Below are 143479 nucleotides of genomic sequence, written 5' to 3'. Positions count from 1 at the left end.
ATTTTTCCTCTTGCCAACCTCCCTTCCTCCATTCCCCATGTCACTGTTGATAACTCTCACACTTTGGTCTCCTCTCTTTCTCCAGTTACTCATGTTCCTGTACACTTACCCACCAGGCCTGTTGAGTCGGTTGTTTCTTCTTCGCTGCCACCACATGTCACATCATCATCATCAGAATCTGCCCCTGTCTCAGAACCGTCACCATCCGTTGCCCCGGCCCCTATTGCTGCTGCTACCACTCCTCTCTTACCGTCACCCAACCACCATGCATTGGCCCCAACCTCTACCGCACCTCTTTTCACCCCACCACATTCTCCAGCCCAAACTGATCACATCTAGCCACCTCCTCCCCTCAACCCCGTTCATACATACACTAGAAACCCTCATAGGACTGTTGTCACCTTTCCACCCTCTGACCCACACCCCCCCAACCCCCCCGTACCTCTTGTGCTCCCTGATCATTCCATGATCACCCGTGCCAAAGCAGGTATCCACAAACCCAATCCTCGGTATGCTATGACTGCTACTAAAAATCTCATTCTCTCCTCAGTTGAACCGACATGTGTTTCCCAGGCCGTCAATGATCCCCTTTGGCGGCAAGCAATGTCCAATGAGTTCAATGCGTTAATTCGCAATGGTACATGGGAGCTCGTTCCTTCCCTCCCCTCTCAAAATCTTATTGGTTGTAAGTGGGTGTTTCGTATCAAACGGCATCCTGATAGCACTATTGACAGGTACAAGGCACGCTTAGTTGCCAAGGGTTTTCACCAACGCCCTGGTGTTGATTTTTCAGATACTTTCAGTCCGGTGGTCAAACCTACTACCATACGCATTGTTTTGCATCTTGTCGTGACTCATGGGTGGCCAATTCGTCAGTTGGACGTTAACAATGCTTTCCTTCATGGCACAATCCGTGAAAATGTCTATATGGTCCAACCGCCTGGTTTTGTTGACTCTAATCATCCATCTCATATGTGTAAATTGAGGAAAGCCCTATATGGCCTCAAACAGGCTCCCCGGGCATGGTACAAGGAATTACACTCATTTCTGCTCTCCCATGGCTTTGTCAATGCCATCTCTGATGCCTCACTCTTTCTCTTGAAAAATGGGATTGCTGTAATTTATTTTTTGGTTTAAGTTGATGATCTTCTTATTACAGGCAACGATTCCTCACTTGTAGCGAAGTTCATCCAACTATTGGCAACTCGGTTCTCCATCAAGGACCTGGGCTCATTACATTACTTTCTTGGTGTTAAGGTCCTTCCCACAGCCACTGGCCTATTCCTCTCTCAGCACAAGTACATTCATGATCTTCTCGTCAATGCCAAGATGGATGGTGCAAAGGCTGTCAGTACGCCTCTCTCCACCACTCACTCACTCATGCTCCATGATGGCTCCTCCCTAACGGATGCCACTCCCTACCGTTGTCTTATTGGTGGTCTTCAATACCTAAGCCTTACACGCCCTGACATCTCCTTCGCAGTCAATAAGCTCTCTCAATTCATGCATTCTCCTTCCGAGACTCACTGGCAGGCACTCAAGCGTCTTCTTCGCTACTTGAAGGGTACCATTTCCTTTGGCCTTCATCTTTGTCGTCGCCCCTCTCATCGTCTCTATGCCTTTTCCGATGATGACTGGGCTAGTGATCGTGATGATCGCAAGTCTACGACTAGCTATGTTGTCTATCTCGGTGGAAATCTCATCTCTTGGAGCTCCCGTAAGCAGCGGTCTGTCTCTCGCTCCTCCACCGAAACCGAATATCGGGCCATTGCTGCCACCACTGCTGAACTCACATGGATTCAGTCCTTACTGCGTGAACTTGGCATTCCTCTCCCCACAACACCCGTTGTTTCTTGTGATAACATTGGAGCCATGTTCTATTGTGCTAATCCTGTCCTACATTCCCGTATGAAACATATCGATATTGATTTTCAGTTTGTACGGGATCGTGTCACTCGTGGTCTTCTTCAAGTGTCTCATGTCTCCATTACTGATCAGCTTGCTGACGCTCTCACCAAATCCTTGCCACGTCCTCGTTTCCATCTCCTTCGTTCCAAGATCGGTGTCTCCGATGGTGCCACCGTCTTGAGGGGCGTGTTAAGGAATCTCCTACATCAAAGGAGATCAGTTCGTCAACAACACAATCTGCTCCATCAACCGCACAATCGGCTCCTCCGTATGAAAGTCAACTATGATATATGCTATGCTGTCTTTCCTATTCTATTTTATTAGGATTGATTCAGTCATTCAAGTATGATTGTATTTACCATATTAGGATTGTATTCAAAGTGTATATAATCACAGACCTGTACCTATAAACAAATCAATGAAATATACCAATTCTATATTAACATCCAGAAATACGATGGCAGTGTCATTTCCAAGAAACCTGGAAAATTTTGGTGTATAGTTACTCAATTTTTTATTTATATGCACTGCCGATGGTTCTGTCATAATCTCGGATTATCATATCACATCTCCCACTCCGTATATAGTATGGACTGTCATTACATACTTGGCATTGTTCTTGTTTGGATATCAGGGAGCCGGGAAGGCCGAGTAAAACGAAGACCTGCTTGGCTGCTTCACAATGTGATGTAAATAACTAAGGAATTAAAGTTAATGAAGCCAAGTAGAAAATTTAATCACATTTTCCTCATTTAGAACTTTGTATCAGATGTCACTAAAAACAAGTTTTTCTTGTTCTTGTTTCCTTCTCTTTCCCTTGCTTCCTATTGGTCCCTCGATGATTTTCGCTCCTCATCATGTTGCTCCCTATAAAACTATATTGTTAACAACGATTAATTTGTAATCTCAAACCAACTATCTGAGCTCCCATAACTCCAATAGGGTATCCACTCCCTCCCCCTCGAACCCCAAACATAAAAAAAAAGGTACTACTATTGTGAAACCATGGAAACCTTGGGTGATTCCATCGTTGAAGTTAGTAGGTGTGTAGGCAACTCCGTGTTGTCACTGTTTTCCACCCTGAAAATTTTCCAGAAAAACATCCAAACTTTGAAGGAGGAGCTGCAGAAGCTCTCTCGCAGAAAGTATGATATAACAGAAGAGATCGATGTATCAAGATTAGAAGGGAAACACCTCCCTTGCCAAGTTATAGAGTGGCTTGAAAGGGTTGAGAAGATTGAACATGAGGTGGAGGGGATTGAACATGAAGCCCGGCTACTTTTGGAGGCAGCTCCCATTGATTCTCCCTTTGGCCCGGGTTGTATGCTTGACTCTAATATGCGGCGCAAGTACCAACTTAGCAAAACTGCAGCAAAGAAGCGTCATGAGGTGAAAAAAGTCACCGAGGAGTTATGCAGTCTTCCAATATCTGCGGAATATAGGAAGCCAACTGATATAGTGGTTGAGCATATCCCGGCGCCTTCTCTTATTGGTCCAAGCAGCTGCTATTCAGTCTGTCTACCGACTCAGCATGATGAGAAAAGAATCATCCTTCGAGGGGTTGACCTCTTGCATCGAGACCTCGAGGGGCTATTGAGCACAGCAAGTGCCCTGGGCCTGTTCACATGCGGAGGTATAAGTAGTTTATCTGATATAATTACTAACAAGAGTTTGTGTGGCCTGCCAAACTTGAAGTCGCTCACCATATCAAATTGCGACTGCATAACTACATTGTTAGTCAGCGAAACAACTCTTCGGAGCACATTGCCAAATTTGGAGCACTTAACTCTGAGTCACCTGGATAACTTAGCAACCTTGTTGGACACGATAGTCCCCAGAGGATGCCTAAAAAATTTAAAGACCATCCAGGTGGTGGGATGTCGACTTCTCAAGTACCTCTTATCTTTTGCTATACTTCGACTGGTTCCAAACCTCGAAGAAATCAAGGTGAGTGACTGCAGAACGATGAAGCAGGTTATCACGAAAACTTTCCCTGAAATGCTTCCAAAGTTGAAAACCATAGAAGTCAGGAATATGGAAAACTTAAGGACTATCTGTTCAAGGGAAGCAGAACTGTCAGCTCTAGAGAGGATAGTGGTGAGCAACTGCCCCAGGGTGGTGAAGCTTCCCTTCGCAGCCCGTGATGCAGTGACTATTAAAGAGATTACAGGAGATTTAAACGGTTGGAGAACTCTTAAATGGAAAGATCGTGCAGACAAAATCAGTCTTCAGCAACGATTCCAAGCGTGCGCAGACACCGGGGTGCAGCCGCTGGAGGATTAAATAGGTAGAGATAATTATCTCATAGCATCATCATCTCTTGTAGTTTTTTTCATTTTCGAGTTTACGTAGTTTTCATCTACGAATCCAACAATCCATGCCATTTTTTTAATAGCAATGATATTCGCGTGCACAAATTGCTATGTATAGTAAATGTATTTTCTGTCGGATTCTTAGCTTCATTGGAAATTTATTGCTTGTTTGTAGGCATGAAGATGTGAGGATACATACAAAGGTGGTAAGCAAGTCCAAGAATAAGTTCCAGAAACACTTCATGGGTTTCATCTCTTTGTTTTTAGCAGTTGTCTGTTAGCTGCTTGTAATGTAATGCATAGATAATAAATAAAGTGTGCGTGTGCTTCTTTCAGAGGATAAATTATGTTACGTTTTTGTTTTGTTGACAAGATAATATTTTTAATTAATTACTCTAGTACATGAGAATCGAGAATTTGAATTTGGCTGCAAGAAAGGGACAGACTCATTATTCTACCAACTGGCATAATTCAAGTATTCTATCAAATAATTCTTTTGATTGTACTACAGCTTTAACAATTCAAAATTTGTAGCCTTGTTCTTATCTCAAGCAGATAAATTAAGTAATTTTAGGTAGTGTTTGATTGACAGGACTAGAATGAACATAAAGTTAATTAAGAACTAGATAAATTAGCATAACACCTTCACTAGTAGGATTTAAAGCGTGATCCTTAAATAAGGGAAAGGCAAGCCTATTCAAACCAATCTCCAGAATTATTCCAAGTTAAGCATATTCCGTAAACAAACAACCCCTTAAGGACTTTGAAGGTTATATTGGTTTAGCTAATTACATGGAATTTGCTTGCCCTACAAGTAATACAAGTCATAAAGGGATTTGATACCCAAATATTATTAGAATTCTACTTCTAGATTTACGCAACCATTCCTAATAATATTAGCTACAACATTTTTTGGTTTTTAGTTTTCTTTTGGTATCTCTTTTCTTATACATATTTTCTACATATATCTTGGACCATGCTTCCTCTACTTTTAATACCACTCATATCTCTTATCTATTTTCCTTTTATCTTAAACACAAAAAATAAAAGAAAAATTAGTATCCGGTCCTTAGTTACTAATGTTCTTTAATTGAAACCTTATTAGTTTTCAGATTTTAATCAAGGTTCTTAGTATTAATACAATAATGAATTTACATGTCAGTTACATAATTTTTAAAATAAAAAATTAATAATTGATTTAGGATTTTAATACTCACACCTTTATTAAACTCCTAAATAATTTTCAATTCAAAACATTTCCAAAAAAAAAATTAGAATAAGTTTGTACCCCTTAATTTTTTTATAAAAAGGTTTCCAATTTTTTAATCTTATATGTACCCATTCATGTAATTTTTAAATTTTTAATCTTAAAATATACCCATTCTTAAATATATCAATTTGTTGTAGTAAAATGTACCCTTTTTTTATATAAAATCTATTCAATTTTTTTCTAATTCATTTTTAAATTATATGGGTACATTCTTTTTCTTGATTTGAGAATGTATCCATGTCAAATTTAATCAAAGAAATTTACTAATATTATTAAGCCTAATATCTATTATTTTTTGTGTGGTTTTGAAGAATGTACCCATATTTTGGTACAATAATTTTTTTGTTAATTTTAATGAATGTACCCATGTTTATATACATACATACATTTATATATACACACACACTCAATATATTGGAGAGTATAATTTATATTTTAATAATTTTAATCCACAAATTATGGGTTTTTTATTTAAAATCTCATTAATACAAACAACTATAAATTTCAATTTTTAATTTAAAAAATATAGTAACCTACATAGAAATACATTATCACATTAATTTCAGGGACTTCGATCAAAAATTGAAAACAACAAGATTTCAGTCAAAGAATATTGATAGTTAGAGACTGTATCCAAAGTGTCCCAAAAATAAAATAAAAACTAAAACCAGGTTGCCTAATAAAGAAAATTAAATCTTGAAAGTGAATATAACTTATTATTATATTAAATTTTTGAGTGTCATATCAATACATTGAACTCATACTAATATAGTAGTATTGTTTTAGGTATTAAACTCAAGTTGCTTGATTTCTATATATAGCTATCATATTCACTCATTGTTGAAAGCTTTAGTATCTTTCTTATTACATAACAGTTACATAACGAGAGAATGTTTTGGTTATGCGACAGCAGCATCATGAACTTCTTTTAGATTTTTCTTTGCTGGGATGCCAAAAATAAGAAACTTCAACTTCAAGGTCCATTTTTTGTCAAAATCAGCAAAGAAAGGTCCATGATGACTCGTATACTTATATAGGTCAAAGTTCCTTATTGAAGGTCACCGAAGTTTTTAGTGATAAAATTCAACACCTAATAAGTAATAGTTAAATTAGTATAATATTGATGATGCTAACACTCGACTATAATGAGCCTTGTTGATGCACAAAATCAACAAGGCTTTGGAACAATATAAACTGTCAAGTTTTGTGACCTTCGGTTACTTTGGTCACCTGGTGAGAATAATATGTAAAGAGATAGAGATAGGAAGCAAACACAAGATATACGTGGTTCATCCTAAGTTTGGCTACGTCCACTAGATAGAAGAGTTCTCATTAATAGTGAAGAGTTTACACAATACATAAGTTCAAGAATAATCATCATTAGTGGGTTCTAATGATGAATTTAAGTACAATAATGACATTAGGGATTAATTGTAAGAGAATAGTCTTCTTTTATAGTTGAGGAGAGTCTCTGACTTTCGCCCGTGATTGATGTGGGACTTTAGGAGTTTTATTCTAACGTTGACAGGTGTCGTGCTGTGATTGGCCTCTTGGTTGGAGAGAAACTCTTTTGCTTCGGCAGGGGTGCCTCAGCATGAACTTTTCAGTGGATCTTTGAAGGTATAAAGTTGACTGATGCTTAATAATTTTGGGATTAGTCAAGTATAGTACAAAGAAGCCTAAGGCCTAGTTTGGCAGTTCGGACTGTACTGACTATTTCAGTCGGATAAGATAAACAGTCACTAGATAATACTGACTAAATTATTCAGATGTTTAGTACAAATCAGACTAATAATCGTATTATTTATACTACCACTGTACAGAATAGGAACACTTCAAACTATTATTATTTTCTTCAAACTATTATTATTTTTGAAACTTTGATGATCAATGAAAAAGAAAAGAGAAAAATTGCTTCAAACCAAAATAATTTTAGTAACTTTTCACATAACAACCTATGTTAAATGGAAAGAAGGAAAAACTAAAGAAAAACTGAAGGAAAAAAAAACGAAGTAATCATACACCGACCAAATTTTGGGATAGGCATATCAGATAAGCATCTTTGATCCGGCATGATGAACCTTTCAATCCAACAAAACTCCACCTCTCAAATTCTCATAATTATTAAGCCATATCAAATGGCAAAACCAGATTAAAAGCTCCAAAAATGGCAAAACCAAAGAAAAGCCATATCAAATTAGATGAAGATTCACTTTAATTAGAACCCATAAAGGCAGAAAGCTCAAATACCATGAAGAAGCAGTGTTTTAAAAAACGGCCTAGGCGGCCGCCTAGGCGCTAGGCGCCTAGCAACCGAGGCGTTTTTTGGCAAATTGGGAGGAAAAATCGGGTTGGGCCTAGGCGGCGCCTAGGCGGTCTAGGCGGGCTGGGCGGCTAGATGGGTTAGGCGGGCTAGGCGGTCCTAGGCGGCCCTAGGAGGTTTTTTTTTATTATTTTTTATTAATTGCGTGCTTTTTTCTTTTTTGGTTTCATGGTGGTATACTTATGGAAATGGTGTATCTAATTTGCAAATGATGGATTTATTACAAGTTCATCCAATACTTATGGAAATAGTGTACCTAATTTGCATTTTATCATTATTTTATTATCCATACAAGTATAGTTTTTTTTTAGGTGTCAATATGCACTTATTTACAAGATATACAAGAAATTTACCTAAATCCGCCTAGGCCGCCTAGGCGCCGCCTAGCCGCCTAGGCGCTAGGCGCCGCCTAGCCGCCTAGGCGCTAGGCGCTAGCCCACCGCCCAACTAGCGCCTAGCGTTTTTTAGAACCTTGTGAAGAAGCAAGCTTTTTATCCAAAAATCAAAGCTTTGAAGGAGTCTGCAATTAAAAAGACTAAGGTCTTGGTGATGACGATGAAGAAAACCCAAAAGGCAGTGATAAGAATTTGTGAAATCAATCGACAAAGAGAGAATTTGAAGAAGGAATACTTTCAGTTGGAGAAAAAGATGGCCGCACAAGCAGATAGTGAGAGAAAGGGAAAGAACAATGAAATTTTGTTTTAGCGTTTTTTAGAACCCGACTAAATAATACAGAGGTTTTTGAGCGACGTATAAAATAGGGAGTGCATTTTTGCCCACCACCATAACCATTGAGTATGGTGTATATTCACCATCCTATTTATCATTGTTAGATAAATTTGAATTTTGAGACTTAGGGGGTGTATTCAATTAGGATCTTTAGAGAGTTTCAGGGAATTTAAATCTATAGAATTTGAGAGAGTTTGAGAGAAAAAAAAAATGAATTCCCAGAGATTTTGAGTGAATTAATTATAACTTTCAGAGAATTCACATGAATTGTGAGAGAATTCTTTACATGGGGTTAGAGAATTGCAGAGAATTTGATCAACAACTTCCTTCTCTTTACGAGCTAAAATTTTCATCCTACTAATACCAAATCGCAATACCAAGTTCACATGCAATGTTTTCAACTAGCTATCAAAGTGAAAGAGGAACCCGATCGATTAATGTCAAAATAAATTAACTATCAAAGTTTTTGAAAAAAGCCCAACAATTTTATATAAACATAACCACTCAAAGCAAAAAGATTTATCCAGCGTTCAACCATGTTGATATCCAAATGCAACAAGTCTATATAGACATACAACCTTGACCCAATTTGGCCCTACTCCACATTAACCGTCACCATGCCATGTAATTTCATACACACATTAAGCAACTCACGTCATGCGAAGTCCGAGGTTATATTGCTACTCTCCGGGTATTTGCATACTCCACTCCGTAAAAACAATTAATTCTCTATTTCTCATCTTTGAATGTTATCACTCATAGTATATGTCCACATATTTGTAGCTATGCCAGCTCTCCATGCATTAGCAATCTGTCGATGTTGCTCTTAAGTTTGATTACCTAGTTCATCATCATTTTCTTCATCTTCAGATTCATCATCTTCTTGTTCGATTGGAAATTCATCAGAACGACACTCCTTGCGAAGAAAGTTGTGCAACCCTGCACAAGCTAACACTAACTCTGCTTGTGTTTTAATTGGAAATGGAGGTGCAGACTTAAAAATTGTGAATCGAGATTTAAATACACCAAATATCCTCTCCACTATGTTTCTTAAGGAAGCATGTCGAAGATTGAACAACTCATTCGCATTTATGGGGTCACGATCGTTACCAGCAAAATCTTGGAAATGATATTGAACACCTCGAAACGAAGCTAAAAATTGACGACGATTTGCAAATCCACAATCCACTAGAAAAAATTTACCTAAAATTAAAACACAGAGTTATTATTTATGGTACATCCTAGTGTAAATAAATGAATGAATACAAACCTTCTGGCACTTTAAGTCTGTTCCTCCTTGATACAGCATCATGTAATAGTTTGGAGTCATGAGCTGAACCCTCCCATCCGCTAAGAATATATATAAATTCCAAATTAAAGTTACAAGCAACTAATACATTTTGTGATATTTTACCATGACGATCATGATAGCTAGCTACTTCGGGTCCCAATACCATTGCTGGTATATGTGTTCCATCAATAGCTCCAACACAATCCTAAAATAATTATAAGAGTTAATACATAGCTAAAAATATGTTTATGAAACCAGTTTAATCAGGACATGGTTAAGATAAGTACTAATTACTAACCTTAAAATAAGGGTAAAATCTTATACTTTCTCTTATTTTAGTTGGCACCGTGGATCCAGGTTGGACCATCAAAGGTGCAATTATGTTCAAGGCCTTCAAAACGTTGTTGAAATTTTTGCTTGTTGTAAAATGTGACTGCCGAAATGTGTCCCGAGTTTGGCAATATCGAGAATTTTGACCAATAGTGAGTAGAAATGTAGCAACCATTTCTTCAATACAAATAAATCTTGTACCATTCAAATGCGTATTTTCCGTAAGGACATCACATAGCTTTAAGAAAACATCCGGATACATCCTATATAGCACTTGAAATTCTTGAGGATCCTCATTCAATACCTTGTTAATATAATCGTATCCAGTTCTACTAATAGGTCGTCGAGCCAATGGACATTCAATATGATCATCATGTATAATAACCATTAACGCATTTAGCACTTGAACTATAGCTTGTACTGCCATCAATAGTAACTTAATGGCTTCATGATATTCTTCATCTTCTCTTTCCATTTCCTCTTCAGACATGTTTTCAAACATTATATAAAGAATCACCTAAAAAAGCAAAACTATATCCATTAGAACATAATAGAGAGAAAGGTAAAGAAACAAACTCCTTCTCATGCAAATAACTCATTCCTCTGCAAGATATCAAAAGATAATTAGTGGGGAAATATCGAAGTACAATGCATGATTTTGCTTTCACAACACGAATTAAGCAACCAACTGTTCAACATTGTAGCTTTTAATGGTCGAGCATTCATTTAGTATATAGTCTCTCTTCATTTGTTAGCTAAGGAAATACAGAACTAGATAATCAAAGCCAATTCAAACTAGTACCACACCTTGCAATATCAAGTGCAAGTTTTACAGCTATGAAATATACTCTTCGTACTATTTCGAAATACAGAAAAATAAGAACTCAGGAAAGAACCGAAACTTATACAAACCATGGCATTAATATTCCATGTTAAGAAGACCAATGGAATGGGAAAATACCTTAGGCAAATAAACAAACTACTTCTTCTATCATTTAAACTAAAGTCAACGTATTATCAAACCAATTACATACTCCAAGATCAAATTTGAAATAACCAAACCAAAGTCAACATGTTATCAAACAAAAGTAAATAGTCCAAGATGTAAACAAATCTAAAATAACCGCATTCACTCCATATTGTATTTTATCCATTATGAACGTTCTTCTGGTGTCATTTTCAAGAACTCTTTTTTCATTCCCAATTTTTGAACCAACGCAACTACTTTGTAACGACTAGGAGCATCCAAGTTTGGAGTCTCTTTGATAGCATCCCACACATTGTTGATTTTCTCCTCTTCTTTTTTCTCCATTTCTTTTTTTTTTTCTCTATCTTTTTCTCTTTTCTCCATTATGCTATGAATTCCTTGAATTTCAGTGGCAATTGCAACAATCGAATCCATTCCAACAAAAACTTTTTCCATAAGAAAGATATGAGAGGTAGTCCCGTTTAATTTTGGTTCGGACTCAGGTCGAGATCTTTTCCTTGGAAGTAGCTTTTGTACGGGTGTAGCAGCGGGAGCCTCAAAATTTGCATCTAGGAAAGATGATGCATAGGATGGCGTTTGGAATAATGGATCAAGTTGCTCGACGTTCTCATCAAAGGGAGGAAATTTGTCTACTATGACTAGCCTACTTTCTTCAACTCTATATGTTGTGGCATCAGTATTATCACCCAATCCAATCGAGTTATTTCCTTTAGCTGTTCCATCACCAAAAACAATCATCAAATCTTCATAGTTTGCAAATGTCTCTTTGCGAATATCTTGACTCTTTGGGTGAGACTGGCAAAAATAACAACATAATAAAATTGTTAAATACAAAATGTATAAACATGAAAGATCATCATGTGTAAATAATATATTCTCTAAAAAAAAAAAAAAAACTCACCCTAAGGAAACCTTCTCATACTTCATCACTAGCTGTGAACTTCTTTGTGACAGGGTCCCAACCAAATCCAGAACTGTGTCTAAAAAGCTGGCAAATTGATTGAAATCGACCCTTCAATGTTTTCATACGGTTCTTAACATGATCTTCAGTTTTTTTACACCCAAGTTTTTCATTGAGCACGGGAACAATTTTGGCTTCTATGGTCTGCTTACTTATTATGCCATTAGCATCACGCCATCCATTGTTTACAGCCTCAACAAGTAGTTGTAACATGTTGTTCTCTTGCATGGACCGCTGATTATAGTTTCCTTTTGTCTTTTCTTGTTGTGAATCTCCCATTTATAATCTTACTAGATGATGCATTATAATAAAACAATGAGATATGACAATAAAAGCATAACATGATAATAGGGATTACAAGTATAAATGGCTATAAAAAGGATTGGGACAACATATTGACATATTATTAACGCAACAAATATAATGACTATAAAAAGGCATAACATGACAATAATAGAATTAATAGGGATTACAAGCATAGTATAACAACAGATTGATAAACAAATCGCTGATTAAAAAAAAAACCCACAGAACAGATAACAATGCCAACCAATTGGAAACAACATGAGGCTTCGAAACAACCAGAGGCTTACAATATTCGAAACAATGGGAAGAAGTTGCAGAGGAAAAACGATTGTACCTTTGCAAAGAATTCAAAACGACGAGATGGAAACCGGAGAAGATGTTCTCTGGAGGAGAGCAGCACGCTCAAAATCTCTCAAAGTTTCTAGGGTTGAGGTGAGATTTGCCAAGCTCTTTGGTATTTATACATATCACCTTGAAATCCTCCAAAATCCACCAAATCACAAATCCGCTCAAATCCAATTGCTTTTTCAATACACCTAAACTTTTGGAGACTTTCAAAAAGTTATAATTGAATACACCTAAATTTATAGGGAATTGTAATAAGTCTTTAAGAATCTCAATTGAATACACCAAGATTTTTATAAAATCTTTTAAATTCCTAATTGAATACCCCTGGAATTATTAATTCCCTGAAACTCTTTCAGAATCCTAATTGAGTACACCCCCCCCCCTTATACTTATTCACTACATGAATCTCGAAATTCAAACTCATGTAACGGTAATTAATAGGGTGGTGAGCATACACCACATTCAATGGTGGTGAGCAAAAATACTTTCTAAAATGGGCAGCCCTGATAAATTAAGCGGTGGCTATTTAATATGTAGTAGCACTAAACACTTGATTCGTATTAAATAGTCATATCTGATGTTTAATACAGCATGCCAAGCGAGGTCCAAAAGTTTATCACATACTACAGAAAGGTAAAAAATTTGGCCTAATCGGATAAACAGTCCCTGTGGTGATAAGGTAATCGGAAAGTAGCCCCCGTGGTAAAAAAATTATGATTAAAACCCTCATGGTGTAGTCCGTTAGCAAATTTACTCCAAAAATGATTTTTCGTTAAATATTCGTTACATACAAGGGTAAAAACGTATTTTGTTGTGTGCACCTTCTTCTTCAATGTTCAATGTATGCTCTCTCTAATAGTGTGAAAATTTGGGGAATTTGAGTCACTGAGAAGGTGGCTAAGATGAATTTGAGCCCCGCCCACCCAATTGTTGTTCAAGACTGGAGGTTGCCCACCTTTGGTATATATTTATGTATCCAAGTGGGAACATAGCTCACTGAGACAGTCATCACTCGGACTAGGAGAGGAGCTGGGTAAATACCAAAAGTCCCTTTGGAGTTCTCTTTAAACCACTTCCGCCTTCCCCCAAAACTCCCCATTTTCCACCCACCACATCTCTCTCTCTCTCTCTCTCTCTCTCTCTCTCTCTCTCTCTCTCTCTCTCTCTCTCTCTATATATATGTATATAATCCCAATTGTTGTTGTAAAAGATTAATGTGAGGTTTAGTTTAGTTTAATTTTTTTAGCATTATCAAATGAATTATTAGTGTTTCGAGATTGCATTGCGGTTTAATCCATGAATTTTTGGAATTTTGGGGTTGATTTGTTAGTCCCATTCATCTGTTATGTGCATTGGTTGTACTTGTTTTACAGAGAGAGAGTAGAGAGACGAGGAAGGAGACAAGGAAGAAGAAGGCACACGTCAATGTACATTTTTACCCTTGCATATAACAGACATTTAATAGAAAAATCATTTTTGGACTAAATTTGCTAACAGACTACACCACAAGGGTTTAAATCCTAATTTTTTTACCACGGAAGCTACTTTCCGATTACCTTATCACCACGGGACCGTTTATCCGATTAGGCCAAAAAATTTCATCATCAAGTACATTTCTTGTCAAATCGAAAATAGAGCGTTCCACGATGACTCATACTCCATAGAGATTCGAGTTCATATGTGAATCCTTAGCCAATAATCGAACTTGAGCGCATCCAAAACCATAAAAAATCTCATGCATGCATGAACAGTCAAACTTCAAATGGAACCTTTGTCCAAAAACAGAATGCTTGAATAGGCTAACTTCAAAATAGACAACCGCAAGTCAAATTGAATACTGCGGTATGTTTCTTTCTTCATTCTAGTAAGTTTAGATGAAGATGGCGACTTTGGATACGTTTTTGTACGTATATAAATTTGGCTGAGATTTCTTGAATCCAAAGCATCAGTTTTCTCATGTGTTTGCCTACTGAACCTTATTAAGCTTCTGCCATGGAAATTGTGGTTGAAATTTTGGGTAGTTCAGTGGGAGAAACCGTCCCGCATTTATGCTGCTGTCTATGTTATGCCGCCAAAGACTCTGCAAAATTCTGAAACAACCTCGACGAGTTAGACTAGGAGATGAAACATCTTGTGGATCTTCGGAATGATTTCCGGCAGCGGTTGGTCGTATCAGCAGCTGAGAAAGATGGAAAAGCACCAGTAAAAGTAGAAGAAGAGTGGCTTAGAGAAGTGGAAGAGCTTGAGCGCAAAGTGAGTTTGTTGCAAACAGCAGGAGTGATTGTGATGAACAAGAAGAAGAAGAAGTTCTCAGGGAGATCGAAATCCTGCAGATTAAAGCTACGAGTTTCCCAGACGCTAAAGATGGACAGAAAAAGTGAAGAATGTGTCAGAAAATATTAGTATTTTATCGTTATTTGATTGTTTGGGTATGCTTATTAGTTTAGAATATGAGCCTAACTCATCTAAATTAGGATTTCTAAGTTTTGTTCTCTCTAAATATAGTTCACAGATTAGCATGAATAACAAGTTAGTCACAATGTAACATCTTGAGATTTTTTTAACCGTTTCGGCTTCTTGTTTGTTTAATAATATTCTTATTATTTTGTAGTTTTGTTCGTTGGCACCTCTTAAGAGTTTTAGGTTGTATCGTGTGAAACAAAATTTCTTGCTTAATTAAGAAGCATCAACTTTCTAAATTCGCAGCTAAGCAGATTTACACAAACATGTTACTTTGTACTAATCCGATACGTAAACACGTAGGAAGTATTTCGTGGATTCTTTCCATCGCCGGAAAACAAAACAAACTGAGCGGCAAGCATCGAGGTAAAGGAAGGAGTCAAGGACCGAGATTATATACCGTATTACGGTTGCAGAAGAGGACTCGAGAGCGCTTGTTTCGTTGAAAGGTAAGGATACCGTGATTGACCAATTGGTTACAAGGATAGTATGATTGACTGAATTCTTGTTGCTTGGTTGAGGCTAGCAGGGAAGAGGGTTGTTTTGCTTGCGAGTCAAGAGAGGCATGACACAAAGCCTCCAGACGCACCGATGACTGACCTAGGGAGGCAACCTTTGCAGTGCAGTCCGTTGCTTGCCCGTAGCACTCGAAAATAATACTGCCTCGGTCACAAGTTCATATCAACACAAGTTGGTTTTATTTCGTTTTCTAAAACACAGTTCCTAATCCTAAATGCCAACAGCAACACAACAACCGCAACCTAACAACCAAGAGTACGGCAGAATAACGCGTTGTCACAATTTCTCTTGTTAGGGCGCTGCGTCGGGCACTCGACGCCACAACGATTTTCTAAAAGAAATCTTGGAAGCTAACAAAGGTTGTTCACTTCCTAAGCCTACTTCAAAGCTTTTATTTTTAAGTTACTGGCCTCCTATCAAGGACTCAGACAACTTTGCAAAACCCTAAAGGATTCGGAGTTGGTCCTGGTCTCTTTGACAACCTAACAAGCCCTAGCTGGCTAGACCGATGCGTCCGCGTCAAAGGAGTACCTAAATTAACAAGTTGGACCCTGCAAACCACAAGTAAAACATGCAAGAATAATAGCAGTAGGAATGTGTAAAATCTAGCAGAAACCAAAAAAAAAGGAGATTGAAATGAACGTAGCAACATAATGCTGTTATTTACATATTATGACGGATTATTGGAAATATATATATACGGTCACTTATTTACAACGTCAATATAAGATGAAACCCAACATAGTATCCACAATTCCGCATCGGTAAAAAGCCCCTATTGCTCATGCTTCTCTACAGGCCACCCCCCTTGTATAAACAGTGTTAATCTCCCAGTAGAAGTAAAGAATATCTGCACAACTAAACACAAAAACGAAAACAAAGAGGGAATTAGAAAACCGCACAGAGAAAGCGTACTGATGGAATAACATGCTCCAAATTTTGACAACACTAGAAAGAGCAAGGGAAAGATTTGGAAATCATTATTTGGGCAGATGCATTACTGGAAGGCACCACCCTAGAATTAAGAAAACTACTCTGCATATAATCTGCTCGTCTCAAACAATTAATTTTAGAAAGTAGGCAAGTGAACTGCTCGCTTTAAGTACCAAGTTGGTACCAAGAGTTCATGGATATGACATATAATGATGGATAACTTTAAGAAAAGACATGGAGTACTTAGAGCTAACAGAAGGCTTGGCGCAAAACCAAGCGCATTGGCATTCTAGGATTCATACAGCCAGCCCCACTTAGTGGGATAATGCTTTGTTGTTGTTGTTGTTGTTGGTAGGAGAATTTGTAACAGGCATTGAGAATATATATGTAAAGCATTTTTTAAGGAGATTTAAAATTTAAGAAAAAAAAAAACAAACTGAATACCAAGTGGGAGAGGATGAATGTCATGCCTAGAGCATCATGCTTGTACCAGGTCGTTAACCTCAAACTACAATGTTTCATTTTGAACTATATAATCATTCTCACTTCATTCCAATTAAGACAATCCAGAAGATATAAATCATAATCCTGAACTTCAATAAACTTACTAATAATATTTAACAGAGAAATCTACAACAGGAAGACGAACATACCTCTAATCAAACTCATCGCCTTCGATTCCAAACAGATTCCCCACTCCCAGGCCGTCTATGTCATTATTTACAGATTTAAGTTGGGCCTCCAATTTTAAGCTGCTCTCTCTATTATTTACAGTCTCAAGCTGAGTCTCTGTCTTTGGGCTGTCATTGTTATTTACAAAGCCCATGCTTTCGGTGGGCATCTGAGAACCACCCCGTCCAGTTACTCCAATCCCATTAGTAAGTTCTGCCACTCCAGCACCACTTTCAGTCATGGTGTCAAGAGAGCTTGAACTGTTTCTGCATGAACGCCCACCATTTTCAGATATACCAAACCTCTGACGCGAAAGTTGCCGGCTAAAATTGCTATCTACAGAAGCAACCCTGCATAAGAGAAGATGGTAATTGATATACAAGAACACAAGCACTCCATGCTGTCATGGGTAAACATACATAAAGATATGCAGAGAGCATGTGAATATAAGCAACAGTTACATGACCAGGAACTGGTAAATAAGTGGGTGCATACAAGGCTTACAAGCTCAGCTCACCTTGTTTGTTGAAATATGGGAGTTTGAAGATATTCAAAAACTGGTACCAAGTCCTTTGATCTTGCTTCAATCATGCGAGTAGGAATCCTCTCGATCTCAATTTCCCCTCCTGAAGTGGTTTCATCATCCATTTTGACACCTTCCATGATCATTGACTGAAAGTATAGCTGGCAAATCATTTTACAAAAGCAAAGAGCATGTTAAACATCACAAACACATAATTTGTGTGAAAAACATGCATAACTGCAGTTTTGGATTTCTCCAATACTCAAAAGAAATACCTCAGGTTTTGCCCACACTGGACTCCGTGCGTCATGCATCTGCAGTTCGGCTTCTGAAATATACAACTGATGTTCTTCCTCAGAACTGATCTTTGCTTTTGGGAGAGTAATGCAAGCTTCAGGGTAAATGGTGTTTCCCTTCTTCTTCCCTTCGGGATATATCTTATTGTTGTCGAAATTTACATTCTCACCATATATGTCAGAAGTATCATCACGTTCCCTTCGGTTTTGCTTTTGACATACATTCCACTTCCGGATAGCTTCAACTACTAATCTTGTATCACCCTCCAGGCCTGACTCATAAGCACTGTTCAATCCAGCCACAGCTGTCAAATCTAGACCATTTGATATTCGCAATGCATATTGTATCATGGAACCAGAAGGGGAAAAAACCAAGAGGTGGTACTTAGCCTTCGAAGAGTTGCGATCCACATAATAAGCTTTGCCTTTGCAATTGTGGAATGAAGAAGCAACTGCCCCAGAAAGGGAACTCATCTTGCCTGTTGCAGCGGCTGCAGCACCAGTTACAGTGCCTCTCCAACTATTATTTCCATTTCTTATTCTACCAACAACAGAGAGGGTAACCGGGGGACCAGCTGAGCAAAGGCTTTGCTGATTAGGCGTTTGCAAACCTAGCCAACGAACTGACGATCTAGTTGTAACCCCCAATCCTGTACTTTTGGTAGTAAAACCAGCATCGGCAGTTGGGAGATTTACTGATCCTCCCCAAGGATTTATTGCAAACAGATGGCTTGTCCCCCTAGAGGAACTAACCATGATCCAGTTGCTGTCATCACTAAAACTGATGTCCTGTATGATCTGGAAAACAGAAAAACGAAAAAGGAGGAAATTAAAATAAAACATGTGATTGTTGCAACAAATGGTGTACCCAACAAGGAATCCCAAACCAAGAGAATAGCTTTTACTGCATTTGTTAATCCACGTTGCAGCCTGTAAAGATGTACATATGATGCACCACCATCAGTTGAAGGAGAGCTCCCAGGGATTATCTTAAAAACATTGATGTTATGCCCCTGAGTTGATGCAGTCACTAAAAGGGTGCCACTAGGATCAAAGCGTATCGCAGAAATAGGACTCGTGTGCGCCCTGAACTGCGCAATAACAGCCTTACTGACAATATCTCTGACAATGACCTGACAAACCAAAGAACATGATAAGCACAGGTGACCCAAATAACGCATGAAACAATCAGAACAGTATCACTTACCCTTATAACAAACTTATTTGGTACAAAACACAATAAATAAAGCATGTACATGCATTTACTCATGCAAAGCTAGAAAGGTAATTCACTCATTATATGATATTCTAAAAGAGAAAGTGAAAACTACAACTACAGGTGAAAGCAGAATTGAGGTCAACAATATGTACCATACCATTCCAACATTATCAGTGTCTGTGGACTGGCCATTGACAGTACCGTTGACTTTCCACACAGGATTGGGTGATTGAAGAGAAGTATTACTATCAGGTATAAGCTCAGAGCAGTACCGGGACAGCTTCTTATAACCCATGTCTCCCAGGGTTACAATCCCAGCAGCTAGTTGCTTGCTTGACTCTTTTGCATAGTGAGCAACCAGGCTTCCATTTGAAGGAAAACCAGAAATACTTGCAGAAGGTTCCAGATGCTGTGGACTGACACGCCCAGAATTAGATACAGCAACAGGACTTCCACTATAAGCCAGCCATCTATTGCCTAATGCAAGAGGTCCACAACCAATACCTCCAGAACCAGGAAATCCCATAACTATCGGGTTGGTAAGAATGGTATATTCTCTCTCAAATGTCATGGCATCAAAACAGTGTATCTGCAATACGCAAGACTAGATACTCAAACACTGGTTAAGCAGAAGATAAGAAATAATGGAGAAACTTTACATAAACAGGTATATACCTGAGCTGCTAGAGAAATAGCAACAACTCGAGAACTGCATTTTAAAGAATAAACAACTGATCTGAACTTTAGAACATGAACATAAGATTGAGATTTCAGAGAATAAAACCGAACGACAGTAGGCACAAAACTGCTGTTCATTGTGTCATGGCTGTTTGCAGTAATACCATTGCGAGGAGTGGCAGTACCATCCTGTATGGTATTACCAACAGAAATGGACCCGTCAGCACAAACTACCAGCAATGGACGGCTTTCTTCAAAATTGTCTTCTGATCTCTTTGAAGCTATGGGTTTAGGTAGCATTTGCATGAATGAGACAGGACCATCATATCTGGAAACCAGGTCGCGGACATTATCTGCTTCTTCAACATCCCAAACCTGAAATCCAGAACGGTAACCCAGAAGGAGAACTTGACGAGTGAGATTCCCCTCACCTTCTAAATTGTCAAAGCCAGCCCAGTTTACCTTTATTTATTCCAAAGAAAAATGAAAAGTCAAATCCAAGTCTACTACTTTTAAAAATCCAGAAGCAAAGAGAAAAACTTAAATCATTTGTACATCAACATTAGAAGTAAGTAATAGCATAATGTTCAATGAAACAAGCAGCTACAGGAAGAAGGTAAGAAAACCAAGTTTAGTTTAAAACAAAAGGAGGAAATTTACAGAAAACAACGAGATAAAGAGTCATCAACCTGAATGTTGATAATTAACACCCACTCTTAGGCTTTACATAATTTTCTTTAAAATAACCTTTGGCGGAAAAAAGGTTGGGAGAGAGAGAGACCTTGATGGACTAACATCAAATTCAAGAATGAAAAATATGTATCAGAATATCCCTGCTGAATGGTAAGAATTCTCAACAAATACCATTTTACCACTTCTAACATCTAAACAAAAAGCTAAAATTTCCAATCAATTACAGACCCCCATTTAGGTACTCATGTATTGTTCGTATATTTAAATTAAACTTTCTAACTTGTTATATATATATATATATATATATATATATATATATTATAGAATCACGAAACTTCTTAACAATTGCAGCTCAATTGCTCCTTCAAAGTTCTAGTGCAAGGGCATGTTTGAAGTGAAATAAGTAATTATTTGGGTGTTGAACCTGCAAAAAGGCACTGCAATTTGCATCAAATATTTTCATTATGCCACTGCTTTCTTGTTCCCAAAGTAGCATTGCACAAAAATAATGAGTAAAATCCTGTTAGTATTATGTTTTCTAGACTCGATTCAGTATAAGTATAACGCCCAAAACCTCTTCCATCAGTGAATCATTATTTCACCTTGTAAGAAATATGTATGCCATCTTCATCATAATGTTTCCAAAAAGAAAATCATAAAATGTGTCCTCATCAGAAAGGCTTGATTTTTGTAAAACAAATCGTTTACTTGAACAAAATAAATAGAGGCTCTGTTTGGCTGCAATTATCGCCGTCTTAAAATGAAATTTTCCAATCAATGTTACTGTTAAAGGAATGATCAGTTCGGGATGAATTCCATTTCTACTGAAATAATTAGTCACTACATGAATTAAATTATGAAATCTAGTTTACAATAAAATTAAATTATCTATATACTTGTCACAAGTTCAACTACACCAATCACTAAACGTCAGTGCTAGTTGCACAATAAAAAGGTCGTACCCAGTGCACAAGGCTCCCGCTTTACGCAGGGTCTGGGAGAGGTGAATGTCGGCTAGCCTTACCCCCATTTATGGAGAGGCTGCTCCCAAGTCTCGAACCCGAGACCTACCGCTCATGGGCGAAGGCACTTGCCATCGCACCAAGTGCGACCTCTTGCTAGTTGCACAATATCTTTTAAAAATGACATGACAATTATAATGTCACACCATTTAAGTCGCAAAAACCCACAGTCCAATTCAACAGATTAGTTATGACTGTATTCTGTAAATGCCAACAGAAAACATGTCATCAAAGCCAGCTTCTTACCATGCCTGAAATACTTTCTAGCACTTTCTAGCAACTCCTTTATATAGTAATATTAAGGTCGAGCTAAAGTTGTTAACCGGAATGTATAGTTCCTGTAGCATCAAGGCATGCATGATACGGAAACGTCCCAATGCTACCAATCTAACAATAAATAAACAAATAAGCGCTTAACCAAATGTTTTCAATTGAATCTGGAAATCAGGGCGTGCACTTGTAACAGACATACTCAAAAAAGTTTCCTTTATATCAATGAATAAACAAATAAGCGCTTAACCAAATGTTTTCAATTGAATCTGGAAATCAGGGCATGCACTTGTAACAGACATACTCAAAAAAGTTTCCTTTATATCTGACATGATTTACACACATTTGTCACAACCAAGATGGAAAACATGATTTAATAGAAGTCACACAATCAAAGCTAAATAGAACACCAAATATTTCCAAATTAAAATTTTTAATTGCAATGAAAAAAGCTTAAAAAATAGAAAACTAATATCATTTAAAATCAAACACGTGGAATATATAGCACAAATCCGACAAAAGGTACGCTACGCACCACACCGGCCATGAGGCTTATGTATATCAAAATATTGATTCGAAAGATAACACATGTAGAGCCTCAATTACGCAACTGACCGATCAAAACAACTATGCTATCCGACATTAAATAAGCGAAAAGTCACATTAGCCTGTTGCGAACACCCCATCTGAAGTTCTGAACTACCTATGACCCCAAACTGCCAGTATCCCGACACCAAAACAACAAAATTCTATTAAAAAAACTGCGTCAACAAGAATCAAATCTTGCAATAAATATACAAAATAATCCACTAGATTATCTAGTATCCCAACATGAAACCGACAAAATCCTTCAAAAAATATTGCATCAACAAGAATCAAATCTTACGATGCATGCATAATAACCTCGACCACTACAATCACTCTTCCAACTAATCGCAACTTCTCCTTTCCACAACTAGTATAAACACTAATACCATCCTAATTCAATCAGCTTCCACATCAAGCTTTCTTAAACAATTTTCATCAACTTCGATTAGTTAGGTAAATAACCACCACTTCCCTAAACAATTTTCATCATCTACAGACAGCTTTTGCATTCTCTTTCAGGTTCAAAGTTTCAGATGCAACATATTCAAATTATGTATTCACAGCAAACAATTTTGGAAACTTAAATACTGCACATATTAGTCTACATTCAATCTGCATTTCAAAGCTTGTATTCATAAAAGTAAACGATTTACACTGAATCCAGAATCCATACTTTATTCCAAAATTTTCATAACAGTAAATTTAATCAATCTATTCACTAAAGGTAGCAACATCTACACAACAGATAGTTGTACATATACACAACAAATGAACTGAATTCTACACTTCAAAACTAATTTTCCAACAAAGTGCTAAAATTTCAAATAAAGAAACCAAGATTCTGCAACTCATACCTGATCATGGTTGGTATCATCATCCCTATCCACAATCGAGGAAGCCACCGAAGCCGCGGACCTCGCAACAGTTGAAGCACCGGACGAAACGATCCTCAAGTAGCTCGAAATGGCCCGAAAAGAGTTAGGAATGAAGCTGTTGGACCGAGCTGGGCGAGGCACACCACCCTGCTGCTGCTTCTGACCGCCATCATTCCTCATCCCCAGAACCAGAGAGATCAAACTAGTCAATACCCAAATCACGAAAACCGATGATTCTTCGAAAACTGCCTTAATCATAACCCCAGAGCTGTTTCCCTTTGATTATAAGGCAAGACCCAAATAAGAAACAGCCCCAAATTCACAAGCTTTAGGTCCCAAGTGTCTCCATCTCCTTCTTACACCAAAAAGCATCCGAATTTTCACAAAAACCCAAAATTTAAAACCCCCAAATCGAAATAAATAGGGAACACAGGGCCTTCGCCTCTGATTCCACGTCTTCTACTCAATAAAAAACAAAGAAACTCGTAACTGCTTCCAAATACAAAGAAAGAACACCAAAGGGACTTTATCTTTAATGCCCAGAAGCTGAAATTCGAAAAAACACCGTGAACAAATGTACAATTTTGCTGAAGAATGAGGGGTTCTTTATACTCCTACAACGGAAAAAATAAAAAAATTTAGAGATTAAAAAATAATGGGATTTTCTTGAATTTTGAAAAAAAAAAAGAATGGGTAGGAATTGAATGGAAATAATTTGTACAGAGGATTAAAGGAGGGATTTTTAGGGTTTTTGAAGGGGAAAACCACCGAGAAATCGACAGAAAACCGGGGGAGATATGAGGAGAGAGAAAGAGATCGGATAATGGCAATGTTTTTTTTTTTATTTTGTTTTTTTTTTTGTTCTGTTTTACATTTTTTGGAATAAACTTAAAAATAAAAAAATAAAAGACTATTTGTTTACGACTCTATGCTATGAGCCATCTTTAAGGCAAAATAAAGGGTAAAGTGAATAGTACCAGGATTGACTTTTTAGTGTAAAAATATGGTTTTTCGTTAAAGTGAACAGTACCGGGTGCTTTTCGTTAAAGTTCCCTTATCAAAAAGGAAAACTAATGAAAAGGTCTTGAAAACTTTGAGTTTTAATGATAAGGACAAAATAAAGGGTAAAGTGAATAGTACCAGGATTGACTTTTTAGTGTAAAAATATGGTTTTTCGTTAAAGTGAACAGTACCGGGTGCTTTTCGTTAAAGTTCCCTTATCAAAATTGGGTTTTTGCTTCGGCTTTGGGTATTTATTGGGTGAGAGTCTCACGTAGTTGAACCAAAAACAACTTTTAAACTGAATAGCTCAAGCATTTTGTATTAAAATATTAATAAAAATATTTTATTTTTAATTTTAGATGATAATAAAAAATTAGTTGAAAGTATTTGAAAATACTAAAATGTGGTATAAGGTGGAATAATGTGTTTATAGATTTTTTTTTTTTTTTGTATTGTATTTTTAATTCAATTTTATGATTTTTTATAATTTTTTGTATTTTTCATTACGTTTTTAATTGTAGCACGCCACCTTGCATCACATGGCCTAGCGTTAGGCTAGTCGATTTTAGCCTAGGTGAGTGATGTCACATCCCGACCCGAACCCGCACCACATACCCGGTTCGACTCACCGTAGCACGATATTGTCCGTTTTGGGACTTGATCACTCCCACACTGTTTTGTTTCTGGGAACTCACACAAGAACTTCTCAGTGGGTCAACCATAATGGGAATGCTATCGCCCGAACTCGCTTAACTTCGGAGTTCCGATGGAACCCGAAGCCAGTGAGTTCCCAAAAGGCCTTGTGCTAGGTAGAGATGAAAATATACATATAAGGCTTACAAAATCAATTTCCCTTTGCAATGTGGAATGTTACAATTGAAATGGGTTGGAAGAGTTTTAGTGGGTCAAACAATTTTCACCCTTCTCCCGACCTCGACATTAATTCAACAATGAAGACAAAGGTAACAATTACCAAAGTTAAATGATCACCTACTGTTGAATTAAGATCGAATGATGGATAGCCACAATTTTCTTGAATCATAAGATCTAATAGAATGATAAGTTTAACAAACAGAGAAAATTCAAAATCTCACGAATAATATTTTGTAATGCTTACTTATTATAAATAAAAAGAATTTAAAATTTGAGAACGAAAAAAAGGAATAAGTATGCGAACAACGAGCCTTCTAATCGGTTAAATCCTTAAGCTTTAGGCATAGCATTACACATTTAAATATCAAACTAGAATTTTTTTTTTTTAATTCGATGTGATGGTAAATATTGTGATTGTGTCTTCCACATAAAGTAAGTTGTGGTGGTATTTTACTTTCATTATAAGCAAATCATTAAATTAATTTTGTAAACATATATAAAAAGACATACCAATTATTCCAGATATAAAAATACATTCTGGTTCCTTATTTATGTAAATAATATTATTTGTTCAGAAAATATATATACATAATATTTTATAAAAAATAAATAGAAAACCCTCCTAGAAAAAATAGGTACAAGTTGTTGACGTGATCCGACTGAGGAGACATTGATAAGTGGAGTAGTAAAGTGGGTTAAGCAAGACATTTAGGAGGGGAATCCGATGTTGTCTTCCTGCAGCTTGGTTTCCAAGTTTCCTTTTCTTGGACCTCCAGCATAAAATACCCCTTCAAATGCTCCCTACATAATATATATATATACACACACACACATATGGGACCGATATGTGGTACTACTTTTTTACACAAATTTTTACACACATTTTTGTAAAGATCGTTTGGTTTTGTATTTCAATGATCCGAACTATCTATCTTTTATGTTTTTCCTTAAAGATCGTGTCTATAAAAAATCACTCAAATCTGAAATCATATCTAAGAGTTTAGGGTTTACTGGTAGAACCATATTCGTCCATTTTCTTCACTATAAATTAATGTCTTAATGATTTTCGATTTGTCTAATTTTTTTTGTAAGGATGGTCTATGAATAATGCTCTAAAAGATAGACGGTTAGATTTCTTTTTTTAATACATTGATATTTTTACATTAGGAGGATGGGAGTTCGGCTAAGCCACACAATTGGCAACCTAATTTGGTATCGAATTCGCCATCCACGAGATTCGAACCTAAGACCTCTCACTTCTAAGCGAAGAGGAATACCACCAGACCGTAATACTGAGTAGCGATAGTTCAAATTCTTAAATACATTACAAAAACGTGTGTAAAAAATTATGCAAACAAGTGGTATCACAGATCCGCCCTTGTACTTATAGGGTGGTGCAATATACACACTCATTCTTGTTATATAACACTTTGCATGAAGTTCATGTGACATATACCCAATTAGGGTGATTTGTCGTAGACAATCCTCGCTGTAAGTTATTTTCTTCTTTTTTATAGAAAATACTAAAGCAAAGCAAATTTAAAAAACAAAAACGAATAAAAGTGTGTGAAAATCATTTCCACCACCAACCGTTTGGTTAGATAAATTTTTATCTTTGGCTAACGTGCTTGCACAAGTTACACATTCAACGAACTTTTGCCTGCCAATCAAACTCTGCAAGTTGCAAAAAGCCAACAAGCCGTAAGTATTTGACTGCATTTTTCTAACTTGCAAGTTGCAATATCAAGAGAAGCTTAACTTGGTTTTCCACCCAAGCCATCATATTAATCATGACCATATAGAGGAATGTTAAGAAGATTTTTTTATTAATTCTTGTAATAATATTATAAAAGATAAATTTTAAGGAGACTTTTAAAATGAGACTTTTTATGGATTTTTTGTTATCTCATATGTTAATGTTAATTTCCGTGTCAATATTATAAAATATTGTGTCAAAAACATGATATGTCAGAAAGTTCATGAAAAATCTCACTTTTAAGTGAATTTGCTTAATATTTCTCTAAAACATTGTACCAAAAAATGAGGTGGCACTGAGTCCCACTTTTAAGAACCATTTAAACATTTCTCTATATTTTCAAGACATACAAAGGATACCCTCTTAAAAGTACTCTCGATATACTTTCTGTCACCTCAAATTTTTAGCATAATATTTTATAATATTGACACAAAAACTAACGTTAAACTGTAAAATGACAGATAATAAATTATAAAAAAATCTTCTTAACATTTGTCATAGGTATTACCGTATATCCATATATCCATGTGCATGATCCTCACGTCTGGAAAAGGCCATCGTGCCCTAATAAAACCTGCATGTGGTTGTGGAGGAGACTTAGGGATGGCAATTTTAACCGTGAAACCCGATACCCGTGGATAACCGCCCAAATGGATTAGGTTTGGATATGAAAATTCGGGTATGGTTTGGATATGGGGAAAAACCGTGAACTTTATTTGGTTATGGGTTTGGATATGGTTATAGGGGTATCCAATCCATATCCGTACCCGAATCCGAACCGAATATTTTATATATATATATATATTTGATATATATTATATTTTATTCAATTAATTCTTAAAAATTCAATTTTGCAACCGGGTCCAGGATTCACTGATTTAGCAGTTGTGTAAAATGACATGATTGTCCATCTCATCTTCAGATCCTACGGTGAGGATGATGAGTTAGAGGGGTAGAACTAGAATCATCTTTTTATCATAGGGTTTCAGTCTTTCAGATTAGGACTTGAATTGAATCTTCTTTCTTGGGCGCAGCTGCGCAGGTAAGGCCATGCATGCCGCCGATCCTGGCACGGGTGAGAGAAAAAGAGAGTGACAGTGAGAGAAAGAGAAGAGAGAGTGGTAGTCCGGATAATAGGGAGAGAAACAGAGAGGGAGGGGTTGGGATGGTGAACAGAGACGAGTAAGGTCCCTCGTCGACTCCGGGACTCCCTCAGTGTCAGTCCATGAATCACTCTGGATCGTCCGTTCCCTTTTGCGTGTCGGATGTGGCTGGATTTCGAAAGCTAAGTTCTTTTTTTTATTGGATTCTTTACTGTTAGCATATATTTTCATCATTTCAGCCTTTTTGCTGTGAATTATATCCGGATTTTGTTGCACTGTTTGGTCAGGTTTTGGGGGTTCCTTTATTTGTTTCATTCTCTGTCATTTTCTTTCATTTTGTTGATGCAGCATCTCTCTGTTCTGTGTATTGTTCTTTGTTTTAAGGTCAGTTTTTTTTTTTTTTGGTTGGTTTTCAGTTCGTTGATCTATGACTCTGTGTTTAGATTTTCGTTCGTGTATGATTAAATGGGTATTGGGTTTTGGTGGTTGAAAATATGTTTTTTTCTTGCTTATGCTTCTTGCTCATTTTCATGGGATTTTTTGTTTTGAGTTGCAAGGGTAAAGAAAACACTGAAATCTCAGGTTAAATGGGTATTGGGTTTTGGTGGTTGAAAATATGATTTTTTCTGCTTTAGCTTCTTGCTCATTTTTCTGCAATTTTTGTTTTTTGGTTGCAAGGGTAAAGAGAATACTAAATCTTAGAAATCGGTTTTGGCATTTGTGTTAATGCATTTCCATTTTTGGTTTGCAGGATAGGTGGATGCATTTAGACCTAAAAATATTTGCGTGAACATCATAAAGTTTTCTAAGGCTCCAAACGTTGAAGGGTAAGTGTTTTTGAGCTATGTTCAATTTTTAATTCGATTCTCTACTGTTGGGGATGCATCTCTGATCTCTCCGTTCTGTGTATTGTTCTTTGTTTTAAGGTCAGTTTCTTCTTCTTTTTTTTTGGTTCTTTTTGTGGGTTTTTAGTTCGTTAATTTGTGACTCTTGTGTTTAGATTTTTCGTTGGTGTATGATTAAATGGGTATTGGTTTTGCTTGTTAAATCAATAATTGTCTTCTTGTTTATTGTTATATATTTAGTTTACATGTTAATTGACTCAATTTCAGTATTATACCATATCTTTGTTTACATATTAATGGATTTGGTTGTGTTTGCAGCAATCAAAATGTCTAAAAGAAAATTTAAGTCTCAAGAAGAAACAATATGTACCCCAACTAATTGTAATCTAGCACCTACATTGCATCCAAGTGTTGTGCAACAAGAAATACCAAGTCAAATTGCTCAGCCCCAAGATATACCAACTCCAAATGAGGTCGCTGGTGAGATTGAGGAACCTGGGGGTGATGATGGTGAAGGTAATAATTCGAGACTTCGCAGTTTGGTGTGGCAACATTACACAAGAACACTAGTTGATGGGGTGATGAAAGCAATATGTAATTATTGTAGCAAGAAGCTTGGTGGGAACACTGGAAATGGAACCAGCCATTTGAGGCATCATGTGAAGATATGTCCACGTCGGAGACAAAAAAAATTGAAGCAAACACTAACCCAAAAAGTAGGAGATGGGAAAGTAAGAGTTGTATACATTTGACCAAGAAAGTGCAAGGAGAGCTCTCGCCCAAATGATAATATTGCATGAGTATCCTCTTTCCATGGTTGAGCATGTTGGATTTAGAAACTTCATGAGTCTTGTCCAACCGTTGTTTAAGTTTGTTTCAAGAAACACAATCAAGAGTGATATCCTCAAAATATATGATTATGAGCGTTTGAAAACAATGCAATTGTTGGATGAAAATAAGAGTAGAATTGCCATAACTACTGATATGTGGACTACAAGTAATCAGAACAGAGGATTTATGGTAATAACATCTCATTTTATTGATGACTCTTGGACGTTGCAGAGCCGAATAATAAGGTGATATTTTTAATACTTTAACTTCTATTTAATTGTTGTCTAGCTTTAGATTTATATTTCAGATTGTTTATTGTAACCATCTTTATTGTAATTTTTTCAGATTTATTTATGTGCCTTGTCCGCATACCGCCGAGACACTTTCAGATGTTTTGATGGAGTGCTTGCTAGATTGGAACCTCGATCGTAAGCTTTCTACCTTAACAGTAGATAATTGCACTACAAATGATAAAATGATTGATCTTATTCTTGAAAAACTTTCTGGTAGTTCACTTTTGTTGGGTGGAGGGTTCTTTCACATGCGTTGTTGTGCACATATATTAAACTTAATTGTGAAGGATGGTCTCGAAGTGATTGGTGGTGGTATTGAGAAAATTCGTGAGAGTGTTGTTTATTGGACAGCAACACAAAAAAGAGAGGAAAATTTTGAGGAAGCAGCACGTCAGTTGAAGCTTCCAGGCACTAAGAAAATGGTGCTTGATTGTAAAACTCGGTGGAATTCCACCTTTTTAATGATTCAATCTGCTTTGATTTACAAGGATGTTTTCCCTCGTTTGAAACAACAAGAGTCACAATATAAGTGTTTGCCTGATGATAGAGATTGGGAGATGGCAAGAGAGATTTGTGAGAAGTTAAAGTTGTTTTATAATGTCTCCGAGTTGTTTTCTGGAACTAAGTACCCTACAGCCAATCTTTATTTTCCAAAGATTTGTGAGATCAGGTTGTCGCTAACTCGGTGGCTTACCTCTAGACGCGATGAAATAAAAAATATGGCAAGAAGTATGATTGAGAAATTTGATAAATATTGGAGTGTGATTCATGGAATAATGGTTGTAGCTACTGTATTGGATCCAAGATTCAAGATGAGGCTAATTGAGTATTTCTTTCCGCTTATGTATGGGCAATATGCTTCGAATGAAATTGATAAGATTCGCAAATATTGTTATGATTTGATAAAAGAGTGTGGATCTAATCATAGTTCTAACATGGGTCATCAGCCATCATTCACTTCATCTCATTTGAATCAATCTGACTTTGAAGAGATGAATCCTTTAATGGATAACTTTGACTTGTTTGTTTCTAGTACTGTAAGTACTGATAATGAAAAGTCAGAATTAGATCACTATTTGGATGAGGCTGTTTTGCCTAGAACATCTGATTTTGATATTTTGGGCTGGTGGAAATCAAATGGGACTAAATATCCTATCTTAAGTGCTTTGGCAAGAGATATATTAGCTATTCCTATATCTACAGTTGCTTCCGAATCAGCTTTCAGTACTAGTGGGAGATTTGTAAGTCCACACCGTAGTAGACTTCATCCAAAGACATTGGAAGCCTTAATGTGCGCCCAAAATTGGTTGTGGAAAGAAATTCAAGGTACTCCAAAGTATTAATTTATTTTCATCTTATATTTGTGATGCTGTGCATGTTCTTTAATCTTAATTTCGAACTTATTTTTCAAACTTAATTAATTAGTATGCATTCAGTTTTTAGAACTAATTTAAGTCTTCAATTTCATGTTTCACAACTAGCTTCTTGTTCTAATGCACACGTTGGTTGCTGCACTTATTTTGAAGAAATGGATATGGATGAGGTAAGTATTGGCAATTATATTATATGTATATAAATATCTTCTTTGTAGATTATATATGTACAACGATTCATATTAACTATTTCGTCATTTTCTTAATAATGTAGGATTCATGCTCCATTGATGGGTGTGAAGGAGGAGCTGCAGGAGCATCATGAAATAATGATGATGGCAGCCTTGGCGGAACTAGAAGCAAATTGCATATATCTCGTTCTTTTGTCGTCAATATATTGTTATGTTTGTTGTAATTGGATGTCGGATGAGTGGCTGGATTCTTTACTGTTAGCATATATTTTCATCATTTCAGCCTTTTTGCTGTGAATTATATCTGGATTTTGTTGCACTGTTTGGTCAGGTTTTGGGGGTTCCTTTATTTGTTTCATTCTCTGTCATTTTCTTTCATTTTGTTGATGCAGCATCTCTCTGTTCTGTGTATTGTTCTTTGTTTTAAGGTCAGTTTTTTTTTTTTTGGTTGGTTTTCAGTTCGTTGATCTATGACTCTGTGTTTAGATTTTCGTTCGTGTATGATTAAATGGATATAACCGATAACCGATTGAAAATCTGTTACCCGATGGATATGGTTATGGATAATCCCCGATTGGTTATTTTACGGTTATGGGTATGGCTAATTTTTGTGGTTATGGGGATGGATATTGCTTTTCCGTCCCCAACCCGAACCGTTGCCATCCCTAGAGACTAGTGACTCAAAGACAAGATGATGACGTCATCTGCAATAAATAACGGAGCGGAGTAAACTAAATTTAGCATATCAATACACACAGCAAGGCAGTTTTGCTGATGCTGTATTCATTTCGGTTAACTTCCAGATAAGGATTTTGTCAGAGAGTGCAAAATTTATAAAACATGGTAACGGTGACGTTTGATTGGCATCAAAATTAATTATTAACGAGTACCTGAGTTATTTATTTTTATACACGACATATTTAATATATTTAGGATTGTAAAATTTATATATCTCATTTTACTTTTTACATATTTTTTTAATTTTCGATCGTCGGATCAGATGAATTGAAGAAGATCAACAGACATAAATTATCAAGGTTGTGTGAGAAGTAAAATAAAATGTGTGGATAGCATATTCCTATATTTAATATGAAAAGTGTGATTTTCGTTAAGTTACGCACTGGTCAATGATTGTACATGAGTATTAGGTTTGTCATTCAAAACATGGCGTCAAGGATTCAGCTCTGATAAACCTCGGACCCCAAGGCCGCGGAGATGGTCAGAATTCAATCCGAGAACACTTGGTTTTTTTTTTTTTTTTTTTTAAAGGGACATAACTAGTAGCAAATTACAGTAATCTATCACTTTCGAGTTCAAAGAGGTTATGAAAAATTTCATCATGTCTGTGACCATAATCAAGTAGAACTTGCTTTAAGTTTCTGATCTCTCGAACGTGAAGGCTGAATTCTCCAAGCTCGGGATTTAACCTGAAAACTCTGATGAATAGGACCGTCTCGGTCACTTCACGACCAAACTGAGGGAGCCCGACCCATCTATATCAAAAGGTAATAATCATGGTCATTTAGTTGGACGTCATTAGGGGAGAATAGAAGAACAAAGCCGAAAGCATAATTAGAAAAAGGTTCATGAGATTATGGACAGCTTGTTGAGTGGCAAGTGGGACACAGGAAAGAGATTAATTGGCAACATATACTCACACATGTAAGATATAAATGTTGAGTAAGCATTGGTTTACAGATTTGGGAATCTTTACCAAGCACTTGTCTATCTCAAATGCTAACCTAAATAAAATTGTCGGGTCCTCATCAAGAGAGCAACTGATATAGAATGAGTTCACCGTCACATAACATCTTGATTCAATAATATATTCATGTGAAAGAAACGTACACATGACAATGAATTATTGGACAAAAGATGAAATGTAACGGTGAACTCGTTTTATATAAGTTCTTTTCTCCCGTCAAAAATAGGAATGATAAGATGATTACTAATGAAATTGTTCTAACTGTTTTACCTTGGAAAATTAACATGTATATGTACATAGAGAGTTATATACAATTTGCTTTAAAAATTGGCCTTGTCCCTTATTTATTTTGTATACAATGATATTTTACATCTAACGGGAGGGACTGGCAACTAGATTAGAGCGTACAATGTCAATAAATCAGTTACTGACTAGGTATCGAACTAAACACAAATATAATACGTGTGACCGAAAGAATATGGGGCAAATTAGTAATTAGCCCAGCAAATACCAGTTCACTTGGCATTGTTGTCAAGCAAAATTGCGGAGATTATCCATCATCGAGTTACGTAAAGTAGCTTGCGAAGCAACGTAGTAAGCAAAGAACCAACTCATTCTTGGCAACCGAGAGAATTTGGGCTCTCTTCCTCTCCATCTGCTGCGCAAACAAGGCATATATTCAATTTCACATATTGTGATGGGTTCAATAAAAATAGTGCCTGGTTTAGAATTCTAATTTTTGGGATTCTATCGTAAAATTAAATATTTGTTTTTATACAAAAATAGTGCATTATTTTTTTATAAAGATTTTAGTTGGGTATTTCGTCAAGCATTTAGTGTGCATGTCATCCTACCAAGTGCTATCGAGATATGTTGAATAACTTTTTCATAGAACACTTAGTGGACACAAAAAGGTTCCATATGGACCGTACGAGACATTTGAAGAGTCCCTAGAGATGCAGGACATTTACAAGCTTTTGTTCTCAACCTCTAAAGTATCCCGTACCAACTGCTCTCCCTAAGTAGATTTGTCGCTAAATATATACAAAATCTAAATTCTAGCTATATTTATTTCTACATTTAATATAGAAGCATTCCCTTCATACTTCTTCTTTAACACGTCTAAAACTCTTAAATCATAATGTATGCTACAACTGTATACGAAAACTCACATTTTCATTATGATGGGTAATACTAAAGATACTAAATCGTTATAGGTATCACCTCTATATTAAATGAAATTGACATTGCTTCAATACGTAAAGTGAATGTCTCAATCTAATAGATAGTGTTCGTGGTCAAGAACTATTTTATCCAGTCAATACAAGTCCTTTACGAACTTTCATATAAATATTTGTATCTAGGTCCTCATATAGATAAGTTTTGACCATGTCCATGAGCTACTATTCAGTCTTTTGAAAACTATCAGATCGACAAGGTAGCAGAATTGTGACGTCCATTTTGGGGGAATAAGTCTCCTCATAGTCAATTTCAGGGCGTTGAGAGAAACCTTATGCTACAAGGCGTGCTTTGTAACGCACTATTTCATTATTCTCATTACGCTTTCTTACGAACACCCACTTGTAGCCAACAAGCTTCACACTAGATAGAGTTGGAACTACAAGTCAAAACACTTAACCCTTTGCTAAGGAATCAAATTCAACTTGAATTTCTTCCTTCCATTTTGGCTAATCAGTTCTACATGACATTCGTCAACGGAATGAATTTGACTTCATCGCTAATCAAAATTTTAATATCTACTGCAATGTGCAAATGCAAATGCATCATCGATGATAACCTCATTCTAGTTCCAAACCACATCCAAGCTAGTATAGTGGATGAAATCTCTCAATTCTCGGAATAAGATTGTTTCTCTTCCAATACTCTACCATAATTTAGAAGAATTTCATGCGATGGATCAAATAAGACATTGATAGGATCCAAACTAGTTTGACTAGTATGTGTTGTTTGCTTCCTCTTCTGGGGATACAATCCTTCGAACTAACGGGTCTCCCACGCTTCAAGGTGGGGCATGTGAGTGGCTAACCGCCAATGTACCTACTGCCCAACATGACCATGTGATTGGCTAACTGCCCGTGTGGTATCAAGAGATAGTTTAACTTGTGGTATCAAGAGAGATGTGTTGTCATTGTTCTAAAGATGTAGATGCCTCCCTACGTGTAGATTATAATGGCTATATACAACTTCACGATACAACCTTTGAATCTCATAGAGTGTCTGATCCATACGCACGATTACATTAAACGAGGTGCCAATTAGTGATGAATTGCTTATTAATGATAAAGATGAGTAGGAAAATAATAAGGAATATAGATGAGTACTATAGTAGGGAGAGAAAGAAAATAATTGAACATCTATTTTATGTTTGAGGAGTTTCCTATTTATAAAACTCTCTACACCCTTTTGTAAATGGTGATTCTAGCCTTTTAGGTAGACCAAAATTTTAAACCAAATTTGCAAACTAAATCACGTTTTACTAATAAGAAATAAACACGTTAATCAACACTTAAATAATAATCCGACCATCAACAATCACATCATTTGGTTCACAAAATTTAGTTTAAAAATTTAGCTTCTATAGCATTACCCTTTTGTAAAAGACATGATTATCTCCATTAGACATGACTCTTTATATTTATTATTTTAAATGATAATAAATATAGTTTTGAATCTTTGATAAAATAAACTAAATGAGAAGAGATCATCTCCTGATCTCTTCCACCAAGGCCACCGGATCAAGTGATTCAAGCTTTTCAATTTTCATCCAACGACCAAAAATTATTATAGTTTTTAAGGGGTCAAAATAGGTGGACCGTTGAATAAAATTTGAAAGGCTCAAATCACTTGATCCAGTGGCTTTGGTGGAAGAGATTCAGAGAGTATCTCTTCTCAAACTAAATAACCAACATACACATCCTTGCTCCACGTTAACTTGACCTCTGTTAGGCACGTCTATCCTTGCATACACGTTTGCAGCTGATATATGTGATCGAGATCAATGAAAGCCTCTGGCATGCTTTAGACAACACTGTGAAAATCTAGAATCCTCTGCACTTCAATTTCATACTGGGTGGTTTAGTTTCCTTTGGGATCCTATCTTTCTCGCAGAGACATTTTGTGTTGATAACGTGTTGTGAAACTAATTTTAAAAGTGTGAGAGAGGGGACGATAAAAATAGAAAATTGCTCATGTGTATGAGAATGTCTTTATCCCTAATCTTGTATCTTTATTTATATTAATCGTGATGAGCTTTTCTTGCCATAGAAATAAGAATTTGATCTCTTTGGTCAACTCTCTTAATGGGTGGATAACTAGATTATGACTGCATCAACAATTAAAAAGAAATCCTATCAAACTACAATTCATTTTGGTTAACTATCTTTAGCATAAACAATCCAATACATCTAATAAACCCACCAAACATCGTACGAGTCATTAGCAACAATTCTAGATCATTCTTCAGGATCGGATCTACCAAAACTGTTTTAAAAAATTATAAGTTGTTGAATTGTTTGATTATTAATGTCAACATTTTGGCTTTTAAGTGATAGATATAGTTTATTTACTTATACCAAAATTTCTACTCTACAACATATTTGTACACTTTTTAATAGAGATAGAATCCATATGTGTTACTGGATCTTACTTTTATTAGAGAGATGATATAAATGATGTACAAATATGTAGTAAGCGTAAATCTTCAATGTTATTTGACGTTTTCATACGATACCTGTGTTTCCCTTCTACTCGTAATTCCATAAACAAATTAATTAGGTCTGTTAGATTAATTATATATATATATGTTTTTATTTTTTATACAACAATATTTTTACGAATGAAGAGTTTAGCTAAGTCATAGTAATAATGTAGCCTAATTTAGAATTAAATTTGGCACATTCGAACTTAACATTTCATTTCTCATTTTCTCATTAGTGAAGAAGAATACAATCGCCAAATGCATGCTCCACCCGCCAGCCAGAACCCCCGATCCAAACCCGATTACGGTTTTCCACATTTCGCATCGGCGCAGATCCGCGGAGTTGCGGCGGAAAGCTTCCATTGACGATTTGTTTGAATTCTCGAGGGCGTTGTAGAAGTTCTGCAAGTTTGCTTCAGGTATGGAGTCGATATTGGCTCGGGCGCTGGAGTACACTCTCAAATATTGGTTGAAATCTTTCTCCAGAGACCAGTTCAAGTTGCAGGGACGGACGGTCCAGCTTTCTAATTTAGGTAAATTTCAGGGATTTGTTTGCTCAATTCGTTGTAGTAGGGTTTCATTGATTTGTTTTTGAATTTGACAGATATCAATGGCGATGCTTTGCATTCGAGCATGGGATTGCCGCCGGCACTGAACGTAGCCACGGCCAAAGTTGGAAAGTTGGAGATAGTGGTTGGTGACTGTTAATTCTGATTGTTGTGTATTCGGTATAATTCAATTGGTTTCAATTGATATAGTGTCTGGCTGAGAATTGGAAATCGGAAGTTAATGGATTGGAAAAGGAAATGAGAAGTTAAAATGTGTTGGCTTTTTGTGTATACTCTCTTAATTGTTACAAAACTCTCGAATTTAGTTGAGTATATCGTTGTACAAGATGTGATGCTCTGGTGAGAGCTTAGGGTAGATGTATATTCCAGATGGTTTCCTTTATATGCATTATTTCTCAATTCATTTTCGGATATGAGTTAAGTAAATGACTCTTCTTTGTGTGGGTTGATAGCTCCCATCTGTCAGTAATGTGCAAATAGAGCCGATTGTCGTGCAAATTGATAGGCTTGATTTGGTTCTGGAGGAGAAGTCAGATTTGGATGAGAGGAGTCCAAGGAGGTGCTTGATTATACATTTCAAGATTGAAACAAGTTTTATAGTGCAGTCATGGTTTTACTGAGCAAATAAATTCTTGTGTGCAGTTCCCCATCATCCTCTAGCTCAGCAATGGGCAGCGGTTATGGATTTGCTGATAAGGTGAGGTTCAGTCAGTGCAGTTATGTGTTCTCTATACAGAATGTAAATAATCTTGTCATTCTTTAAGACTGATGAAACTTCAAAACTCAGGAAGAATAAAAATAATTAGCCATCACTTGTAAAAGGAGAGATTGTTGCCAAATGGCATTGAATTCTTGACACATTTCATGTTTGTTGCTGAATGGCGATTATAGCTTGTTAACAAGATGAAATTTGTCAAATAAAGCTCCAGTCTTTTTTGGTGTATCTGGCTAATTATCACCGAAGTATGGCAACTGAGATTATATGTGTTTTGTTAGGTTCCGACCTTTCATTCATTCAATTCCTCCCTTGCTCTCATGCTTTTTGTAATTCACTTTTCATTCCAACATTTCGTCTATTTTCTATTCTTGTTTTGTTCTGTGAAGTGGAATTTCTGGTCCTCTGCTGTTGTATTGTTGCACAATTTTAATTGTTCAATAAATTTTGTTTCTTCTAAAAAAAAGGTCAACTCATACTGACTTTTTCAATGGTATCATTAGTAGCTCAAATCAGTTGAAAATCCAGGCCTGTAAAGTTTTCTTGCAAGCTTCCTTACTGATGAGTGTCTTCTTTGGGTTTTTTGAGCATGCATAGAGATTTGAACATTTATTCTGGAAGTTACGTTATCGATCTTTTTTAAAATGATCAGATTGCAGATGGAATGACTTTGGAGATTCTCACAGTTAATCTTCTACTTGAGACTCGTGGGGGTGGTCGAAGCCATGAAGGCGCTAGTTGGTATTTTAACATCACCTGTAGGTGAGGCTTCAATAAAAAACAGTAAAATTTGGACCTATGAAATTACATTATTGCCCATCATTTTTTTTGTGTGATAGAAGACTAATTTGTCTGTTCACCCTCTTTTGGTTGACAAAGAGGGTTTTATTAATTAGTAGAGATGTTGCAAGAGATTTGGTGGTAGTATGTTTTCCCATCATTTTCCTGGAGCTTAGTTGGGCTTTGACTAGGTTCTACTAACTACTAAGTATAGCTTTTGGGTGTTGTTTCTGCTTTGTGCATTTCTTTTCCTGATCTTTTAGGTAGGAGTTCACATATCTCTTAACAATTAACAAGGATTATATGTTAACTGTAGGAATTGTTTGTTCATACCTGCATTGTATCTGAAGTGATTTTGTGACTAGTCCTGTTGCATTTCTACTTTTGTTGAAGCCACAATGAATTATGGATGTAGTTTAACAGAAAAGTATGATTTTGTACATTAGCTCTATGTGGGAAATGTTTAAATTTGAGAAATGGCTTCCCCTTTCAATTTGATATATGTTCAGTCCTATGGCTAAGCTATAATTTATGTCGGTGGCTGGAATGGAGGAATGCCTTTTCACGACCTCCCTGCACTCTGGTTGTACATTAGCTCTATGTGGGAAACGTTTAAATTTGAGAAATGGCTTCCCCTTTCAATTTGATATATGTTCAGTCCTATGGCTAAGTTATAATTTATGTCGGTGGCTGGAATGTAGGGATACCTTTTCACGACCTCCCTGCACTTTGGTTCAACCATCAATGCATGCAGTTTCTGAAAAACCTCTCCATGTTCCTGACTTTGGTATTAAATTTATTTATGTCCACTAGAATTTAAACCAGTGGCCGTGTGCTGGGTGTTGGGTATCTGTAGTTTGAAATTATTCTCTTATCAGTTTTGTATTATTGTTTGGACAGGTAAGAACTTTTGCCCTCCCATATATCCTTTGGGAGATCAGGAGTGGCAGCTAATTAAAGGTGTCCCTTTTTTGTGCCTTCACTCTCTTCAGATCAAGCCATCCCCAATCCCTCCATCTTTTGCTTCACAAACAGTAATTAATTGTCAACCCCTAATGGTATGTGTTGACATCTTTTATTTGTTCCATCTTTTATATGTTTTTCTTAGTGAATCTTCAAGTATCATTTCTCAATTTTTTTTTTCCCGTTTGTTTTTTGGTTTAAATTCTAGATTGATCTCCAAGAAGGATCCTGTTTGAGGATCGCTTCCTTCCTGGCTGATGGAATTGTAGTCAATCCTGGTGCTGTTTTACCAGATTTCTCAGTCAATTCGTTGACTTTCACCCTGAAGGAATTAGATGTGACTGTTCCTTTGGACAGAGATAAATTGTGTGACCGTGCTAACAACAAGGACAGTATCTACCAGAGTACCTTTTCTGGAGCAAGGCTTCATATCGAGAACTTGTTATTTTCGGAGTCACCATCACTAAAACTAAGGTTACTGAATCTGGAGAAGGATCCTGCTTGTTTTTGTCTTTGGGAAGATCAACCAATTGATGCCAGCCAGAAGAAATGGAGTGCTAGAGCATCGCACATCAGTTTGTCACTAGAAAAATGCACCAAGTCTGCTGGCCTTCAGAGTTCTCTTGATGGGAATTCAGGCATGTGGAGATGTGTTGAGCTGAAAGATGCTTGTGTTGAAGTAGCTATGGTAACTGCTGATGGGAGCCCATTAACAAATGTTCCACCCCCCGGTGGTATTGTCAGGGTGGGGGTAGCTTGTCAAAACTATCTCTCCAACACTTCTGTTGAACAGTTATTTTTTGTTTTGGATCTTTATTCGTACTTTGGCAGAGTTAGTGAAAAGATTGTTCTCGTTGGAAAAAATACTGGAAAAAGAAATAAGGATCATTCTATTGACTTAAAGCTGATTGACAAGGTTCCCAATGATACAGCGGTAAGCTTGGCAGTAAAAAATCTTCAGATTAAATTTCTGGAATCATCTTCCGTGAATATTGAAGGAATGCCTCTGGTTCAGTTTATTGGGGATGATCTCTTTATAAAAGTTACTCACAGAACTCTCGGTGGTGCAGTTGCTGTTTCATCCACTATACATTGGGATAGTGTTGAGGTGGACTGTGTAGACACTGAGGGAAACTTGGCACATGAGAATGGCTCAGTTTTAACTTCTGTTGAAAATGGTCTTTCAACTAGTGGAAATGGGTACCCTCAGCTAAGACCTGTATTTTGGATACATAACCAAATAAAACATCAATCAAATGGAAAAGCTTTTGTAAATCCATTTCTGGACGTAAGCATGGTACACGTAATTCCTTTAAATGAACGAGATGCAGAGTGTCATAGTCTGAATGTGTCGGCGTGTATCTCTGGCATACGCCTAGGTGGGGGAATGAACTATGCTGAATCCCTGCTGCATCGCTTTGGAATACTTGGCCCTGATGGTGGTCCAGGAAAGGGGCTCTCTAAGGAGTTAGAAAAATTACAAGCTGGACCACTGTCAAAACTTTTCAAACCGTTGCATCTCATTGTTGATGTGAAAGAGGGTACGTGAACATGATTTTGGTAATTTTGTCTGTTTAGGTACACACACAAAGTCGTTTTATCCTCTTCTTTTTTCCCTTGTCAATTTATTATCAGTGCTGAGTTTATTCATTGTTACACAAATGGATGTATATATTCCATTTTCTTCCAGATGGAAGTCCAGGAGATGGGAGAGAAAGTGGGGTCTTGCACTTGGGAAAGCCAGATGATGTAGACGTGTCCGTAGAGTTCAAAAATTGGTTATTTGCTCTTGAAGGTGAACGGGAGATTGCAGAAAGATGGTGGTTTGACAATCATGAGGATGTGCAAAGAGAAGAGAGGTGTTGGCACACAACGTTCCATAATCTGCATGTAAAAGCGAAAAGTGGTCCAAAGCATATGCTGAATGGTAATGGAAAGTCATACAGGACCCAAAAATATCCTGTGGAATTGGTTACAGTAAGGATTTCTCACTCTTTCCATTGTGGCTTTTTCTCTTTTTAAGGTTGCCTGCTAAAGGCATCTTGGATGAATTATACATGCATATTGATTATTAAGGGTGACTTTTTTCCGAAAGGGTCAGCTTACATGAATAAGCCAGCATCATTGAAGCGTTTTATCATTTTATTTTTGGGTCTTTTCTTGGGGAAAAAAAAAAGTAAATTATGGTCTTCCTGGGCGATATCTTAGGTATTTTAATTTTTTTTTTAACTTGCATGCATTGCTGAGATTATGTCCCTGTTATGGTGTTGGTTCACTATGTTAAGTGCATCTGCGGTCATAACAGTAACACTCATGAAAGTAAATGAGCATATGGTTTGCTACCACTTACCTTGGATCATGGAATGATACAGCTGCTGAAAATTGCTTCACTAGGAAGAGAGAGTGATGAGGCAGGGTTGTTAGATTAGAATGTTTGCCCTTCTTTTTGTTATTGTAAATTCGTAATTTGGTGGTGGTCCTACAAGATTTCTCACCCGCACTTTGTACTTGATTTTTGAACTAATCAATTTCTGTTTCATTTCAGAAAAATATATGTACCATTTTCTTAACTGGTTTGTCAAGCTTTCTGTTTGGTTAAGTAGTAGTGAAGTATGATAATTCTGGGCTTTACCTTAAGTGGGTCATTATAGTAGGGTGAGAAGTTGTCTTGCTCATGCGCTCAGAACTATCTCACGGTTGGGTGCAATTTGGAGATATGTAATTCTAAGCAACCTAACAGTTGGTAGTGCTTTATGTTAGAGTAGAACTGAGTCAATGTCATGCAGTTTGAGATTTAGGCAAAATGAGCAAAAGAACATTCATGCTAAGGTTTTGCTCTTTTTTTATTTTATTTTATTTTTTTTAGTTCTAATGAGCTGACAATTCTCTCTATATTCTTTGGTGGAACTTGGTTCGTTGCGCCTGTGCTGCGTTCAAGATCAATATTTTGACACTCTAGATATAGCTTGCTTTCATTAGAATATTATCGAATGCAAATATGTGCAACTGTTTGTGATTGATTTCAATTTCATCATTTATGCACCTGCATTTTAATCAAACAGATATCGAAATATTATCTCATGCATTTTAATATGGTTCCAGGTTGGTGTGGAAGGCTTGCAGATACTAAAGCCACATTCTCAGAAGTCTAACAATGTTGCTGTCTTACCTGCGAATGGGATCAAGGAAACTGCTGAGACATCTGCAGGTATAGATCTTGAATTTCGCATGGTGATACCAGAGGACCCGGTCGATCACAAAATGGTGGAATGGGCTGTGGAAAATGTGAAATTCTCTGTTAAGCAACCGGTAATGCATTTTTTCAAGTTAACAACTGTATTTTATCTTCCAAAAAGTATTCTGCATTATGAACTTTTTTGTCTCCATAGATTGAGGCGGTTGTAACGAAGGATGAGTTGCAACATCTTACTTTTCTGTGCAAGTCGGAAGTTGAATCAATGGGTCGAATGACGGCTGGAATTCTGCGGTTACTCAAGCTGGAGGAGTCCATTGGTGAGGCTGCAATGGAACAACTAAGCAACCTTGGTACGCTACTAAACTGATTGTCATCCAACATATACATCTCCGTTAATTCTAATCAGGGTTGAGTTGTTCTTCCCTTCCAAGTCCTGAGATTGCTACGCTAAAAAAATGCAATCAGTTGACATCTCTTGCCATGAGTTACTCGATTCATTTGTGGAATTAGTTACCTTTTTAAAAAAAAAAAAAAAAAAAAAATTTAGCCAACAAGTTTAATCTGGTGTATGTGATTATAGCCAATAAGTTTTAAAATATATTATTTCGGGCCATGTGTGAGTTTGGATATGAAAATGACTTGCAGGAACTGAGGGCATCGACAAGTTACTCTCACCAGCAAAGCTCAGCAGGGGCGGCAGCTTTTCCAGCACGGGGCTCTCTCAGTCAAATTTGATTATTGAAACCCCGAGTACAACTGCGACCTTGGAATCGACAGTGGCTTCACTTGAGGAGGCATTTACAGATTCACAGTCCAAGTGCACTGCTCTTATTGCCGACCTAGGTAGTTCAGAACCGTCTGCACAGCATCTTGTGACTGTAAAAGAACTCAATCAGAAACTTCAGAGTATGCAGAGTTTATTGACGCAGTTACGGTCTCACATATAATTGTCATTGTGTGCTATTCTTTTGTCCCCTCCCCTGTAATACCTTGGGACGAAAATGATCCCAATCATATAGCCTACCCATTCTTTATCTGTATATAAGGGGGCAAAAAGTTGCCTCAGAGATCAGAGATCAGAGATTATGCAGTACCGCGTTGCATCGCTTGTAGCAATGGCAATGGTCGATTGGCGAAACAATGATATTTCTACTCGGTTCATGTTTCACAAGCGTATATCAGATTCCATAAGCCTAAGTGGGGGTGAAAATTTTGAACACGACTCAAATCCAGCATGAAATTGTGGTGGATTTGATTTGAAGTTGTTCCGGTGTATGTCTCTGTTGATAAAAGCGATACTGTTTTGCCACATTACGAGCACCTTGTAGACGTTTGGTTTGACATTTGGTACCTGTTGTTGGCCGAGGGCCTGAAGTTCTCGAAAAGGGGAGAATAGCAATATCATGTTACCTTTTCCTTCCCATAGCGCTTGCAGAATCGCTTAAATCAACCGAGGCGTCACTTCTTCCTCAAGAGCACGAACCACGGGAGCCCCTAATGAGCACTGAGAGTGATGCACAACTGGTCTTATGATATAACATACATGATAACATAATTCTTCTGCAAATTTTGAAATAGATTTGTTATCAACCTGCCTGAGTTACATAACAACTACGCTAGAGCAAAGGTTCGCCAAAGTACGATTTTCTGTACTCCAAATTTCGATCACATATTACAAATCACTTGTGTTTCTCTATCAGGAAGGCCGCCAAATACATTACCGCAATCAACCAAAGCTTTAAGAACTCTCCATAGCATCCCAACGCCAAATAGTTCCGTCCTCACAGCAGCTTAGAATGATGCTGCAATATAGAATGAGGCAAAGCGGGTACACTTCATCATTATCGAGGGGTATGGAAATTACAAGGTCATATAAAGAACAATGTCAAATAAAAGATAATATGTAATAAAAGCAATGAGAGATAAACTGTGCATGGATCACCTTCCATCAAAAGACGTAGCAGTTTGCCTAATCGGGGATTTTGATTGAGGATGTAACAACCTGAGAAACGGCGCAAGATTATCATTAGTGGTTTGCATTTCAAAGTTACAACTTTCTTCAGCATGTAGTTTTGGTAAAGAACAGAAAACCAAACGAACTTTGCAATAAGAACCGGAGGGCTGGACTGTAGTTCCCAAACAAAAATCTTTCCTTCTCTATTCCCTGCTAGACAGAAAACAATAGAGGCGGAAGAAGTCAACATATAGTTCTGCAACTCAGAACATCAAAGTTTACATGGGATGGTCCCTTCATTTTTGAAAGAATGAAGAACTATATCAACTGTTGTAACTACAACTGGTCGTACCCAGTGCACAAGGCTCCCGCTTTACGCAGGGTCTGGGAGAGGTAAATGTCGGCTAGCCTTACCCCCATTTATGGAGAGGCTGCTCCCAAGTCTCGAACCCGAGACCTACCGCTCATGGGCGAAGGCACTTGCCATCACACCAAGTGCGACCTCTAACTGTTGTAACTACAACTGTTTAAGAAAATTCCTCATGCAGTTTGCGTTACCTATAGCGGCTGCATTGTAGTGGAAATCACAGGAAAACTTGATGAACCAAATATCACACTCCGGAACTGGGTATTTTTGAAGGATGTCAACGGTACCCTAACCAGAAAGCATCCAAATAACAATTTAGGCCACCAGAAAGTATAATTACGGGAATTCTACACAATCAACCAAACTCAGCAAAGATTTGTGGAATAGGTAGTAAAGAAGAAGAAATAGGGTTTGCTTGATAACTGTTTTGTTTTTAATTAGAAAAATAAAGGGGAAAAGGAAGAGATGAAGGAAACTGAGTAGCCAGATGATAGTGGTGAAAGAAGCAGAGAAGATAATTAGAATGCTTTATAGCATAAAACTAAAAGAAAAACTATTTCGAATTGTATTTAGCTTTTAGTATTAGTTTTATATATTCCACTCATTTCTCCTCACCTCCTCTCCATCTCTTTAATTAAAAGAAAAAAAAACAGAAAATAAAAATGTTGCCAATTGACCAGGTTTCTAACCTCCCCAGGAGACTGTTCCTTCATTTTCGGTTCCCACAGCACAATTTCATTGTCAACACTCTGGAAATTCACAGAATAATCTATTAATGCAATCATTAATAGAGAATATATGGAATTAAGCTACCACAGGCATCTAAAAGCAATTCAAGCTACCCATATTTGAAATCTATTTGTTATATCTGGATAAAGTTTATCACACCATGCAAGTTATTCTAAATTGTTATTAAACTTCATCTTGCTTTCAGGCGATCAAACAAGCTATCAATAAGTTGATGCCAAACAAATAGAAATCAACTTTGCAGGAACTGATATGTCTTCCCCGTTAACTCATTTGAACCAGCTGATTGTGCTGATTAAAGTTTTGCCAGTTAGTAAAGGAAACATACGATTCACATATTAAGATTTTACATCCTACAAATATTTTCCGTCCCCAAATAACCATCAGATTTATACTGAAAAAAATGAAAATAGTGGATGAAATTGTGATTCACCTTTGAGAGGAGAAAATCACCAAGCCACCTATTACAGTCAACATAGTTTGTATGAATGGAGGCTATGAATACCTGAAAGGTTCAAGTTAACCTCAGATAAAAGGATAATGAAAACTCTATTATTATTTTTTTTGAGAAGAAACTATAACATTTTAATAAAATAGAATAGTGGAATTACACAGAAGTGGATAAGAAATCCACCAAGAACAAAACAAGAAAATCTCTCAAGAGGATCTGTTTACAAGTAGCAAAACCTCAACCAAAATCACTTTACGGCTGCTAACATATCCCACAGTATGTGAGAAAGAGAGTAATTCTTAAAATCATTTGATACTAAAGCCCAGAGGGCTGCCCAATATCTTACTCTTCCCCTTAGATCTGCTAAAAAAAAAGAGGTACTCACTGGAAATTGCACATATTTTGTTGGAAATTTTGACGGAAGATCTGTCCATGTGAAAGATTTCTCCACATATGTCCAGAACTCTACAACAAAGCAATGTATAAGAAAACAGATTAGAAATAATATTGATTTACCCAGTTGACGCCTGTCCAAACATTAAATCAAGCACTCTGACCCTCAGAAGTGGAATTACTTTAACATCCCACTGTTGCATAATCATGCATAAACATAGCTAATTTGCAATAAAAAAGAATTTTAAAATAACCCATTACTTTCTTCAATACTAGTAAAACATAGAAGGCTGCTTCTATTTTCTATGATAATATATATTTTGCCTTTTTTAGAAACATAAGTATTACGTACTCACACTATACTGTGAATGGGTAAATTTGTGACCATTGTGATCCATCATCCATGCCATATGGTTACACAACAATGGTTACCATATCAAATTGTGTAAATTCTCATATGAAGCAAAAGCCGTTCAGTCCTACCTTTCATTGACCAAATCTTAACGGTGTTGTCCATGCCACAACTCGCAATGCGATATATGTCAGAAGGATGAAAGTCCTATAATAATAAGAACAAGGTGATAGAATTAGTCCCTCGAGTCATTTTCTTTGATCAAAATCTTAACAACAAGAAAAAAATACGAAACAAAAGATTTATGATTAAAAGATCCCATGGAAAGGTGGCAGGATATAACTCCTCGTCAGATATGTTTACCACACTCAGGACTTCATTGCGGTGACCCCCTGCTCCTGCGAATATCAAAATACATATTCCAGTCTGAACATTCCATAGCCGAACTGACTCATCCTGGAAAGTTCTAAGATTAATAATAAAGTAAACAACAAAAATATCTTAAAAAGAAAAAAGGAGCAGGTTACTGTGTTCACTTTGCTTGCTGACACCACAAGTGATGACTTCAATGGCTGAGTCCTGATTTCATTTATTGAGTCCCCATGGCCAACAAAACTCTGCACATAGATGAGTATGTTAGGGGCAAAAAGAATTTAAAGCAAGAAAATCCTGTATTTTCATTGCCACTCAAAGCACTTTTGAAATATTTCAAATATTTCAGCGGAAATAGATGTATGATTGCATGCTATAGCATAGTAAAGAGCACCCAGGCTATTACTACTGCACCACTATAAAGTACAGGATCTTACAACCAGTACTAAATTTAGTACCTTGTCTATCTTCTCGCTGCCACAATCAATGATGCGCATTATACCATTAATTCCTCCAGCCACAAGCAACGGGGATCCATCAATATTGCATGCCCAGCTCACAGTGTAAAAAGACTCATCCTTCTGATCTATACAAAGCACATGACAATCACATATCCGCAAAAAAGTTCTAAACAATAGCAAATGAATGCTAAACCGTTTGATAAAATGACTGAGAAAAGAACACTAATCTTGATCAATGACGGAATGATGGCTGTCTTTACTTACATCTTCATCAATGTAAGACTGCAACACAGCAATCACACCCCCTTCTAGGCATTGGAATACAGTCACCTGAAAAAGAAGAAAACAACACTTACAACAAATACAACAAATAGCAGAAAGAGAACCTTGCATTGTTTCTCAGATAAATATTTTACGCAAATGAACACGGGGAACAAATTCACGTTGTTTATTTGAAAACGAAGGAACTATACACTACCAGGTCAGAGCAGCCATAATTCACCACTAAAGCTGCATTGTAATCCAATGTTGTAAATGTTAAAGGTGATGCTTTTTTTTTTGTTTTCACTCGGATTCTCGGAACACTAACCTTAAAGATCATTTCATTCTATTCCAATGTATATCTTTATTCCATGAGAAAATCATGTATCAAAAAATTGATAGGCAAAGCCGATATCGAAAACTTCGATAAACCCTAAATCTCTAGCAATCCACTCAATGTAACAAAACCCAGTAAACTAAATCATAAGAAACCCCAAAAATTTACTAAATTTTCAGCCAAAACAGTATAGAACCCATGTTTGGTTCGCGAGAAAACGCACGAAAATCCAACTAGCAGTCCCGGAATTACAAAGGAAGAGAAACGAACCCGATTGCCGCTGACTGTGGCGAAGACGTTGAAGTAGCGAGAGTCAATGAAGTTGAAAACGATGGCGTATAGGGGGCGCTTGCCCTCTTGGAGCCTGTTGGTGACTCTGTACTCTTTCTTCTTCGAGGGTGCGAGGGAACCCACCACCGGTTCCGACCCTAAAGCGAACTTCGCCGCCATGCCTGCGGCGCAGTATACCAACAGACCTACCTCTTGCCAAACAACGGAAATTTCTGTTTAAACAAGACAGAGGGCTGGTTTAATATTGCTGTGATTAAAAAAAAGCTCACGTGAGATTAAGCGTGAGAATAAACAGTTGTGTTGTGAGAATACGTTTATGAAATAAATCAGTAGAGTGTTTGGTAAACTTTTTTTGTTAAAGTGCTTTTGGAAAAAAAAGCAATCTGATAGTGGGTCTTTTCATGAAAGTAGCACTGTAGCTCTGTGTGCTTTGAAAAAAAGCCCGTTTTCCAAAGCTGCAAATAGCAGATTCAGCTTTTTCCTTTGATTTCAGCTTATTCTTACAATAACTTTCAAAATAAACCATTTTTTTTTCAGTTTATCAAACACTTAAAACCCTCGTAACTTTTTTCATGAGTACTTTTTTTTATGCGCCTAACTCCCAAACCACCCAGAAACTACTTGGTGCAATAATTTTAGCTTAATTATTCACCAAAAAAGTTAATAGACAAATCTAATTTTTATTATATTAATATATAAATTGTTGAGTTTTCACATATAGTTCTAAGTTTGAAATTCTTGTGTTCCTTAAATTATTTAAATAGTTTCGAATCTGTGTAATCTAAAATTCCATTGAATAAGATGTTGATCCCACTAAACGTCCCAAAATCAAAATTCTCCCTACTACCTTAATAGTAATAAAATTAGAAACAAACAATAAATTGCTGTTTAGTATTATAATATAGTTATACTTCTCATCATTTGTGGATGAGATTGTCTTAAATTCGATACTAACCAAATACAAATTTAAATCATATTAAAAATAAATCATTGTAAAACTAAGGGGTGTATTCAATTGGGATTTTAAAGGATTTTAATTCTTTTAATGAATCTAGGGGTATTCAATTGAGATTTTAAATGATTCTCTGAAATTCTAGGTGTATTCAATTAGAATTTTAAGATAGTTTATTAAAATCCTTAGAAATCAAGGTGTATTCAATTAAGATTTTAAAGAAGTTTATAACATTCCAGGTGTATTCAATTAGAAATTGATTTTAAAGAATTTGAGAAAGTTGAGGAATTAGAGGGAATTTGAGAGATTTCGTAGTGTATTTTAAGCATCCACAAATCTCACCTCTTCCCATGAGATTTTGAGGGAATTGAATCAAAATTTTATATAGAATCTCTACAAATCAATTAAATTCCATAAAAATCCATGAATTTATAAATCCATTAAAATCTCTCACATTCTCAATTGAATACACCCCCTAAATCCACACTGTCAGCTTCACATAGACAATAATAATGAATAAATTTTTTTTACAAAATTTAATTAAAATTTTAAGAAAACAAAGGGGGACCTATGTAATTAAAAACCCAGTATGCAGCGAGGGAGTGAGAGAGAGAGAGAGAGAGAGGGAAATTAATCAGAAGTCAGATGCCAGCCTCCTCTAACGCCAAGAGCCTAAGCTCTATTTTCCGCGGCGCCATCAAATCCAAACCCCCCGCCATACCTCTACCCTCCCCCGCCGAGGACGCCACCCTCAAGCACTTCGTCTCCACCCTCGACCCCTCCCCTCCCTCCAACCCCATTTCTCAGCGCTTCACCGCCTCCAAAAAGCCACCCTCCGACCTCAACGCTCCTTCTGCGCTCGCCGCCTTGAATTTGGACTCGCCCTCCGCTCCCGGTACGGCATTACCTCTTTGTTTGGTTGGTTAGAAAGTGTGGGAAAAAAGTGATGTAATGGGAAATGGAATTCTGGGTTTTTTGTGTTGTTTTGGTTTATGGGTAGTGAAGAGCTCGCCAAAAAGAAAGATAAATGATTTTGTTCATTTGGTTGAGATGGATAAAGGGCTTTCCTTTCTTTGTCTAATTGTTTTTTTCAAAGAATAAATTAGGTTACTTTTCCTTTGTTTTCTTACTATTCAATTAGAGTGGATGTAGTATAATTTAAGAAATGTAGTATTGGTTGATGTTTTGTTTTGAGCTTTTGTGTTTGACTGCAGAAGATTCGCCGAAAGAACTGCCTCGGGATATCTTTTCGATATTAGACGGTATGTGCTTGTTAATTTTGTTGTGAAAATCCTAATACATTTATACACTAGGTTGGTGAGTTTATTGTTTTGCAGTATAGTTCTTTTTTTTCTCTTCAGTGAGAAACCGTCATAAGTCAGCACTTTAATTCACGTATAGATACAATACTTTATTGCATTTAAGTAATGAGTCAGAGGGAAATTTTCTGCTGAGTGAAATTTCAGAAGAATTTCGTGGTGAACTTACAACTTTGATGGTAAGAGGGAAATTCAAATTTGTCAGATTCATTCTTTTGATTGGTTAGCATTTAATGATTCCCTTTAGGCTCTGTTACCTTCATGTAATAACTAATCTCTATTCTGCAATAGCATGACTGTTTTTAGCCATATACTGTGTCATTGTTATTTTATTTTTTCCCTAAGGTTTTCTTGTTGACGGATTGTTATAGCCGTGTGATCTGTTCCTTTTTCAGGCGGTACTTCTGCAAATTCTCTTGATATCCAGGGAACAGAAGGTGAGAAATTTAAGGAAGATACATTGCTCTTACCATTTTATCCTGAGGTATCTCATGGTGCAATATCATTACGTCGCAAAGAAGTCACTCGTGAAAGGAAGCAAAAGTGGACTTTCGGTAGCGGTCAGGTTAATCGTTTTGGTCGGTTAGTTGACATGTGTGCCAACAAGCTAGGGACACACACCACTCTTCAGGTTTTTGGTAAATTGGGAAGAGAAACTGGTGTGAAAGAATATAATTCATTGATTAAAATTTGCATAGAGAGGGCTAGGAGTAGTACGGATGAAGATGTTGGAGTAGAACAGTTTCACATGGCTTATCGAATTTTTAAAGCAATGAAGGAACAGGGTTTTCCGCTGGAGGAAGAAACGTATGGCCAATTACTTGCATATCTAACTGACATGGGTATGATAAAGGAATTTCAATATTTCTGTGGAGTTATCAAAGCTGGAAACCCTAGTTCAGTTGGCAGATTAGGATACTATGAGATGCTGTTATGGATCAGTGTCGATGATGAGGAAAAAATTAAAGAGCTCTCTAATTACATTGTAAGTGATGATGCAGGAAAGGAGTCCAATTTACAAGGTAATCGTTACATTGGTAGGGATGATTAGTTATTCTAATTGTCTGGACATCTTAAGTTTTTCTGAAACAATATATATATTGCTGGGTTATGTTTTGTTACAATTCTCTTTGACATCACTTGCAAGCTAGGATGATTTATTGTTAATCAATATGCATAATTGTACCAAAAAAAAATTGTGGAATGGAGATCTCACCTTGTCACTCCTTTTTTTGTAACATATTGGGCAAAATACCTTGTTGAAACTGTATAGATGTTTATGTGTTTGAGAACTAATGGTGCTTGGGCACTTGGAAATATATCTCTTTTGTAAATTTTGGTCTACTGACTCTTTGACAGGTTTTTGAATAATGGGTGTTTTACTGACTAAAGAGAACGGAAAATGAAAATAAAATACAAAAGAATGTCTTAAAAACCTTTAATTGATGTGAATGACACTATCAGTTTGGACTTAGACACCAACTGATTGTAAAAATTCTATATGCCACTGACAGTTTCAAATTCAGTGTGGATTAAATAAAAGTCTATGGAGAAATTTAACTTATGGAATATGTCCAGCATGGATATGCATATCCCAATGACGATATTATGAAATCAGATGCCGGTATTTTCGGCGCATCATGGCTTTTTTGCGACCATGAAACTGCTCTTGAGATTTGCATCAATGAAAGTCTTACTGTTTTAACTCATGTTGCAGAGAATTATCTTTTGGCACTTTGTGAAAGGGACCGGACAACGGAGATTTTGCAGCTGTTGGAAAGGATGGACATAACCAAAATCTCATCTCTGCCTTTTGTGGATAGTATCTTTAGATGTTTAGGAAGGCAACTACTGGATTCCTTTGCGGAGAAGTTTCTTCTGGAATTTAAAGCCTGTGGTATGTTCATGATATTTTAAAGCCTCTGGTATTTGCATTCCTATTTAAAATCTCTTGTGCTGGAAAAACAGTTGGCAACTTATTATAATTTGGAGAATAAATATTAGAGTGAGTGTTCCATTGGTTCCACAGTATCTATGCAATGAAATCCTTATATACACGTGATTTCTTTTTGCTAAAATTGCAGACTCTGCTGCAGAGAAGATTACAAGCTTCATCTACAGTTATGTTGTTGGCATTCCAAATTTAGCGGTGAGGAACTTCTCATGAATGCTACTGGTAATTTCTCAAGTCAACAATTATAAGAGGCAATTCTGCTTCTCACGCAGTTTGCTTCTATGTAAAAGCTGTTCACATGTTTTTAATAAAAAAATACATAAATATTTTGTTATTTGCATTAGTTTTTGGGTTGTAGTGTAGCAATACTTCCAAAGTTAAAGGATGTCACTAGAAGTTTTATTACTTGAAGTTTGTTGGGGTGTAAGCCTTTTGGGATTCAAATTATTATGAGAATTCCAATTGTAACTTAAAACACATAATATTAAATCTCGGGTACAACCAATCCCACAAGAGAATGATCTAGCGGTGATACTTGAGCAAACTGAGGGGATGGAGGTTTAGATCTACTGCTGATGGACATGATATGAGTGGTGTTATGGGTTTGGCGTTTGCTTAAGAGGGGGACTCAAATTGGGTTTCGGTTTGTGAATTTTCTTTGTATCGGGCAGGGAATCAGATTTCATTTTTTATTACTTGAAGTTTCCATGATCCATTAATTACAGAAAAACTTTATTTTTTTACTCAATATTTCTTTTGAGAGTGTTGTGTTTACACTAATTATCAATTGTTGAAGGTTGAGGATGTCATTTCAGAATTCAATAAATGGCACAAGAAATTGGAGGTGACACCTTCCTCTGCATCATATGAGAAGCTTATCATGTACTGTTGTGATTCACTTAAGGTATGTCTGATCTGCTGGCTTAAGAGATGTAGCAATTGAGTTTCATTATTGATCCTTCCATATATTCTTATATGTTGGAAAATGAATATCTTGCTTTCTACTTTACACCATAAAGCTATCTTTTCTATTTCTTTTGCCGGCTTAGAGATTGCTTTAACATTGATTATTTGTCCCTTTATATTTATATAGGTGCATGTTGCTCTTGAACTGGTTAATGAGATGTGTGAACTGGGGTTGACCTTTTCGATTGAGGCAGTACACCCCATTTTACGTGCTAGTGACGAGAGCTGTGATTTTAATCTGGTATGATGCACCATGCTGTACATATTTTTCAACCCTTGAATTGTATGACTTTTGTTATTTTTCTTACCTTTCAATGTGAAGAGACTTGCTATAAATCGCAGATGGGTGCTGTCTATATTATGGCGTGCCCAAATGCTAGAAATTTTAATGGTTAGAAGAACCTTAGTGAAAAGCAGAAGAATATATAGGATTGATGTAGTTGCAGAAAATGTGGGTAAGAAATACAGGTCTCACTGCGTCATTGGGGTGGGGTACATGGTCAGAAAATTTACCAATCGAAATGGCTGGAAAGGACCATTGATCTCTGCATGCAATGTGCATACGGGTCAAATTACACAGAAATTAGACGGAAGTCTCAATTTGAACCTAGATTGGTATGATTTAAAAAGAGTTGGAACCACAATAGTTACATTGAAATATGATCCATGATAATGACTCTGTAAAGTTGACCAATTAATAATGACCTAAGTGTTGACTCTTTTGATACCATGAATAATTTGGTGGTTTGTGATGTTTTCTTGTATTTCCAGGTTGAATAATCTCTTTTTCATTTTTGCGCATGCTACTGAGTTTCACATTCAGTTATTTTCAAGGGGTAACTTGTATGATTTTCTGATATTTGTCTGCTTGCCACATGTCCAGGTACGCAAAATCTATTCATTGATTTGCCAGTACAAATTAGAGCCAAACTGTGAAACTTTCAGGTGTATGATAAGTTTGTGCGTGAAAATGAAGGATGTAAGTTTTATACGGTTTCCCTTTGTGTTACTGTGCACACTTGCATGTCTAAGTTTTCATTTACTGTTGCTTTTTGCCTAATATTTATATTTTTACATTCCAATAACATGGAAGTTGAACCACTATTATCAATGATACCCCAATTTCAGTTATTGTATATCTTTACCTTTGCAGTATGAAGGTGCTTATAGCATGCTGAGAGACGTGGAGGAAATGAATTTGGCACCCACTACTAGCATGTACAATGCTATAATGGGCGGATTTTTCCGAGAGGTAACGTTCTTTTTCATGTGCTTTTCTTTCTTTCTTCCAGCTGTATAAAACTAAGCCCGCTTTTTCAAACAATTACTATGCTATTCAACATGAATTAATTTTTTTTAAGCTTCAGTAACAATTTGTTCTATTTTTAGTTTTCAATGAATTTGTGGCTGAAAGTTGAAACTTTGTTTCCCTGAATACCTTGCAGAAGAACATTTATGGTGGGTTGAGGGTTCTCCAACAAATGAAAGCAGCGAATGTCAAACCAGATTCCCAGACATTCAGCTATCTAATTACCAACTGTAACTCTGAGAAGGATATTAACAAGGTAACCTGGAGTGATAACTCATTCATTTCACCGGAAAGCTTGTACAGGAATAGGAATTGCTCTCGTTCTCCTGATTGTCCCAGAATGGAGTTTATACTAATCTTTTTGGTTGTCTATCATTCATCCCTTAACTGCACTCTACAAAAAAAAAAAAAAAAAAAAAAAATTGTCATCTGAACATGAACCATATAGCCATAGATTTCAAACTTGTTTTCCATCATATCCTTTTTATGTTTTGTTAGTTCAGCACTGCAATATGGTTTGAGGAACCCCATAGTAGTGGTATGATGCTCCAGTGCAGGTTTAATGTCAGTCTGTACCTGTAAATGTGTAGCAAAGAACAAGGTAGTGCCCATTGGCCATATCCACAACAAGGGCTGAGCAAATTTTAAGAAACTGAAAATGGGGGGACGTTGTCGAGGTGGTGTTGGATCCTTTGGATCTCGTGTGGGTGTATCTAATTGGGGCTGGGCATTTAGGTTTCTGAGAACAAAAAAGCTGGCCCAACTTGAGAGTGACCGACAGGAATATCAAAATTATTCTTGGACACATTTCTCTTCTGAATCTCAGACAAACAGGGGGAAAAGTGTTGAATTGTTTTTCTTTTTCAATTGACACTCCTAGATTGATAAAATGTTATCTGCTCAAAATTACATTCCAAGGAATTAAAACACCATCCTACCCGTTGTTCTATTCTACCTCTTTAAGGGAATTGGTTCCAGTCAACTAAGGTTATTTCTTTCTAGTTTTATTTCTTTTACTACCGAGCCAAACATCACATCTTGATGGAATGGCATTCCCCATTCCTGATTTGAGTGCCAGCCAAACAACCGACGCCTGATTCAATTTGCTTATAATTTATGAGTGAGTTTAAAGGTTGCTGATCTGAATATCTACTTGTAGTATTATGAAGAAATGAAGCAGTCTGGAATTCAATTTACCAAGCAAATTTTCATGGCACTAATACATGCATACGCAGCTTGTGGGCAGTTTGAAAACGCCAAACAGGTACATATTCATTTCGCAATTTCTTACCTTATGAACCAAGAATAGAGAAGACTATACAATCTGTGATTATCTGTGTATGTTGGGGCAATAGGTGCATATCACTGAAGAACTTATGTTACAGTTTATTATTGAATGTGACTTCGTTACATCAGTTTTCTTTTATTTGTCTGCTTGTCTTCTACCATCAATTGTCTATCATATCGACACAATGCTTATTTAGTGATGCAATTACTATTTAAAGCAGCGACCAAGTCCATTTTTTATTCCTTGGGAAAATATAAATAACCATAAACATTTGGAGTCTGCAGCCAGTCCTAAACGTTTTGAATTTTTTTTTTTAGGCATTATTTGTTATTGCCTGATTAAAACAAACAGAATGGCCTGCCTCCTGGACTTTAATTATTTTCAGCAACACTAAAAAATGGAAATTCTTTTAAAGAGTGGGGGAAACTGAAGGGTGTTTTTATTGATTTATTTTATATTTAAATTTTAATCAATGTTCTAAAATCGTAGTTTTGATACTCGCCATGGCTTTTTTTTTGGGCGGGGTTATAGAAAAAGACGTCTGCCCAGCCAGACTAGGCGGCATAAGGTTGGTGCAAGGTTTTAAAACCTTCTTGGCCACTTAGACTCATCAGATTTTCTTTGTCCTTTTGTTTTCTTATATTTTTAAATGTTAAAATAATTTTGAATTTTTTTTTCAAAACATTACAAGGCCCAATGGATAAAAAGGTTCATGAAGAATGACAATGGATATTTGTTTTACAAAGTATTATATTGTGTGTGTGTGTGTGTGTGTGTGTGTAAGGTTATAATAATTTTAAGTACTGTGAGGCTATCGATTAGGCTAGGCAATTTATGCAACGACTTGTCTTTGCCTTTACCTTTTAGAACATTGATTAACCATATAGTTCCTATTAATACTGTAAATCTCATTTATATTTGCTTCCTATTAGTGCCTCATTTATTTCCCTGCCATATTGTATTGCAATCATGCACGATATTTGCCAGGTATTCTAGCTTTTAGCATTCTCCTGCCCATGAACTGTTTATATGTTCCATTATACCAGAGTAGAATCTACAAGTCTATACCAGAAGTTCTAGGTTTCTTTGTCGTAATAATTTTTTAACACATTACAGCTTTTCAAGGTATTTGCTTGGCTGAGATATGAATGGTTTCTGGTGATCTCATTGATACTCGTTCCATGGTAGGTACTCTTGGATAATGGGATTCCAGTAAAGAACTTGAATGAAATTAAAAGCGTGCTTATCCACACCCTCGCATCACGTGGGCAATTGTGTGATGCATTTAATATATATGAAGAGATGAAGCAAGCTGGATGCAGTGTAGAGCCGAAAGCTGTTATAAGTCTTATTGTGAGTTCCTAAATTAGTGCTTGAGTTCTTTGTCTTGTCAAAACATCTAACATTTTCTTGTTTATCTTTTAGGAGCACTCTCAATCTGATGAAGAATTCAGCAAATTATTCTCTCTACTTGATGAATTAGATGATCCAGACCACTGGCTTGAGGGTTGCATGAGAACTATCTTACATTGTGTTCGGAACAAGCATTTAAGGTCTGTTCATACTTAATATCACAGCTATGTTGAGAATATAAAACCCCACGTTAGTTATTCTAGCCTCGCATTCAATTTTGTTTGTTGGATGCTCCAACTGTAATAGTTTTCGTTCATTTGATTTGTTGACAACTCCTAGCTGCTTATTTCCATCTCTTTTATTTAGATCTGCCGTCAATTTGATCAAGCAGTTCAGGGATAAAATCTGTACTGACGAATTGGCTCTAGACGTAATTTTTGATCAGGTTTGTTCTCATTCTCATATCTTATGTGTGAATCTAATTTTGGTAGCAGCAATTCATTGTAATTATGTTAATTTATCTCTTCCTCTAGGGCAGTCAAACTTTTACAGATCGTTCGGTGTAACACTTTAAGAATCTATTTCCTTTCTGAACTTATAATATATTTCCTTCCTTTCTTTTATCTAGGTTCCTTTATGTTTTCTAGGTAACTTTGCTGACGGTTTTGGCATTTTCTTTTTGTTTACAGAATGTAATATATCTATTCAAATGTCTGTTCTCTGATAGTCTTGGACATGATAACCTTGCAGTGTGTTGTTTAAACTGACGATACCTGCTTCGTGTGTTTCTGTCCCAAATTTGTAGGTATTTTCCTTAATTTCAGAATTAGAACCTACATATTTGCAGTTGGGATTGGACTTGCTTCATGCTATGAAGAATGAGCTTGGCATCACACCTTCACGAAAATGTCTTGATTTTCTTCTCCACGCTTGTGGTAATGCCAAAGATCTGAAAAATGCCCGACGAATTTGGAAAGAATACGAAGCTACTGGCCTGCCTTACAACGCTTTAAGTTTTTTAAGGTGAATAATCCTGCTGCTTGGGAATTTTCATTTTTTGTTTTTGTTTTGTCTCTTGCTCAAACACCTTGCTTCCTTGTATTGGAAATGATTTTGTAACAACTGGGTTTCAATCTCGGAATGCTTGCAGGATGTATCAAGCCCTTTTGGCTGGAGGGGACCGCAAGGCTGCGAGAAATTTACATGGTAAAATGCCTAAAGATGATCCCCATGTTCGCTATATCATCCAAGCATGTAAAACCGCATACCCAAAACCGAAGAGTGGGAAGAAAAAGAAGAAATAAGATGAATGCATCCTTGACAAATGTAACCACTTTTGCCTCTGGTCGAAGGGCCCAAGGTGAGATAAAAAGTTCCACTAGGGACGCTACCAGCGGGGAGTAAACACATTGAGCCGTGTACTGGAATAATTTTCACGCGTGTAACTAGTATATATTCACTCAATGTTATTCAATTTACATTGGTTCCTCAAGACTTCTGGCTTTACGCGGTTCATTCTGGCTTTACGCTGTTCTTGCATTTTCTTTGTTTGATTTGCTGCACAGATCTTAAGTGACACCACCGGGGTTCAAATCCCGGCTGAATCGTGGAACTGAAGAGTGGCTAAAGGGTGTTTCAACGCCATTTTCAGACCTCCTGTTTTACAATCCTTACGATCTTATCTGTCATAATGTATGTGTTTCTACATCATTAGCGACACTTACGGACGGCAAAAGCTTGGTTGCAACCGGGTGTATCATCTTCTTTCTCTATCTCTCCTCATGTGTCACACAAAAGAGACCTAAGGAGATGTACCCCCGGTTGCAATAGGTTTGTTCTACCACGTTACATGAACATTCCCTTACAAGTTTTTCTCCATTCTTCGCGATATATCGAGTTACGGATCTCTAATTCGGGCAAAAAAATTTCATTTGCTCAATTTCTACCAAATGTACAATCCAGAAAAAAAAAAAAAAAAAAAATTTCAGAACGACAAAGCAACAAGTATAGCTTGCCTGCACCTTGCCTTAGCCTGCTCAAGCCTCTCATTCAAAGTCTCTTCCTTGACAGCAGCTTTTACCATAACCATGTCCATCTCTATCAACCTCAAAACCCTAAACAGCTCGGTCACCATTCTGTCCTCCACTTTGCCTTCGTCTCTCAACACTTGCGCTTCCTCTCTCGCTCTCTCAGCCACGATCTCCGCCACTTTTAGCAACAGTTCAGTGGAGCCAAATTCTTTTCCCATCAGGTCCTCTAACTTCTCCAAGAAGTCAGCTATTACGTACCCTATCGGCTTCTCTAGCTTTATCTCTTTGGTTCTCTTCCAACCAATCTCAAAGTTGGGGGGTTCCGGCTTTGCGAGGCCGGTTTCTGACCTGCTCCTGTCTCGGGTGATGTCGGATTTTCTTCGCTTTTCGATGGGGAATGTCTCGGCGCTGGTGGTGGTTTCGGAGTCTGGACTTGGGAAGTCAGGTTGAGTAGGGTTTGGAGTGGCGCATGTGGTGGTGGACAAGTGTCTCCTGGGTGGTCTATGGATGGAAAGGTGGGAGGGAGCTGCGGTGGTTTGGGTTGGGAGGTGGTTTGGTGGTGGGTGAGGAGGATTATGAGTTGAGAGGAATTGTGGGAAGATGGAAGCCATGCCTAATGCTTATGCTTTCAGTTGGCAAGTGGAAGGAAACCAAACTAAGAGCTTGGAAGGGGATAAGGCCGTTTGTCACTTGTAAGGCAATCAATCACGTGCCACTTCATCATATATTGGCATCCAAAAAATTTGCACTTCAAACTTTCTATAACTAAAAAGAAAAATACATTGGCGAATAGTGTAGAATAAGATTTTTGAAGTGCTAATAACAGTTTTATATATATATTATTATTTTTTTGTTTAATTTCTCTCGTAATTTTTGAAAATGAAATATGAGATCTTCACATCTTTCTCCTTTTGTACATCTCTCGTTCTTTCTTTGTATCATTTCAATTCAAAGATAAGAAGCACATATGAGGTTAGCCAACTTGGTTAAAGCGATGTGTTTTGGTACCTAAGTTTGAATTTTTCATTTTTTTTTTGAACAAACGATATTATTTACACTATAGAGGAAGTGGTGGACTTAGCCTCATAATGGGTTAACAATAATGTGGTTCAAATTTGGGGAGAATCGAACCTAAGACCTCTTATTTATAAATGATGAGGAATACAACTAGATCGTAATACTAAATAGCAACTATTTGGCTAAATTAAAGAAAAGAAATTAAATTCTCAAATGCAAAATCCATGTATAAAAAAAAAAATTCAGAAAAAAGTATATTATTTTTGGTTAATTCATTTATGCCAGGTACAAAGACACTAAACTTGGCGTCCAAGATTTTTTTTCCCAACACGTGGCGGAAATTCATTGGATGGGTCCTCAAACGATTCCCTGATAAAGTCGGTAATCGCTCCTATAAAAACACGGCTGCCTGCCTCGCAAATCCCCCATCGTTCAGAATTCGTGGAACAGTCAGAGACACGCCAATTCCTTCAACCTCTTCAAACCTCTCTCTCGCTTTGCCTCCAAGGTTCGTATTCTTGCGATTTTTTTTTTTCTGTGATGTTTTATTCGGGGATGAAAAATTTAATTTATTGTTGGTATTAATCGAGATCTGATTGAAATTGCTTAAGACTCCGTATATCTGAAGAATTTTTTTCTATTTGATTTTGTATGTTTTTTATTGACTAATGCGGCCGATTCAGATTACTGATCGTTGTTGGATAGAAATATATCGGATGGAATTTTTGGTTTTTGTTTGTGTTTTTTAATTGCTTTTGTGCCTATTTGTTTTTGCCCAGTTGTTTAGTGCTGGATGAAATTGTTAGTATGTTGCTAATAATCAAATTTGAAATAAAACTCTTCAGAATATTCAACGTTTATGAAACAATTTTTGTTGAGAAGATAATGCTGATGTGATTCGAGAATCGTACTCCTAAAGCATTTCCTAGTATTTTCTGGGTATTGATTCTGCTGATTTGATATGAGGTACTAATACTATGAATTTTTATTAATCGAATTGTGTTAATCATAGATTCATATGTTATATCTATGATGACAACTTCTAGGGCTTGTTTCTCTAGAACATTTGCGGTGGCCGCCTAAGAACTTTCGCCTTTACCCAGGCTTAAGAGCCTACTGCAGCTTTATTCTTCCTCGGATGTTTGAGATTTGTTTAAATTTAAGGCTACTTTGTTCTGAGTCTGTTAGCATGGGGATTGTGTTGATTTGGATCTTAAAATTATCATATGGAATTTTTGGTTTGCTTCTACAATTTATTGTTGTTTTAGCGATTCTAGTTTTTATGCTTGCGTATTGGGTATTAATCAAATTTGAAAAGAACTATCTAGAATCTTCAACATCTGTATGAAATAATTTTTGTTGATTAAATATTTGTGTGATTACATCAATTATATTTGGATATCCAGTTTTGCTTCAAGAATGAAAACTGATTGATAGGGATGTTTTGTGTGAACAGATGCAGATCTTCGTGAAAACCCTCACAGGCAAGACCATCACCCTCGAGGTTGAAAGCTCTGACACTATTGATAATGTCAAAGCCAAGATCCAAGACAAGGAGGGCATTCCCCCAGACCAGCAAAGGCTGATCTTTGCTGGCAAGCAGCTTGAGGATGGCCGCACCCTCGCCGACTACAACATACAGAAGGAGTCCACCCTCCACCTGGTGCTTCGTCTCCGTGGTGGCATGCAAATATTTGTCAAGACCCTCACCGGAAAGACCATCACTTTGGAGGTTGAGAGCTCTGACACGATTGATAATGTCAAGGCCAAGATCCAAGACAAAGAGGGTATCCCACCAGACCAGCAGAGGCTGATCTTTGCTGGCAAGCAGCTTGAGGACGGCCGCACCCTCGCTGACTACAACATCCAGAAGGAGTCTACCCTTCACTTGGTTCTCCGTCTTCGTGGTGGTATGCAAATCTTTGTCAAGACCCTTACCGGTAAGACAATCACCTTGGAAGTTGAAAGCTCGGATACCATTGATAATGTCAAGGCAAAGATCCAGGATAAGGAGGGCATTCCCCCAGACCAGCAGAGGCTCATCTTCGCTGGTAAGCAGCTTGAAGATGGTCGCACACTTGCTGATTATAACATTCAAAAGGAATCGACTCTCCACTTGGTGCTCCGATTGCGTGGTGGTATGCAAATCTTTGTGAAGACCTTGACTGGAAAAACCATTACCCTAGAAGTTGAAAGTTCTGATACAATTGATAATGTGAAGGCCAAAATCCAGGACAAGGAGGGCATTCCCCCAGACCAACAAAGGTTGATCTTTGCAGGCAAGCAGCTTGAGGACGGAAGGACACTTGCCGACTACAACATTCAAAAGGAGTCCACTCTGCACTTGGTGCTTCGTCTGCGTGGTGGGATGCAGATCTTTGTGAAGACATTGACTGGGAAGACAATAACATTGGAAGTAGAGAGTTCTGATACCATCGATAATGTGAAAGCAAAGATCCAGGACAAGGAGGGCATTCCTCCGGACCAGCAGAGGCTTATCTTTGCCGGTAAGCAGCTGGAGGACGGGAGGACCCTTGCGGATTACAACATCCAAAAGGAGTCTACCCTTCACCTTGTCCTTCGCCTCCGTGGTGGTTTCTGAATTCCGAATAATGCTTGTGATCTCATCCTGCACTGAACATTGAACAGTTTCCTTTTTGGTCTTGGATTTTCGTATTCGTAAGTTGGCCAATGGATGAGTCACCCTAAAACTATTTAGTTAATGAATAAATGTAGTTTCATGTGCATATGCTTGTCTTTACCATTGTGCACTTCGTTAAAACGATTTGTGGGCAAAGCTTACACGTCTCTGTATCATTGACATTGACACTGAATGCTACGGTGGTGGAGTGCGATAATGAGACATTATTAAATGCTACGGTGGAGTGTGAATATCGACAACATTCTAGCTCAAATCCGATTGGAAGAAACAGAGAGAAAATGAGATCTCCACAAGCACAAGTCCAAGAAGACCAATTAATTTGAGTTTTTGGGAGTAGGTATGAGGTATCCCTAGCTCCGATTTAGGCCAATGATAGGTTGTTTCGAAGAGAATAGGAGTTGAACAGAAGACATTGCATTGATATTTTAAACGTCGTTTGCTAGTCAGAATTTTGCGAATTTTCAAATAATTCTGTACCTTTTTTATTTTAATTTATCTATGGAGCTAATGTTTGGGAGTATTTAAACAACTGTGATCCGACTTCATCATCTCCATTGTTGGTTTGCCCTCCATCCAGGACACATCGACAGACACGTATTTTATTTTAGCGAATTGTATCCGTTGGGGTGGGGAGAATACAATGTTAATTTAAGGAAGACTGACCACATTGAGAGGAGAGCAATTTAAGTGGACATATCGGTTGAATAACACATTACTATTTAAATATAATTTCACATAATACCGTATTATTAGATCAAGACATTACAGTGTATTTAGTCCATCTAAGGATCTGTTACTATTTTTTTTTTTTTTATACAAAAAACCAATTTCACTTTAAAGTTAGGCAATAAAAAAGTATTTGGTATAAATAAAATAGTATGTTTATTTTAAAAGCAATAGCCTTCTGACATCAGCTTTTAAAAGCAACATACATGCTACTTTTAAAAGCTGCCTTAATAAAAATAAGAGTTGAGCCTTTAATGAATATTTTCAATTTCTGGAATACCCTCATTAGTTTTTAAAATGACATTGTTTAAGCTTCTAAACTCATTTTTTTTTTTTGAGAACAAAGTCACTGCTACCACCTACCAATACAAACACTAACTTAACACCACAATTGCAATTATCCCCACCAAAATTGGTAAGACCACCACAATTGTTATCACCAATACTGCCACCACTAATGTTGCCTTCATCGCCTCCACATTATTGCTATCACTGCCACCATCAACACCATAAACAGAGTCACCTCCATTGCCACTACAACCACAATCGCCCCTACCGCAGTCCCTACCACCATTATTACCTCTACACCTCAACCACCAGACTTGACTATTGGCCCCAACACCATACCACTACCTTTGCCGCTGTCATCACCACTGCCGGCACCATCACCATCACTGTCCTCACCACCGCTTCTCATTGCCACCATCCTCACTACCATGTCAATTAAGCCACACCAAAAACAGCTTTCAAAAAAAAAAAAAAGCACAGCAATTCCAAATTAACCCTAGAATCTGTCTCCAGACTCATAACGACAAATGTAGCATAAACAGATATTGAAGGCAGCATTCGGCGGTCCCGCCCTTGAGAACTACACCAGAGAAAACAATGAGAAAAATTGAGATCATGTTTTATATTTATGTTTTTGGACTGGACAATACTCGAGTATATGGCGAAAAACAAACAATAATAGCAATAATTGGTAATCTCACAATTATTAAAAGAATCCAAAGTCGAATGGACTCGGCTTAATGTACGGACTTAATTTGGTTGAAAATTGCAGGCTTTGGTATCGAATGATTGAACAAAACAACAAACCATATTGTTGTTGTTAACCGAATTGAAATGCGTGACTTTTATGCCAATTTGTGACAATGCAAAAGGCAAAAAATGTTACCAACCCTCAACATCGCCAACTCAGTCCTCATTTATTGTTAATTAGTTTGTTAATATATTAGATGCGATGTGATGGAGATATATGAATTGGCCAATTACACTTATGCTCCTCGTTAGTTTAGAATGTTTTACTTTCGTTCTTGTGGTTTCGACTTTAGCAATTTTAGTCATGTAGTTTGCTTACTTTTACTGTTTTGATCTGTAACGGCTTTACCCCATTAAAATTGAAGATGGAAAATGTTGTTCCACCATATGCATGTGTTGTTCATGAATTTACGACATTTTGGGTTGTTTTTCCAAGTTCTCATAACACCAGTCCAAGAAAACGATGAATTTTGAGCCCGTAAATTGGAGCTTTAGGGTTCTTGGGGATTTTGGAATGTCGTTTTGGCTATGTTCTCACAAAGTCATGCACTTCAAATGTCAAAAATGTTCAACCATGATACATGCACATCCTACAATTATAGGTTTCCTCTAGTTTTAAAAAAAAGTTTTTACCGATTGGGACCAAAATTGCAAAAATAAGCAAATTAAGGCGCCAAAGTTGCAACAATAAGTTAAGTACGCACTAAAGTTCGTCAAATTTAAAACTACAGGGACCAAAAGTGAAATTTTCCAATTTTAAGTACAGTAACTCTCAAATGGAATATTTCTTATCATGCAGAATGAAAGCATGAAGACAAAGTTAACAGTTGCCAAGATAACAGCAAGCCTTGGATCGTGAACTAATTGGAATTATGGCAGCAAACATTCATACAGGATGAGATTGCCGGCTTGTTTTTATTTTAATTTATAAATCTTGGTTCTTAATATTTGTGGTTAAATAGGTGATGAAGTTGTATAAAGTCTAGAGCCTTGAAAGTTCTAACATTTCAGATCCTCCGGCAAAAATGGGGCACAAAAACAGCATGTTTCGATACGCAGATGGCACCGATAAGTTGTTGATGTTCTTCGGGACGTTAGGCAGCATCGGTGACGGGTTGCAGAACCCTCTCATGATGTATGTTCTTAGTGAGGTTATTAATTCTTATGGGAAGGGTCAGGTCACAAATGCAGATGTAGATAAGGTAATTAAGCATGGTAAATTTTCTCAGCATTTCTTGCAGTACAAGGCATTTAACTGCGTTGAGTATTTGCAGCGCTTGCTAGTTTTGATTCTCCTTTTTCCAGTTTGCACTCAGGTTATTCTATGTTGCAATTGGAGTTGGATTAGCAGCATTTGTTGGTACGTAAATTCGAATGTTAATTAGTAATTACTAGTTTTGCCGGGTTATCTGCAGTTTTTCCAACAATTTGTCCTGAGTTTTCTTGCTTGAAGGAAATAATGAAAGATTAAACATTAGAACATGAACCTAATCGCTTTCGTGGTAATTACTACTTCTGCAGAAGGGTTATGTTGGACACGAACAGCGGAGAGGCAGACTTCTAAAATGAGAATGGAATATATGAAATCTGTTCTTAGACAAGAAGTTTCCTTCTTTGACACCCAGACTGCTGGTTCTTCAACAACATTCCAAGTTATCACGATCATCTCCTCCGATGCCACTGCGGTCCAAGTTGCCTTGTGTGAGAAGGTAAGAGTTATTTTCATCATAAATCCAACATATTCTTGAGAGTTTATGCACCGAATTGAAGAACATGCGCATGAATTTGGCGATCAAGTACATGTTTGCTGCTTTCTTTAATGCAGATACCTGACTGCCTGACGTACATGTCAACTTTCTTCTTCTGCCATATATTCGCCTTTATGCTGTCATGGAGGCTGACGTTGGCGGCTATGCCGCTTTCAATCTTGTTCATAGCTCCGGGACTTGTATTCGGAAAGATCCTGATGGGGCTGGTAATGAAGGGAATTGCAGCTTATGGAGTTGCTGGGGGACTTGCTGAACAAGCAATTTCTTCAGTAAGAACCGTGTACTCATACGTTGGAGAGAACCAAACGCTGAATAGGTTCAGCACTGCACTTCAGACAGTTACTGAACTTGGAATAAAGGTAGGTTTGGTAAAGGGAGTGCTGATGGGAAGCATGGGAATGATCTATGTTGGTTGGGGTTTCCAAGCTTGGGTCGGGACTTATTTGGTTACTCAGAAAGGCGAAGATGGCGGTCATGTTTTTGTAGCCGGTTTCAATGTCCTCATGGGAGGCTTGTGAGTTAACTTGCCACTGCATTTCATTTCAATAGTTCACTTTCGATCTTGAACTTATAATCTAGGGTTGTTATTGCAGGAGTATTTTAAGTGCACTCCCAAACTTAACTGGCATCACCGAGGCATTAGCAGCTACAACTCGAATCCTTGAAATGATTGATCGAGTTCCTAGTATCGACACTGAAGACAGAAAAGGGAAGGCTTTGTCACATGTCAAAGGAGAAATAGAATTCCAAGACATTTACTTCAGTTACCCATCGAGACCTGATACCCCAGTCTTACAAGGCTTGAGTCTTAAGATTCCGGCTGGTAAGAGTGTAGGTCTAGTTGGGGGCAGTGGTTCGGGCAAGTCAACCACCATTGCATTGCTCGAAAGATTTTATGACCCCATTGAAGGAGAAATTCTGTTGGATGGACACAAAACTCGTAGACTTCAGGCGAAATGGTTGAGATCCCAGATCGGCCTAGTTAATCAGGAACCAGTTCTGTTCGCAACTTCCTTAAAAGAGAACATACTTTTCGGAAAGGAAGGGGCCTCAATGGATGAAGTAATAACTGCGGCCAAAGCTGCAAACGCACATGACTTCATCGTCAAGTTACCAGACGGATATGAAACTCAAGTATAATATCTTCCACACGGAAATCTGCTTTTGATTTCCATGCCTAGTTTTCTTCTTATACTCAACGCTTGAACTAGATTTCTATAATGTTATGGTGATAAAAAAATAAAAATAAATAAGCATGTAATTGATCTGAAATGAACTTCTCAAAAACTGATCACGTCACATGATTACTGCTTATAACATCATTTGTATTTTTCCAGGCTGGCCAATTCGGATTCCAACTGTCTGGTGGGCAAAAGCAGCGGATTGCCATAGCGAGAGCTCTGCTGAGGGATCCGAAAATTCTGCTTCTTGATGAGGCAACTAGCGCACTGGATGCGCAATCAGAAAGAGTAGTGCAGGAGGCAATTGATCAGGCATCAAAAGGGAGGACAACAATCATCATTGCCCATCGCCTGTCTACAATCCGAACAGCAGACTTGATTTTTGTTCTTCAAGCCGGGAAAGTAGTAGAATCAGGCTCACACAATCAACTAATGCAAAAGCAAGGGGAACAAGGAGGCGAATACTTCAAGATGGTACAAATGCAGCAGATGGCAGCCAAAAATGAGGATTATGATGAGGATTTCAGTTCTCAAATATATGAAAAGCCTCGCCGTAGGAGTGTTACGCCAAGCCCCATTAGTTTCAGATCAGTTACTCCTTCTCCAGCCTTCAACCCCACACCGATGTCTATGTCCATGGGAACACCCTACTCTTTCTCTGTCCAATATGATCCAGAAGATGAAAGTGACGATGAAGGCTTCAAGCGCCCGAACAATCCTCCTTCCCAATGGCGTCTGCTAAAAATGAATGCACCAGAATCTGGACAAGCCTTACTTGGATGCTTGGGTGCAATAGGATCCGGGGCAGTACAACCTATAAATGCCTATTGTGTAGGATCGCTTATATCAGTCTACTTCCTTCAGGACAAATCTGAAATTAAGAGACAATCCAGAGTCTTGTCCCTCGTTTTCTTAGGCATTGGCTTTTTCAACTTCTTCACCAATCTCCTCCAACACTACAATTTTGCAGTCATGGGAGAAAAGTTGACGACAAGGGTAAGAGAGAAAGTGCTTGAAAAGCTGCTGACTTTTGAGATCGGGTGGTTTGATCAAGATGAGAACACAAGTGCAGCTATTTGTGCAAGGTTAGCCACCGAAGCAAACATGGTTAAATCTCTTGTTGGGGACCGGATGCCATTGCTGGTCCAAGCAGTTTTCGGGGCTTGCTTTGCTTACACAGTAGGACTTGTGTTGACATGGAGGCTAGCCCTTGTGATGATAGCAGTGCAGCCACTAGTCATCGGGAGTTTTTACGCTAGAAGCATCCTAATGAAGAGCAGTGGTGAGAAAGCACGAAAAGCTCAAAAGCAAGGAAGCCAATTGGCGAGCGAAGCTGTCATCAACCACAGAACTATAACCGCTTTTTCTTCTCAAAAAAAGATTTTGGGGCTGTTTGGTGCTACCTTGAAAGGTCCAAAGAAGGATAGTATTAAACAGTCTTATGTTTCAGGTGCTGGTTTGTTTAGCTCCCAATTCTTCAACACTGCCGCTACAGCTTTAGCATACTGGTACGGTGGGAGGCTACTGGTGGACGGGAAGATAACTCCAAAGGAACTCTTCCAGGCATTTTTGATACTGCTATTCACTGCTTATATCATTGCAGATGCCGGAAGCATGACTTCTGATATATCTAAAGGAAACAGTGCCATTCAATCAGTTTTCGCAATGTTGGACAGGAAAAGTGAGATTGATCCGGATAACCAATGGGGACTTGAAATCAAGAGAAGGATCAAGGGTCGCGTCGAGTTCAGAAATGTTTTCTTTTCATATCCAACAAGACCTGAGCAGATGATCCTTAAGGGATTGAGCCTCAGAATCGATGCAGGCAAGACAGTGGCGCTGGTTGGGGGAAGTGGTTCTGGAAAATCCACCATTATCGGACTCATTGAGAGGTTTTACGACCCAATGAACGGAACAATATGCATAGATGAGCAGGATGTCAAGAACTATAACTTGAGACTGTTGAGGTCACACATTGCATTAGTCAGTCAGGAGCCTACTCTATTTGCTGGAACAGTCCGCGAAAATATAGCCTATGGAAAACAGAAAGCGAAAGAATCTGAGATAAAGAGGGCTGCAAGTCTTGCCAACGCTCATGAATTCATCAGGTAAGAGATTACATTTGACAATAATACACGCAAAAGATTATGTCGATTTGCAGTTTCATAATATGTTAAGATTTCTCACTTTTCATATATTTTGTAGTGGAATGGATAATGGTTATGATACATATTGTGGAGAAAGAGGAGTTCAGTTATCAGGTGGTCAGAAACAAAGGATTGCAATAGCTCGGGCGATACTGAAGAACCCTTCAATCCTCCTACTAGATGAAGCTACCAGCGCGCTTGACAGCGTGTCGGAAAAGGCAGTTCAAGAAGCGCTTGAAAAGATGATGGCTAGTAGAACATGCATCGTCATTGCTCACCGGCTATCTACGATACAGAAGGCCAACTCCATTGCCGTGATCCAGAACGGGAAGGTAGCGGAACAAGGCTCACATAACGAATTGCTTTCGTTGGGGCGCAACGGAGCGTACTACAATCTTATAAAACTACAAACTGGTAGCTCAGCTCCTAGTTGAACCAGATAAATGGTGACAAAGTATTTAAGGATGTTGCATTGTAATATGTAGATTGGCTTTGAATAGTTACCTCAATTTTTGTTATATTATACATAGGCTTGATATGAGAAACCCCATTACCATTTGTATCCGTATCATGAGAAGTTATTCTAACTCAAACATGATCCATGAATTTATCGTGTCCAAATACATGAACTCCAACACATTTGCAAATTTAAAGCGTCGTGCCTTTCTCTCTCATCAAGTATGAACTAATTAACAAAATATGAAAAATAACAAAATAATATCAAGTTTTGTATAAATAAAAGTAAAAATCTTCTAAAACTACAACAACTTCAAGCATGACCAAATCTCCAAACATATCATGTGACTTATCATGTTTTACCCATTTTTGCAAACTTATCAAAGAAAACACCGAGAATCTTTCAAGGCTTGACTTTTCTTCCTTGGCATCATTATTATTTTTTTCCAACCCATTTATTTTCCCACCCACCCATGTGAATATTTATCAAATATAGCAAAAAATTAATCTTTAATTTCAAAAATGTCACTTTTTATAAAATCTTTCAAATGTATCCAAAATTCTACTTAAATAGACACAAATACCCTCAAATTTAACAATCCAATAAATTAAAGGCTTTTTAGCCAAAATGATTCGTGACATTGACATAACTCATTAATCTGGTCCTTAACAATTAATGATAATCAATAGTGGTGTTTTTGAATTTGTTATCATGAACCATTTGTCTTTCTTTGAATATGTCCATCGTGATCATTTTAGTTTTTTCGTGAAAAATCTATCAATTGCTCTGTTAGTGTGATGATGTGCCACCACGTGGGTTTCACAAATACAATCATATAACGACATGTGGATTAACTTTAAAAACTATTTTTTTATATTTAAAACTAAAAAAGATATTAGTAAGAAAAAAGACGTTGAAGGCATGATTGAAATTTTGCTACTCCCACTTGCGGTAAACGCAGCGGCGCTCAATGTTGGTGATGAGAGGGTCGAAGGGGATAGGGTTGTTGTGGTGGAGTTTAGAAGCGAAGGTGAAATTGAACCGAAACTTGAGGCGACAGTAGTTAAAAAGACTTTAATTTATTTAATTGTTAAATTTGAGGGTATTTGTGTCAATTTAAATGAAATTTTAGATATATTTGAAAGTTTTTATAAAAAGTGACATTTTTAAAATTAAGAGTTAATTTTTTACTATATTTGATAAATACTCCACCCATGCACCACTCATTAACTCTAGGATTTATAATAAATGGTATAGAAAGAAAAACAAACTCAATAGTGCAGTGGTAGATTTGGGATAGACCAATTGACCAGATCAGTGCATTTGGAAAAATAAACAACATTACGGTGTTATAAATCTTGATCACAAAAAATTGTGATTTGACTAATATTGCATTGTCTACAGTCTATCACAAAAAAAATGTTATAAATCTCGATCACAAAAAATTGTGATTTGACTAATATTGCATTGTCTACAGTCTATCACAAAAAATTGAATAGAAAATATTTTTGGTACAAAAAGTTGGGACTAATTTCTTCCTTCCTAGGTGAAAAAATAGCACTCAATGCAAATCAACAAAATAATAAATAAATAAATCACAAAAAATTGAGCAAAATCAAAACCCAGAAATTGGACAAAACCCCCACCTGCCCAGAAAAGAAACCAATCAGGTGATGATCTGGTGCGGCAGAGAGCTTGATATCCTTCTTGTTGACTTTCCCACCGGAGTCATTGACCAGCACGTCAGCACCTACATTCAGCCTGTGCCTCTTGGTCTTCCAAAACATGATCTTGAACCTCACAGCAGTGGCCAAATCCACCCTGAAACTCACACTCCCATTGGGGTGGACCCCACTGGACACCGCCGTCCAGTTAAGCCATTGCTGGGGGCCCACGACCACGTTCTTGGTGGCCGTTTTCTGGTGGCCTTGGTAGAACCGGGGCACAGCAGAAGTTGAAACGGGCTTGGCGGTGGCGGTGGCGTTGGGCTGAATCCGGAAGGTGAGGTTGACGGTGTCGTAGAAAATTCCCTTGTCATTGTTGGTGTTTTTGAGCCGGAGGGTGACGAAGAGGGTGGTGTTTTTGGTGTCGTTTAGGGTCCCGTTGAGGGCAGGAAGGTAAAATGAGCGGATGGTGCACTTGGGGTTGGAGGTGCGGAGGCTCAGCCACAGGAAGAGGGCTGTGAGGCCGAGGGAGAATATGAAGCTGAAGCAGCACCTGCAGCACCCTTCTGATTGACCCGCCATGTTTGTGGTTAGAGAGAGAAATGTGAAGAGGGGTTACAGAGAGAAACGATTGGAAAAAATATTATTGATACTCTTGGTCTTGGTCACTTTACTTGGTGTTTGTTTAATCTTTATTAAGTCTTTGGTCTTTATTTATAGTACAGATCCTGTTCTGATCTTAAAAAAACAGAGCTTAAGGATTAAATGATCCGGGTCGTTAAAATTAGATCAAACGGTTAAAAGCAAGGAGTTTATCTAATATTATAATAATTGCAGCCGTTAGATCAAATTTCAACAGTTCGGATCATTTGATCATTAAGCTCCATTTTTTTAGATCCGAAAAAGATATTTACTTCTTTATTTAATCTTTATTAAAGTCTTTGGTACTATTTAATCTTTATTAAAGTCACTTGGTCCACATTTATATTCTTGTAACGGGGTATATACCCGGCAATACGTTGTATGTTGCTTCCTCGAGTGTATGTGCTTTTGTGCAAACCTCACGAGACTAATGCGAATCATATCAGATATGTTTATAAGACTTAAAACTTATAAAGTGTTTTGAGTTAAAAAAAGTTAAATTCAAGTATAGTATCAAACATTTACTCTAAGTTATCCAAAATTTAATTATCACTCAATAAGTCACTTAGTACTACGATCTAGTGATATTCCTTTTCATTTGTAAGTGAGAGATTTTAGGTCCGATTTTTGTCAAAGACGAATTTGAATCACATTATTACTAACCTATTATGAGGCCAAACCGATCTTCTCTCCCTTAATGTAGATAATATATTTTGTTAAAATTTTTATCACTCAATAAAATTCATATAAAATATCAAAAAAGTTGTTGGGTATTTTGAGTGATTTAAAAATAGGATTGAAGGAAGGTTCCAAGAAGTTTGGTAGAATAAGACTACTCCCTTTTAATAATTAAGTAAAATGCCCTTACATACAACTCCAAGGAAATTGCCAAGTTTTTACCTTCAACGACTCAAGAATTCAAGTCGATGTGCAACTTGATTGCTAAGAAAGTAGGGCATAATGTGCCTCTTGAAACCGTGTGATACACATTTGTTTCTCTCCATCTCAGTCGTCTATAGACTGATACAAAAACGTATACATTAGAATATCACAAATTCTATTGCATATCATAGGCAGATTAACTTAAAAAAATAGCATATTCTCTAAAAAAAAAAAAAAGAAAAAGAAATGTTTTTAGGATTTTTAAACTTAAAACTTATTCATTTATTTTCTCTCCTCCAGTTTCACTCCGAATCTATCTCTATTTTCTTCTTTCTCTCTCCTTCTCTCTCTTCTAATCTGTTCTCTTTATTCTATCTCTCATTCCTTCTTTCTCTCTCCTCCTCCCAATCTCCCCTAATCCTCTTTCTTCTTTCTCTCTTTTTGATTTATTTGTCCATTTTATGTTTTAAAAATTAAAATTTTTAAATCTCATACCAAACAGTTTTTGAGTCCTAACAAAAATTCAAGTGATGTTTCTGAGAAATGTTTTGAGAAATGATCAATTTTTTTTAATAGGATGCCAAATAGGCCCTTACATTTTGCACCCTCCAAGTTCTTGTGCAATCGCAACCTCAACATACGACACAAACTTTTATTGTAGTTGTAATCTCATGCATTTGTTAGTTAAACCATCAATTTGTTTGTTAACTGATGATGTGCCAATTGCGAATCCCATATTTTTGCTAATGCGCTTGTCAAAATTTTCCATGTGGACAAATGATGAGATCACCGATTCATGGCTTAGTACCGCCTTCTATAGTGGTCGATCGGGGCGAAACTTGGGTGGGTTATGCTCGGCGTGAAGAGAGGAGTTGAACCTAAGTGGTGGCATCGCCTTAAATCGCCGGAATCAGCCGAAAAATTGGTCGAAAAAATGCCCAGAAGACTGGGTCATGGACCGCATCGACCTGAAGCTTATCTCTCTACAATACAGAAGGCCAACCCCATTGTCGTGATCCAGAACGGGAAGGTAGCGGAACAGGGTTCACATAACGAATTGATTTTGTTAGGGGTGCAATGGAGCGTACTACAATATGATAAAGCTACAAACTGGAAGCTCACCTCCAAGGTGAACCAGAGAAATGCCAACAAAGTATTTAAGCATGTTGCATTGTGATATGTAGATTGACTTTGAATAGTTACCTCAATTTTTGTTAAATATGAGAAGAAATGTGAAGGGAACTTTAACGAAAAGCTCCCGTTACAGTTTACTTTAATGAAAAATCACATTTTTACACTAGAAAGTCAATCATGGTACTATTCATTTTGCCCTTTATTTTGTCCTTATCATTAAAACTCAAAGTTTTCAAGTCATTTTCATTAGTTTTCCTAAATTTGAATGTATGTTGTAGTTTTACATAACAGATCAGATAATATTATACACATAAGCTTGATATAAGAAATCCATTGCAATTTGTATTTGTGTTATGAGAAATTATTCTAAACTCAAACCCGACTCACTAACTTATCGTGTCAAAATAGATGAAGCCAAACTCATTTGCAAGTTTAAGTATCATGTCATGCTTTACCCATCTCTCTTTCTCTCCCCTTCTCTCTCTCTCTCGTCAAGTGTCAACTAATCAACAAAATTCTCACCCTCCTAATCTCTCTACCCTTCCAACCCCTCCTATTTGAACGATCACGGTTAAGCCACGTCAACATTTTATATTGATTTTTTTTATAGAGATAATAAGACAAAAAGTAATGTGTGAGAGGAGGGGATGGAAGGGGATGAGAATAAGAGGGTAGAGAATCCTCCTCCTAAGGTATAACCCAATACCATTTTCCAAGTATATTGGCATCATATTAAATTATTAACGTATCGGATATGATTTTGCAAGGTCTACTAACAAGCACATAAACTCATGGTCTAATACCAACCTAATCTTCATAGTTCCATTTTAAGTAGGGTAGTGCTACACTTATTGTGGATGCAAATTTCTGTCGTCTTCAGTCTTGACGAAAATGCACCTGCAAAACAATTAACACCTTTTATCAGAGACCTAAGCCTCACGCGCCCACGAGGTGGGGGGGGGGGTTAGGTCAACGGATCAACGATGCCTAAGTTCGTTTCTCTAAGAGAGTAAAGTGTTTTGAGGCTTTTTAGGGTTGTCCAAAGCTCTAAGAAATTGGTAGAATATGGAGTATTTATAGGGTTAGGGCTGGCCATATAGGGTTAAATGGAGAAAATATTCTCTAAATATTCCCAAGATATTTAATAGGAGATAAAATCTTGAGATAATAGGGTAATAATCCTTAATTGGTTTAAATTAGGATTACTTACTTGATTGGAGTCAATCTTTAATTAGGAATGTATTAAAGATAGGATTTGGGTAATTAATCCTTATCTTTAATTCCTTGCCATGGGCAGGTGAGTTGTGGGTAGTGGTGTTCAACTGCTGAGTCCTTCAGGGATATGAGCTGCGCGTGGGAGAATCTGAGAAGTCTGCCCATTTATTAAGGGCAATCTTGTCATTCTTGAATAAAAGTCCACATGTCGCCACTAGAATTTTTGGGATTATTTTTGGCTCCACAAATACCCCCACACCTACTGTGTTGCTCGCATGGAAAGGGCAGTCGGTGTAGAAATCCCAAGCTGCTTGGGCTTGTAGAGTTGTTTCCCAATTTGAACTTGATCTTTTTCCTTGATTGGGAGATAGACTTCTTCTAGGAAAAGGAAAATAATTGCCCCCAAATACCTATTTAATTCTGCCTTAAGCAGGGGATTAAATAAATTTGGAGAACAATCATTATTCCAACAAGAAAGAGAAACTGGAGGATATTTTTCTACCCCCTCCCCTAGCGTTCTTCTTTTCTTGCCCTTGCGAATAGTTGTTTCTCGTTGTCCTTCTTCTTCTATGTGCCGCGCCAAGGTAAGAAAATTTTGAATTTTTTATTCTTGAATTTTTGGGAGCTTTGGGGCTTGAAAAATTGGCTGGATGGGTGTCCTAGTTGTTGGTGACACACGACATGGATGTCGTGGGCTGCTATGCATGAAAAGGTAGCTTAGTGATGCGGCATGGGGTAAGCTGGCGCGGGCCAGGTGGTCAGCAAGAGGGAGAAAGAGATCGGCATTGGCCGGATCTCTCTGGCTGACGCATTGGGCTCGGGCCCGCTGAAGGTTGGAGATGAGGAGAGGTCTGCTCGGGCTGGTCCTCTTGCTGATGCATGCGGCTTGGGCCGTAAGGCCTAGGCTTGCCTTTTGAGGTGCTTAGCGCGTGGAGGAAGAGAAAGGAAAGGGGCGCGGGCCTCCCTTCCTGCTGGGCTGCGTCCGCGCGGCTTCTGTTGGGCCATATATATATATATATATATGTATATGCACACATCTTTTTTTTTTCTTTTTTTTTTTTCGCACTGCCTTCTAAATATTTTTCCTTCGTCCCTTTTTTTTTGCAGAGACTTTAAGATGTCTTCTTTTTATCGTAAAAATGACGAATATCCTTCACCTTTGTACCGTCAAGGTGGTTCTTCTAGTAAGGTGGGTTACTTCAAGGCTGCGCATGTTAAGATCAATTCTGACAAGCTATTTCGGGATTTTCTTGAGGCGTACAAGCATGTGATTCCGTCTGGGGCATCAAGTGGGTGAAAGATGATAGTGGCCATAAACTATGTGGAGAGAATGCCTCTGCTAGGAAAATAGCCATCAAATTCCACCTGTATTACTTTGTGTTGGGATTCACTTTTCCCATGTTGCGTCTTTTCCAGGAGGTGATCTGTTCCATAAAATGCCCGCTTGCTCACTGCTTTCCAAATGCAGTTCGTGTGATGATGGGATTTTCAAACTTGAGTAGGTTGTTTGATCTTGGCTTAACCATAAATGAGTTCTGGTATTTCTTTGAGATCGGCCATAATGAAGGTGTGAGGTAGCTGAGGTCTCACCATAGGCTGTTCGATGTTTCTAGCAAAGGTGATCATGACTTGGAGAGAGACACATTTGAGGTGAGCAGATAGTGGGAGTCTGACTCTTCTCCTAAGCTGCGTGTCCCGACTACCTTTATTAGTGGTAAGTGAACTACTTCATTCTTGTCCTACTTGAATTTTTGTTGAGCTACCCCATGATTTCAATTTATTGATCGTCTTTCTTACTTTGCGTAGATTCGGAGTTTGGCTCAACTTCAAGGACTTCGGCAGATATGAAGAAAATGCACGTTGCCTTGGGCATTCCTAATGAGTATAGTGAGTGGTGCTGGTTGCTCAACCCTCTTCGTTGGGAGAAATGTGGTCTGCCTTTGAAGGAAGAGATCAAACAGATAAAGGATGAGGCGTTGGCTCGCCAGATCGCTGTTGTAGAGCCTGCAGCCAACAAGGGTGGAAAGAAAAGATCTTCCTCACTTGCTCGTGAGCCTTCGGCCGAGAAGAAGCCAATGACTTCTTTTGTTGCTCGTGGGAGCTCATCTGCTGCCGAGAAGCTCGTCATTGATCTAATTTCTCCCAAGGTGGTGAGGAAGACTGTCGAGCCTAAGCCTATGAAACCTGCTACTCCGAAGGTGACTACATCCATTACTGAGAGACTTGCCAAGTGGAAGGGTTCGGTGGTGTCTCCAATGTCCAGGTTTGTATCAAAGCATCCATCGGGAGCTAAGTCTGAATCGGCTTTTAAGAGGCTCGCCGCTATGAAGAGTGGGAAGGTGATTCTGCTGCCATTGTGTTGCTTAGGCCCACTTCTCCTTCTGTTGTGACTGACTCGTCTGCTGAGAAGGGGAAATCTGCTCGCACGGGTAGTTGTGAGAGATCCACCGAGTCTGAAGCTGGAAAATTTCCTAAGGTTTGTGCACTGATGAAGGCTAACCTACTTGAGGATGCCAATGCATGCGCCAAGTTCGTTGACAGTGTTGGGAAAGTTGTCATCTGCTCAGACTCATTTGCGAAGCGTCCTGCTTACTTGATGAGTTCTTCCCTGATTGCTACACTGCATAAGACTTTGATCCTGGCAGCTGAGTCTATGCATGTTGATCAAAATGCTGTCAAGTGTGCTAAGGAGGTCGAAGTGACATTGATGGCTCAACTTCACTCGGTTGTTAAAAAGATCGAGAAGCTCGAATCTGAACTTGTTGTTTTGAAGGGATCTGATGTCTTTGCCCCTATTTCTTTGCAGTTGGAGATCGCTCATGAAGAGGCTACTCATTTGAATGCTAGGCTTAGTACGACTCAGGCGATGTTGGAAGTTGCAGAGAAGGAAATCAATCGTGTTTCTCCGGTTGTCAATGACCTTGAGCGTGTCAATTTGGAGTTACGATCTGCTTGTTTTTCCAAGGACGAAGAGCTTATCTTCATGCATGCTGAAGTGTCTCGTCTCAAGGAGATTGCTAGTAAGCTTGAGTCCAAGGAAATGGATCTGTAAGGCGTGCTGTTTGCTAGCGAGAACTTTAAAAATGAACTGGATGAGCTGCAGGGTGTTCACACTGGGCTTATTGAGGAGAATATGTAGTTGAAGAATGAGAAAGCTGGTCACGAAGTGGCGCTTGCTTCTTGTCATACCGATTTATACAAGCTTAGCTATGTAGACCATCTTCAGGGCAGGCCATTGGATTATGAATTTTCCAAGAATGACTTCAAGACTTTTTCCATTTTTCCAATTTATTTGCCTGATTTCTCATTTGAGGCTACCTTTGGTGGAGCAACTGAAGGTCAGGCAGTCTAAGCAGGGGCGGTTGAAGATGAGCTGATAGAAGCTTTAGTTGCTGGGAATGGCACGAAAGTCGAGGAACCAGTGGTTGCGCAAGCTGCTAAGGAGTAGTCTTTTGCTTAAACTTAGGAGTTTTTCTTATTTTCCTTTTTGTTCTGCTTTGCTTGAGCTGTGTTGGCCTTCGAGGTGGTTTATCAATTTGCTAGAAATTTAATAAACAACTTTCCTTGTTTTTCCTTCATCCTTCTATTTCGCCATGTCTTTTGTGAAACTTTACCGTAGGATGGGCGGCTAGGTGAGCTGCTTCAACGAAGCATTTGATCCCACGTCGTCACTTAGGTTTTAGTTTCAGCTTGTAGGCTTCATGAGCCTTGCTTGCTTATGGCGTATTGCAAAACTTTGCCTTAGGACGGGAACTTGAGTGGTCTACTACGATGGAGTAGTTGACTCACGTGGTCACTTTAGGCTTTAGGTAGCTTCGTAAACTTAACTGCAAGAGGAAAAAAACGCGATATTTTTAACTTATAGAACTGTTAGCCGAACTCATGTTTCTCGGAGGAAGCAGATAAGGTCCACGCAACTACTGTAGTCATGGCACTCAACTTTAATGGCTTCTTGAGCCTTGGCCCTCCCGGGGCATGTTGCGAGATTTTTTATTTATAGAGTCGTCGGCCGGACTCGTGCTTCTCGTAGGAAGCAGAGGAGGTCTACGCAACTATTATAGTCGTGACACTCAATGTTAGTGGCTTCTTGATCCTTGGCCATCCCGGGGCATGTTGCGAGATTTTTTACTTATAGAGTCGTCGGTCGGACTCGTGCTTCTTGTAGGAAGCAGATGAGGTCCGCGCAGCTACTATAGTCATGACACTCGACTTTAGTGGCTTCTTGAGCCCTGACCCTCCCGAGGCATATTGCGAGATTTTTGACTTATAAAGCAGTCGGTAGGACTCGTGTTTCTCGTAGAAAGTAGAGGAGGTCCGCGCAGCTACTATAGTCGTGATACTCGACTTTGTCCCAACAAAACTTAAACCATAAATCGTCGGTTGGAAGCGCTGCTTATAAGTAAGCAGGCAAGTCCATGTAGTCAAGGCAGACGTAAGTTCTGGCTTATGGGCTGCCTTGGGCTTATAGCCGTAGGGTCGTCGGCCGGGCGTCTTACTTACAGAAGCAGACGACCCATGTAACCACTTCATGCGTCATCCCTGGCTTTCGGAGACATTTTTTGGTGTGAGGTGTAGGCGAAGTCGCCTATCAGAGGCCATATTCTTCTGAGTCGCAGCTTTGATCCCTCAGGTTGCTTGACTAATATTGCAACACTTTAAAATCAAGCCACTTCATGAAAATCTGCACGTCGAGGATGAACCATCTTGTTCACGCGAGATCTGTCATGGGCAATTGTCTTGCGTTTAACTGTCTCTTCCGGTTAGAGACCCGGGTCCCGTGAAATTGAATCCTTCAATTGGCTAAGTCCATTCATGTGGAAGGACTATTTTAGCCAATTCTGGGAGTCATCCGGCTCAGGTGTTCGTTGACATTAGGGGAAACTGAGCAGTCGTACTACCTATCCACGTCTGGATATTCTGGATACGCCATGTTTGAACATGTAGAAGGCGCATTCTGTTTATCACAAGGGTGGTTATGCCATGTTTGCAGGGCATAGGGTATCTTACGCCATGTCTGCAGGGCAGAGGGCGTTTTTCACCATGTCTACAGGGCAGCGGGTGTCTTGCATTATGTCTGCTGGGCATTGGGTGTCTTGCACCATGTCTGCCGGGCAAATGGTGTCTTTCACCATGTCTGCAGGGCAGCGGGAGTCTTGTACCATGTCTGTCGAGTAGATGGTGTTTTTTACCATGTCTGCAGGTCAGCAGGTGTCTTGCACCATGTTTGCCGGGCAGAGGGTATCTTTCATTATGTCTGCCGGACGACGGGTGTCTTCACCATGTCCATCCGGCAGATGGTGTTTCCGCTTATCGCAGGAGGTAATCAGTTTGTTTATGTATTTGGCCCAGGCTTGTGAATTATTCCTTCAATTTTCATTGAAAATATAGGCTTTTATTAACTTTGCTCATAGGTAATAATGTTATAACAATTGATCATCCTCGGCATGCGAGGTCTCTGTCCGTCGAACTGCTTGAATCTTTGAACTTTTCATCTCAAACATGGTCCAAGGGATGATGGGAGGTCACACGTAGTACTTTCTCAGGTTGTAGGCATTTCACTGCTTGTCGATTTCTTTGTCATTCATGGTGGTGAGGGTGTAGCTTCCCTTTCTGCCTACTCGGCTGATTTTGTACGGACCTTCCCAGATGGGTGTCATCTTTTTGGAGTCTTCTCGTCGGGTGATGATGAAGGCTTTCCTGAGAACTAGGTTTTCTCGTTGGAACTGCCAGATTTTTGTCCTTTTGTTGTAGTTGAAGAGGAGATGCTGTTGATAGGTCGCAATGCAGGTGATAACTTTCTCGTGCTCTTCCTCTGCCAGGTCTAAGTTGGTAGCGATCTCCTTTTTGTTTTGCTCGAGGTTCGGCAGTATAGTGCTGATGCTTGGCACTACAACGTTGGGAGGAATGATCGCCTCAGAACCATACGCAAAGGAGAATGGAGTCTCGCCGGTTGCTCACTTTTTAGTGGTGCGATATGCCCATAGAACACCGGGGAGCTCGTCTGGCCACTTGCCCTTCTTGTCTAAGAGGGTCTTCTTAAGGCAATCGAGGATAGTCTTATTGGACGCTTAGGCCTGCTCGTTGCCCTGTGAGTATTGAGGCGTGGACATGTGTTATTGATGCCATATTTTTTGAAGAATCTTACCAAGTCTTTGCCCATGAACTGTGGGCCATTGTAGGTGACGATAGAGTGTGGGATGCTGAAGCGGCAGATGATGTTCTTCCATATGAAGCACTCTATGTCCGTCTAGGTAGTTGTGGTCATGGGTTCGGCGTCGACCCATTTTGTGAAGTAGTCGGTCATTACGATCATCATGCCTCTACCCCCAGTAGCAGGAGACATTGGTCCTACCAAGTTGATCGCCCATTGCATGAATGGCCATGGGTTTGTCTACGAATGGAGTTCGTTGGCAGGTAGTGTGGGCACATGCTTGAAGCACTGGCAGCTGTTGCACCCTTTGTACATACTCATTGGCGTCTTGATGCATGGTCGGCTAATAATAACCAGCGTTGAGAGCTTTCTGCGCCAATGATCGACCTCCGGAGTGGTTTCCACAGACACCTTCGTGGATTAAGCTAAGAATCTTCAGGTCGTCGGGAGGCGATAGGCAGTTAAGATGTGGTCCTGAAAAGAATCTTCGAACGAGCACGACGTTCCACATGTAGTAGCGTGCTACCTTTATTTGGAGCTTCCTAGATTCCAGTCTGTCTGCGGGGAACGTTCCATTGACTATGGAGTCGATGATGTGATCTTGCCAACTCGAGGTTGTGCTGATATGCGCCACTTCGCTTGCTGGTTCCTCATCTATGCTTGGCTTCTCCAGGTACTCGACCAGGATTGAGCGTTTGAGCTGATGGTCTAATGCGGAGCCTAGGCTTGCCAGTGCATCTGCATGGGCATTTTCTGCATGTGGAACCCGAGTGAGTGTGTATGCTTAGAACATCGCTAGCTGCTCTCGTACCTTCTCGAGGTATTAGGCCATTCTTGTATGTTTTGCTGCGTATTCCCCTAAAGTTTAGTTGGTGATCAGCTAGGAATCAGAATAGATTGCAAGCTTCTTAACCGCTAGGTTTTTTGCCAATCGGAGACCTGCTAGTAGGGCTTCATACTCTACTTTGTTGTTCGATGCTTTGAAGTTTAGAATGATCGCCTACTTGAGTATTGAGCCGTCTGAGGTAGTGAGAACTAGGCCTGCTCTCGATCCTTGATGGTTGGATGACCTATCGACTTGCAAACGCTAGAAAACTCCATCAGGTGGGGCAGGTATGGCTATGGTGTGCTCGACTACCTCTAGGGCCCTTTCGGGCTATGGCTATGGCTATGGTGTGCTCGACTACCTCTAGGGCCTTTTCGGGCTGTGTTGCTGCATCCTTCAGGCTCGGGGTGAATTTTGCTATGAAGTCTGCCAGTGCTTGGGCTTTTATTATCATGCAGGGTTGGTTTGCTAAGTCGTATTGACCAAGTTCCAACGCCCACTTCATTACTCGCTGAGAAGTGTTCGGACTATGCAAAACTAATTGCAGTGGGTATTGGGTCATGATGATGATCGAATGCCCTTGGAAGTAGGGTCTGAGCTTCCGAGCTGCAACAACTAGCGCCAAAATTAGTTTTTTGATCTTCGGGTATCTGGTTTCCGCATCGAGGATAGCTTTAGATGTGTAGAATACAGGCAGTTGGGCCTTCAACTTTTCTCGTATGAGGGCAGAGCTTACTGCTACTTTTGATACCGCCAGATAGATGCATAGGTTCTCTGCTGTTTCTGGTTTGGATAGTAGTAAAGGTGATGTCAAGTACTGCTTCAGGTCCTGAAATGCTTTTTCGCACTCATCGTCCGATTTTTCCTTCTGTGCTTTTTTAATTACCTTGAAGAAAGGCTTACATCGGTTGGTAGATCATGAAAGGAAGCAATTGAGTGCGGCTCCTCGTCCGGTCATACTTTGGATCTCCTTCAAAGTTGAAGGCGATTTCATGTCTAAGATCGTTTTGATCTGCCTTGGATGAGCATCGATTCCTCGTTGGGTTACAAGGTACCCTAAGAATCGGCCTGAGGAGACGCCAAATGTGCACTTGGCTGGGTTGAGCTTCGTGTTGTACTCTCAAAGAATGGCAAAAGTTTCTGCCAAGTTACAAATGTGGTCTGACCGTTACTTGCCTTTCACCATGATGTCGTCGATGTAGACTTCCATTGTGACCCCGATTTGCTTCTTGAACATCGTGTTTATGAGTCGCTGGTAGGTTGCTCCTGCGTTCTTGAGGCCAAAAGGCATGACCTTGTAGTAGTATCTGCCTCGCTCGATCATGAATTCAATTTTTTCCTTGTCAGGCTTGTGCATGGCAATCTGATTGTAGCCTGAATATGTATCCAAGAAGCTGAGCAGCCGATTCCCGAATGTTGAGTCAACGAGAAGGTCGATTCGGGGAACCGGTAGTTGTCTTTAAGGCATGCCTTGTTGAGGTCGGTGTAATCCAAGCATACTCTCAATTTGCCCTTCTCTTTTTTCATTACTAGCACGACGTTGACCAACCATGCTAAATGTGCCACTTTCTCAATGAATCCGGCCTCTAGTAGCTTGTTGATCTCTGCCTCAATGATCGCCACTCGCTGGGGTGTGAAATGTCGCCTTTTTTGGATCACAGGTTTTGCAGCAGGGTCGATGTGCAGCTTGTGACAAACTATCGCTGAATCAATACCGAGCATGTCAGAGGGTGACCATGTGAAGATGTCACGATTTTCCCTAAGGAAAGCCGTGAGTTCTTCCTTCTCTGTTGGGCTCAGACATGAGCCAATTCTAGCCATCTTTTTCGGCTGGTGGGGGTCAAGAATGATGTTTTCGGCGTCTTCTTTGGGTTTCCATCCTGACTCATCTTCCAGGGCATTGTCGACCTTAACGCCATCTTTTTGACTTGTCTGCTGTAATTACTATTTGGCAGATGTAGAGTCGTCTTTCTGTACTTCAGCTGCTACTACTGGGGTGAAAGATTTCTTTTTCGACTTTTTAAGAACTGGTATAGTGCATCGCCTGGACATGGCCTGGTCGCCTTTGATTTCTCCGACTGCTCTTCCCGGGATGCGAAATCAGATTTTCTAATACTCGACAAAGGTCACAACTCCAATCTTCACTAGCCAGGGTCGGCCCAATATCCTGCTGTGAGGAGATGGGTCGCTGATAATCATGAAGGTTTGCGACGAGACGATCGGCGGGTTGGTTACATCGAGTGTGATAATGCTAATGACAGTTGAGGTAGGTCAGTTGAATCCGGTCAAGACTCCTACTTTGCGTTAGACCGTGCTTTCCAGGCTCATCTTCTGGATGACCGACAGTTGTAGGAGGTTGATTGAGCTACCGTTGTCCACCATGACTCTGTCAACGATGGTGTGGGCCAATTGTAGAGAAATCACCAGGGCGTCGTTGTGGGGAAAGTCTACTCCTTCAGTGTCCTGCTCGGTGAAGCCGACGATTGGTCCAAGCCCAACATTTATGGCTTAAACCTGATTGACCGATCTCGCATGCTGGATTTTCCTTTTCTTGGAGTTATTGATGGCCCCCAGATGTTCAGATTCGGAAAAGATTCCATTGATTTGGATTGTCTTGGTTAAGGGTTCAGCATCGGTATCTGCTTCTCGCCTTGGCCTGGCAGTCGGTCTATCGATATACTAGTCGCACTTGCCTTTCTTTACAAATTGCTCGATGTACCTCCTCTATATGGTGCACTCATTGGTTGTGTGCCCAGAACCCTTGTGGAATGCATAATACTTGGTCTGGTCCATCTTTAAGGTGTCGCCCTTTATAGGCGGCGGTGGCTTGAACCATGGCTTATCCTTGAGGTCGTGAAGGATTTGGCTGATCTGGACTGAGAACTTGGTGTATGACTTGGGTGCCGTGCCTTCTTTCACTGGTGACCGGTTCCTGTGCTTGTCTCTTGGCTTACTTTTGATATTGAGCAGTTTATCGCTCGCCTTCTTCTGAGTCGGTTTCGCGGATCTGCGTGGCTGCTCAGGCGGCTTCTAGGAGCGTTTTTCCTTGTCCTAGAGGGAGTGCTTTTCTGCTAAAGCATAAGAGTTTTCCGACGATTTTTTCCTTTTCTGCTTTGAATCTCTTGATATAAGTACATAGTGATTCCTTCAGGTTTTTTTTCATGCTGAAAAGGTGGTCAAATCTTTTCTTGATTGAACAGTAGAATGAATACTACTTAGTGAAAACCAAGGAAAGTTCATCGAAGTTCTGGATTGAACGTGGCGGCAGAGTGTGGAACCAGTCTTGCGCTTCACCTTGTAGCGTCGTGGCAAAGATCTTGCACATGAGAGTATCATTATTGGCGTAGAGGGTCATGACACTTCAGTAGTGCATCAAGTGTCTGTCCGGATCTTCATATCCCCTAAAAAGGGTGAAATATGGCAGGTTGAACTTCCGCAATGGTTCCGTCCACTCGATCTCATCTGTGAATGGTGACCTACTTAAGTTGGCCACGTCTCTACGGAGGGCATTGTCAGTAGTGTCAATGTGCTGGAATTCGCGCAACTGCTCTGCTACGAGCCTTTGTACTTCCTCCTGGATTTGCACCTGGTGGGGCAGCGGATCCTTCGGCTACCCCCGGTGTTGACCTGCTGGTCTATGTTGCTCTTTGGCTCTCTTGCTTGTCTGTACCGCGGTTGCGATGCACGAAGTTCGCCTTGTGCTGCACGCCGTCTCTTTGGGCCGGGGCTGCCAGTGGAACTTGAGCTAGACTGACCACGTGCTCTTCTCTGGGCGTCATGCAGCTGCCTATTTCGTTGCCTCGTAGGAGAATCTCCTTGCGGGCCTAGTCTCGTGTGGATGCTTCTCCCGGAAGGTCTTGAGTGCTCGCTGGAGTGTGGACCCAACCTCGAATGCACACTGACTCGTAAACTGAGTTGGGAATGAACGTTTCTCTGCGTATCTAGGCGGGAGAAGACGTTTCCCCGAGGGCCCAAACGAGAGTGTACACTGCCCAAATGCTCGGTTCGTGGCTGGTTGAGCGGCTTTTTATCGGGACATCGCTGGAATGAGTCATGTTCTTCCGCCTTTGTCTTGCTCGGGACACCTCGTTTGGGGCACACTGCATCTTAATGCGCTCGAGGAGTTGGTTCACCAAGGTGGTCTCTGCGCGAGGGCGTTCGTCAAATTGGCGACCTACTGAGGCAGGTGGTGCTCTCCATTTGGATTGGAAAAGCCTGGATAATGGGCGTATGCATGTGTGGTGAAAGTATAGTAGACTGCAAGTACAAAGCTTGAGCCCATAGCAGGTAGTCTTTGGATCTACATGGTCCCGGGCCTTCCTGGTCGTTAGGCTGCCACATCTTGGCCTGTTGGCTAAGTGTCTTGGGCTTGGGCCCGCTGAGCTGCTTGGCTGGCAATAGCTATCGAATTCTGGGCTCGAGTTTGGGCTTACTGTGTAACAAGGCCAGTTGTTGCATTGGGTAGGTTCTCCTGCCCAGGGCTCGCTGTGGCAGCTGCCAAGTTCTGGGCCTCCTGCCCATGGGCTTGGAAATAGACCTAGGCCTCATGCCTAGGGTTAGGTGGAAGTGGTGCCGTGGCCTGGTGGCTTTGCCGTGGCTACTGGGTCAAGGTGGTAACAGTGGTGACGCGGCTTCACGACAATAAGGCTCCTCCTGCTGTCGTGTTGAGCCTTGAGGACCTCCGTCGTGGGGTTATGTCCTCATCTCTACTCTCCGGTCCAAATCCTTGCACGTACGATGTTCCATTCGTCGTAATTTCTGAATTTTCTACCATTGTATCATTTATTCAGGGATTGATCAAGAAACTTTTCTAGGAAAAATTAATTGATACGACGTGTGCGAAATTCAACGTAACAGAAAATTCAAGAAACAAATGCGAGAGGCTTCTTCGAGTATTTTAAATCAACTCTTAATGAAAGCACCAATTTGTGGATGCAAATTTTTACCGTCTTCAATCTTGACGAAAATACACCTGCAAAACAATTAATACCTTTGATCAGAGACCTAAGCCACCGCGCCCACGAGGTGGGGGGGGGGTTAGGTCAACAGATCTTCGACGCCTAAGTTAGTTTCTCTGAGAGAGTAAAATGTTTTGATACTTTTTAGGGTTATCCAAAGCTCTAAGAAAATGGTAGAATATGGAGTATTTATAGGGCTATGGCTGGCCATATAGGGTTAAATGAAGACAATAATCTCTAAATATTCCCAAGATATTTATTAGGAGATAATAGGGTAATAATCCTTAATTGGTTTAAATTAGGATTATTTACTTGATTGAAGTCAATTTTTAATTAGGAATGTATTAAAAATAGGATTTGGGTAAGTAATCATTATCTTTAATTCCTTGCCATGGGCATGTGAGCTGTGGGCAGTGGTGTTCAGCTGCTGAGTCCTTCAGGATGTGAGCTACGTGTGGGAGAATCTGAGAAGTCTGCCCATTTATTAAGGGCAATCTTGTCCTTTTTGAATAAAAGTCTACGTATCGCCACTAGAATTTTTGAGATTATTTTTTGCTCCACACTTATCATTTATTTATACCATTATTTGTATCATTTCTCTAGTAGAAGAAAGACATGTCAATAAGTTTCATCTCTATTAAAAAAATAGTACAAATAGTTGAAAATCTATGGAAATCTCCATGTCTAACCCCATACAGACTATGGAAATCTGATTCCGAAAACATCAGAATTGGTAGCCAATTGAAATCGGACCACGTTCTTTTGTGGGACTACCTACTTTTGCAAACTTACACAAAAAAAACAAAAAAAAAACCCTCAAGGCTTAAATTGTCTTCTTGGGCATCATTATTATTTATTTCCAACCAATTTATTTTCCTACTCACACACACAGATCGCTCCATAACTCTAGGATTTGACGTGGTCTCATTTTCGCGATAACTTTCTGTGACCTCATTATTCAGTGATGACCGTTGTGTTTGCTGGTATCTCTATGTTACGACTATCGTTATTGTGACAGATCTGTAGTGGTAGATTTGTGCGCTTGGCGACTGTGTGGTTGAGCTTGTGGGTGTCTACTAGGGGTTTAATGTTATTTGTCTGTTTTGTGCAAATTCATTCCAGATCAATTTTTTAGTCACTGAAATTATGTACCCAATGACACTCTGTAATTGTTTGGTGTTGATTAATAAAAGACTATGATATCGTTTCTTGTAAAAAAAAAAAAAAAAAAAAAAAAAAAACTCCAGGATTTAAAATAAATGGTATATAAAGAGAACGATAGTGCAGTGGTAGACTTGGTTTAGGCCAATTGGCCAAGTCAGAGCGTCTAGACAAATAAACAACATTTGACAGTTATAAATCTCGGTTCTTAGTGAGCGGGATTCTGATTTGACTAAGTTACATTGTCTACAGTATATCACAAAAAATTGAATAAAAAATATTTTAAGGTAAAAAAGTTGGGACTAATTTCTTCCTTGCTTAAAAAATAGCACTGATTACAAATCAACAAAATAAAAAAAATGCAACAAGAATAACAAAGTCTTTCACTATAAAAATTCTAAAAAATAAAAAAAAAAAATCACAAAAAATTGAGCAAAATCAAAACCAAGAAATTGGACAAAACCCCCACCTGCCCAGAAAAGAAACCAATCAGGTGATGATCTGGTGCAGCAGAGAGCTTGATATCCTTCTCGTTGACTTTCCCGCCGGAGTCATTGACCAGCACGTCAGCACCAACATTCAGCCTGTGCCTCTTGGTCTTCCAAAACATGATCTTGAACCTCACAGCAGTGGCCAAATCCACCCTGAAATTCACACTCCCATTGGGGTGGACCCCACTGGACACCGCTGTCCAGTTGAGCCACTCTTGGGGGCCCACGACCAAGTTCTTGGTGGCCGTCTTCTTGTGGCCCTGGTAGAACCGGGGCACAGCAGAAGTTGCTACGGGCATGCTGGTGGCATTGGGCAGCAGCCGGAAGGTGAGGTTGACGGCATCATAGTAAACTCCCTTTTCACTGTTGGTGTTTTTGAGCCGGAGGGCGACGAAGAGGGTCGTGTTTTTGGTGTCGTTTAGGGTCCGGTTGAGGGCAGGAAGGTAAAATGAGTGGATGGTGCACTTGGGGTTGGAGGTGCGGAGGCTCAGCCACATGGAGAGGGCTGTGAGGCCGAGGGTGAATATGATGTTGAAGCAGCGCCTGCAGCACCCGGGTGATGGATCCGCCATGTTTGTGGTTGGAGAGAGAAATGGGAAGAGGATTATAGTCTTATAGAGAGAGGGAGAGAGAGAAACGATTGGAAAAATGATTATTGATGCTCTTAGTAACTTCACTTGGTGTTTATTTAATCTTTATGAATTTCTTTTTTTTTTGTCGAAATCTTTAATTATTAATGTCTTTGTCTTTATTTAATCTTTACACAAGTCTTTGGTAGTATTAATCTTTATTAAAGCCAATTGGTCTTTATTTATATTCTCGTAATGTGATGAAATCTGTGATATTCCGATGAATACGCTTTTCTACCAATCTCACTAATTCCATAGCCGAGTAAGACGAGAGCAACAAATATGTATGCACAGGATTTCAATATTAAGGCTCTTGGAGTCTTAACTAAACTACCAGCTAAATGTAGAAACCCTAACGTTCAAAAATCCTTTCTAAGCACAAGAAGCAAAATATGGAAATAAGACGAAGAAAACAAGGATAGAAAATGTCATACGACTCATACCCCTACCCGACCACGAAAATATGGAAATATTTTCCTTTCATGATCGAAGCTAGGATTAACTCAAACATTAATCCAGATGATCCCTAGTTCAATCACCACATGAATATTCCTTTTGTGCATTCGACCCTAACAAACGTCTACATATATGCTTATTACTTGGACATTTGATCTAGAATCCCTATACTCACCTGTCCATTCTGTGCCACCGGAAGGTGTGGTTGACGGCGTCGTATAAAACTCTCTTGTCATTGTTGGTGTTTTTGAGCCGGAGGGTGACGAAGAGGGTGGAACTTTTGGTGTCGACGCTCAGCCACATGAAGAGGGCTATGAGGCCGAGAGTGAATATTAAGCTGAAGCAGCACCTGCAGCACCCGGCTGATTGATCCTCCATGTTTGTGGTTAGAGAGAGAGAAATAAAAAGAGGGTTAGAGAGAGAGAGAGAGAAATGATTGGAAAAAATATTATTGATACTCTTGGTCACTTCACTTAGTGTTTATGTAATCTTAGGTACTGTTAAAGTCTTTGGTACTGTTCGGTCTTTAATTTAATCTTTATAAAAGTCTTTGGTATTATTTAATCTTTATTAAAGTCACTTGGTCTTTATTTGTATTCTTGTTGCCGGGCATATACTCGCCAATACATTGTATGTTGCTTCCCTGAGTGTACACACTTTTGTGTTAATCTCACGGGACTAGTGCGATAGAATTTATGATATTATAATGTATACACTTTTGTATCAGTCTCACTCTGTCGCATAAACGACTTAATTGAGAGAAACAAATATGTATACATACGGTTTCAAGAGGCACATTATGCCCTACCTTCTTAATCAATTTACGCATGGACTTGAATTCTTGAGTCTTTGATGGTAAAAACTTAGCAATTTCCTTGGAGTTGTGTGTAAGGGTTTTTTGCTTCATTATTTAAAGGGATTAGTCTACTTCTACCAGACTTCTTGGAACCTTCCTTCAATCCTATTTTTAAATCACTCAAAAACATCCAACTTGTTGAAAATATCAGCATTGTTGACAACGTTGGCTGATAATTGAATGCCCACAAATGGATTTTCAACATTACAGACTAATGAAAATATTAGCAGTAGACTTTGGAATTGTAGGAATCACATTTTCAAAGTATATGTTGTAAATTGTGAATGTACAATTAATGGGTTTGATAGGAGATGCTCTATAAATAGAGCGCTCTGTATGCCTGCAATAACATACAGAGAGAAAACAGAAGAAAGAAGGAAAGTTCAATAAGATCATCTATTCCTCCCTCTTTAATTTGTCATCCCCTTGTGTTTTCATTACAGTGTGATATTTTACATCTACTTCGCATCTACCTAAAAGGTTATCTCTCTAACTTTGATATATTTATAACACGTTATCAGCACGAGTCTCTAAATATAACCATGTCTTATTTACATTGACCAAAAGAAATCATTCTCTCATTTTCTCTCCGCCGAACGAAAAAAAAAGTTTCCTCTAAGGTTTTTCCTGTTCATCTTCTTCCTCTGCCTCAACTGCGCGGTATACCCTCGCGACGAACTGTTTGCTCCATGCCTGCTCATAGTTCTCCAACTAGCGGTTACATACATCTTTGATTACTTGTTTGGTTTAGATATTGATTACTAACCCAGTATTTATTTATGTTGATTTTACTGCGATCCAAGATGGTGCGGTACAATCGCCCATGTTGAACTGCAAATTTCATCTTACTGCGATCCAAGATGGTGCGGTATCATCGCCTATCTTGGACTGCAGATCTACTTTTACTGCAAATTTCAGGTGGAGCGGTATAATCGCCCACCTTGCTTTGCAAATTTAAATTTACCTGCTGTTTATTTTCATTGCAATTTTAGGTGGAGCAGTATAATCGCCCACCCTGCTCTGCGTATTTCAATTTTCTTCCTACTTGAGTGGTGCGGAATAATCGCTCATTCTATGTTACATTATTTCAATGAGAATAGTGCGGTACAATTGCCCTCCTCATTCACACTGAAAATCTCGAGCCAGAAGTTTCGAGTGTTTATCATTTTGGCCTGAAGATCAAAATGAAAAATTTGTAAGAACCAGAAGTTCTAACATTATATTCCTCCAGGAATACATATTATTGCAAGTTCTTACACATCTCATTTTCTTTTGGGAAAGAAAATGACGAACTTGGCGAAGCTTGAATATGCTGACCTGGACATTACCGGGAAGAACTACCTTACCTGGGTACTGGATACCAAGATCCATCTGGAAGCAGGGAATCTTGGAGATACCATCAGGGAAGAAAGCAGCTCATCCTCTCAAGATCGGGCGAAGGCCATGATCTTTATTCGCCGCCATCTTGATGAGGCACTAAAGAGCGAGTACTTAACGGTTGAAGATCTTTAGCTCTCTAGGAGGCCTTGAGAAGCAGATACAATCACCAAACAACGGTGATTCTTCCAAAAGCTCGCTATGAGTGGTCTCACCTGAGAATCCAGGATTTCAAATTAGTGGCAGAGTACAATTATGCGTTGTTCATGATTACCTCTCAGATGAAACTCTGTGGGGATACCATTACTGAGGAAATGTTGCTGGAAAAGACTTACAGAACATTTCATGCCAATAATGTACTCATGCAGCAGCAGTATAGAGCGCGAGGCTACACTGAATACAACCAGCTGATATCTGTGCTCCTGGTAGCTGAACAGAACAATGAGCTCCTGATGAAAAACCATAATTCTCGACCTACTGGATCTGCACCATTCATAGAAGTGAATGCTGCTTCCCTCGAAGTGAACGCCACATCCTCTGGTGGCAATAATCATAAATGAGGATGTAGCCACAAGCGAGGTCGATGGAATAGGAAAGGCAAGAACCATGGTGGTCAGTTTCACAACCAGGTTTCGAGACATAATTCAGGCTCGAGCTTTAAAAATGTGAATCATCACAAAGGCAAATCTCACATGAACAATGCTCCCAGGAACTCTGAAAGAGCCTGCCATACCCCAAAACATCTGGTGGAGTTGTATCAAGCCTCCCTCAAGGAGAAGGGTGTCGAGACCAATTTTCTCGACCAGGCTAAACCAATAGATATACCTGATCCAATGTTTGATTTATCAGGGCAATTGGACACAACTCACCTAGATGTTTCAGACTTCATTATGGAAAGGGGGAATGAAATATACCGGTCCGACTAAATCGTTTATGTTTAATGTACTTTTATTATGCTGAACTTGTTGTCTAAAACTAGTTTTTCAGATTCAATAAAAGTGGCATGTAAATTTCCTATTATAAATTGTTTGTTAACTGTGATTCCATTTACTCAGAAAGCATGGATAAAAACTGTGGTTATTTCAGAACATGAGAAATGGCAGAGATATTTGTCTTGCAGATAGTGCAACCACACATACAATATTTCGTGATCGAAAGTATTTCTCAAGCTTAATGCTTACAAGAGTAGGGGTAACAACAATATCAGGACCTTCAGATGTAATTGAAGGCTCAGGGAAGGCCCAGATTATGTTACCAAATGGAACAATATTGTCCATACAAAATGCATTGTATGCTACTCGATCTACTCGAAATTTGTTGAGTTTCAAAGACATACGTCTAAATGGATACCACATTGAAACGAAAAGTGCAGAAAATGTGGAGTATCTATGCATTACCTCCAATGATACCCAGAAGCGTATATTGGAGAAGTTGCGTGGTTTTTCGAGTGGATTATATTATACATACATAAGGACAATTGAATCACATACTGTCATGAACCAGAAGTTCATTGATTCAAAGGTTTACATGCTTTGGCATGACCGTCTGGGTCATCCAGGATCCATCATGATGCGTAAGATCATTACCAACTCTAATGGACATCCATTATTGAGCAGAAACATTGCTATCTCAAATGATAACCCTTGCAAGGCTTGTTCTCAAGGGAAGTTGGTAATTAGACCATCACAACTAAAGGTTGATGCTGAATCCCTATTATTTCTGCAAAGAATTCAAGGGGATATTTGTGGACCTATTCAACCATCTTGTGGACCATTTCGATATTTTATGGTTTTGGTTGATGCATCCACCAGATGGTCACATGTTTGTCTCTTATCTACTTGGAATGTAGCTTTTGCGAGACTTCTTGCTCAGATAACTAAGTTACGAGCACAGTTCCCAAATTATCCCATTAAGTTAATCTGACTTGATAACGCTGGTGAATTTACATCTCAAACTTTTGATGATTACTGCATGACATTGGGCATTGATGTTGAACACCCTGTTCCTTATGTCCATACTCAAAATGGTTTAGCAGAAGCATTGATCAAGTGGTTTCAGATAATAGCCCGCACTCTGCATATGAAAACCAAATTGCCAATTTCTGCATAGGGACATGCCATCCTACATGCTGCATCATTGGTTCGATTAAGACCTATAGCCAACCACCAATACTCCTCAATACAACTTGTGTTTGGACATCAGTCAAACATTTCACATTTACGAGTTTTTGGTTGTGTTGTTTATGTGCCTATTGCACCGCCGCAACGCACTAAAATGGGACCTCAACGTAGACTGGGAATTTATGTGGGGTTTGATTCACCATCTATCATTAGATATTTGGAACCCCTGACAGGTGATATGTTTACAGCACGTTTTCCTGATTGTCACTTTAATGAGACAGTCTTCCCGTCGTTAGGGGGAGAAAAAACTGTTCCAGAAGAACGGAAAGAGCTGACATAGGTTGTTCCCACCTTGTCTCATTTTGATCCTCGAAGCATTCAATGTGAAAATGAAGTAAAAATGATCGTTCATCTTCAAAGCATTGCCAATCAAATGCCAGATGCATTTAATGATGCTATGAAAGTGACAAAATCACATATACCAGCTGCAAATGCACCTGCAAGAATTGATGTCCCTATTGGACAAAATAAAGTGGCAGTGAATGATTCATCTGGTGCACGCCTGAAGCATGGTAGACCACCAGGTTCAAAAGATTCAGCCCCTCGAAAGAGAAAGACAAGGGCACAGCTGAATCCAAATGAAATCATTCAGGAAGAATGAATGAATGACAAATCCACAATTCATGATTCTGGACTTCCAGAAAAAGAAAATGTCATTGATGAGACATATGTCCCTAAAGAGACAGAAGTACATGAAAGCAAAGAAATCTCCATAAATTATGCATGTACTAATGAATTATGGGATCGGAATGAAATAATCATTGACGATATGTTCGCATTCACAGTAGCCACTGAAATCATATTAAGTGATGATATTGAGCCCCGATCTGTTGATGAGTGCAAACAGAGACAAGATTGGCCTAAGTGGAAAGATGCAATCCAGGCAGAATTAAATTCCTTGGAAAGGCGAAGTGTTTTTAGACCAGTAGTCCAAACCCTGCCTGATGTAAACCCCGTGGGTTACAAATGGGTATTCACAAGGAAACGCAATGAGAAAAACGAGATTGCTAGATATAAAACACGACTCGTTGCACAAGGTTTTTCACAAAGACCTGGAATTGATTATGAGGAGACATACTCTTCTGTAATGGACGCAATTACGTTCCGTTACGTAATAAGTTTAGTGGTTTCAAAAAAACTTGACATGCGACTTATGGATGTCATCACTGTGTATCTATATGGAAAATTAGATACTAACATATACATGAAAGTCCCAGAAGGACTTAAGTTTCCTGAAACAAGTAACAAACCACAAGGTATGCTCTCGATCAAATTAAGGCGATCATTGTATGGGCTGAAACAATCTGGACGAATGTGGTATAATCGTCTTAGTGAGTATTTGATCAAAGAAGGGTATATCAACAATGTCATTTGCCCTTGTGTATTCATTAAGAAATCCAACTCTGGATTTGCTATAGTGGCAGTATATGTCGATGATATGAACCTAGTTGAAACTCCTAAAGAGTTACATAAAACTGCTAAATATCTGAAAAGTGAATTTGAAATGAAAGACATTGGAAAAACAAAATATTGTCTCGGCCTGCAGATCGAGCATTGTGCTAGTGGAATTTTGGTCCACCAATCAGCTTACATGGAAAAAATTCTGAGGCGATTTGGCATGGATAAGGCTTATCCACTCAGCACACCAATGGTCGTTCGTTCTCTGGACATTAAGAAATATCCATTCCGTCCAAAAGAAGATGATGAAATAATCCTTGGTCCAGAAGTACCATATCTGAGTGCAATAGGTGCTTTGTTGTATTTAGCACAATGTACTAGACCAGATATAGCTTTTTCAGTTAACTTGTTAGCCAGGTATAGCTTTGCTCCAACAATCCGTCATTGGAAGGGTGTCAAAGATGTATTGCGATACCTTCGTAGGACAACAGACATGGGTCTCTTCTACTCAAAGAACTCCACAAATGACCACTCCTTGTTGGATATGCAGATGTTGGTTTCCTCTCTGATCCGCATAAAGCCTGCTCACAGACTGGATATGTGTTCAAGAATGGAGATACAGCAATCTCATGGCGCTCAACAAAGCAAACCTTAGTTGCTACATCTTCAAATCATTCAGAAATACTTGCTTTACATGAAGCAAGTCGTGAATGTTCTTGGTTAAGATCAATGATCCATCATATTCGGAATTATTCGGAATTCATATGGTCTAACTTCGAAGACAGATAATCCAACTATCATTCATGAAGATAATGCAGCTTGTGTTGCCTAAATGAAGGAAGGATTCATCAAAGGCGATAAAACTAAACACATATCTCCAAAGTTTTTCAGCGCACATGAGCTTCAGAAGGTTAAAGTTATTGAAGTAAGACAAATCCGTTCTAATGAAAATCTGGCAAACTTGTTCACCAAGTCTCTACCAAAGTGCACGTTTCAGAAGTTAGTGCAAAGTATCGGATTACGTCGACTTACCAAACAACTAAGTTTGGAAAATGTGGAATCAGGGGGAGATACATCTCAGGGGGAGCATCCATGATACATGCTTGTTGTACTCTTTTTCCTTTGATTAGGATTTTTCCCACTGGGTTTTTCCTATCAAGGTTTTAACGAGGCAACATAAGCATACTTAACACTATATCAACAATCCAGGTAAAGTTGTACTCTTTTTCCTTCGCAATGGTTTTTTCCCACTGGTTTTTCCAAGCAAGGTTTTAATGAGATAACTAATGTTGATATGTGGGCATCCAAGGGGGAGTGTTGAAAATATCAACATTGTTGACAACGTTGGCTGATAATTGAATGCCCACAAATGGATTTTCAACATTACAGACTAATGAAAATATTGGCAGTAGACTTTGGAATTGTAGGAATCACATTTTCAAAGTATATGTTGTAAATTGTGAATGTATAATAAATGGGTTTGATCGGAGCTGCTCTATAAATAGAGCGCTCCGTATGCCTGCAATAACATACAGAGAGAAAACAGAAGAAAGAAGGAAAGTTCAATAAGATCATCTATTCCTCCCTCTTTAATTTTCCATCCCCTTGTGTTTTCATTACAATGTGATATTTTATATCTGCTTCGCATCTACCTAAAAGGTTATCTCTCTAACTTTGATATATTTATAACACAACTACATTTTTTATATTTTATATGAAACTTCAATAAAGTGATAATTAAATCTTGGATAACTCAGGGTAAATGTTTGGTATTATATTTGAATTCAGTTTTTTTTTTAACTCAAAAACACTTTTTTTTAAGTTTTAAGCTTTAAAAACTTATTTGGTATCACTATTTTAAAAAATTGAACTCAAACTTAACTTAAAAAAAACTTCATATTCTCTAAAAACATCAAAAATGAGATTTTTAGGGTCTTTTAAACTTAAAACTCACTTATTTATTTTCTCTCACCTCCTTATTTTGAATCTCTCTCTCTCTTTTCTTCTTTCTTTCTCTTTCCCTCTCCTCTAATCCGCTCTTTTCACTCTCTCTCTCTCACTCGTCCACTTTATCTCATCTGACCCTTTTTCTTCTCTCTCTCTTTGATTTATTTCTCCGGTTTAAGTTTTAAGATTTAAAATTTTTTAAATCTCATACCAAACAAGTTGTTTGGTCTTAAAAAAAAAATTCAAGATATGATTCTGAGATATGTTTTGAGAAATAATGAATTTTTTTAAATAGAATACCAAACCGGCCCTGACATTCTGCATCCTCAAGTTTTTTGTGTAATTGTAACCTCAATCCCTTACACAAACTCTTATTGTAGTTGTAATTTCATATATTCATTAGTTAAATTGTCAATTTGACTGTTAACTAATGGTATGCCTACTGCGGATCTCATATTTTTGCTAATGTGCTTGTCAAATTTTTCCATGTGGACAAACGGAGAGATCACCGGCGTTGGAAATGAGATATTTTCATGGCTTAGTACCGCCTTCTATAGTGGTCGATTGGGGCGAAACTTGGGTGGGTTATGCTTGGCTTGAAGAGAGTTGAACCTAAGTGGTGGCATCGCCTTAAACTGTCGTAATCGGCCTAAAAATTGGTCAAAAAAATGCCCAAAAGACCGGGGTCATAGACCGTGTCAACTTGAAACTTCTCTTCTTCTACAGTACAGAAGGCCAACTTCATTGTTGTGATCCAGAAAGGGAAGATAGCGGAACAGGGTTCACATAAACGAATTGGTTTCGTTAGGGTGCAATGGAGCGTACTACAATCTGATAAAACTACAAACTGGAAGCTCACCTCCAAGGTGAAACCAGAGAAATGCTAACAAAGTATTTGAGCATGTTGCATTGTGATATGTAGATTGCCTTTGTATAGTTACCTCAAATTTTATTAAATATGAGAAGGAATTTGAATGTAGGTTGTACTTTACATAGCATATGAAGATAATATTATACACATAGGCTTGATATAAGAAATCCCATTGCAATTTGTATCCGTGTTATGAGAAATTATTTTAAACTTAAATTCGACCCATTAACTTTTCGTGTCAAAATAGATAAACTCAAACTCATTTACAAATTTAAAGTGTCGTGTCGTGTCATGCTTACTCACTTTTCTCTCTCTCGTCAAGTCAACTAATCAACAAAATAATATCGAGTTTTGTATAAATAAAAATAAAAATCTTCTAAAACTACAAAAACTTCAAGTGTAACACATTACATAACCAAATCTCCAAACATATCATATGTCACTATCGTGCGAAACTGTGTCAACTTATTATGAACTTGACTCTGTAAGGTTTAACCCAAAACCATTTTCCGGGTATATTTGCATCATATAATTTAATTAACTCATCGTATATAATTTTGCCAGGTCTACTAACAAGCACATAAATTCATGGTCAAATACCAACCTAATGTTCATAGTACTATTTTAAGTAAAGTAGTGTTACACTTATCATTTGCTTGCATCATCACTTGTATTATCTTTCTATTAAAAGTAAGGTCTACCAACGCATATTGATCTCATCTCTATTATTTATTTTTCTTCCTGAGCTTCATTATTATTTATTTCCAACCCATTTATTTACCCACTCACACACACACACACAAGGTTTTTAAAATAAATGGTATATAAATAGAAACATATTCGACAGTGCTGTGGACTTGGGTTGGACCAATTGACCAGGTCAGTGCGTTTGGAAAAATAAACAACATTGCGGTGTTACAAATCTCGGTCCTTGGGTGAGCAGGATTGTGAATTGACTAATATTACATTGTCTACAGTCGATCACCAAAAATTGAATAGAAAATATTTTTGGTACAAAAAGCTGGGACTAATATCTTCCTTCCTAATTTAAAAAATAGCACTGAATGCAAATCAACAAAATAAAAATAAATCACAAAAATTTGAGCAATCAATTTACGCATGGACTTGTATTCTTGAGTCGTTGATGGTAAAAACTTAGCAATTTCCTTGGAGTTGTGTGTAAGGGTTTTTTGCTTCATTATTTAAAGGGATTAGTCTTCTTCTACCAGACATCTTGGAACCTTCCTTCAATCCTATTTTTAAATCACTCAAAAACATCCAACTACATTTTTTATATTTTATATGAAACTTCAATAAAGTGATAATTAAATCTTGGAAAACTTAGGGTAAAAGTTTGGTATTATATTTGAATTCAGTTTTTTTAACTCAAAAACATTTTTTTTAAGTTTTAAGCTTTAAAAACTTATTTGGTATGACTTTTTAAAAAAACTGAACTCAAACTTAACTTAAAAAAATGTATATTCTCTAAAAACATCAAAAATGAGATTTTTAGGGTTTTTTAAACTTAAAACTCACTTATTTATTTTCTCTCACCTCCCTTCTTATTTTGAATCTCTCTCTCTTTTCTTCTTTCTTTCTCTTTCCCTCTCCTCTAATCCGCTCTTTTCACTCTCTCTCTCTCACTCGTCCACTTTATCTCATCTGACCCTCTTTCTTCTCTCTCTCTTTGATTTATTTCTCCGGTTTAAGTTTTAAGATTTAAAATTTTTAAATCTCATACCAAACAAGTTGTTTGGTCTTAAAAAAAATTCAAGATATGTTTCTGATATATGTTTTGAGAAATAATGAATTTTTTTAAATAGAATACCAAACCGGCCCTGACATTTTGCATCCTCAAGTTTTTTTGTGTAATTGTAACCTCAATCCCTTACACAAACTCTTATTGTAGTTGTAATTTCATATATCCATTAGTTAAATTGTCAACTTGACTGTTAACTTATGGTATGCCTACTGCGGATCTCATATTTTTGCTAATGTGCTTGTCAAATTTTTCCATGTGGACAAACGGCGAGATCACCGGCGTTGGAAACGAGAGATTTTCATGGCTTAGTACCGCCTTCTATAGTGGTCGATCGGGGCGAAACTTGGGTGGGTTATGCTTGGCGTGAAGAGAGTTGAACCTAAGTGGTGCATAGCCTTAAACTGCCGGAATCGGCCTAAAACTTGGTCGAAAAAAAATGGCCAAAAGACCGCGTCATAGACCGTGTCGAACTGAAACTTCTCTCCCTCTACAGTACAGAAGGCCAACTTCATTGTTGTGATCCAAAACGGGAAGGTAGCGGTACAAGGTTCACATAAACGAATTGGTTTCGTTAGGGTGCAATGGAGTGTACTACAATCTGATAAAACTACAAACTGGAAGCTCACCTCCAAGGTGAACCAGAGAAATGCTAACAAAGTATTTGAGCATGTTGCATTGTGATATGTAGATTGCCTTTGTATAGTTACCTCAAATTTTATTAAATATGAGAAGGAATTTGAACGTAGGTTGTACTTTTACATAGCATAAGAAGATAATATTATACACATAGGCTTGATATAAGAAATCCCATTGCAATTTGTATCCGTGTTATGAGAAATTATTTTAAACTCAAACCCGACCTATTAACTTATCATGTCAAAATAAATAAACTCAAACTCATTTACAAATTTAAAGTGTCGTGTCATGCTTACCCATTTTTTTCTCCCTCGTCAAGTCAACTAATCAACAAAATAATATCAAGTTTTGTATAAATAAAAATAAAAATCTTCTAAAACTACAAAAATTTCAAGTGTAACACATTACATAACCAAATCTCCAAACATATCATATGTCACTATCGTGCGAAACCGTGTCAACTCATTACGAACTGGAGTCTGTAAGGTTTAACCCAAAACCATTTTCCGGGTATATTTGCATCATATAATTTAATTAACTCATCGTATATAATTTTGCAGGTCTACTAACAAGTACATCAATTCATGGTCAAATACCAACCTAATGTTCATAGTACTATTTTAAGTAAAGTAGTGTTACACTTATCATTTGCTTGCACCATCACTTGTATTATCTCTCTAATAAAAGTAAGGTCTACCAACCAGTGGCGAAGCTACATAGGGGCGAGGGGTGGCTGTTGCCCCTCCGCTTGCCGGAAAACAAGCCTGGGAGCGCCTCTTTGGTTTGGTCGGAAACTGGAAAGTATGGTGGTTTTCTGGCGTTTGTTGCTGTGCAACGCCCCTGCGTGCTGCAGGATTTGCTTTTATATAAAAATAAATTATTAACTAAAACGACACAGTTTTATAGCTTCATTAAAAAAAATAATAAAATATTGTGTGGACCCTGGTTCCCATTAGCCATCACCCCTTTCAATTTCCCATCTCTCACTCACACTTTACCAAACAAAACAAATCCCGCAATTCCTAGCTTCCATTTCAATCACCAACCGTCACGCCATCCTTCCCAATTTTATGTAAATGTTTTATTTTCTAAATTTATATATTATTTCAAACCCTAATTAATTATTCAATACAATTTTTTCTTTAATTAGTATAGAATCATATGATAATACATTAATATGGTTATTGATTATTGATATGAATTCTATGATTATTGATCGCAAAGCAATTCATAGACACTCTTCAAAATGATTATTGTTAACCTAAAGACTACATCATTGCCAAGAAAAGCTAGCAACAATGTTTTATTACGGTCAGGATCAATGGTTAAATGATAATATGATTGTTTACATTGAGATACATATATTTGCTTTTATTGACAATAATCTATTATGCACGTTTTTATGACATGAAAACCTCGTTAGCAAAAATTGTAATTTGGTTGTTGCCCTTTTCTTTTTTTTTACTTTGCACTTTTTAAGTTCGCCCCTCCCCTCGGCAATTCCTGGCTTCAGCACTGCTACCAACACATATTGATCTCATCTCTATTATTTATTTTTCTTCCTGAGCTTCATTATTATTTATTTCCAACCCATTTATTTACCCACTCACACACACAACTCCTTAACTCCAGGTTTTTAGAATAAATGGTATATAAATAGAAACATATTCGACAGTGCTGTGGACTTGGGTTGGACCAATTGACCAGGTCAGTGCGTTTGGAAAAATAAACAACATTGCGGTGTTATAAATCTCGGTCCTTGGGTGAGCAGGATTGTGAATTGACTAATATTACATTGTCTACAGTCGATCACCAAAAATTGAATAGAAAATATTTTTGGTACAAAAAGCTGGGACTAATATCTTCCTTCCTTATTTAAAAAATAGCACTGAATGCAAATCAACAAAATAAAAATAAATCACAAAAATTTGAGCAAAATCAAAACCAGGAAATTGGACAAAACCCCCACCTGCCCAGAAAAGAAACCAATCAGGTGATGGTCTGGTGCAGCAGAGAGCTTGATATCCTTCTCGCTGACTTTCCCACCGGAGTCATTGACCAGCACGTCAGCCGCAACATTCAGCCTGTGCCTCTTGGTCTTCCAAAATATGATCTTGAACCTCACAGCAGTGGCCAAATCCACCCTGAAACTCACACTCCCATTGGGATGGACCCCACTGGACACCGCCGTCCAGTTGAGCCCCTCTTGGGGGCCCACGATCACCTTCTTGGTGGCCGTCTTCTTGCGGCCCTGGTAGAACCGGGGCACAGCAGAAGTTGCTACGGGCATGCTGGTGGCATTGGGCAGCAGCCGGAAGGTGAGGTTGACGGCGTCATAGTAAACTCCCTTGTCACTGTTGGTGTTTTTGAGCCGGAGAGCGACGAAGAGGGTGGTGTTTTTGGTGTCGTTTAGTGTCCGATTGAGGGCAGGAAGGTAAAATGAGTGGATGGTGCACTTGGGGTTGGAGGTGCGCAGGCTCAGCCACATGGAGAGGGCTGTGAGGCCGAGGGTGAATATGAAGCTGAAGCAGCAGCCGCAGAACCCGCCTGATGGATCCGCCATGTTTGTTGTTAGAGAGAGAAATGCGAAGAGGGTTATGAGAGGAAGAGTTGGAGAGAGAGAAAGGATTGGAAAAACTATTATTCATACTCTTGGTAACTTCACTTGGTGTTGATTTTGGTCTTCATCAAAGTCTTTGGTCTTTATTTAATCTTTACAAAGTCTTTGGCACTATTCGTGTTTATTTACAGAACTTAACTTTAACGAAAATTTCCGGTAATTTTCACTTTAATAAAAAATCACATTTTTACATTAAAAAATCAATCTTGGTACTATTTACTTTACCTTTTATTTTGTCTTTATCATTAAACTCAAAGTTTTCAAGCTATTTTCATTAGTTTTTCTTTATTTATGTTCTCCTAGTGTGGTGATATTCTGATGTATACGCTCTTGTAACAATCTCACTTGTCGCATGGTCGAGTATTACGCAGAGAAACAAATATGCATACACAGCGTTTCAATAAGGCTCTTGGAGTCTTAACCAAGGAAAAATTAGTATCCGATCTTCACTTACTAATGTTCATTGACTGAAACCTTATTAGTTTTCAGATTTTGATCAAAGTCCCTAGGATTAATGCAATAATGAATTTACATGTCAGTTACATAATTTTTAAAATAAAAATGAATAATTGATTTAGGATTTTATTACTTACATCTTTATTAAATTCCTAACTAATTTTCAATTCAAAACATTTCTAAAAAAAAATTAAAAAATTAAAAAAAAGTTTGTACCCCTGAATTTTTTATAAAAAGGTTTTGAAACTTTTAATCTTATATGTACCCATTCATGTAATTTTTCAATTTTTTAATCTTAAAATGTACCCATTCTTAAATATACCAATTTGTTGTATGTAAAATGTACCATTTTATTTATATAAAATCTTTTCAATTTTTTTTAATCCATTTTTAAACTTATATGGGTACATTTTTTTTCTTGATTTGAGAATGTATCCATGTCAAGTTTAATCGAAGAAATTTACAAATATTATTAAGCCTAATATCTACTATTTTTTGTGTGGCTTTGAAGAATGTACCCATATTTTGGTACAATAATTTTTTTGTTAATTTTGATGAATGTAGGCATGTTTATATACATATATATATGCACACAATATATTGGAGAGTTATTTTATATTTTAATATTTTTAATCCCACAAATTATAGTTTTTATATGCACACAATACATACATATATATGCACACTGATTGTATTTATCTAAGAGCATTTGTGAGGGAGAGAATGTGAGAACTTTGCTCTAGATAGGAGAGGCTTTGGGTTTGTGAGGGTGAGGATGCCCTTTTATAGAATAAGGGCTCCTCCCCTAATTACATATTTGCCCCTTTATTACATAATTATATTTAAGTCCTCTGAGTATTTATACGAAGTCTAAATACGAAGCCATAAATATGGTATAAACAATTTATTTATTTATTTAAAATCTCATTAATACAAAAAACTATAATTTTTAATTTTTAATTTAAAAAATATCGTAACCTACAAATAAATACATTATCATATTAATTTCAGAGACTTCGATAAAAAATTGAAAGCAAACAAGGTTTTAGTAAAAAAAATATTGATATTTAGGAACCGCATTCGAAGCGTCCCCTTAACTAAACTACTTGTCATCCTAATTGTAGAAACCCTAAAGTTCAAATAAGCAAAAGAAGCGAAAGCGGAAATAGGACGAAGAATTATGTCATACCCATACCCGACCACGAAATTGGCGTGAGATCTACATCACGGTCGAAGCCAGGATTGATGCAAACGTTAATCCAGATAACCCATAGTTCAATCACCACATGAATATTCCTTTTGTACATTCGACCCTAACAAATGTCTACATATATGCTTATTACGTAACCGAGCGCAATGACATTCTAGAATTCATATAGCCGACCCCACTTAGTGGGAAAATGTTTTGTTGTTGTTGTATCTTTCCTAGAACTTGTATAACATATTAGGACGATCTTATATGAAATAACAACCAAAAACCTCCAGATTTCCAATGAGCTAAGAGGAAGAGAGGATAAATTCTTGTAAAGACTAGCAAGGTGTGAGTCGCGTGCTGAACATTTTTTGTGAAGCTTCTCTAAGATTTCACATGGACCGTCTAATTGGTTGGAGACTTAAAGCATAGACTTTAGTTTCTACCAAGAGAATCCAGATGAGTAGTGACTAATAGAATCTTGAAAGACCAATATTGAAAAACGCACTAAATACTGAAAAATACTGAATTTATTTATTCGAAAAGCAAATAAATATATAAAGGGCTGGTGTCTTTCACAGTAAGGGTTACCTTTTTTCCCCGACTACATTATCAGCATAACTAAGTTACTATTAAAAGATCAAACCTTTGATGACAAGCTTGCTTCAGCCTCTTTCTGACCTTTTTCCTCCTCAAACTTGTTTATAGCCACTTGTAATTCATCGGTGCCTCCAACAGCTCTCATGGTGTAGAAATATACTCCAAAAACAAAAGCTGAAAGTCCCCCAGCAACTATAGCATTCTTTGTTTTAGGTGCAAGGCTCCTAAATCCTGACATCCCAGCCATCTAATAGCAAAACTCTACAGCAAGTTCAGCTTTATGCTTCCAATCTGCAAATCCGAAAAGAAAAAGAAAAGAATAAACTACAGCAAGTTCAGCTTTATGCTGCCAATCTGCAAATCCCTAATTAGCAAGTTCAGGCTAAAGAAGACACCATAGCGTAGTGCTCTCTCTTCTTTTTCGGTTTTGTATGGAAAGATGATTCCGCCAAGCAATTTAAAGGGCAGAGAAAATATATGTACATCAAATATCAAACAGTAGGGGAACATTAAAACAGGAGCCAAAATTTTTCCCTTATAACCAATTGCCAATTAGGGATCCAAAACGATAAATTAAGATTAAGGGGGTGCAAAATCAATATCAAGCACACTGAAAATACATTTTCGAATGACTAATACAAGGAAAATGTAATTTACAGCCAAACTTTGCATTACTTCAATATTTACAAGGTGAGTTAATTTCAAGGAAAAAATATAATAAAGGATCTAATGGATATGTTATGCACTTTCCCGGCCTATGTTAGATAGTCAATGTAATATTTGCAAATTGAGTTTTACATTCAAAACAAACTATAATGAGGCATAAGATTGATGCAGGAGAGTAATCTTTGAAAAGTGATTTTATGAACACAATGCTCAATAGTCCAAAAACCCTTTTCCACTACATACACAAGTTCCCAAAAGACGGGATAGAATAGTGAAAAAACTTTTGAAGTATCCTTTAGCTCAAGAAGTTAAACAACTTTCAACCAAGACTTCCACAGTTTTCCAACGCTTCAGGAAACTGGTTGGAGAAGGGCTGGACCTCTCTTGGTTGACTGAAGGCCCTACTTCTCTTCCCCAAGATCATGGACTCTGATCATGGAGGGTAATAGGCAACCGCAAAGTCACTAAATGAATTCCCGAAAAAATGTTTAACTTTCTATACCACTAGAAAAAGAGGCTGCAGGGAAGGATGAACAACCATTTAACTGCCGCAAAGGCTTCTATGGCCTTCTTGCCGTGCTTACTTAGCACTTGCTATAAGGAACAAAGAATAGATAAGGTCGACAACATAACGATCAACTCCTACCCTACTAATCTACTGTATAGTAGGGTATAGTAGGCGAGTGAGTTAGCATCTTACTTGAATTAAGAAAGACAGACTCTTTGGCAAAGATGTGTTAAAAAAAAAACCTGGGATTATAGAATGATAATCTGTCACTCTTGGACAGAGGTGCAAAAGCTCTCATGAGGGAAATCTCCTATTTTATCTATTGATGAGACAAAATGAACGCAAGTAGCAAACAGCAGGGAGTTGTCCCAGTGAAAGTCATGTCACTTCCTCCTCCACTAATAATAACGTTCTTTTGAAGCTTTAGACCACATAACGAAGCATGGAATCTAGCTTAACTATTAGTTTTCATGCTGTAGCAGGTAAAATTCATACCAAAACTTAAAAACACACAAAATATAGCCTTGTCAATATCAACTAGACTTTCTCTACCGGAGTCCGTTATTGCATTTACAGTGTTTAAGAACAGTATATGGTATCCTTATAGCATAAGCTTAATCAAGATTGAAACTTTGCATGGATATGACTACCACTGCTCCGTTTCTTTCAGTTTGTACAAGCTCAAGGATGGTAGTTCGCGAAAAAAACTATCAAGAACACCTAAACTTTCAAACTCCACAACCTTCTTGCGATTTCCCAACTTGGATTTTAGTGTAAACAATAACACCTAAAGGCATTCTTATTTACAAAACGAAAAGGAACACCTAAACTTTCAAATTCTACTACCTTGTTGCAATTTTCCTGACTCTGGTTTTTTGTGAAAAGAGTAAATGGATTTTTTTTATTTATATAACAAGAAAAAGAACACCTACCTTTCATCTGCAGGAACAACTTTAACCTTAAACCCTGTATGAGTTTCTAATCTATAAAATCCAGTTTGAAGAACAATTCAATCCCAACTTCTATAAATTCCCAATAATCTAAAGGTTAATGACAACACCAAGAATTCAACTTGCCCCTGATTACATTAACTTTCGGTAAAAAGCAATCAAATTTTGGGATTCAGGATTCGAACCTCCATGCCAACGTTCCAAATTTTCAAACAAACAGGGCAAATATTTCTAACAATATTGATCACCATTTTCAACATGATTCAAACCCAAAATTTGAAATCAACACAAATAGAGAGAGAGAGAGAGAGAGTACCTGAAGGTAAAATCGACCGAGATGGAGAGAGAGGTAATCAGAGAGTCTATCTACCGTGTTCTTGTTTTAGGCTGTTTCGTTTAGGGCAGTATGGTATTTCCATTCCGAATTTGGGCTTTTGATCTTCCATTCCTATTTCGGCCCGTTTCAGTTCCTTAAGAGCAACTCCACCCTTGTGGATTGCTTAGGGGACAGGCGAGAGAAGAAGGGCCCGAGGCCCTATGGATTTACTCTAGCGTGAAGGAGCCCGAGCAGAGGTGGAGGCCTGAGCTCCGGGCCTATTAAGAGTTGACAGCCCGAGAGCCCGAGTTGCGAGCCTTTTTTTAATTTTTTTTCTATCAGGCGCGTGCACCCCACTCGAGCGTGGGGGCACGTCGCCCCACAACTTTTTAGAAAAAACAGAAGCCTTTTCAGACTTCAATGTTACTGTTGGGAAGCCACGTGGCTTCCCACGGTCCGTTCGATCTCAACGGTTATTTAACTTGGACCGTTCGATCTCAACAGTAAAAAAAAATAAAAATCTTATTTAATATTGTTTGTACCATACTTAGGGCATTCGTATTTAGATCTCGTATAAATACTCGGGGGACTCAAATGTAATTATGTAATAAATGAAGGGGCAAATATGTAATAAGTGAGGAGCTCTTATTCTATAAAAGGATCCCTCACTCTCCTCATTAAGGGAGGCCAAATCTTAGGCCTGAGATCCCCAGAGCCTCACTCTCACATACAGGCTCTCTTTCTCCCTCACAATCCTCTTAGAGAAATACAATATCAATGTGGACGTAGCCCAAACATTGGGGTAAATCACGATACATCTTGTGTTATTTACATTCTTGCAGATTCACGGTCGAATTTACGTTGTTCCAAGACCTTCCAGTTTTGTGCATCAACAAATATCAACCGTTCGATCTGAGATCAACGATCGAAATTAATATTCTTTATAAATAAATAAATAAAACGAAAAAATAGTTTTAAAATTAAGAAAAGTTACCGTTGTGACACGTGGCACAATCTGAAGTGTTGGAATTCAATTTTTTTTTTAAATCTAACGGCAGAGATTAATTATTTGAATAAAAAAATTGTAAAAAAAACCGAAAAAATACCTGAAATTTAAAAAAAAAATGTTTCTACTTTTCTATAAATACCTTTTCATTATCATCTACCTTACACCACAATTTCATATGTTCTCAACTACTTTCAATCACATTCCTATCTTTCTCTTAAAGTTTCAATCCAATTTTTTTCAACAAAATAACTACTGATGCAGGTACGAATTGGACGTCTCTTGAAGATGTTGCATTGTGTACTAGCTGGGTTGAAGTTACTCATAGTTCGCGTACGGGTATTGAGATGCAGTTGCAAGAAATGTGGAGTCTTATTCATATCAATTATCTTGAGAAAATGGGTGGGAGTAGAACCAAAGAATCGATGTCTAGTCGTTGGAAATTACTTAGCCAATCGTTTACTATTTGGAGAGACGCATTGGCACAAGCTAGTAGTAATATTCGAAGTGGGGAAAATTACACGGATCAGGTAACAATATATTATTTATTTGTTTGTATTATACCCAAATTTAAATTGTAATTATTTGTTTGTATTATTTATTTGTTACCTACTTTAATTATAATTATTTGTTTGTATTATTTATTTGTTACCAATAATTTGTTGTCATAACCCGTCCAGGAAATGTACATTATTTTGTTATCATTGATGTGAAAAGACTAAAATGCCCTTGAGCGTTTGTGGCATTGTGGGACTATGTATGGTTGAGGACCAATGTGTTAAGTTCCTATTATTTTGGAACCAATTGGAAGTAAGGAAAATGGGTTGTTTTGATTGGTAACCCAAAAATCTGGACCACACATCCTGTCTCTCTCTCACTCCCCCGTGCTCTCTCTTCTCTCTCTCTTGGTTTCACTCTCTCTCATTCGAAATGGTATGGACAAGCACCCAAGACCCTTGAAACTTCACAGATCGTGGACAAAATTAGTACCATTGTGTTCGTGAGGACCGTATGAGTTCAAAGGTACCCATTTCAAGTAAGAACTCGTTCGATATCACGTTAAAAATTCAAGCTCCGAGTTGAGCACTATTCACAAACTTTTAAATGGTTATGTTTTAGGACAATCCAAGCTCATAGCGAGCTTAGTGAGGTCCCAAGGAAGCTCGGAGTGCTTCGTTTGAAGGTTTTGGACGTCGGGATCGTGTGGACGAAGTTTGACCGATTTTCTTAGAATTCTCCGATGAGATCCCGTGACTTTTAGAGCTTTAAATTAGTATGATCGTGTTCTTCAAGTTAAGAGCTTCATTTTGGTATAAATTGCGTGAAAAATAGTGCAAAAACGAGTGAGAAAAAGGCAGTTGCAGGTTTACCTAGAATCCAGCGTCGGCGACACTATTCTAGCGTTTGGAGGTTGAAGATGATGAGCGTGTTGGGCGCGTGAGGCCGTGCCCTCCCCGGCGCGTGGGGGCGCGCGAGCCACCTAAAAATTTATCTAAAAATATCACGATGTTCGTGAGGTTGTGTAGGTCACGTTGGTATATTTAAATACCAAAATTGAGCAATGTATGAGAAGTTATTAGCTAGTTTTTGCTTATGTGCTTTAAAATAACGTTTTTTAGTTAATTCGCATATAGATAAGACTTATCCCGAGGACGAGCGTATCCACGGGCGACTCGAGGGCTACGACCCTTCGACATACCAGTGAGTGGGCTTTTGTTTTCAGTATATATTTATATACTTGATATATTTCCAAATGCTTCTATATTTAGAATATGCATTGCATGGTTGCATATATATGTGTATATATATATATATATATATATATATATATATGTGGTGATGTGGAGGCACATGTGAGTTCAGGTAAGTTATGTTTGGTTGTGTGAATCATCGATGATATGATATGTGATATGTGATTAAGTAATGTTGAGCTCATAAAGCTGCACCTAGGGTGATTGTGAATTAGCCAGAGATATGAGGTACAGGCCTGTTTATTTACGTCACCTCCCGCACTATATGCTCATATTGGATCCAACTTAAGTGCACATTCTTATCGTACAAACCTTATTCATGGTTCTGACTCGTAGGTGACTAGTGATTCATCGCCCGGTTATTATGAGAGAATAGAGTTGAGCATAATTATATTTCACCTAATCTTGTCGTACAGACCCTCTTTAGTGGTTCCGACTTATGTGCAGTATATTGCCGTATAGGTCATTGTAGTGACTCCGGCCTGATTGACTTTTGAGCTATGAATTCAGCCGTACAGACTACCTCAAGGGTTCTGGCTAACATATCATGTTTCTATGAAATCATTCTTACCTGGATTGTTTACTTTGTTATATTTTGGCATGGCATACATATGAATATAATTATGTGAAGCATGAATTGAATTGATATGATTTCATATATATATATATATATATATATATATATATAGATATACATACTTATATCTTGATTCTGGGAAAATTATACATGTTTTATAGCGAGGGGTTAGTATATTGATAAATGAAATGATTTTGTAAAACATTTGTTTTTGCCCACTCACGTTTTCTGTTTTGCGCCCCTCCAGGTTCTAAGTAAGCTTGCTGTTGGTGGCTCGGGATTGTCAGCTGTAAGAGACTTATCTAAATAATAGTAGGACATTCCTGGTACTGTATAACTAGTACTTGTTCTACTGGACTGCACCTAGAATTTATGCTCTGATTAGGAGTGTTTACTGTTGTAACTAACTCCTATTACTTTATGTTTAGTAATGCACTCTAGTAATATGGTTTTTAATTATTCGTATAGTTGCTATCTTTATCGCTTCCGCACTGTGCACATGGCTACGTCACCCCCATGTGACGGCCAGCATGCCTTGACCTCGGTCGGATGTGTCATTTGTTACCTACTTTAATTATAATTATTTGTTTGTATTATTTATTTGTTACCAATAATTTGTTACCTACTTTAATTATAATTATTTGTTTGTATTATTTATTTGTTACCTACTTTGATTATAACTATTTCTTCTCCCCCATTGTGTAGCTAATTCAAGCACAAGCTTGGTATGGTGCCAAAACCAAAACCAAAAATAAATCATTCAACTGGTGGGAATGTTGGAATATTATCAAAGATTGTCCTAAATTCAGAGTTGTGCCTGTCGGTCCAGAAATTGTCATGAACAACACCCCGCTATACTCTACACCTGATAATGGCTCGCATGAAGATGATGTAGAAGAAGTGCCCGAAACACCCATCCCTGAACAAGCGTCGGGTTCGACCCATTATCCAATTAGGCCTCAAGGTAAGAAGGCTTCAAAAAGAAAAAGAAGTGCTTCCAAGCATGATTATGCAAAGTACATGGAAGAACTTACTGGCCATAGTGAATTGACTTTGGCGCGGGAAATGGCGAAATTTAAGGCTGATAAGGCTAAAGAGGAGGCAAAAGCTGCAGTTGTTGAGAGAGAATTTCAAGCTAATCAGAGAGAAAGAGAGCTACTTAGGCAAGAAATGGAACTGGTTAGAGAAGAAAGAATGGCTCAATGAGATCGTGAGATTATGAACACGCCTTTAGAAGGGAAGTCTCCAAATTCTAAATATTTTTGGAAGTTGGAGAAAGAGGATGTGGTGCATAGGAGGCGTGCAAGAGAAGCGAGAGCAAAAGAAGATGGTCCTAGCACGACAAGAGAAGATCATCCTAGCACCACAAATTGGTTAAGTGATGATGATTAGAGTATTTTTTTGTAATCAGAACCCATAGTTTTCCAATCACCTTGAGTTGTAATTTATTATTTATTGAATTGAGTATTTTATATTGTTTTGAATTTATTGAATTTAGTACTTTATTTAAAGTGAGAATAAATTTATTTAATATGGTAATATATTTATACTATAAGAGAATCTTTATTCAAATGACATAAACACACCAAATAAAATTACATAAACACACCAAATAATAAAAACCTCACTAAAATGAACTAAAATAAAACACACCAAATAATAAAAACCTCACTAAATGAACTAAAATAAAACACACCAAATAAAATTACATAAACACACCAAATAATAAAAACCTCACTAAATGAACTAAAATAAAACACACCAAATAAAATTACATAAACATACCAAATAATAAAAAACACACTAAATGAACTTAATTATCTTCAGCTTGTTTCAATACCCACTGATGCTCTATCAAGTCATTTTGCCGGGCATTGTGCATGTCTGGCCTTTGAAATGCAGTATATCGTTGAATGACCCTTTCATTGTAACGTTCATCCCTTTTTAATGGCTCATGTTGCACGGGCTCATCGGTGGCGTCATGAGCACAATATATACGTGTTCTTGAATTGTTCATCGTGTCCGCCTTATATTCATCAACGGCTTCATAATCGTACTCATCTTCCACAATCATGCTGTGAAGAATGATGCACGTCATCATGATGGATCGAAGTGACTATACATCAAACAATCTGGCAGCACCCCTGACGATCGCCCAACGAGCTTGGAGGATACTGAAACAATGCTTCACATCCTTCCTGCACCCCTATTGACATCTTGCAAAGTGTTTTTCCTTTACACTTCGCAGACGTAGCACTGTTTTGACAAATGTTGACCACCTTGGGTAAATGCCGTCAGCTAGGTAGTATGACCCGTCATACATATGTCCGTTGACCTCATACGTGACTTTTGGTGCCTTTCCTTGCAAGACATCATTGAACACTGGGGATTGGGCAAGGACGTTAAGGTCATTTTGAGCTCCCAGAACCCCGAAAAAGGCGTGCCAAATCCATGTATCAAAATATGTCACTGCTTCCAAAATGATACTTTTTGCTCATTTTCTGTCTCCATAAGCGCCTTGCCATGCACTTGGACAGTTTTTCCACGTCCAATGCATACAATCAATGCTCCTAATCATCCCAGGAAAACCTCGCATCTCATCCTTCTTCAGAAGCCTTTCCAAGTCCATGTGAGTAGGTTTCCGGAGGTACTCTGCGGTGTAGATAGATTCGATTGCTTCGCAAAACCTCATCAAGGACTCAAGAATGGTTGATTTCCCCACCCTCGCTATCTCATCCACTTGGTCTGCAGCTGCTCCATACGCAAGCATCCGCAGTGTAACAGTAATTTTTTACTCGAGAATGAGACCTATAGCATCACAAGCATCCTTCTTTTGCACAAAGTAAGAATCATGGTTGCAAACAACAATCATGATTTTGTTGAACAAATGTCGTTCCATTCTAAAATGACGTCTGAAGTACGTATTAGGAAATGCACTATTATGGACAAAATAATTGTCCAACAACTCATCACCTCGTTGTTGCCTGCTTCTATCAAGGTTTCTGGAACGGGTGGGCCTGCATATATGAGCCATAGCTTGAATGACTCGACGAGAATGTGAGTCTCTGGCCATTCTTGCTTCGTCATCTCTCCTTCTCTGCTCCTCACCCTCTTCCTTCTCATTTTGAGCTATATGGAGATTGAACATTCCTTCAGATTGGTTAAACAATTCTTCCTCTTCTTGATCGATTTTCCACATCATGCTTGAAGAAGAAGACATTGTAAGTAGAAACTATGAATAATGATACAGATTTTGATTTGGTGAAGAAGGAAACAGAAACTATGAATAATGATACAGATTTTGATTTGGTGAAGAAGGAAACAGAAACTATGAATAATGATAGAGATATTGAGAAAATTGGTGTAAGATTTAAAAAGATGGATGATGGATTATATGGAGGATTCTGAAATGATTAGGTTGTAGATAGTGCCATGTGGCATGCCGTCATTTGTTAAAAATCTAATCGAAATCTATCCTAAAAGATTCTGAAAAGATAACGACACGTGCCACGACGGCATTGGATAAATTTTTTATTGAAATCCATCACCAATAATTATCTTTTCGAATAATGACACGTGGCGCAACGAGAATGATTTAAAATCTGATCGAAATCTATCCTCAAAGATTCTGAAAAGATAACGACACGTGGCACGATGACATTGGATAAAAATCTTATCGAAATCTATGACCAATAATAGTCATTTTGGGTAAATGACACGTGGCATAACGAGAACGATTTAAAATATCTTATACGAAATTACAAAAAAAATTATTTAGTATTATTTTGTAAAAAAAAAATTAATAAATATTTTATTGCCTAGTGCCAGGGCTATTCAAGTGAAAGGGGGGAGATGCAAAAGACAGTTACTGTTCATTATGGTAGTTACTGTTCACATGGTGGATTGAATAATGGATTGCCTGGGGGAAGGGCTCTAATGGTGGAGTTGCTCTAACTAAAGCTTTGTCAAGAAAAAGAAAATTCCCACAACAAAAACTAGAAAGAAAAAAAACGAAAACTAATGAAAATGACTTGAAAACTTTGAGTTTAACGATAAGGACAAAATAAAAGATAAAGTGAGTAGTACCATGATTGACTTTTTAGTATACAAATATGATTTTTCGTTAAAGTGAACAATATTGTAAGCTTTTTATTTAGGTTCCCAAAACACTATGACATAGTACTACATGATTACAAAAGTTTTCACTTTTTCGCAACCAAAAGCAGCATAACAACCTTTTTTTCTTTTGGGTAATGTTTACATGTACAAGGATTATCTGCCCTCCACTTTCGGTACCCTCCTCGTGCCCTTCTGTTTGTGTGGTCACGGTTAAGCCACGTCAATATCTTATATTACTATTCATTTTTGTCTTATTATATCTATAAAAAAACAATATAAAATGTTGACGTGGCTTAACCGTGACCACACAAAACAGGAGGGCATGGGGAGGGCACCGGAAGCGGAGGGCAGACAATCCTTGTCCTGTTTACATACACTAAATTTGTAAGCTAAATTTTGTAAACTAAATGACATGGAAGTAGATGATTAGATTATTACTTAAGTGTTGATTAACTTGTTTATTTCTTATTGGTGACACAACATTTTAGTTTGCAAATTTGATTTAAAATTTAACCTACCTAACATTACTTTTTTTCCTTTTTTTAACGGTTAAAATTAAAATGATGTTGTCGATGTATTTTAGAGGTTAAAATTAGAAAGATCCCGTTAGAGCCACCACCGCATTTTCCCATTTTTCATTAATGTTTGTTTCTTAGCACTTTAGTTTTACGGATGTCATAAGATTTCTATTTTGGCCACGAGGCATCGACAAGAAGATGTCAAATTTGGACTCAATAAGTAAAGAGTTTTATTTCTTTTTTAATTTTTTTTATTTTATCCCTTTGCGTGGAATAATACTTAAAGAGTTGTTTCGTACTTTTTACACTATGTTTTGCCTTGATTAGTTAATAGAGTTAAGAATCTTTGGCAGTTGCTTAATTCGCAAGCAAGTTAGGGTTTGGTCTTATAAACGGTTGGTTTCGATAATTAGTTGGTTTGATATATATAAATTAACCAAAAAGGTGGACTAGATTGTATGAGTGCGCATTAGTGCGTTTGTTTATTTTTTTATACAACGATATATTTACAATAGGTAATGGATTTTTTTTTTTTAAGTACATTGATATTTTTACACTAGAGGGGAAGGAAGAGTTCGGCTAAGTCACACAATGAACAACCTAATTTGGTATCTGTTTGTACCATACTTGACCAATCCCGAAACTACCGAGCACCGGCCAACGCTATACTGTCAAGGACCCAGAAGAGTTCCCCTCCGACCAGGAGGCCAATCACTACTCGACACGTGTCAAGATTAGAAGCCAATCAGAGCGCAGCACGTGTCGACATCAAGAACCAATCATAACATGACACATGTCAATGTGACAAAGCTACAAGTTTTTCTATAAATAGGGGTCATTCCCCCACAATATTGGCTAATGCCATTTGTGTTAAATCATTCACAAGAACTCACTAAATTGAGAGCTTGATCCTTTGTACTTGTGTAAGCCCTTCACTACTAATAAGAACTCCTCTACTCCGTGGACGTAGCCAATCTGGGTGAACCACGTACATCCTGTGTTTGCTTCTCTGTCTCTATTCATTTACGTACTTATCCTCACTAGTGACCGAAGCAACCAAGCGAAGGTCACAAAACCTGACACTTTCTGTTGTACCAAAGTCTTCGCTGATTTTGTGCATCAACATTTGGCGCCGTCTATGGGAAACGACACTTATTCCTACTCTCTTCAGCTATGTCAAGCTGGTTTCTATCATTCGTACACTTTCTTTTGATCAGGCATCCCTCTCCAGCATGGGAAGCGAAGGAAGCCACAGCACACAGAATGACACCCCCCTTGCACATAGTGCGAAACAACGAAAGAAGGAAGGAAAACGAGTTCTTCTTCAAGCTAAAGTCGATGAGTTGGAAGCTCAGAACAACAAGATAGCAATGAGGAATGAGGTCCTCCAGGAGCAATATGAGAAGCTCTTCGAGACACTTCACGAAGCTAGGCAAGCTCAGACACGCGAGCTTGTTGCCCCCGTGGAAGTCAACCATCAACTGGGTGCCCTCCAACATGGAGGGTCACATGCATTCGACATAGATATCCCTGATAGGGAACAAATTACCCCTCGATTTGATAATCAACATGAGGCTTCTCTTAACCCAGTTGCTTCGACCCGAACCATGAGAAGCGGAGGGAGACACCTCTTTGCTGAAGGGGCAGAAGGATCGAAAGCCGTCTTTCGCGATTGTCGGGATTTCCTGAAGCAACGTCGAGAGAATTCCATCCATATAAGCTCAAAGATCAATGACCCAAGGATTTCTGAGAGACTCGGTCCCCTGCCACGGCCCGAGCCGGCCACCAACTTGGGGAAGGTGCAACAAGTCCTAGAGAGACATGAGGGTACAGGGGACTCAGAGGTGTTCCGACAGACATACCCTGGAAGCCAGTACAGCGAGTCCAGGGAAAAATCACATGCCCTTGATCAAACCTTCCTAATTCCAAGAGGAGATGGAGATTTACGAAAGAAAGCTCCAGTGGCACATAACTCCGCTCAGGACCCCCTTGTCCTACAACTTCTTCAGGAAGTAAACAAGTTGAAGGCTGAACGTCAGGCTGAAATACCTGACTGGAACCAACCCAGGCCTGGCCCTCTTACAAGGAGGATCCTCAACACCCCCCTTCAAGCAAAGACAAAGCAGAAGCTTGGCTTGCAACTTTATACTGGAAAAGAGGACCCGATTGAGCACCTTAACCTCTTTGAGTCCACCATGGCATACCGGATGCACACCGACGAAGAGCGATGTCTTCTCTTCCCCTCCACCCTCTCTGGCGGAGCTCTAAATTGGTATTGTCGTCTTACACCTGAGACGGTAGACTCATTTGAGGAATTGAGGAAACTATTTGTTTCCCAACACATTTTCCAAACCGATCGCTTGCACTCTGCAGATGACCTGTACACTATCCGCCAGAGGCCAGACGAGTCATTACGTATGTATGCTGGCCGCTTCAGCCATGAATACTCCCGGTGTGCCGAGGCAGACGACAAGACTGCCCTCAAAGCCTTCACGGCAGGCCTACGTGATTGTTTCTTTAAATACATGATCAATGCCAATACTTGGAAGACTTACTCTGAGGTGATGGCGCAGGCTTATAACCATGCCTCCGCCGAGGCAAAGACATATCAGGAGAAACCCCCTCACCCAACGCCATGGAGGAAGAACTAGCAATAGCTAAAGTTTGACGGTTGGGAAGATCATCCAATGTTTCTCTAGTACAGGACTCTAACAAAGACCCTGAAGACTCCGACATTGCAGACTCAGACTTAGAGCTAAAGCTAGAAGAGCCCTCATCACTAGAACTTCCAGGCTCTGACATCTACAATAAGAAGAAACAAATTCTATCACTACATGCATGATCAAAACATAAGGAAGTTCCTATATTACCCACATGAAGATGGTGCAAAGCGATGCCGGAACCCTTCTCAATCAGAAAGCAATCCGTCTTCCACAGTCACTACAAAACAAGCAAATGAAGACCGTGTCAAGCGCCAAAAAAAAAAAAAAAAAAAAAAAAAAAAAAAACAGCTTCATCCAAAAAGCTTCACCCGAAAAGCTTCACCTCCAAAACTTCACCCAAAAAGCTTCATCCAAAAAGTTTCACCCAAAAAGCTTCACCTAAAAAAGCTTCACCCAAAAAAAAACTTCACCTCCAAAAAGCTTCACCCAAACAGCTTCACCTAAAAAAGCTTCACCCACAAAGCTTCACCTAAAAAGCTTCACCCACAAAGCTTCACCCAAAAAGCTTCACCTCCAAAACTTCACCCAAAAAGCTTCATCCAAAAAGTTTCACCCAAAAAGCTTCACCTAAAAAAGCTTCACCCAAAAAAAAAAAAAAAAAAAAAAAACTTCACCTCCAAAAAGCTTCACCCAAACAGCTTCACCTAAAAAAGCTTCACCCACAAAGCTTCACCTAAAAAGCTTCACCCACAAAGCTTCACCCAAAAAACTTCACCCGAAAAGCTTCACTTAAAAAAGCTTCACCTACACAGCTTCACCTAAAAAAGCTTCACCTAGAAAGCTCCCTCTACATACTTTCACCTACAAAGCTTCACCATCAAAGCTTCACCTCGAAAGCTTCATCTACAAAGCTTCATCTACAAAGCTTCACCATCAAAGCTTCACCCAAAAAGCTTCACCTAAAAAAGCTTCACCCAAAAAAAACTTCACCTCCAAAAAGCTTCACCCAAACAGCTTCACCTAAAAAAGCTTCACCCACAAAGCTTCACCTAAAAAGCTTCACCCACAAAGCTTCACCCAAAAAACTTCACCCGAAAAGCTTCACTTAAAAAAGCTTCACCTACAAAGCTTCACCTAAAAAAGCTTCACCTAGAAAGCTTCACCTACATAGCTTCACCCAGAAAGCTTCACCATCAAAGCTTCACCTAGAAAGCTTCAACACCAAAGCTTCACCTACAAAGCTTCAACACAAAACCTTGCTCCAAATAAACAAATTTTGTTCACAAAACCCAAGATGCCTTTGAACTTGTACAAAAACACAGGTCAACACAAACATTTGTTTTGTTCTACACCCACAACATCCCTGTCATAACCAAACAAGCAATTATGTATATGTTTCCAAACATATTATAATAGATCCAACAACAAGCCAAAGTCCCAAGTTTCATAATGGACAAAAGTACAAGCAATTCATCAATAATGAAGGTGCTACAAAACTTGGAATCTGCCCCAAAATAGAAATCCAACCCAAGAGACTTTTTCTCTCTCTCCCTTTTCCGCCTCCTTTCATCTATCAAATTTCTGCAACCTCTGCTCTTCTCCAATGGAGCTGAATTTTGGACACCCTATAGTTTTTGAGCATATGAACAACTTTCAAGAAGGAACCATTTCTGTTTGAGCGACGGAAATTAAAGTGTTGAAGCTCCAAACATGACAGTCGGATTCTTGCAGATTTCGAAGCTGCTATGATGTTTCGAAGATCTGGAAATATTTAACCATTAGTTCATTCTGAATTTTTGATATGTTATGAAAGAGACGATGAGGCACAACTTCAATGAAGAAAGCATGCTGATCTGAACAATAGAAAATGGAGTTTCGAAGCTCACAACAAATCTGACGGGTTGACAGACAAATGATAAACAGTCACTCATCATACCTGGATTTCTGGAGTTATACTGCTCCGAGGGACCTCAAATTTGGATATGTTGTAGTTCACAAGTTAAGGAACAACTTCGATGAAGAAAGTATGTTGATCTGAACAAGAGAAAATGGAGTTTCGAAGCTCACAACAAGTCTGACAGGTTGACAGAAAAATGATGAACAGTCACTCATCATACCTGAATTTCTAGATTTGTACTGCTCCGATGGATCTCAAATTTGGATATGTTGTAGCTGACAAGGTGAGGAAAAACTTCGATGAAGAAAGTATGTTGAGATGAACAAGAAAAAATGGAGTTTAGAAGCTCACAACAAGTCTGACGGGTTAACAGAAAATTGATGAACAGTTACTCATCATACCTGAATTTCTGGAGTTGTACTACTCCGATGGATCTCAAATTTGGAGATGTTGTAGTTCACAAGATAAGGAACAACTTTCATGAAGACGACTTTGCGATCTGAGCTATAGAGAATGGTGTTATCTTGCAAAGCTTATTTATTAATATTTTCGATAAGCCACAAATATGTACATATACATGAGTCAAAATAAACAAACAAAAGGGAGCCTTCACAAAGGTTGCTTAGGGGAAGTCTCAGCAGTCGGTAGAGCCCCAGAAAGAGAAAGCACCGGAGGGTGGTTATCCGGAGCCTCAGTACTTGACAAAACCCCAGAAGGAGGAGGCATTGGAGGTTCATCATTTGAAGCTTCATTACCAGGTACAGCCCCAGAGGACGAAGGCAATAAATGCCTTTGGAACAAACCCACAAACCGCTGATGATCAAGTAAAACCTTACCATCAGATTCCTTCATCTGGTCAAGCTTCCTCTTCATGTTTGTAGCATAGTCATGGGCGAGCCGGTGCAACTGCTTATTCTCATGCTTGAGCCCTCTAATCTCCTGTTTGAGACTCATCACTTCAGCAGCCAATGATTCAACTTGGTGGGTTCTAGCAAATAGGCGTTGGGCCATATTAGACACAGAACTTGCACACTGAACACTAAGAGCCAGAGAGTCCTTAACAGCCAACTCATCAGACCGTTTGGAAAGTAGTCTGTTATCTTTGGGAGTGAGAAGGTTCCTGGCCACCACTGCAGCGGTCATATCATTCTTCATCACAGAATCCCCAACGGTAAGAGGACCAGTAGGGGATATGAAGGATGGGCGCCATATGTTGTCTGGAGAAGGCGTGGCTGTCTCTTCTCCAAGGTTCAGGTCAAAACGACGGTCGGAGGGTCCAGACATTTTCAAATGTGTTGAAGAAGGAAGAGGTCAGACAAATCAAGATCTTAGAAGTGCAAGAAATGAGCTTCTACTGGTAGAGATTCAGGTGTGCTGTGGAACTTAATGCCAGCCTCTATAAAAATCTGCACTCGACGGAGCTTCAGAAATCGAAGAGGCGTTTGCTTTCTCAAAAGCTGGGCTGCTCAAAGACCACGAGGGCCGATCTCAGAAATCGAAGAGGCGTTTGCTTTCTCAAAAGCTGGGCTGCTCAGAGACCACGAGGGCCGATCTCAGAAATCGAAGAGGCGTTTGCTTTCTCAAAAGCTGGGCTGCTCAGAGACCACGAGGGCCGATCTCAGAAATCGAAGAAGCACCTGCTTTTTCAGCCTCGTCAGCACCTGTCACATGCACAATCAGCTTTGCGAAAATTACGGGCAATCTGTCGAAGATTTCTGGTGAAGTAAAAAGCACGTGAATCTTACTGTTCAATCACCGCTCTCCATATGCACCATCAACTCCTCGGGTACCACATATAACTTTGTCAAAGATCTCTGACAAAGTTTAGGCACTAGAATTTCGAAGTTCCAGCTACCCTACTATTACCCATAAGGGTAAAGGAACAGCACCACTGCTTGACAACTGGAAAGTCCCTATGTGTGTCGACCTCCGTGTTTTGCGGCAAGACAGGTTGGCAAGAACGTCCAACCTTTACTCACATTCGAGAAAAGACTCCCAACATAATTACTTTCTCAAAAACCGGAGTAGCACCGCTTTCCGAATCTCGAGAGTCAGATCCTCGACGGGATTGCTTGTTCGAAAACCGAAGAGGCACAACTCTCAGAACTTCGAGAGCCAGATTTCCTTAGATAAAGCTTGTCTGTAATCTTCACACGTAATATCAGCTTTCCAGATACCACATACCACTTTTTCAAAGTGCTCTGACAAAATTAAAACACGTGAAGCTGGCAAGAAGGGTAAAGGAATAGCATTACTACTTGTTATTGGGAAATCCCTATATACATTGACCTCCCTCCTCAACGGACAGGCAAACCTGCAAAAATGCTCAACCCTTTCTCGCATTCGAAAAGGCACCCTCAACATAACCTCTCGAAATACTCAGCTTTATTTCCCCCGATAATACCTCAGCAAATAAGCCACACCAAGAACAAGAGTATCTCATATCATCAGGGTCGAAAGCAAGAGTATCCCATATCATGCTTTCTCCCTATCTTTGTCTTTGTCCTTGTCCACACCTGCAGGACAAGGAGAAAGAGAGCAGTCAGTCGGAACCTGAAATCAAACCTCCAATTTGGAACTGACTGCCTGGAGCCTTTGCCTGGTTGCTTACTTAGCATTGCTCTCGAGTACTCATCCTCAACTGCTGTCAAGGTCACGAATTCCACCGGCAAATACCTCATGACAGTTGATCAGATATTGGCTCTTTACACTGAAGCTGCCAAGCGTGGATGAGTCACTATGAAGGAATGTTCTGAAGGACCATTTAAATGCAAAGGTTGCACACCACTTCTGCCATGCAAAAGATTGAAGCAGAAGGTTCAACGGTGAGCTGAAACAGATCACTACAGCACGACACCTTTCCATACCACATTCATTATTCCGTCAACAGCAAAAGTATCCCATATCATCAAGGTCGAACGTACTCTAGATTTGATGGACTTGTTTTGACCCTCAAATTTTTGAGTCGGCCTTATACTCTGAAGGGCACCAGAAAACCCTCCAGCACAGTTCAAGAATAAGCCTGTGGAAAGTTACTTCTTCAAAAGCAAAAGTATCTCATATCATCTCTTATCCATTTGCTTCTCCTTATCCTGGCAGTTGAATGAGAGACAAGGAGAAGGAGAACAATCAACCGGAAGCCGAAGTCAAACCTCTGATCCTGGGTTGCTTACTTGGAAGTTTGACTGCTTACCTTGTCTGTCACCTCTTTCGGCAGATCTCTTAGCTCGGCGACTTGGGGGACTCCTACTATAGGGTTTGTATCACACTTGACTAAGCCCGAAACTACAACTAAGCTTCAAGTGAAATTGATACATTACCTTGTGCGTCAACATCAGCTAAATACACCATTCCCGGATGGAGGAAAGGTACTTCCAGAGAAGGGCAGATGAAGATCAGACCACACTTCGGTACTTAGAAGTTTCGTGATTACTCAAGGGATTGGATCTTGCAAGTCCCCAACCGAGGAGTTTCCCTCACTCGGGAACTTAGGGGAGCACTGTTTGTACCATACTTGACCAATCCCGAAACTACCGAGCACCGGCCAACGCTATACTGTCAAGGACCCAGAAGAGTTCCCCTCCGACCAGGAGGCCAATCACTACTCGACACGTGTCAAGATTAGAAGCCAATCAGAGCGCAGCACGTGTCGACATCAAGAACCAATCATAACATGACACATGTCAATGTGACAAAGCTACAAGTTTTTCTATAAATAGGGGTCATTCCCCCACAATATTGGCTAATGCCATTTATGTTAAATCATTCACAAGAACTCACTAAATTGAGAGCTTGATCCTTTGTACTTGTGTAAGCCATTCACTACTAATAAGAACTCCTCTACTCCGTGGACGTAGCCAATCTGGGTGAACCACGTACATCCTGTGTTTGCTTCTCTGTCTCTATTCATTTACGTACTTATCCTCACTAGTGACCGAAGCAACCAAGCGAAGGTCACAAAACCTGACACTTTCTGTTGTACCAAAGTCTTCGCTGATTTTGTGCATCAACAGTATCAAATTCGCCATCCATGAGATTCAAACCTAAGACCTCTCACTTCTAAGCGAAGAGAAATATTATCAGACGGTAGTACTGAGTGACAAGTGTCAGTTAATAGTATGTTTCAGTTTTTTCTACCTTCCTTAACTACAACTCCATCAAAATTATGATTACAGTTACTTTCAGTTGAAATCAATCATCAAATTTTGGAAATCAGGATTGGAACCTTCACTTTGGATGCCAAAGTTCCAAACTTTCTAACAAAAAGGGGAAATATTTCTAAGAATATTTGCTTACCATTTTCAAAACCCTAAATTCTAAATCCTAAGCCTTAAACCCTTTGAAATCAACAGTAGTAGACTTTCCAGTAATTAAGAGAGATAGCATACCCGAACGTAAGATCGACCAAGATGGAGAGAGAGGCAATGAGATTGTCTTTCTACTGTTCTTGTTTAGATCGTTTGGTTTTCTATTGTATGGTTGTTTGGCATAAAAAAAATTCAGTAAAAAGAAAGGCGATAAAATACGTGGAAAAATATTTGGAGAGTTTTTCCTTGGCATCCAAGTCAAAGAAAGTCCTAATATGGACTAAATAACCTCTGCAAAAATATGCAATATCGGCTAGCCCGCAAGGTAAATTGTCTTGTCTTGCAAGTAAAGAGTATTAGAACCTTGCTCTACTTCTTCCTTGATTGTATACAGAGAATACTAACAAGTACTCATATTATTTCATAAATGTCTTACTTTCTCTTACAAACCACTATTTAATAGCCAAACTCCTATTACCAACTAACTAATAACAACCTTTTGTACACTTGTCACCATCATATTATGCAATCTGATATGGTATCCTAACAATACCCCCCTTTAAAACCAAACTTACAATTGAAAAACACAGAACAACAACAACAACCTAGAATTACAAAGTTCAGAAACAAGAAAAACAATAATTTGAACTTCAATGATTAACAATTTTTGGAAATTTGAACTTTAGTTCATGGCACAACTCCCATGTAGCATCTTCTCGAGTATGGTTCTGCCATTGAACTAAGACTTTTGTGGCAGCAACATTACCCTTTTTAGTCATAATTCTTTCCAAAATTGCAACAGGCACATCTTGCAGTATTCCATTTTCTGTAATCACAGGTAAAGGGATTGTGTTTTGCACTTGTGATCCCAAGTGTTTCTTCAGACATGAGAAACGAAACACATGGTGTAATTTTGAGTGTTTAGGCAATTACACCAACCTTAGACAAAATTTGAAAAAGGACCATATAACCTGGGTTGCAGTTTGTGAAAATAACGTGAAGCCAAAGACTTGAGCTGATATGGTATCAATCTCAAATAAACCCAATCTCCTTTTGCAAACACTCTCTCAATCCTATGTTTATCTGCTTGAACTCGCATCCTGCACTGAGCTGCTTCCAAATTAGTTTTTAGAAGAGCTAACATTCTGTTTCTTTCATGTAAAGCCTGGTCCAAAGAGTCAACCTTTGTTGTACCACTTTCATATGCAGTAATGATTGGAGGAGGCTATCCATATAAGATTTCGTATGGAGTTATTTTGGTAGAACTGTGCTAGCTAGTGTTATAGCTATATTCAGCCTAAGAGAGCCAATTTGCCCATTTCTTAGGTTGCAAGCTACAAAAGCATCGAAGATAGGTTTCCAAACACCTATTGAGGACCTCAGTTTGGCCATCAGTTTGTGGATGGTAGCCTGAACTAAAACATAAGGCTAATCCCTGAAGATTGAAGAACTTTTTCCAAAATTTACTCATGAAGACTAGATCTCTGTCACTCACTATTGATTTTGGCATACCATGCAGCTTAAAAAATGATCAATGAATAACTGAGCTATTAATGCAGCATAATATATGTGTGATAATGCCACAAAGTGTGCATATTTGGACAATTTGTCTACCACCACCCAAATCACAGATTTTCCCTTACAATGAGGTAATCCCACAATGAAATCTATTGAAATATCAGCCCAAACCTTGGTTGGAATTGGTAAAGGTTGTAACAAGCCTGGAGAAGATAAGATCTCATATTTGTGCATTTGACAGGTTGCACAAGCTGTAACTCTTCCTTAAATTTCTTTTTTCATCCCTTCCCAATAGAAAGATCTTGACACTCTCTTATATGTTTTCAAGAATCCTTCATGACCTGCAGTGGGGCTAGAATGGTGTTCATTGAAGATTTTATCTCTCTATTCATTGGTAGGACTAATCATAATCCATCCTTTGTATTTTAAAAAACCATTATCACACTGAAATTTTAGATTGGCAATAGGTGCTGAATCACCCTCCATAGCAAGCACTGGTTGTCTTTTTGAAATTATCCAAAGATCTTTCTCAATGTGTCTCTGAAGATCATTCATCCAACTAGAATAGGGATAAGATATAACAGCCAATTGAACTTCATCTAAGGATTACAGTGATGGTGAAATAGTGTTGAGATGAGATCTAGATAAGGCATCAGTAGCCTGGTTATCCTTCCATTGCTTAAATTGAATTTCATAGTCAAATTCCAACAATTTGGTGACCCATTTTTGCTTAAATGGAGTGTGAGCTTGGCCTTGAAGGAAATATTTTAAGCCATGATGATCTGTTTGTATGATGAAATGGTTTCCCACCAAGTAAGATTGCCACTTATGTATTGCATGTATAATAGCTAGCATCTCTCTCATAAGTTGATAAAACTTGATTTCGAGGAAATAAGGCCTTACTAGTGAAAGTAATAGGCTTGCCCTCTTGTTGGAGAACTACACAAATTCTTATACCTGAAGCATCACTGTCTATGATATAAGGCTTGCTGAAATTAGGTAGAGAAAGCACTTGAGGGGACAACATTGCATGTTTTAAAGTCTGAAATGCTTGAGTTGCTTATGTGTTCCATGTTTCGATACAATATGTCCTGGGTATTCGACTTGAGATTTCAACACACTTTGATTTCTTCACAAATAAACTATGCACTTTTAATGTATCAAATACCATTTTGAAATGTTATAAATGTGAACTCCAAGAAGAGCTATAAACCAAGATGTCATCAAAGAAAACCAAGATGAATTTTCTTAAATGTGGCCTGAAAATATCATTCATAAGACACTGAAATATAGCTGGTGCATTAGTTAAACCAAATGGCATAACTAGAAATTCATCATGGCCATCATGAGTTCTAAATGCTGTCTTTTCTACATCACTAGGATGCATACATTTGATGGTAACCAACTCTCAGATCCTGTAATACCCTAAAAATTTAAATATATGAATTATATATTCATAATTATGCATATGTGGAGAAAATCGAAATAAATCGATTTATGATTATGAAGAATTTAATCGAGAACTTTTACAGTTTTGTTTCCGGAAACTATATTAATCAACGTATTTGTATTATTGAGCTTTTATATGATTTTTCAAGAATTTATAATAATTTGTGTAAGTTTAGTTTTAAATTAAACTAGTTACGAGGTTTAAGGTTTGGACCTTAATTATTTAAAATACATAGACCTTTCGAAGTCAAAATTTATATTTTTAAAAAGAGCTCGACCTCACGAACGCGTAGGCGCAAACCGTTCGTGAAATGGAGTTAGAACGAAGAAGTTATTAACGTTTAAAGTCGGGGATAAAATGGTAAATTTATCATTTCTAGAATGCTCAAGATTTTTGGAGCCAAATCTGGAAGGCCATGTGTGTGGCCTAGATTAAAAGTAAGAAAGGTTAGGCGGTGGAGATGGAAGATAAAGGAGGGAAATGAGGGAGAGAAGGGCCAATCAGAAAAGGGGGAGAGAGAGAGTAACCAATGAGAGAAGAGAGAAAGGAGGGGAAATGAGGGGAAGGAAGTACACCGGATCCTTCGACCCGGTTCTATGTCATCAACCCGACCCGGCTTCCTCCACCTCCTCCGGTGGCTTTTCATCGGTTTTTTCGACGAATTATACTACCAAACCATCTTAAAAAGGTTCCATGACCTCCCCTTGACTGATTCTATCACAAATTAGATAGGTATTGGCTCTGAAAATGTGCAAAACCCCAGGGGGTGCGCGAGTTCATTGTTGCGATCCATCAAATCTGAAGCAAACTCTCCCATTTCCACCACCCATATGTTCCTTAAGAACCCAGGAATAAAGCCCAAACAAGTTTTGGGGCGTCGGAGCTGCTATGGAGTCGAATCAAGAACATCCATTTCTAGGGTTCCCGGCGGATTCGAGGCAAATTGGAGCATTTCCGAGTTAAATTGCCCTTGGTCACAGGTATGAAAGTTACGCTACACATTGAGATCTTCATTCCTGTAATTTTTGGTAATTTTTAGAAATAGTTGAGTTTCCGACGAATCGAGGCGGCCGACCGCCAACTGCCGCGGCGGGTGCGGCGGCGCACGGCCAGGAAGTCGACTATTGCTCTTTATGCGAATTTCGTTATCAAATTATGTCTTCAAGATCAAAATTGCTGTGGTTTGAATATTATTACGATTTTGGTATATGCTGGATTAAAGGAATATTTTCGGATTTGGTTTAAATTTTGAAGTTTTGAACTACGAAAGGCTTGATCCCTGTTGAGGGTACGAAGGCAATCTAACGAGACGTTAGATGTAGCCATAAAATAAATGTGTTTAAATATTCAAGAATTAGTATATAGATGGAAATTGATCCAAGAGAAGAAAATAAATTAGCTATGTTTTTAGGTTGGGCCTACCATAATTATTTTTCCAAAATATACAAATATTTTGGGACCGGGGTGTTACAGATCCAGTTTAGAAAAGAATTGTGCACCAAATAATTCATCAAGTAGCTCATCAATGAGAGGAACAAGGAACTTATCTTTGATGGTAATGTCATTTAAGCCTCTGTAATCCATGCACATGCACCAAGTCCCCTTTTTTTTCATTACTAAGATCACTGGAGAAGAATATGGACTGTTACTGGTTCTAATGAAACCAGATTGCAATAATCCCTTCACACATTTCTCAATTTCTGATTTCTGTACTGGACCATACCAATATGGTCTACTATTAAGTGGTTTGCTACCTTCCAACAATGCAATTTGATGATCTTGAGATCTATGAGGAGGTAGTGTAGTAGGAGTGATGAAAACCATTTCATAATCTTCCGATAATTGCTTTAATTGCTGTTGTTGATCTTCAGAAATGTGGTCTCTTTGTTGATCCACTGTTCCAGGCTCCATATGTTGAATAAACACATCCACTGACTAAATATGACATAAAATAGCCCCACAGTTGTTTCTTGCTGCACAAGTTTGGACATCTGCAAGGCTGAGATATCCTCTAATTGTTCCAAAGGTGACTCTGGACTAGCAATGCAGTATGTTGAAGAGCCTTTTTGGAACTTCATATATAGCTTCTCGAAATCTCACAAGATTGGTCCTAAGGTTCTGAGTCATTGCACTCAGATCACTACACCACACCCTCCCAATGAAATTGTATATAAATTTGTTACGCACTCATAATCTTAAATCTTAAGAGGTACTTAAGCCAATGTGCCTTAAGTAAACATTTTGCCCCCATCATCTATTTTGACATTAAAAGTATGTCCTGTATCCAAGTTTCCTTTCACTCTTTTAACCAACCCAAAATCCACAAAGTTATGGGAACTGCCTGAATCAACCAAGATAGTCACAAGACATTGTTTAACAAAACCAATAACTCTTATAGTTTTGATAGATGATGGTGTAGGGGTACGAAACAAAGCATAAGTTGTAATCTCCAAATCTTCAGTTTCTAACACTGCATGATCACCATTTTCATCTTCTTGCACATCAATCAACAGTAAATGCTTCTTTTCACAACTATGACCCTTATAGTATCTCTCCTTACAATGAAAGCATAACCCAGTCTTCCTATAAAAATATACTTCTTCAAAAGTAAGTCTTCTCACATTAGGCATTTTAGGTCTATTTTCAAGTAAAGAATTGGAATTTGTGTTCTGCAAAGGAGATCGAAAGGTTGATTGAACTGTAGAAGCTTTAGGGAAAATTTTCACCTTGAGGTTTGCCAATTTAGCATCGAGTTGCTATGCAAAAGCTAATGCTTCCATGACATCTTTGGGCTTCAAAATCTTCATATCATGTCACAATTCAAGTTTCAAGCCTCCAATGAAGCAAAACTTGAGAAGTGAGGGGCTGATTTCCCTTGTTCGATTAACTAATCTCCTGAATTCCATCACATATTCTCGCAGTGTAACATTCTGTCTTAGCTTCACCAAATTCTCTGCTAAATCCTCCAACTCTGAATGCCCAAATTCCTGACACAAAATCTTGGAAAATTCATCCCATGTTGGGTAATTAACCAAACACTTTGCCTATTGAAATCATTAGAGAGCTTCCCCTTCCATGTGGAAAGAAGCTAACCTTACTTTCTTCGATTCTTCGATATTAAAGAATTCGAAGTAATGTTCAGCCTTATAGATCCAACCCAATGGATCATCCCCGTCATTGAACCTGGGAAAATCCATCTTCAAGAACGGTGGTCGCGATTGATAATTGAAATTCTACCCATTTTCTTGACAGTTGAAATTTGGGTACATTCTTTCTTGAAATTGGGGATCACCGATCGTGGCTTCTAAAGTGTCACCCATAGAACCGCTATTAAAATGTGCCATGATCGACTGCATTTGATGAAGAAGCAAATCCTGTGTTGATTTGAGTTCATCATGGAAGTCTTGAAATCATTGAATTTGCTCTCCAAACTAGAAACTATTGATTCCATGTTCTTTCGTGAAGCTTGCCGCGTCATACAATAGGGAAGGATTGACAGGATCGAACTGGCTGATACCAATATTAGAACCTTGCTCTACTTCTTCCTTGATTGTATAGAGAGAATACTAACAAATACTCATATTATTTCATAATTATCTTACTTTCTCTGACAAACCACTATTTAATAGCCAAACTCCTAATACCAACTAACTAATAACAACCTATTGTACACTTGTCACCATTATATTGTGCCATCTGGTATGGTATCCTAACAAATACTCATGACTCATATGACAGATGTTGTCTAACCCCATGAATTTCTAGGGGATGGTCCCCTGCCAAAATTGAACCAAATTACTCTCTTTTGCTCCTTCGTGCCAAGAAGGGAAACATCTGCTCTATTCATTTCCATAACTTGGATTCTACAAAGAGAGATAGGGTGTGAATACCCTATGCACATAAGTTTTGAGAAGAGAGTCAAGAGACTGCCTTCTCCATTCTTGTCAAGCACCGCAGTTAGAAGCTTCTTTTGGTGTGTCAAATGGGTTGCAAACCTTGTCCCTGTAAAAGGAGACCAGGAAGCAATTTGAGCGCACAACCAAAATTCTATGCTGAAACAGCCAGGAAACTACCGGAAAGTAGTAGAAGAAAAGAAAGAAGCAGTAAAACAAAGTGACCTTAAGAGATGTCCTGTAACAAACATATCTTTCAGAAAGTCCACAATCTTGGAGGAGGAAGTACTAACAAGGGAGAAAGAGAAAGCTTCAAGGCCCCAATGCTATACACGTTGTCATCACCATGATGGGCTCCTGGACCAATATATGTGGTTACACATGAAGGCATCAAAGGAATGCTTTGACAAAGGCACCGGATCCAAGTTAACCTCTCGGCAGAAAAATAAAATGACAAGTTTGGCAAAGACGAGGCCGATGGTCTTGTAACATCCACAAATTTAAGTGAGGGGCGATGGTCTTGTAACTTCCACAAATTTAAGTGAACTCACGCCATTTCAAATTGATGGGATCAAAATCCAAATTCCCAAATCTCCACATCAAAGCCCAAACTGGTACAAAACCACTCAAAATTAAACCCAAAAATGGTACAAAGCCGTTGTAAATCTCAAAAGACAGAAAACCACTATCCAAATCGAAACTACATGTGACCGACAACAAAATTCTAGATACAACAGCACACCCCCAAATGATATCGAGCTTGAATGAATTTTTCTAGAAATGATAATAAAGAGAATTAAAAGATTCTTGCTAGGAAAATTCATTCAAGTTAATAGTATCTAGTGACAGCAACTTGTTGTGTTCCTTCCTAGTGTAAAAATATGGTTAGTATAATGGCACAAGTAAGGGTGTCAAACCACAGGGACTAATTGGACCTCTATAAGTTGCTAACTTTGATAGAACCCTAACTAAAGTATGAAAGTAACCAATTGAGAGTAGTTTTTGTGCTGTAAACTTAATTAAATTAAAATGCAAGAATGTAGTAGCGAATAATATATTGATGTAGAAGCAATGGAAATGAGGCCAAGGATTCGAATTCACCATTACAAAACCAAATCCATGTTTATAAAGTTATATCGTATTCAACTACCAACCTGTTTCCTGAGTTCGTTTTACATATATATGATCAGCCATATGATGTGTGGTTTTGATCAAATTCTCCTAATCTGCAACCTAATTGGGATGTTCAACTTCGGTTCCTAATTAAGAGTCTTTACCATGCAAGAAAACGTTAAAGAACCAAAGAAAATACATGACATGATGTTTGCATAACATTCTCTTCATTCATTCACATGTCCACCAAGATTAAGCATGATGTTTACTATAATCTTGATTAAATGATTTGTAGTTAACCCTAATGGTGATCAAACATTAAAATCAACAAACAAATTTAACAATAGATTTAGTGAATGAAACAAGAAGCAGATTGATGAACTGCATACTTCAACTTAAAAACATGGATCAATTTTGCAAGGCTACATTGAAATCCCTAGTTATGAACTTAGTTACACATCATGTTCACAAAAATTAAAACGAAAATACACAACATAAGTGAAAATAAATTTAGGAGAGGAAACCCTTGAAGCATTTCTGATGTAGAAATTCTCAAAGAACAGCCTTCTGCAATGAGTCTTCAATAATGGTGAAAGTGTATGGAACGGCTAGGGTTTTTTACGAGTGAACGAAAAAGAGAGGATAAATAGGTAATCAGAATTGTGTAATTCGCCTAGAATAAAAAGGGCATGTAAAAGTGGCTAAGATGCAAGTTTTTATGGGGTAAAAAAGGTTGTAAGATATTCCAAAGTGATCCCAGAAACTTAGCCTTTATTTTGCACATTTTTGCCTTATTTGGCACCTCCAAATCAGGCTAGATATCCAAATTCCTTTCCTATTCTGTTCCTGATCTTCTAACAATCCAGATTCGTCTTGGATTCTTTATTTGGACTTCAAAACAAGTAACAACTTTATTTGGGCTCCAAAACAGGCCACTAAACTTCTCTCCACGTTTGAATAAGGATCGGCTCCAAAAATGGCATGTTTTCACTTCTTTTGCCCTCAAATTGATCCTAAAGTACATGTAACTGCACACTAACACAAAATAGGGTAAAATGCAACCAGTTTTACTCAAAAACATCACAAAGAGACTAGAAAGGGATGGTATAAATGCATGACAACTCTTCATTTTGTTGGAGAAGAACCAGAAGGTCACGATCCTTCAAATTCAATAGGAAGACAGCTGACACTTAATGAATAAAAGAAAGAAAACAATGGTTCACAAACCATACTTTGTTATTTCACGATTATTGTCCTCTTTTACATATATCAGGTAGATATATAGTTTGCTTGCCATCAGTTTTGAGACGTTTTTCAAAGGAGAAATCTTGAGAGCCCTACTTTCTCACCAGTTTCCTGAACATCAATTTGAGTTTGGAGTTTATACTCCCTCAAAGTGAACTGCCTATAAGTTGATGGTTCATTACCGCAGTTTCGGACCACAGCATCGTAGGAGGGGCAGTAGAAATATGCCACAGATAATCTCTCAACTTCTTGTGTGCTAACCACTCGGTGTTTGATGCTCTTGTATGCGCCATTGCTCAAGGCCTGCGTTATATCACACACACGAATATATATAAGGGTACATGTTTTCCAAGAGACTATTTTGAAAGCTGGAATTGGAACATAAAATAGTAGGTATATACATGAAGGCATGAAGTTGAGTTTCACTTCGGAGAATTAAGAAACCTTACAAGGGTTTAAGCGCAGTTGGGGCACTTACCCAACTTCTAATTGGATTCGGGGTGGAACCTTAATTTCCATGGTACTATTTCACCAAGATGTATGAGAAATTATACAAAAAGATAATACATATTTCATCATATATTTCTACCCAAAAACATTCTATTTTGCGCAAAGAAAGATCTTGATATGTAGAATTTTAATATATATCAAAGTTCCTATCTAACTTAAAAAGATCTTAATTTGAGTTAAACCCTAATCCCAATATCTAAAATCCGGTTATACTTAATTATACATTCCTTTTTTTTATTTTAAATAAAAATAAGGACTAGAATGCAAGACTCAACCTGCAAAACACACACACACACACACACACACACACACATATATATATATATATATATATATGTGTGATCTCACGATGCAACGTTTGAGTAGTTTTTAATACCCTTAAAAAATCAACTTTACAAAAACCATAGTAAAACTGAAACCCTTTTCCCTATTTTTTTTTTTTGGGAATCTTAATGAAACACTCTTTGTACTATTCATTTTTAACGTTGACATTTTTACTTTGAAAAATCACTCCTGGTACTACCTTTATTTTGTCTTTTTGATTAAAACTAAAATCACTTTTGGTTAGTTTTTTTTTTTTTGGTCAATAGGAACCCATTTCCCTCACTAGTTATACAAAGTAAATTTGAACAATTAATTAAAAAATATACGAGTATTACCTCAAAGAAGTCCCCAATGTTGACAACAAGAGCTTCAGGATTAGGTTTAACAGCCAACCATCTTCCATCTTTAAATATTTCCAGGCCTCCTACTTGGTCCTGGTGAACTATAGTTAGGAAATCGGTATCGGTGTGCGAGATGAGGCCAAACACTTGCGAAGGAAATGGACATGGAGCATATCTATTCAGTCGAAGATAACTAGTTCTTGGTGGACAATTCTCTTCAAAGTAATTCGGTTTGACACCCAAAGGCTGTGCCAGTATTTCAGCTAAGCGTTTAGCCAAACCAGACACCGTCTTCACGAATGCTTCAATTGTTGATCTGTAAGACGGTGATTAACCAAACATCGGACAAAAATTGGGAAAATAAAAACCAAACTAAGGTGGTTTTGATAACCATTTTGTTCAAAACAAAAAATTTTTGGTTATTGTTTTTAGTTTTTATTCCAATGAACAGAAAACTAAAATTTGAAAGCTACTTTTGTAAGTTTTCAAATTTTGGCTTGGTTTTTCTTTTAAATTTTCAATTGTTTTTTAAATTGAAAGCAATTATCAAACAAGTACATTTTCAGATGAAAACTAAAATGACAATCAAACTGACCATAGATAATTTACTAGTCTATGACTAGAAGCATATTGTAGTGACAAAATACTTGGGGCAGGAGCATAACATTTTCACTTGGTGTTGTTAGCTTATGTGATATAATTATGGTTGAGCAACATACGAGTTTTTTTTTAGCAGATGACGCTTTACTATACAATGACAACAAATAATTATGCATATGCACCTTGGTGCAAGTTTGATCCTCACTGATGCTATCGTTCGACTAAAGAAAACGTAGGAATTTTTATTTTCTCACTTATTGTTAGAACCAATTAAATTAGGATTAGGCAAAGCCAACAAATATGTAGCCAGAATTTGGACTTGCTTACCAAAACAACTGTCACTTTTCATAATATTTTCTGTATATACAATTATATAATTACATTAAGGGTTGAGTGAGTAACACAATGAAATAACTACAATAAATTAGTATCAAACTTGCAATTTATGAGAACACAAGACCTACTAATAAGTGAAGAAAAATATCACTAATGACTATTACTTGCATTATTTATTTTTTATCAGATCACTATATAATTAAGAAACGCTACTAATAATCCATCTTAGTTAACTCAAAAGTGGTATAACATCCCTAGGGACTAGAGAGGTTATACAGTTATGGCAATGTGTCTTCTGTACAACGTATATACCAAGGGACATAGACTACGAATATTCAAGTTTGTGAATGACCTCTACTGAAAGGGTGATTATGGTGCTGTTCATACATTCATTTTTACTTTTCACACGCTCTTATTAGTTTTTAATCATCAAATTAAATGAATTAAAAAAGATCAATGAACAAAAATAATCAGATATATATATAGAAGTTAAAAGAAGATGGAAGGGGATCGTCTCCGTATCAATTCCACCAATTCCACCAAATCCATCAATCCGGGTCCTTAAAATTTGATTCAACAGCTAAAATTATTATAACTTTTAAAGGAACCCATATTTTTAACCGTTAGATTAAATTTCAAAGATCAAAATTATTAGATTTGATGGAAGAGATCCGGAGAGGATCCATTTTCAAAGAAGATAACACTAACCATATCGAAACTACCCAAAGCCTAAAACCCCAAATTATGCATGACGCCCGCAAAAGTGCGGAGTGTTGGCTTGTCAAATGACAAGGGGTCCTTCACTTTCAGTACGACATGCGACATACTTAGGTGCTCTTTACCATAGAATGCCAATCTATATTACTATAGATGGATTCTAAAAATAAAGGTACTCTGTCTATACATCCTCATATAATAACACAAGGGGTGCATTATCCACACATTTCATTTTACTTCTCACATACTTTTTAATAATTTTTGTCCGTTGATCTTCTTCAATTCATCCGATCCGACAGCCGAAAATTAAAAAGGTGTGTGAGAAGTAAAATGAGATGTGTGAATATTACACCCCATAACACAATTATAAGAGTTGTTGTACGGGTACATTCTTCAATGTTCAATATATTGATACGGAGATAATTCGCTTAAAACTACATAAAAGTAAACTCTTAACAACTAAAACAAGCACAAACACTTTCGTATTAGTACAAGCACTCCAGTACAAAGATGGCAAACACATCAGTGGAATTTGTTATAGTAGGGGTAGAAAAAGGGCTGAAGGAATTAGTCCATGAATTTTTCTCCCTTTCCTTGGTCACTGGTCAGTTGTCTTGCAAATGTAGATATTATGAAATCGTATAAGTAATTTATTGATTTTATACTCTATATTTGTGGTACATCAATTATGTCATTCATGCATATTATGATACGTCAATAAATAATACATGGCGATACTGTCGCATTAAAATTTAATTCAAAATTGGGATGGTTGTTACTTGTTAATAAAAAGAACCAAGATGATTCTCGTCAAAGACGAATTTGAATCACATTACTGTTAGCCTATTCTGAGGCTAAGCTCATCCCCTTTCTCTTTATAAATAATATCGTTTGTTAAAAAATAAATAAATAAAGAGATCCAAGAAGATCATCTGTCCTATTTCTCTGTAGTTTAATCCAAAGCTTCCCATGTTAATTGTTAGCGTTGTATAGATGAATATAAATACACCTACCAAAAGCAGATGAATTTAAATAGGGAAGTGAGTTTGACACATTTTTTAGCCTCTTGCACACTTCTGTTTAATCTTGATTGTTGATTTTGTTGGACTTAATCTGATGGTCATAAATAAAAAAAGATTTGTGAGAAACTATAAAGAGTGTAAAAAATCACTTCCCATCTAAACATATATGATCAACGTCTACTTGTTTTTATAAAGAATTTATATATATATACGTACATTATATATATTAAATAGTTTAAACTATTTTTGAGGGAGGGATTTCTTATTTCAAGGGATATAGGGCAAACGAGAAAAATATGTACTACAAAATGTTAGATAAGAGGGATAAGAAATGCGCTACTTGATTAATTATTACAAATGTATGTAAGAGGTATTTGTAAATGACTCCTTTAAAAGTAGTCATTTGTAGATCACTCTTGTATACTTTTGCAACATTCATATGGTGCATTGTAATTTCTCCTATTAATATTTTGTGATCTATTCCTTACTAGCTCGGCCACAATCTCTTGGGACTTGATAAAAATCCCACATCCGAAATAACCTTAATCAAGATTTACAGTTCAAGCTTCAAAGTTTATGATGATTTAGTATTCAGACTATTGCACCACAAGAAAGTGACTATTTAGTCACAACACGTTAATCACAATATGAAACTTCTTGTATCTAAATGCATATTAGTCGCAAATTTTAAAAATACATATTACATTCTAATTAATTTCAGCAAGATATCATTATCAAGGTATGCTTATCTTATACCTAAACAATTTATAAAGTATCGTTCTTAAATTATCCATGTCATTTTCATTCTCAGAAATTTAAGTATAGCATCTCCACTGCTATATATTGTCTTTTTTTTTTTTTTTTTTTTGTAGTCATAAGCCTAGTTAATTAACAAATATATAATCATATACGTACCTGAGACTGTTGTGATGATCATTCATCGTTGGAATTTCGGTGACAGATATATGAAATGCTTCTGACCATGAGAACTGCCTCAAACAAGTAGCTTGTGGATTCCCCCAGCGGTAACAATTGCTGGATGAATTCAAGAAATTCTTTTCAACCTTTTCTGCAAAAGGCTTATGAAATAGCCTCCTTTGCTCATTTTGCATACTCTTTATAATTTCTTGTGAAACTCCATGATTCACAACTTGGAAGAAACCCCATTGGCTGGCTGCTTGAGCGATCTCATTCATACACTTGTCTCCTTCAAAGTGACCCAAATTTAGATGACTAAGATCTATCAGCGGCAGTTCACATTCCTCAACAAGAGAAACCTTGTCATCATCATGACTTGATAATGCTTCATGGGTGGAATTCTGTAAGAGTATTGCCTTGCAGATTTGTTGGAAGGGAGGTTTGAAATCCATTAGGACTGCCTTCGAATCTGAAACAAGCTTTCAAACCCTCAGAATTTGCAAGATTTGAACCCTAAGAAATGAGGGATGTAATTAACTGAATGCATCCCACGAAATTAGACATTCCGAAATTAAGCCATGCACAAATTTAATATTTAATATGAAACACAAGCAAATGACTCAATTATATATTAAGAGCATACACTCTTGTACCTAAGATTTCCATTTGTTTTGGATTCACTGTCTCTCGATATCGCTCTCAAACTCGCGATGTCGCTCAACTATATATTAATGATCTGAAATGTTAAAGTGCATTTAGTTCTTTCAGGGTGCGTTTGGTACGTGGAACGGGACGAGGCGTTCCGTCCCACGTTTGGTGCGCCAAAAATGGGTGGAACGGGCTGTTCCACGAGACAGATTTTAGGTGTTTTTGCGTCCCACCTCCCCCACCTGGAACGGGTTTGTTCCACGTCTGTGAAACACAATGTTTTACCATTTTAAGACAAATATACCCCATGTCTTTTTCAAAAATTACACCTTCGTTCCGTCCCGTCCCGTCCCGTCTGCGTACCAAACGCACCCTCAAGGATTTTCCTTGTAAAATAATCAAGCTAGATTAGAAAATTGTTTGGTCTGATAACTTATGCCTATAAGCACCAATTTTCATATCAAATGACATAGTAATGATTGATAGTTTTAATGAGCTGATTTTTAGAATGAAAATGATTTTGAAGAGAGTTTTGTTTAGAGAATAAAGTACTGTGCTGTATTTTGACAAAAAGGAAGGTACTTTTTATGTTGGCTAGTTTAATATTAATCTCATACTGGTTGAACCTAGTTCATCAAATACCTGAAAAGCTGTTAAACACCAGTCTCATGTACATTGCCATTGTTGGATATACATACATACATACATATATATTTAGCAACAACAAATTTACGAACACAGTAGTTTGAGAAAACACTAAAACGACAACAATTTAATTGAGTGATTTTGTGGTTTCAAACTTGACTGGGTTTTTACAACACTGATCATTGAAAGAATACCTAAATTTATACGTGTGTGTGTTTAAAATAGTGTTATAGGGTCTATTGAGCTTCTCCATCCACCAGCTTAACCAGCGAAGCTAACAAATTTATTCGCTTCAATTTTTAACTACACATAATTATGGTAATCACGTTTCCATTTCTCTTGCATACCATTTTAGGAAGAAGGATGATAAAACCCTAAGACTAGAAATGGCAAATACTTACACTGATCTCTTTGTTTATGCAGAAACAGTCAAACAGATGTAAAGGTTGGTGAACAAAATATTTTGCTAACAGAAAACAAATTTGTGTACAAGAAATTAAGATTATTTCCAACTTGAAAACTTCCAATATACTTAAAGAAAATTATACAACACGCAGCAAGTAGTTTTCGTTTTAGCAAGTGATCTTCACATTTTTTTTTATCTTTAACTTGAATAAATCAAATGAGAATCAAGAGACATAAACAGAAATGCATAAAAAATGAAAACAAGTGTGCGGAAATCATTCCCTTATTGTGATCACTCTTGGTGCAATAACTAAATGAACTATGATGATCAATAAGTGCACCCGATCGATTACCTGTAACCATCCTCAGAGCTCCAAGTTATGTCATTCTTGCCAATCAATACTTCGAAATGACTTAAATATAACAGAAAATTCTAGGATTTCAGGACATTACGAAGATAAATATAGAGGGATCTACGCCATGGAAGTGTGAAATAGAATTTATAACAGCTTCGGCAGTGGAGTGATCGGTAATAGTAATGCGTTGATTAGAAATCTATGGCTGAAAGGGAGAACACGCGTTTGGATATGTCAACATACAAAAGTAGAGAGAGATATTATGATCGTCCTTAAAAAGTTCAAGACTTGAACATCTAGTGATTTTACAGCATTTCTATTACTTTGTATAAAAAAAAAAAAATTCTGTGTTGCAGTTCCAATTTAGTTAGAAATATGATTATGTAAATCCTTATGAGTTTCTATAGTATCTTTTATAAGAATTGGTGAATTCTAATGTGTGTGTTAACATTTTTCTTTTATTTATAGTAGTAAG

The 143479-nt window shown here is 38.0% G+C and overlaps 11 protein-coding genes, 1 long non-coding RNA gene and 1 pseudogene across 17 annotated transcripts; 6 read left to right on the top strand and 7 right to left on the bottom strand.

The window, feature by feature from the left end:
- Positions 1–2913: 2913 nt before the first annotated feature.
- LOC126617125 (uncharacterized) lies at positions 2914–4533 on the top strand. Its single transcript, XM_050285178.1, has 2 exons — positions 2914–4195; positions 4396–4533. The coding sequence occupies exon 1, from the start codon at positions 2914–2916 to the stop codon at positions 4189–4191; it is 1278 nt and encodes a 425-aa protein (XP_050141135.1). The 3' UTR covers positions 4192–4195; positions 4396–4533.
- Positions 4534–11209: 6676 nt separating this feature from the next.
- On the bottom strand, positions 11210–12391 carry LOC126615922 (uncharacterized protein At2g29880-like; annotated as a pseudogene).
- Positions 12392–13648: 1257 nt separating this feature from the next.
- Positions 13649–15376, top strand: LOC126615927 (uncharacterized). Its single transcript, XR_007620927.1, has 2 exons — positions 13649–13799; positions 14927–15376. It is a non-coding gene; the product is annotated as an uncharacterized LOC126615927 (long non-coding RNA).
- A 1000-nt stretch (positions 15377–16376) lies between these two features.
- LOC126615916 (autophagy-related protein 18f-like) lies at positions 16377–24349 on the bottom strand. 3 transcript variants are annotated; one of them, XM_050283841.1, is made up of 8 exons: positions 23494–24349; positions 20064–20528; positions 19546–19977; positions 19075–19302; positions 18149–18967; positions 17868–18034; positions 17332–17700; positions 16377–16595 (listed from the first exon to the last, which is right to left on the bottom strand). In XM_050283841.1, exons 1-7 carry the CDS (start codon positions 23770–23772, stop codon positions 17334–17336), a joined length of 2757 nt encoding a protein of 918 aa, XP_050139798.1. In that variant the 5' UTR covers positions 23773–24349; the 3' UTR covers positions 16377–16595; positions 17332–17333. The 3 variants fall into 3 exon arrangements, with proteins under 3 accessions (XP_050139798.1, XP_050139799.1, XP_050139797.1); XM_050283842.1 differs by having other exon boundaries at positions 16377–16603; positions 20064–20441; positions 23494–24348; XM_050283840.1 differs by having other exon boundaries at positions 16377–16603; positions 23494–24347.
- A 13027-nt stretch (positions 24350–37376) lies between these two features.
- Positions 37377–44624, top strand: LOC126615915 (uncharacterized). Its single transcript, XM_050283839.1, has 12 exons — positions 37377–37737; positions 37809–37897; positions 38226–38332; positions 38416–38470; positions 39141–39250; positions 39970–40055; positions 40169–40326; positions 40440–41772; positions 41922–42208; positions 43334–43540; positions 43621–43777; positions 44073–44624. Exons 1-12 carry the CDS (start codon positions 37626–37628, stop codon positions 44372–44374), a joined length of 3003 nt encoding a protein of 1000 aa, XP_050139796.1. The 5' UTR covers positions 37377–37625; the 3' UTR covers positions 44375–44624.
- Positions 44625–44938: 314 nt separating this feature from the next.
- On the bottom strand, positions 44939–49643 carry LOC126615921 (polycomb group protein FIE1-like). 2 transcript variants are annotated; one of them, XM_050283846.1, is made up of 13 exons: positions 49393–49642; positions 48789–48854; positions 48522–48644; positions 48228–48308; positions 48055–48147; positions 47823–47898; positions 47332–47411; positions 46929–47000; positions 46438–46497; positions 45940–46036; positions 45528–45591; positions 45370–45429; positions 44939–45229 (listed from the first exon to the last, which is right to left on the bottom strand). In XM_050283846.1, exons 1-13 carry the CDS (start codon positions 49570–49572, stop codon positions 45166–45168), a joined length of 1116 nt encoding a protein of 371 aa, XP_050139803.1. In that variant the 5' UTR covers positions 49573–49642; the 3' UTR covers positions 44939–45165. The 2 variants fall into 2 exon arrangements, with proteins under 2 accessions (XP_050139803.1, XP_050139804.1); XM_050283847.1 differs by lacking the exon at positions 46438–46497 and having other exon boundaries at positions 49393–49643.
- Positions 49644–50945: 1302 nt separating this feature from the next.
- LOC126615814 (pentatricopeptide repeat-containing protein At4g04790, mitochondrial-like) lies at positions 50946–60046 on the top strand. 2 transcript variants are annotated; one of them, XM_050283722.1, is made up of 16 exons: positions 50946–51260; positions 51583–51627; positions 52080–52706; positions 53402–53581; positions 53769–53833; positions 54435–54542; positions 54732–54845; positions 55488–55583; positions 55758–55856; positions 56050–56169; positions 57073–57177; positions 58390–58554; positions 58627–58754; positions 58921–58999; positions 59360–59577; positions 59705–60046. In XM_050283722.1, the coding sequence occupies exons 1-16, from the start codon at positions 51011–51013 to the stop codon at positions 59856–59858; spliced, it is 2553 nt and encodes an 850-aa protein (XP_050139679.1). In that variant the 5' UTR covers positions 50946–51010; the 3' UTR covers positions 59859–60046. The 2 variants fall into 2 exon arrangements, with proteins under 2 accessions (XP_050139679.1, XP_050139677.1); XM_050283720.1 differs by having other exon boundaries at positions 51580–51627.
- A 419-nt stretch (positions 60047–60465) lies between these two features.
- LOC126615815 (protein CHLORORESPIRATORY REDUCTION 41, chloroplastic) lies at positions 60466–61290 on the bottom strand. The gene has a single exon (XM_050283723.1). It carries the CDS (start codon positions 61193–61195, stop codon positions 60539–60541), a length of 657 nt encoding a protein of 218 aa, XP_050139680.1. The 5' UTR covers positions 61196–61290; the 3' UTR covers positions 60466–60538.
- A 659-nt stretch (positions 61291–61949) lies between these two features.
- Positions 61950–64348, top strand: LOC126615431 (polyubiquitin). Its single transcript, XM_050283260.1, has 2 exons — positions 61950–62109; positions 63058–64348. The coding sequence occupies exon 2, from the start codon at positions 63058–63060 to the stop codon at positions 64201–64203; it is 1146 nt and encodes a 381-aa protein (XP_050139217.1). The 5' UTR covers positions 61950–62109; the 3' UTR covers positions 64204–64348.
- Positions 64349–66862: 2514 nt separating this feature from the next.
- On the top strand, positions 66863–72773 carry LOC126616427 (putative multidrug resistance protein). The gene is made up of 7 exons (XM_050284481.1): positions 66863–67229; positions 67333–67387; positions 67549–67736; positions 67853–68310; positions 68390–68930; positions 69134–71085; positions 71183–72773. Exons 1-7 carry the CDS (start codon positions 67053–67055, stop codon positions 71556–71558), a joined length of 3747 nt encoding a protein of 1248 aa, XP_050140438.1. The 5' UTR covers positions 66863–67052; the 3' UTR covers positions 71559–72773.
- Positions 72774–73001: 228 nt separating this feature from the next.
- LOC126616428 (protein NDR1-like) lies at positions 73002–92215 on the bottom strand. 2 transcript variants are annotated; one of them, XM_050284482.1, is made up of 3 exons: positions 91966–92215; positions 90788–91248; positions 73002–73331 (listed from the first exon to the last, which is right to left on the bottom strand). In XM_050284482.1, exons 1-3 carry the CDS (start codon positions 92166–92168, stop codon positions 73177–73179), a joined length of 819 nt encoding a protein of 272 aa, XP_050140439.1. In that variant the 5' UTR covers positions 92169–92215; the 3' UTR covers positions 73002–73176. The 2 variants fall into 2 exon arrangements, with proteins under 2 accessions (XP_050140439.1, XP_050140440.1); XM_050284483.1 differs by lacking the exon at positions 73002–73331 and having other exon boundaries at positions 90481–91248.
- Positions 92216–104560: 12345 nt separating this feature from the next.
- LOC126616429 (protein NDR1-like) lies at positions 104561–105551 on the bottom strand. The gene has a single exon (XM_050284484.1). It carries the CDS (start codon positions 105378–105380, stop codon positions 104736–104738), a length of 645 nt encoding a protein of 214 aa, XP_050140441.1. The 5' UTR covers positions 105381–105551; the 3' UTR covers positions 104561–104735.
- A 30475-nt stretch (positions 105552–136026) lies between these two features.
- On the bottom strand, positions 136027–143242 carry LOC126614966 (gibberellin 2-beta-dioxygenase 8-like). Its single transcript, XM_050282675.1, has 4 exons — positions 143002–143242; positions 140948–141419; positions 137352–137673; positions 136027–136485 (listed from the first exon to the last, which is right to left on the bottom strand). The coding sequence occupies exons 1-4, from the start codon at positions 143009–143011 to the stop codon at positions 136252–136254; spliced, it is 1038 nt and encodes a 345-aa protein (XP_050138632.1). The 5' UTR covers positions 143012–143242; the 3' UTR covers positions 136027–136251.
- Positions 143243–143479: the final 237 nt, after the last annotated feature.

Source organism: Malus sylvestris, chromosome 3 (genome assembly GCF_916048215.2).
Source record: "Malus sylvestris chromosome 3, drMalSylv7.2, whole genome shotgun sequence".
Classification (NCBI taxonomy): Eukaryota; Viridiplantae; Streptophyta; class Magnoliopsida; order Rosales; family Rosaceae; genus Malus; species Malus sylvestris.
Note: the sequence above shows the minus strand (reverse complement) of the source record. Positions and strands in the feature narration are given on the sequence as shown.

Excerpts from the sequence above, each read along its gene's own strand:
- LOC126617125 (XM_050285178.1), top strand. The coding sequence starts at position 2,914 with ATGGAAACCTTGGGTGATTCCATCGTTGAAGTTAGTAGGTGTGTAGGC.
- LOC126615916 (XM_050283841.1), bottom strand. The coding sequence starts at position 23,772 with ATGATTAAGGCAGTTTTCGAAGAATCATCGGTTTTCGTGATTTGGGTA. Across the intron at positions 20,529-23,493 it reads ATGATACCAACCATGATCAG|GTAAACTGGGCTGGCTTTGA; the intron begins GTATGAGTTGCA and ends GAATAAATAAAG. Across the intron at positions 19,978-20,063 it reads CTATTTCTCTAGCAGCTCAG|ATACACTGTTTTGATGCCAT; the intron begins GTATATACCTGT and ends TGCGTATTGCAG.
- LOC126615915 (XM_050283839.1), top strand. The coding sequence starts at position 37,626 with ATGGAGTCGATATTGGCTCGGGCGCTGGAGTACACTCTCAAATATTGG. Across the intron at positions 40,327-40,439 it reads TTAATTGTCAACCCCTAATG|ATTGATCTCCAAGAAGGATC; the intron begins GTATGTGTTGAC and ends TTTAAATTCTAG. Across the intron at positions 43,778-44,072 it reads GGAACAACTAAGCAACCTTG|GAACTGAGGGCATCGACAAG; the intron begins GTACGCTACTAA and ends AATGACTTGCAG.
- LOC126615921 (XM_050283846.1), bottom strand. The coding sequence starts at position 49,572 with ATGGCGGCGAAGTTCGCTTTAGGGTCGGAACCGGTGGTGGGTTCCCTC. Across the intron at positions 48,309-48,521 it reads GCAGCGAGAAGATAGACAAG|AGTTTTGTTGGCCATGGGGA; the intron begins GTACTAAATTTA and ends ATCTATGTGCAG. Across the intron at positions 46,037-46,437 it reads AGGAACAGTCTCCTGGGGAG|GGTACCGTTGACATCCTTCA; the intron begins GTTAGAAACCTG and ends CTTTCTGGTTAG.
- LOC126615814 (XM_050283720.1), top strand. The coding sequence starts at position 51,011 with ATGCCAGCCTCCTCTAACGCCAAGAGCCTAAGCTCTATTTTCCGCGGC. Across the intron at positions 55,857-56,049 it reads TGGGCGGATTTTTCCGAGAG|AAGAACATTTATGGTGGGTT; the intron begins GTAACGTTCTTT and ends AATACCTTGCAG. Across the intron at positions 58,555-58,626 it reads AAGCTGTTATAAGTCTTATT|GAGCACTCTCAATCTGATGA; the intron begins GTGAGTTCCTAA and ends TTTATCTTTTAG.
- LOC126615815 (XM_050283723.1), bottom strand. The coding sequence starts at position 61,195 with ATGGCTTCCATCTTCCCACAATTCCTCTCAACTCATAATCCTCCTCAC.
- LOC126615431 (XM_050283260.1), top strand. The coding sequence starts at position 63,058 with ATGCAGATCTTCGTGAAAACCCTCACAGGCAAGACCATCACCCTCGAG.
- LOC126616427 (XM_050284481.1), top strand. The coding sequence starts at position 67,053 with ATGGGGCACAAAAACAGCATGTTTCGATACGCAGATGGCACCGATAAG. Across the intron at positions 67,230-67,332 it reads CAAATGCAGATGTAGATAAG|TTTGCACTCAGGTTATTCTA; the intron begins GTAATTAAGCAT and ends TCCTTTTTCCAG. Across the intron at positions 68,931-69,133 it reads CAGACGGATATGAAACTCAA|GCTGGCCAATTCGGATTCCA; the intron begins GTATAATATCTT and ends GTATTTTTCCAG.
- LOC126616428 (XM_050284482.1), bottom strand. The coding sequence starts at position 92,168 with ATGGAGGATCAATCAGCCGGGTGCTGCAGGTGCTGCTTCAGCTTAATA. Across the intron at positions 91,249-91,965 it reads CGGTGGCACAGAATGGACAG|GCGCTGCTTCAACATCATAT; the intron begins GTGAGTATAGGG and ends CGGGTGCTGCAG. Across the intron at positions 73,332-90,787 it reads GAGGCACAGGCTGAATGTTG|GTGCTGACGTGCTGGTCAAT; the intron begins GTGCTGACGTGC and ends GGCTGAATGTAG.
- LOC126616429 (XM_050284484.1), bottom strand. The coding sequence starts at position 105,380 with ATGGCGGATCCATCAGGCGGGTTCTGCGGCTGCTGCTTCAGCTTCATA.
- LOC126614966 (XM_050282675.1), bottom strand. Across the intron at positions 137,674-140,947 it reads GATCATCACAACAGTCTCAG|ATCAACAATTGAAGCATTCG; the intron begins GTACGTATATGA and ends ACCGTCTTACAG. Across the intron at positions 136,486-137,351 it reads ACATTGGGGACTTCTTTGAG|GCCTTGAGCAATGGCGCATA; the intron begins GTAATACTCGTA and ends GATATAACGCAG.